We start from the raw sequence: 102,460 nt of genomic DNA, 5'->3' as shown, positions 1-102,460 counted from the left end.
ATTTCGTTTCGTAACAATGTTGTGTTTAATATAGAAACTTACTGGCGAATAATTCTTCGTTTTCAAATTCATCACAGTATGACATGAAAGTGTCAATAATAATATGTAACTTCAAAGATTGGATGCGACATCATCTTCGTTTTCAAGGGTTTTACAGGCGAAGAAATGCCCGTTCGATTTACTGATTAGATATTGTGTAAGGAAGCGAACAACCAATCGATTGATCAATCTAAGGGGTTTACATGAACAGATCAGTTGTTTTACATTATACTTTGAATTGATCATGACATCCAAATTGCAATCAAAGAATCAAACATAACGACAATGAGTCGATTTATATCACTCCAGAATAAAATAACTACATAATGTAAAATATAACTTCAGACTATAATCAAACATAACTTCATAATATTGTTGAATACACAAAACCATTCCATAATCAGTTTACATAAGTACTGCACAGATTAACCAAAAATATAGCTGTTCAACAACACAAATGAAGCTCTAGTCTGATTCATGAGAGGATGACTCGTCTATCGGTCCTGTCAGCGACACGACCTCATGTTCGATGACGGGTGGAATGTATAGCTGAATGGCTTCGTTCACAGCATTGATCCATCGGTTGGGGATGAAAACCGTCAAAGAATTTTCAATTATTGATGCGTACTCTAAGTAAAGATGTTGAGGAGTAAACAGGAAGTCCTCCGGAGGATTGTGTCCATTTGAAGGTAGGGGATTCCGTAGGCCAAATTGTCTGTATATGACACTTGTGCAGTAGGAGGTAGTTCCCTGAAGGCCCAACAAAATGATGAATGGAGAACCCCTCATCTCGTACATCATTTCAGTAAACAGATACCACGGAACAATGAACCTAATTGGGTGAATATCCGAAATAAAATTCGGAGGCACGAGTCCATTGACCCTTTGCACTTGTAGATTGGCAAAGGAAGTGTAGGGAATTGAAGGACGGGGCAACCAATGCAACTTGTCTAACAACCAGAGGTATAGAACCAAAGGTGATCCACGGCGAGAATAGTTGTTTTCCTCGGGAATAAATTCGTTAAGACCAAGTAATGTCTCAGCAAGTACCAGGCTAGCCAGGTTTGGGGCGTTTCCCATCAGTGCAGGAACTACCCGCAGGATCCTTTCCGAAGGCCGGCGTCCTGCAGCCGGACATAAAAAAAAATGAGCCAGAACCACAAGCATGATCAGTTTGCTTTGTGTGTGGTTGATGGTCCTCTCAGCTCCCTGGACACGCCAAATGTACTCGTCTATGTTTGTCATATTCAGAAATCCATGTTGGAGGGTAAACAAGAGAGCATCAAACATTGTACATCCATAGAAGCTGTCGCAAATGTGGACGGCCATATGAGGATCTTGATGGACAGGCAAGATCATGAGTGCATTTGTACCACACCTAAGGATTGAAGCAAAGTCCTCTAGCGTCGGGCATATGTGCATTTCCCCAATAACAAAAGAACGAGAGTCCGTATTCCATCGGCTTTGCATGTGGGCCATCAGTCCGTCGTTAACGTTTATTCGTAATAGAGGAAGAATCTCATCTACATGATAGACACTAAAAGGGACAGGGTCATCGTTGATCAGACTTAAGTATCGCTCCAGTTGTTGCTGCGATAAAACCAGCATGTCTGGGTCCATCTCTACATCCATCTTATGAGTTCTACGCTAAATGACTGAAGGAAAGACAACGGGAGATAGAGATTCGGGAAGGAGTGAGAGTGTAATGTGAGAGTGAGAGTGAGAGTGAGGGTATGAGAGTGATGATCTTGATACAGCAGTAGTTGAAGTAATAAATGAGTTTTCATTCTTGAATTGACATCAATACATACCACAGGTAGGGGCATTACATGTTGGGAGGATATCTTCGTTTATGAATTGGCAAACATATAGTGAAGAAGATATCTTCGTCTCGGATATTAAAAATATGGATTGCACCAAAAATTAACGTAAGAAGATATCTTCGTTTAGGATTTTGAAAATGTATAGATGCGAGGATATCTTCGTTTATGAATTGGCAAACATATAGTGAAGAAGATATCTTCGTCTCTGATATTAAAAATATGAATTGCACCCAAAAATAACATAATAAGATATCTTCGTTTGGGATTTTGAAAATGTATAGTTGCGAGGATATCTTCGTTTATGAATTTAAACACATATAGTGAAGAAGATATCTTCGTCTCGGATTTCCAAAATATGGATTTCACCCAAAATGAACATAAGAAGATATCTTCGTTTGTGAATTTCAAAATTTTCAGTTAAGAAGATATTACGGTTGCAAGTTTTTCAGTTTCATGATGTTGACAATATATCTTCGTTTAAGAATATTAAAACACACAGTTAAGAAAATATCCTCGTTTATGATTTTAAAAAAATCGGTACAAGAAGACACATCAAACATCAATACATTATAACTCCATACATTGACATCTGAATTGCAGTCCATACATTAAAATCTGAATTGCATTATAATTTATAATTCACTATCAAACATCCATACATTAAAAAAATGTGAATTGACCTGTGTAAACATTAGAATTACTGTACAAGTATAATTCCGTATAAGACATACGAATACCTAATATCTTAATCTAATTGCAGTCTTTAACTTGAACCTATTCACATTGTGCTCAGACATAAGAATTCTGTATAAATATTTTATCCTCAACGTACTCAAAGCTTCTGCGACCTTCAAAAGAACAAGAGAAAGTATAAGAACATCTAAAATGGTTCAATGTCATCTACTAAAATATGGTATAACACTTACATTATTTTCGTTGATGTCAATAGACCAATTCTTCGCCGTTCCTCTATATGTTTCCATATGTCTCATTAAGTATACACCACAGTCTGTCTTGTTTGTTTTGTCTTGCCAGTCCAGCTTCGGGGCCGTTATCCGGTATTTTTTAACCTTGGCAGCCATTCTTTCCATGCCTTGACTTATCAAGAATTTCACAAAACAATCGAGTTGTTTACTCAAAGTGACATACTTGTCCATAATTTTCATTCCATGAGGACGGCCGGAGTTGTCTAGTACAACGATTTTGGAGTCCTTAATATTCACACAAACAAGGAAGAAATGTCGGGAATAGACAACATGTAGGAATATCTGCAAAAAGAACACAAACATTTATTACTTTATTGCATATTCTTTACTTGGAATTGAGGGATATGTACAGACCACGTCAGCGAAGATGAGGTCTTCTTTTGTGACTTGGTAGTTTCTCATGTCTTCTTCAATGGATTGGGAAAATAAGGTGGCATCATGCTGCATATTAACCTGCAAAATAAGGGCAGAGCATCAAAGTGATGAACATTGAAGGATACATAGCAAAAAAATAGAGATGCACTTACATGTGAACATGATGAGAAACAAATTATTCTTGGTTCATGCCTTGGCAACCTACGGCATTTGGAGTGCACAATTATGGACCAAGCGTCAATCACTTCGCTAGAAATTTCGCGACCCATTTTCATTGAACGAAGTAATTCACGGGTAATATTACCAGGTGCACCTTCGTACAGAACGTCACTGCAAAATACATTCATTTAGAAGACCATAACTAACTAATTTCATTTTTCAAATTTCTAAAACAATGCGAACTAACTTACAATGGAGGCAGGTCTTCATCAAACACAAAATCGGCTAATCTCTGTTCCTTGTTGGTTATTTTGTGGTCCAACATATCCGCAACCTGTTGCATGTAAGGGGATCGAAGGTGCACAGGAATTTTTGAGATCTTCCTCTTAGGATATTCTTTAATGTTGATGCGTCCCCCCCCATCACCTTCATCTTCATCTTCAGAAGATTCAACGGCCTTAGAAGCCTCACCCTGTTGCTTGCCTTCACCCTGATCAGTTGGTGCAACAGACTGAGCTTGGGGTTCCTCAACATTTTCCTTCCCTGCACCATGATCATTTGGTTCAAAATGCTGAGATTTGGGTTCCTCAACCTGTTGCTTTCCTTCACCCTGATCACTTGGTGCAACAGACTGAGCTTGGGGTTCCTCAACATTTTCATTCCCTGCCCCCTGATCATTTGGATTTTCATGCGGAGATTTTGGTTCATCAACATGTTCCTCCACTACAACCAGATCATCGTCTTCAACAGTGGTTGTCTGCACTTTGTGTGCCCCATCCGGTTCCTTCCATTCACCCTCATGATCAGTTTGTTCAACACTGGGTGAGTCATCTTTGTTGGGCAGAAATGAATCATCATGTTCGTCCTGCTGAGGAGGGGGTGACTGGGCTTGACTGTGCTGAAATACAGCCTCTACATCTTCCTGTTCAACAGGGAGTGATTCATCTTCAATGTCCTCACCTACATCCTCAACAGATTTCGGTTGAACAGGGGGTGACGGAGCTTCATTGGGCGGAACAGCAACATCGAGATCATTTTGTTCAACGTGATCTGATGGATTTTCTTGATTTGACATCACTGCATCCTCAAAATCATTCAGTTCAGCCCCTGCTGGTGGATTCTCTGCATGGTCCTCCACTGCAGTCTGACATTTGTAATCAACCCGGGGACTATTGACTTTCAAGCCCGCACACTGTAAAGTGTCCCCAAGTGCATCCCTTGTAGGATCTTCCACACCTACATGCACCGGACCATCGATCACCACCTTCAAGTGTTTCATGAACCCTTCAGACTCTCTGAGGTTCAGGAAACCGGCCTCAAAAAAGGGCTTCGGATCGATGTTGCGTTTCTCCAACTCCCCTGATAGGTAATTCAGCTGTTGGGCTGTATCTTTAAAAGTTTGTAGGATTTGGGATGTCAACATCTGTACAGTATGAAAAACAGAGTTCATTAATCTTGAAAACAGGATAATAAAGAACAATGGGAGTCAATTTATTGTTTCCACATACCTCATCATCGTCTTCTTTTACTTCAACCGAGTCAACTGGATTCTCGGGTTGTTTAACTGATAGGCGCGCCCTTGCCCTGCCCAGCCCAAAACCACCGGCACGAACTTCTAAGTTGGTGAACTCTAAAACGGTTACGTCATCCCAACAGGAGATAATTGGAAATTTTCTTTCGTAGGGGATACGTTCACCTTCCACAAAAACACCATCTAGGTAGCAAATCTGGAGTAAAGGAGTGGGAAACATGTTAGAAAATATTACATATCTAAAAATCATATATAAGAGAGGCAACAATACTTACCGATAAAAGGGTTATAGGTCCATCGAAATATGGATTTTTATCTTTACTTGCTTTTTCTTTCCAACTTCTTACACTGTCAAGCAATCGTTGTAGTGTGAAGTGGCACCAGTTCAGTTCCTTTATGTTATCAACATTCATTAAGGATTTGAGAATTTTGAACCTGAGATGAAAAAAATACATGTGTTAGTATTCACAAATACAATTACATATATAATAGGTTTGAATACATGTTTACCTTGCTCGTGAATTTTGAACTGGACATAAAAAACTTGAGACAACAAAGACAACAAAGTCGATTTTGAAATCGTTGTCTGCACTTGTGTTACTTAACATCTTGGGGATCATAGAAAGTGTTTCGGGAGGTTTTGAGTCATCCCCGGTCCATCTGGTCTTCCAATCCCTCAAGAAATTAAAATAATCAGGGTCCTTAGTCTTGTCCAACCCAACGGACTCGACTACGTTCATTGCCCCTCTAGGGAGGTTCATCACGAGCTGTACGAGATCTTCATCGACACGGATCTCATCACCGTTGGACAATACCAGAGAACTCTTATCCGGGTCAAAACATTGGACTACGTGTCTGGAAAAATGAGCCAGGCACTTGGAGACGCCCATTGTAAGAAGAGAACCAAACCCGATTTCCTTCACGGCTTCCCTCTGTTCTACGCTCAATTTAGGAATGAGTTGAGCGAGGCCATGAGGTGATGATCTGGTTAGAAATGTAAGTTTACGTTTCTTGATGGTTTTGGTTTTTTGGGGAGATGGGGGAAACTCTTCATCGAATGGGGTAGTAGACGGAGAAATATTAGTGGTTTCTGGGGGTGGTTCTGGTAACTCTTCATCGACTGTTGGAGTGGAGGTAGGAATAACATTTGGTTTTTTTTTACGGGGAAAAGGTGGTGGTAAAATCTCATCAGTACCTGCAGCAACATCAGTAGCTTCGACAGCAACTGTGGAAACTGATTCAGCAGTCGATGACGACTTAGTATTCGTCTTCGGATTTCTCTTCCTCTTCCTTTCATATGTCCTCGAAGTCATTAATTTTGGTGGGATAGCATAAATCAGTATTATACGAAATAAAATGAATAAACATGTGTAAAATTAGTATAAACACAATAAGATTAACATACCTCTCTGGTTTATTGCTGGGATTGACGTTGGATGCCGGAGTGGGTGCAGTTTCGTGTTCGTTTATGCTCCTACAAACTTGCAAGACGACCTCTCGGGAGTCGATGGGATGATCCACTTCCATGTTGTTGCCTTGGTTACCCGACATGTTCAGACGAAATCCTTGTCGTATAAACGAAATATCTAGGGTTTCGACGTTCAGTCTTTGGATTATCGTCGGGAGATAGAGAGAGAAGAATATGAACAGTTGCTTATGAAAATGAGATTGAGGGAGAGTCGGCTTGTAGCGGGAAATTGAAATTATATCAACTAGTCAAGGAAGCGAATAAATATTCGTTCGATATGGTAAATTTAAAAAAATAAATAAAAAAAAAATGGAGAATAAAAACTATTCATAGAAGCGAAGATTTATTCGATGAATGTAAATGCACGGGTAAGTGAATTTACATGACAGGACAGTGGGCTTCTCATGGGAGGTGTGGTGGTTTTACATGAACGTCAGGCTAAAAATATTTGAAAAGAAGAATTCTTCGCTTTCAATCGTCTACTCGAAAAACAAAATTAAAGCGAATATTTGGTCGTTTACTGATTGTCATTTTAAATTAATCAAATTAACATTTATTAATAAACGGAAAAAAAATAAAAATAGGAAAAAAAATCTAGCCGGGAATTGAGGCGAAGATTTGTTCGGTTGCTGCATGTCATGTCATCTTTAATAAATTAAAATAATATTTAATAAACGAAAATATAAAATCCATGTCATTTTGGTCTTTACATAAACGGGTGAGTGTCTTTACATGGTAGGCAAGCTGTCTTTACATGGGTGGGTAGGGGGGTTTTACATGAGGTTTTTATTCAAATTAATTGAAGCAAGTATATCTTCGCTCCAGAGAGTCTCGAGGCAAAAAAAATTAAATAAAAAATAAAATTAAAAATAGCAAAGTAATTGAGGCGAAGAATTGTTCGGTTGCTGCATGTCATGTCATCTTCAATTAATTGAATTAATATTTAATAAACGGAAATATAAAATCCATGTCATTTTGGTCTTCACATAGACGGGTAAGTGTCTTTACATGGTAGGCAGGCGGTCTTCTCATGGGTGGGTAGGGGGGTTTTACATGAGGTTTTTATTAAAATTAATTGAAGCAAATATATCTTCGCTCCTGAGGGTCTCCAAGCAAAAAAAAATGAAATAAAAAATTAATTAAAATTCCTTGAAAGAAAATGAATGAATGAATTACTTGAAGCGAATATTATATCGCTGCATGTGCTTTTTAATAAATTAAAATAATATTTAATAAACGTAAATATAAAATCCCTGTCAATTCGGTCTTCACATGGATGTGTAAGTGTATTTTCATGAACGGCAGACGGTCTTCTCATGGGTGAGTATGGGGGGTTTACATGAGGGTCATGGCAACGGGCGTGTAGATCTTCGCTCCCATCACATCTCACCCTTGACTCTGACACGGTGCCCTGAGCGAAGATATCTTATCTGGGTGTCATATGGAGATTATATTATTTCCTGGCGTTAACAGGCGCTTCCGTTAACGGCGTCTTGTGTGAACCCGGGCCTAAACCCGGATTCCGGATTCTCCCTCCCTCCGTCTCCTGCCCAGATTGATTTATTATTAAAATAATAATGCTGCAATCTGATTGGTCCGCCACAGGGGAACACGGCGATCGGTAGCAGAAGATCTGAACTGTAAAAGAAAGAAGAATAAATAGACTAAAACAATGAACCAAATGGTAAAAGAATTATGAAGCAAATTGGAAAGAAAAAAAACTAGTATCATTATGTTATAATACATCGTTATATCCTTATGTAATACTTACATTATTGCGATGTATATCCTTATGTAATACTTACATTATTGCAAAGAAAGGTAAAATGAGTGGTTAACGCATTAAAAGTTCTTACAAAAACATCTTCAATGTATTCATATCTTTGGGAATTAGACTAGCTTTCAACACATAATATGTTGTACGATGATGATATGAAAATTTTGAAGAATCTTTACCGATTAATTTTATCAATTAAAGATCTCTATATTTATTTATTTCGAGTCAATTAATCCATCAAATGACAACTTATAGCTAGTGTATTCTATCTCTTTGTAGTCGAATTATTCTTATGCAAATCGATTCAAACTTCTCATAATCTCGTAATTAGACTTTGACATTATTTCATTCAACCTCCATAGTACTTTATAACAAATGTAATGTCGACTAATAAATAAGCAATAAATAATTGAGGTGACTTGTTTATTTAAAAAATGTTAATGAACAATGATTAATTTTGAGTAGGTGAATATATTTTGGAGGGAAATAATTAACTAAAGAGAATTAATATATAATAATTTAAAAAATAAATAAATGTATTTTAGTTAATAATTAATTAATATATAGATATTAAATGAATGAAGTGAGGTTGGATTATAATTGAATTAAAAAAATAAAAAAAATAATGAATATTTTCCTAATTAAATTCTAGATGGTCAAGAAAGGTAGGTATATGAAATAAAAGTTTAAAAGTAAAGGATGCTCTTCACATCGTATTAAAATTGATATGGTACATATGCATGCAGTTTTTTTATTTTTGGGGCTTACTAATTAAGTCTTCAGTGATGTGATTTGACACAACTTTAATATTCAAAAAAGTTAAAAATAAAAAAAAAATGACATTTTTACCTTTTTATTTCAATTGATTTAAAATATTCATTACATTATTTTTCTTTCTTTTAATTATTTTATTCCCTTATAAAAAATATCGAATAGAATATTAACATGTTATAATTTGAAAATAAACAACTTTTCATCTATTTTATTATATATTATAATCTAGTTAGGTCTGTCCAACAAAATTATTTTGATTTATCTATGCAATTTTTATTTATGTTTGAACATGTATATCAACATTGTATATATTGTTGATAATCTTCTACTTATTCTGTTTAAATATCAAATATTTGTTTGATATAAATTCTTATATTATATGTCTTATTTGTTTTGTTGAACATGTTGTTTTTTGTTCAAATTATTTAAAGTGATATGTTATTTTTGTATATAGAGTTGTTTAAGGGGTTGTTGAATCTTTCCCTTGGAATAGGAAAAAGTGGAAGAAAACGGATTGATATTGATGCGATTGGATCCATTATCAGAGATTAATCCTGAATCCAATAGATTTTTTCTTTTTCCAGTATACAGAGTGGGGGATTTCACTAAGTTGATTCGTAAGAAATATCGAATCAAACTATTTGTTCTTATTTGAACAAAGGAAACGCGGGCCTCTTCTATCGAAGAACTTTTTTTGTCTTGATGCCAATTCAATACTAAACAAGTCCGAACTAATTGAATACTTGTATCAGAAATTCCCCGAATTGGTTTTCCTTTTCCATAAAGGATATAATTGACAACTCGAAGTTGTACAGTATCCCTTTCCTGCAGCAGATCCGGGGGGAAAAGTGTTGCTAAATTTATACCATCCTTTATTTCATATGTGATTACAGGTCGAACCAAAACAAAATTTTTTTTCTTGATTGGCGTGATCCGTTGGACATAGATCCAACTTTTCAACTTTTTTTTGGATACCTTAGAATTTTTTTTTCCCATTCCTGGTGGTATCAAGATCCCACTGTGTCGGGATATCTTATCTGTCTCTCCTGGAAACTGGATATTTCCAGAAAATATTTTAAGTTCAATTCGTTTTTTTTTTCTTTCCACTCGGACTAACCCGCCTACTCAATTTTTTTGTATTTAAAGTAATTTGTGTCAACTTAATTAAATAACTTTTTTATGCACAATTGACATTATAATATTTATTTGTAAATATTAAAATATATCTTATAAATAAATATTTTTTTATTAGAATTTATAACTTAATAAATATATAGTTACACCAATCAACTATTCTTTTTATTTTTTAATAAGACATGACTAATTTAAATATTCTAATTAATAATATTTTTACAATAATCATTAAATGAGTGATAAAATTAAAAAAAAGAGTAAATAAAATATGAGGATATTTTAGACCTTATACAATACAATTATCATTTTTTATTTAAATGTTAGAAGAGCTAGAATGACCATACAGTAAAGTCTTCAACTTTAAATTAAGTTTATTTTTATTCAAATCGTAATTTGTTCTCTTAAAATCTATTCTTTCCACTTAAAATATTATTCAATTTTAGAAATAAGAATATTTAGTTTAAATGCAGATAAAATTAATAATTTTCAGATGATAAATATTTTGTCAAACAATTTATTTTAATTATATTTAATTTCTCAATAATTGTATTTATTTTTTTAATATTTACAAAATTTTAATTATTATATTAATATTATAAAATCATTTACATGGTCAAATTTACTATTAATAAATAGTAGTATCTACAGAAGACAAATTACTTTTAAAAAATAAATTTAGTGAAAGTTAGTTTAATCTAATTATGATAAAGAACTCACTAAATATCATAATTCATGAGAGGTACAATAAAAAATAGTCATACAAAATGTAGTGAAAAATATTTTTTTTTAGCAAGATCCCTTCTACTTTTAAAAATTAGATAATTTAATATTTTTTTATTAATTATTATAAGAGAAATGATTAGGTGAGGAAATTTGGTGAGGGAATGACTTGGCATAGTCTTATTCGCTGAAAAAATCAAATAATTTTTCTCTTTTCTCTCTTTCCTCCCATTTTACATATTTTCCAACATGAAGGTGATGCCAAGTCATTCCCTGACCAAATTCTCTCTCTATCGCTCCTCTTATTATAATATTGTATTGGTTAATTTATTTTAAATTAATTATGTATTGAGTAAGTATTTATAAAAATTTAAATTTATAATCATAATATATTTTTTTGAAAATAATCTATGTATATTAAAACTTTAAGTTCAAAAAATAATATAAGAAAAAAAAAGAATGATACATAATACAACCACGACCACCTTAGTTAATAAATTATCGAGCTCGTAAGTATTTAAGAAAGTGGATTAACTTCATCAATTTTTTAAAATAAAGTTTAGAAAACGTTAATAATAACATTATAAATTATACAAATTAGACAACAACAATCATGAAACATTATACGCTTTCTCTCTAACTAGATAATATAATTGTAATGATAATTCAAAATTCAAATATGTATAATGTCATATCAGTTTTATCAATTCAAATTTTTGTGAATAATAATATTTATTCAAAATAACAATTTAAATAAAGAATTAAATTTAAAATGTATTTAATAATAATTTATAATATTAATAAAAATATAAAAAGATGAATTTGAATAATAAATGAAACTAGTTTAAAAAAATGGTTAAAAAAATGGTTAAAAAAATGATCAAAATTGGGATTACAAGTTGATAAATTACCATGATCGACGACACGAGTCGATCTCACGTTTGTCGAACCATCCAACTAGATTCGGACACGTGATGATAATAGAGATAAAGCTACTTTTCCTGCCTCCACTCTTGTGGTCCCTCTCAACCATTTTTCACAAATATCAATAAATTTCCTTTTGTTTTGCATGAGTAAATTTTCAAATAAATCATTCTAATATTCATCATTTTTCAAAACAACCCTTCAAATATTTATTATATATCCAACTCAACTATATACGATACCGAATACGCTAAGATATCTCAAATAACAAGAGTGGTTTTAAAGAGATTAAATTTTACGAGATTAAAAAGAAAAATAATAATCTATTTAATTTTAAACATGATTTTCTTCTTCAAATAATATAAAATGAATTGAGAACAAACCAGGGTTAAATCTAAAATATTATTAAATTGAGATATTAAATGAGGTTTTTATTTAATATTTAAAAGAAGTGGTCACCTGCGCATGCTAATGGGGCCCATTAAGGTCTTGTTTGGCATCTGTTTTCTGTCTTAAGACGCGTCATGGCGGTAGGCTGGTCCCCTACCTACCCACTCCACACAAGTAATTTTTTTTTTCCGTTTCATTTACGCCAATTCTTACTTTTAGTTTGATTTTCATTATTAATTATTTTTCTAATTCATAATTTAATTGAACTAATATTATTAAGAGAACTAATATAGATAAAATAATATTTATAATTGTTATATAGACCATCCGAAGGAGGCAACCTCCGTTGCCACATCTACACAATAAAAATGAAAAAAAAAAAATTTAAGCGGGCAACATATATTATCCGAGCTGGCCTAGAGTAAGACAACTAATTCAGTCTAAGACCTTCAATTTTTTACTCTAAAAATTTATTAAAAAATAAATACATTAATAAGGTTTGAACCTAGACAAAGTATTATTCATTTAACCAACTATTAAATTAAATATAATATAATTATTAATCTTTACAATATAACATAAATAATAATAATAATTAAAAAAAAAATAAGAACAATTTTTGTTTTCGCAACTTCGAAATTCGGACTTGTTGCAATCACCTACAAAAATATGTTAAGATAATATAAAACTTATTCTTAGATTCTCAAAATAATAGAACTGTTTATTCGCAATTACAAGTAAAACTGGAAATCAAACTATCCCTTGTAAATATATTAGTTTAAGATATTAATTATATGTATAATCCCTTCATTAAAGAAATTAGGTAAAACTTAATTTTGACAGCTGTATTATTTAATTAGGATTTAGGCCACAAAGTTTTTATTTATTTTTAATTTGCCCTAATGAATTGAGACTTGAGAGCCACAATTAGATTTGAAGCAATAATATAAGATAAACTAAAAATCTAATTATATGGTTTTTCTTTTAATTATTATTCTTAGGATAAAAGCCATTATTATACAAGTGTGCAAATTATGTTAACGGCATTATTTCACTTTTTATATTAACAACATTTAAAAGAAATAAACGGATTTTTTTATTTATTTGTTTATTTTTGAACTTAACTTTTTTCAAAATAAATTTTATTTTAAAAAAAATAAATCTTAATTTTTTAGACAATCTTAATAATTTATTTCTTAACCATTTTCCTTCCTTTACTATGTTTTTTTTTAAGAATAAGTGATTAAATTAATAATAATTGTTTTACTAAAATAAAGACTATATTATAAAAAAATACTAAGTGTAATTAAAATAACTGAATACCTACTGTTATCCACAAAGTGCTGGTGAAACTAATGATAAAATTGATATGTTTTATATGATTCATGCATGTTAAATCCAAATTATACATATATTGATTAATCCAGTGTATTTAAAATGGAAAAGATATGATTTGCAAAATTTAATTTAATATTTATTTTTAAAGAAAAATGATAGAGTGAGTGAATTTAAAAAAGAAATTGAGAAAGAAAATTACTTGACACAATTTTATTGACCGAAAAAATCACTCTCTTCTCTCTTCTCTCTTTCCTCGTTTTTTATCATTTTTTTAGTCAATAAGGTGAAATCGGTGATTTTCTCTCTCATTCTTCAGGCTTCATGTCACTCTTTTATTTATAAAGAAGAAGGTTGTTAGTATGATTTCTCATAGTCATGACATTCACTTCAACTCAAGACGTTTTAAGTGAGAATCAAATTTATGATGTTTGTTTTCTTAGTAACCACTAGAACTATTTTAATGAGTTTAATTTGCTGATTTCATTTTTTTTTATAAATCATCCACTCAAAAAAATTATTGTTAATTTTTTTTAATAATATAGTTTTTCATAGTTAATTTTTTTATTTATAATAATTATAAGATGAGGTCAATAAATCTGTTTTCTGTTTGTCAAATAATATAAATAAATTTATTTATGCTAAAATAATACAATTAATAAAATATTTAAAATTCTTTAATTTACCTAATAAATTTGATAGTCAATATAGTAAAAAAATTGGATACTTTTTGGGCTAAGTATTTAGCGGATTAATAGGTAATCCAATCAAATCCGAAATACTAATTTGAATTAGTTATTTTATATTAAAATCATTTTGAATTGTGTTCAAATTAGACTAAACGAGGTTCGGTGGAAGTTTGTTCATATGCAATTTTTTTTTTTATTGATTTCATACCAACATGATCTACACAAAATATATATTTTAAGAGTGACATAACACATTGTCACACCCAATAATACAAATACAAAATAATCTTTGACTGAAATAGATGTTTTGAAATAGGCCCACAATCTTTAATAGATCTCTAAAAATGAAGATCTTGAATAATGTTCCTCTTTAATTTGACTCCAATCTATACAAATATTTATGGGTTAAATATCAAATTTATTTATAAGATTGGTAAGAGATCACACATTTATTCTTACTAAGTACAATATATGTCTTAATCCCTAATGTTGGTCGAATATAAATTATCGATACACACATATCCTCTAGCATGCTCAAGTGTAGGAATCCTTCGAGTGTCTCATCTTCCTCTACGACGTATCAAAATTCATCTCATTCCATAAGACAAATATCCATATAAATGGATGTGAAGTTTCATAAGTTTCATATATATTGTGATATTTAACCATATATATATATATGATATAAATCCTCAATGTCAAGAATTGGGTTAGTTGACTTGCAGCAATTGGGATGAAGTCAATTTCTGGAATGTGACTTTTGGGTCCTATAAGTTTTGCTATTGTGATTGACATTGACAATAGTTCGTTTGATGTTGTTGGATTATTTTGGGGGATTTTAGAAAATAAAATAGAATTGAAAAACAATTGTTAATTTATCATAAACACTTCAAATAACAATTCAATCAAAGATTCAAAATTTAAGACAATTAAACCATAAAATGGTTAGTAAAACACTAAATACAACCACACGAAACTATTACAATATTGAACGAAAGAAAGTGATCAATGCAAGTTACATCCGTCGATTGGTCTGAAAGTCGACAATATTTCTTCCGACATAATCAGAAATCCTAACAAAAGATCTGTAACTCTGAACATCTCAAATGACAACAATAAAAAAATCATTCCGAAGTTAGACAAGACATATCTAACAAATATACCGGGCTATGGAAAACTCGATACACGTCCAAAAGTGCAAGTACAAACTTAGTCCTCCATGTACACCTATAGCTTCTTTGATCGATGTGTTTTTTATGGATTTTATTTGAGTTTTGGATAAAATTTGGTTTGACTTAATTAGTAATATAAATATTTTTTTTTAAAATTTAATAACCATTTTACCTTCTAAATAGATAAGAGAAATTAAATAAACTTTGGTATTTAAATAAATAAAATATACAATTGGTAGACGAAATGAGGCATAAATATTAGATTTTTAATAAAAATCTAAAAAATAACATATCAAACAAGTTCTTCTTAATCATAAGTTGACAATAATGATCTGTTTAAAAACATTTGTACTTGTGAAAGAATCAATATTATTAGATTTATTAATATATGTATAATTAAAATATATTTCAGAATATTATTTAATTAAATTAATATATCAATAAGTTATTAAAAATATATATAATTTTTAAATAAATAAATAAAAAATAATCGCCAAAACCGCTCGAAGATTTCTGGCCAATATGACCGAACTTGTCCATCGTTTTCCATTGTTATGTTTTCAATTGGGCTAGCCTGTTTAAAGATGATGGAGGCCCAATCGCTCATATAATATATTGTAAGATAAGGTCCTTTAGAGCCCTCTGGGCCCTGGCCCATTAAAATTTAAATCTTATGTGTTAAAACTTACAAGACCCAATTGTATATCCATGAAAAATCAAAATTAAATATACTTCATTAGTTTGCATGTTACTTTCTTTAAAATTAGTTAAAAATACACCATTCTCATCTATATTATGTTGTGTAAATCTAGAAAAAAATGTTAATATTTACTAAGAAGGATTTGGATTTACTTGCTTAATTTTAGAAAGAAAAAAAATTCAAACACTTCAACTAAAAATAGGTTTTTTTAAAGAAAAGTTAAAACCTTATATTTGAAATGAGATGAATGAGGTGAAAATATTAAAGAAAAAATGTTGCATAGAAAATATTAAAGAATTATATATAATATAAAATAATTAAAATAATTTTTTTTAAAATATCTTACAAATAAATTTTAAAATAATTTATTTTATAAATTTCTTTAAATATCTTACATAATTTATTTTTAGATGTGCTTATTTATATATATAATATATAATTATATAAATTATAAAATAATTCATACAAATTAATTTAAATATATCACAAATAACTTTATAAATATATTGTTATATATATTTATATAATATATAATTATATAGACAGTAAAACAAGTAATATATTTTATTTTGTATTGTTTTTTTTTAGGTTTTAGTTTTACATGAATGAGTAAGTAGACTTACATATAAATTAAAAAAACATTATATATTTACATTGAGTAATGGAGTGAAGTGAAGCAAGGTTCATTGAATAGCTTCCTAATATGAAATATTTCTTTCCTTCTTTTGTGATGTGCTTTTTAAACTTGATTTACATGAATTAAGTGGACCCATAATTATATTTGGGCTCGGGTCTCTCTCTTCATTTCAACAAAAAAGCTTAATTTAATAATAAAATAATAATATTGCATTATGATTGGTCCAAAACAGGGGAATAGAGAATTCAGTAGCCGAAGATTAAAAGAAATATTTTCTTTAATTTAATGTGCAATGACTAAACCTGGATAGGACAATTAACGGTGATAATTTAAGAGTCGCGGTGTTTTGCTAGAAGCCAACTATGATTAATGGGGTTAAACTCATAACTATTATAATTGAGTCTTATGAGGTCACACACCTAGAGTTGGCAGAATAGATTAATGGGAATGAGGCATTAATTCTAACATTGGATGTGAGTTAATTCTAACATTGGATGTGAGTTATCAACCAAGAATTATAAAAAAATGTTTATAATTAGTAAATTGTTATTTACCTTAAACACACAAGTCCTAAGGCAGTGTAAAAGTATGTTGGGCTTGTATGTGATGGGATTTTGGAATCAATTTATTCATAGGGAACAATTATAATTTGAATAAAATGTGCAATCGTATATATTAAAATATTGTTTAATCATAGATATTTATAATTTTTTTTATTAACTAATTTGCATATATATCACATAATGTAGATAATGGAAAACGATAATTTTAAGTTTTCTCTACGCTCAATTGTTGAGAAAAACAAGCTCAATGGAACAAACTTCCTTGATTGGGAAAGGAATCTGAGAATCATTCTCAGGTCTGAGGTCTGAGCGCCCTTGCAACCCCTATCCCGATGGTGACAGAAACCTCATTGGATGAGGAGAAGGAAAACACAATTCGGTTGAAAAATGAAGCATTGCCTGTCACTTGCTTAATGTTTGCCGCAATTGAACTTGAATTAGAAAAGCTGTTTTTGAATTCTGATACTTATACCATCATAAGTGAATTGAAAATATTGTTTCAAGATCAGGCAAGGATAGAACGATATGAGACTCATAAGGCTATACTTGATAGCAAGCTTGTGAAGGGAAAACCTATGAGTCCTCATGTAATTAGTCTTACTGGACTATTCAAGAGGATGAAAAATTTGGGGACCCCATATGACCAAGAGTTGGCCACTGATATTGTTCTTAGATCCTTACATGATGGTTTTGCACCATTCAAAATGCAATACCATATGAATGGTCTAAAACATGATTTGAATTAGCTCCATAATTTGCTTAAAAATGCTGAAGGCAATATGATTGATGACAAGAGGAAGGAAGTTCTGAATGTCAACAATGAGAGGGGTTTTAAGAAGGTGGCCAAGAAAAGGAATAATAACCAAAGGAAAGACAAACAAGTTATCATACCTAATGGTGGTGGAAAGCTAAGAGTAGCCTCTGATCATGATTGTTTTTTCTACAAAGTCAAGGGACACTGGAAAAGAAACTTTCCCAAGTACATGAAAGAAAAGAAGAATGGGACTGTGAGTTCCGCTTCAGGTATTTATGTTATTGAAATTATGACAACCAATGTTCTCACATTAAATGATGGTCCCATTTGGGTATTTGATACTGCATGTGGTGTTCACATTATTTCAAATGTGCATGGACTAAGAAATATAAGACATATGAAGAAAGGGGAGATAGACCTGCGTGTTGGAAATGGAGCAAATGTTGTTACGCTTGCCGTAGGAGTTTATAGTCTATCTTTACCTTCTGGTTTAGTATTTGAACTGAATAATTGTTATTATATTCCTTGCATTACTAAGAACCTTATTTCGGTTGCTGTATTACATTATGATGGTTTTGAATTTAGCATTAAAAATGGAAGTTTTTTGATTTTAAGAATGATATTTTCTATGCGACTACTCAAATGAGTAATGGGATCTTCATTTTGGATCTCAAATCAGAATTATATAACATAAATAACAAAAGACGAAAATTAAATAATTTGAGTGAAGCTTGCCTATGGCATTGTCGATTGGGTCACATCGGTGTTAATCGCATGAAGAAGCTCCATAAAGATGGATTTCTTAAAGACATGAATTATGAATCCATTGTTGCATGTAAATCGTGTCTAATGGGCAAAATGACAAGGTCACCTTTCAAAGGTAAGTTTGAAAGGGCTACTGAACTATTGGGCATAATACATACTGATGTATGTGGACCGATGAGCACAAAATCTAGAGGTGGCTATAAATACTTCATCACATTTATTGATGACATGAGTAGATATGGATATGTTTACCTCATGTCACATAAATCGGAGTCCTTTGAAAATTTCAAAGAATTTCAAAATGAAGTAGAGACTCAATGTGACAAGAAAATAAAAGCACTTCGATCTGATCGTGGTGATGAGTATTTGAGCCACGAATTTGATCATCATTTGAAAAACTGTGGTATTGTAACACAGTTGTCAACCCCAGGAACACCACAACTTAATGATGTGTTTGAAAGGAGAAACAAGACTTTGTTAGACATGGTTCGATCAATGATGAGTTTTGTTAATCTTCTGGTATCTTTCTAGGGATATGCCCTCACTACCGTTGTACTAACACTACATAGAACTCCATCAAAAACTGTAGACAAAACTCCGTATGAGATATGGACTGAAAAAGTTACAAAGCTATATTTTTTGAAAATATGAGGATGCGAAGCTTATGTAAAACGTTTACAAACAGATAAACTTGCCCCAAAATCAAATAAATGTTTCTTTATAGGATATCCAAAAGGGAGTTTTGGATATTACTTCTATAATCCAAATGAGAAAAAAGTTTTTATTGCAAGGGATAGTGTCTTTTTGGAAAGATAGTTTCTTTCCAACAAGTCAAGTGGGAAAAATATTCATCTTGAAACAGTTCAAGATAATGAACATCAACAAACTCAACAACAAGATGATTATGATAATATCAATGATGATATGATTACTTTTGATGGCCTAGGACCTCAGATCATCCAAGAACCAGAATAAGAGGATCTGCAAATTATTGTGGATCACATTCCGGATTCAGTTGTTGAACAAGTTGAACCCAATCTTAGATCAGAAAGGAAAAAGGTTATGCCAAAATGTTACAATGATAAATGTAAGCATTGATGTTCTTATGTTAGAACATAACAAGCCTTCTACCTATAATCAAGCATTGATGGGTCTAGACTCCAATAAATGGCTTGAAGCCATGAGGTCCGAAATGGATTCGATGTTTGAAAATCAAGTATGGGATTTGATAGATTTGCCAAATGGGATTAAACTCACAGGAAGCAAATGGATTTTCAAACTTAAAAATGACAAAAATGGAAACGTATCTATTTACAAGGCAAGATTAGTTGCCAAATGTTTTAGACAAATTCATGGTATTGACTATGAGATATGCCAAATGAATGTCAAAACAACTTTTCTAAATAGTTTTTTAAAAGAGGATGTGTACATGACACAATCTGAAGGTTTTGAAGATCCAAAATATACTAGGAAGTTATGTAAGCTTAAGAATTCTATTTATGGACTTAAGCAAGCATCCATGAGTTGGAACTTTCGATTTGATAAAAAGATCAAAGAATTTGAATTCATTAGATGCGAAGAAGATCCTTGTGTTTACAAGAAATTTAGTGGGAGTAAAATAACATTCTTAGTTCTGTATGTGAATGACATACTACCTATTGGAAATAACATTCCGATACTAGAGTCCGTTAAAGCATGGCTGAATAAATGTTTCTCAATGAAAGACTTAGGAAATACCGAGTACATACTTGGAATCAAGATCTATAGAGATAGATCTAAAAGACTACTTGGATTAAGTCAAGGAACTTATATTGATAAGATTTTTAAAATATTCAAGATGCAAGATTCTAAGAAGGGGTTTTTACCCATTCAACATTGTGTATATCTTAGCAAGACACAATGCCCTAATACACTTACTGAGCTTGAGAAAATGACCAAGATTCCATATGCTTCTTCTATAGGATCTATCATGTATGCCATGATATGTACACGTTTAGATGTTGCATATGCTTTGAGCATGTATACAGATACCAATCAAATCCTGGAGAAGTACACTAGAGTGCATCTAAGAATATCCTAAAGTACTTAAGAAGGACCAATGATGATTTCTTAGTATATGGGGGAATTGAGAAATTAATTGTGCAAGTCTATACTGATGCGAGCTTTCAGACTGGCCGGGATGGCTTTAAGTTACAATCGGGTTATGTCTTTATCTTTAATGGAGGAGCTGTGAGCTGGAAGAGCTCTAAGTAGGATATAGTAGTAGATTCCACAACAGAAGTTGAATACATTACTGTTAATGAAGCAACAAAGGAGGTCGTTTAGATATGGAAGTTCATTGATGAACTCGGTGTTGTTCATAGCATTTCAAGGCTTATTGACATTTATTGTGATAACAATGGTTCCATAGCCCAGGAAAAGGAACCGAGTTCGAGCTCCAAATCCAGACACGTTATGAGGAAATATCACCTTATTCGCCACATCATCAATATGGGTGATATTAGGATGTGTAAGGTGCATACTAATAACAACATTGCAGATCCATTGACTAAACTTATGTCTAGACCCAAGCATGAAAGTCACACTAGGGCTAAGGGTCTCAAGCACATTGGAGAATGGCTTTGATTTTGCTTTTGTACTAATTGAGCTTTTATAAGTGTTTACCACTAGTTTTATGTTTGACTTAATAATTTTATGATATATGATATTTAATTCTTATTTATATATTGTTCTAATCAATATTGAATAATATGTCCAAATAATTCATTATTAACAAATGAATTCACCTTAAGTGTTCTGGTGAATGAAACCTCATTAAGCAAAATCAAATTTTGAATTATTAAAAGTCTATAGTTCGAAATCATCAAATGAACATAGATGATTTTATGTGTAACTATATTGTAAGTTGACTGATAGTATCAGGTTTCATGTGCTATAGGGACATGGAGGTGTCTAGTCATTTACATATATGTGTATGGAGGATACATGTAAGACTGACCGACTTAAGAATATTCAAAATTTGTAGAATTTTAAGTAAAACCATGTTAAGTAGATTCCTCAGACATGAGTATGTTATGGTCTCTCTTGATAATTGGTATTTCTTTGACACTGTTAAACACTTCCGTAAAAGGGAGTTATAAAAACAGTTGTTGAGATTGCTAAAAATTGAGTGGGAGCGATAGTCATACAAGACTGGAGAAGTCCTCCTATTTCGTGTATAACACGATACATTGGAAAGGAATGATCTCTCGGCCACTTGAAGGGTAAGAACTGAAAATACATGGCCATGCTCGGATAGATTACTTGAATCATCCGTTTTATTGACAGTTCGAACTCAAAGTTCAAGAAACATATTTGATAAAGGATATGAATGTCACCATATCATCAAATAAGACATTAAAAGACAAATGTATCTTATTTTGCACACTTGTTTAAGGACAAGTGGGAGATTGAAGGAAATGTGTCATTTAATTTAATGTGCACTGACTAAACATGGATAGCACAATTAACAGTGATAATTTAATTCGATTATGTTAGGAGTCGCAATGCTTTGCTAGAAGCCAACTACGATTAATGGGGTTAAACCCATAACTATTATAATTGGGTCCTATGAGGTCACACACTTAGAGTTGGCAGAATAGATTAATGGGAATGAAATTCAATTATTAATAATATATTAGATATTATTAATAATTAGAAATAATATATAATATTTTATTTATAAAATAAAATAATTAACCATGGTAAATTGATTATGGTAACGTGATATATAAAATTAATTATGAATATAATGATTTGAAATAGATTTTATTTTGGGAATAAAAAGTTTATCATAAATATTAATTGCAAAACTGAGGAATGCCAAAAGATGGTCTTTTTGTTTTCTTTTGCCCTGACTCTCTAATTTAATAGCTTAAAATAGGGATATGGTGAATACGTGATTGAAAAACTCAATTTTTTCTCATAAGCAATTAGATTGCTTTTGTTATTCTGTCGCCCTAGCAGTCGAAGTCAACTGAATCTTGACGAACTCGTGTGGACCAACTAGAGGAGCAACACGTGCGACTCTCACCAACTACAGGAGCAACACGTGTGACTCTCATCCTTTATACTACAAAATATACAGAATTCACGCATCAAATGTATCACATTTTCGATAATGATTTTAATCGCTAAATGCATGAACATTCTGAATAGATGTTAAGATATGATATTATTTTCCACAACATACATCTAATTAATGTCAACAAAGATCTAATCTGATTGGAATGAGTATCCAAAAATATTAAGGAATGAGTATCCAAAAATTTAATATTTGTTACCACTTACCAGTAATTAAAATTGGGGATAAGTCAGGATCAGGTGTAAAGTTGAAGTGTTCTTCAAATTTAGGGTTTGGAATGGGTAATGTTAATTTGCAGGTCATCTCTTTAGAGGCTTTTGTCTCCAATAATTGTATCGCCTCTAACACAAATATATTCTTTGCATGTACAAAATTCTTAACAATTGAATTTGGGTTTTTAAGTATTTTTTTGATTTTGTGAACTGATAATTTGGGAATAATGTTAGATAAGTACTTTTTTTTAGTATCAATTTTGAAAATGGTCAATTAAGTACATAGTCACCCATATCATCTTTAAGGCCAAATCATATACAATTTTTAATGTTTATAATAATGATAGTAATGGGTAATTAATACACAAATTACAAACATAAATCAGCACACTAACTACACAACACGTGTACAACACAACACAAGTCATGCATTTAGATGAGTTCAGTATGGGCATTTAGAGGTGGAGAATATGTCTAATGGGCACTCTCAGAATAAAAATAAATGTTAAGAATGTAGGTTTTCAAGTATTTATATCTTTTGTTTAAATTATATCTATTATTAAATAAAAATATAAAATCACAAATTATATAATTAATAACATATATTTTAAATTTTTTGTTTTATTTGAGATTATGTTCAAGTATAATATAATATAGATAAAAAATATTTTTGTTTTTATTTATAATAAGTATAATAGTTAATATTTTTGTTATTTATTATTTTTAAAATTGTATTATTAAAATTTTATTTGATTATATAAAATTAAAATATTAATAATTTCAAAATAATATGATTGCATCAATTGGTAGTGATTTTAATAATTAAATAAATTAATGATTTTAAAAAAAAAATTAAAAAATAAGTTATGAATAATATAAATAATAAAAATTATTAATGAAAAAATATTACTAAACACTATTAGTAAATATTAAACATTATTTATTATTAATAATATAATTGTAATATTAAATATATTATATTTCATTATATTATATTATATTATATTATAATATAATATAATATATATCTTAAATTAATATACCAGTACGTACAGTACAGAGAATCTGAGTGTTGACCAGACAGATCGGGTTGACGTATTGTGTACCAGCAGAGTTGGGTCCATTTTTTGTTATTTCCAAAATATATTTATTTTAAATTTAGGTCTTGTTTGATTAAAAATTTTCAAAAAAATTTAAAGAAAAAAAAATAATTGTTAATAACTTTAAGATGTTGATAATTATTTTTGATTAAAATATTTAAATGTTATTGATATATAAATAAAATAATAAATAATAATTTAAAATTATGGGTATTTTAGTATTTTGTGTAATGAAATGAATAATGTGATGGTTTGATTAGTGATTAATTAAAAAGTTAAAGTTTTAATTATATAAATGATATTTTTTAAATATTTTAAATAAATTAAGTTTATTTTATTTTATATTTTATTAATATATCAGTTAATTATTAATTAAAATATTTTTATATTTATATATATTATTATATAATAATACTTTAAAATCTTAATGTATAAAAAAATTAATTATTCAAAATCTCAATCAATAAATTATTTAAATAACTCTATATGGAATAAATTAAAAAACGAATGTTTTATTTCTAAGAAGAAATATCAATATGCATCTTCAAAAATCATCTACTATTTTAAGCATATAAGTTGTGTTTGTCAAAAATTCTTTTTTATAAGAACCAATAGATTAATGTGTATGAGATCAAACTTGTCTTTTAAAATGGACAAACTATTTTGAAAAGTCATTCTATGAAACTTTGTAATTGAACAAGTTGAACAATGAGACATTTTATTTGCTAAAAAATGAAATATTATTTTTAAACTTTATTAGATGGATGCCCACATCTTTAGTGCATTATTGCAAACTCATTAACGTTGAATGGATTTTTAGAAACAATGTCTACTCTTTTTTTTATCGATCATTTAAAGAAGAAAAGAAAAAAAAATATATTTTCAACTCTCTTTCTAATTTCATAGATTGCATTTTGATCATGGTCCTCTAACACACAATTATTTTCAGAAAAAGTGTAAGTTATCTTATTATCTTTTATTAATTTTGCTACTAAAATGAGGTTATATTTAAAATATGGTGCAATAAGTACTTTTTTCAGGTTAAAATTCTCATTTAACCTTAAATCTCTAAGTTCACTAATGGATTTGAAAGATCCATCTACAAAGCATAAAAATTTGTTTTGCTCCAACTTATGTATTTGTGTAAAAAGATTCTTATTATTGCATATGTGACTGCTATCACATGAGTCTATCAACCACGTATTCTTTCATTTCTCTAAATGATTTAGGTTCGGCTATTCAATAGTTGTAAAAACATAAGAGTTAGTAGACTTACCTACTTCAAAATTTATGTTCTTTCCTTTTAAATTTCTTGCTCCATTTGAAGTCCTTGCTTCATTTGAAGTTCTTGCTCCATTTACATCCATCCTCATTTCTTTAAGAAGTCTCTAAATTGCTTTAAATTCTCCTTGAGAGATTTCAGCCAATGCATCTTCATCGTCAGAAAATGGAGTGTTTGTTGCATATATTGCATTTCTTTTCTTTGGATTTTCCCACCATTCAGGATAGCCCTAAATTCTGAAACATTGTTCTTTGGTATGCCCTCTCATCCTACAATGATTACACATTGTATTATTGTTATTCTGCCTTCCATCATCAGGTCTCCTTATCTTCTTCATAGGTCTTCCATTTCAATTCACGAACATGGCCGAATGATGCTCATAATTTTGAATATTAATTTGTCTTTTCTTCTCAACATTGAGTATCATGGTGAAAGCTTTGTAAACATTTGGTAGAGGGTCTGTCATGAGTATAGAATCATTGATGTTCTGAAAAGAGTCATCAAGACCTAATAAGAACAAATATATATTGCCCTTTACATAATCCATTATCAATTGTTTTCTAGTTTACATCCAATACATGTGTCTATGTTACTTTTATCACAAGTGCAGTTTTGTGTGGTTGTAAATGCAGAAGTTCATCCCACTAAAGCCTAGTTTTTGAATAGTACTCTTTTAGGTCTAAGTTACCTTGTTGATTGTGTAGATGTTCTTCCTCAATTGATATTGTGTTGACCCATTGTTTCCTTCATAGCGTGCTTTGATTCGTCCGATAATTGTTGTGAAGTAATATGAAAATGGACGCTATTCTTCTTATCAATAGTATTAATAATCTAAGTTCTTATAGTTGCGTCGATCATCCTCCAAAGTATAGCTTCTTTGTTATGATCACCCTACATCTTACAAGAACCATCTATAAAACGTGTCTTTATCTTGGTCAGAAGTCCTAATTAAACGTTCGTGCTCCACTCAAAGTAATTGAGACTTGTAAGAATAGTCGATGTAAGAACAGTCGAAGAAGATTATCATCCATGTAGATATAGAGGATCAATACGATCACACACTTTTTCTTCTTCTTCCATTTGAAAGCGAAGAGGAGATGGATCTTGAATAGTTTCTTCTACAACTGTGTTAGGATTTTGATCCTCCACTAGTTGTTCGTCGACACTTGAATCTTGATGAAGTCTTGAATCAGATTCTTTAATAGTTAAATTGTGTACCTTAGAATTATGCTCATATCTTCTTTCGATTCGTCTAGAAGATCGTCGTTATAATAATCGAACAGATCGTAGATTGGCAATTTTTTGTAGATTGTTTCCCCTTATGCTCTGATACCATAATAAGATTTGAAGAATCAAAATGGATTTGATGAATCAAGATCAAGAATGGTAGAAAATCTGAAATATTATTGAGGAAAGTGAGCGGTGATTAACACCAATGTTTGATACATAACAAGGGTCATTTGCCCGATTCTTATTTCAGTTACAACAAAATATAAACTAGTCTTCAAAATATTACTTTCTATTTAAGTAAGGTATTAAACTTATTATACTAACTAATTATCTTTAAACTTTATAATCGGTACAAATTAACTCACAAATTAATTTGTATAAAATTATATAACAAATTATAATACTTATCTCAATAGGCTTATCCAATGATTTGATGATACTTAATGTAATACGAGGTTGAGATCGGTTTCAAGAATAAACACAAAGAAGATTAAGAAATTAGAGATTAAGAGAGTGAGAACGGTAAATGAATGGGAAGAACTAACCTTATTGATTTGGAATAGTAGATCTGACTCTGAGCTAAAGTTGTCGAAAAGATGAAAGAGAAGAACTGAAGAAATAGATAGAATAGATCTGAGCCATGGGAGAATAGCCTTTTTTTTTAATTGGTTAACCTTCCCTACCATAAATTTTTGGTTCAGATTTTCAATTGAATAATCCGATTGAACCAAATTTTGACAGGTTCAAAAGGTAACAATATTAAAGTTAAAAGTCGGACCGTCTATTCAACCGTTACGCGGTCGGTCTAACTAGTTCGACCGTTGGTCGAACCCCATATTTTAAAACTATACTCTTACATGTATATTCTATTATTTTTATGCATTTCTCACATTTTAACCATATATAAGATGAACGGTTATTACTTGTCTAAATTTTTTCCAAATTAGTCGGTATAAATTGTTCCACAGATTTTTGAAGTATCTTGTAAGCATTAATAAGATTGTTAGATTTTTTCATTAAAATTTTAGTTACTATAATATATTTAACACCTAAATTTTTATTTAATTATTTTGATATTATTTCATAATTTTTTTTTTTTTTATATTTAACAGGAGAGAGAAATAGAGGAGAGAGTTGAATGATGCAATATGTATTTAACATGAGAGAGAACAACTTTAACATTTAAGATCTTAAAATAACTAATTTTAAATAGCATAGATTTTTAACAGTTATAAGATCTAAATAAACTAATATTAATAAATACATATATTGAGATGATCTCTTTCCCTTTATTTTTTATTCCCAACATTGAGTGACGTCCTTATTTTTTCAAAGTCATTTGAGTTAGTTTTGTTTCCTGTTCACTTCTTATTTTGTTCGTCAATAATTTTTTTAATTTATATAATACTTCCAATATTTAGAGGCTTTTTTACTACTTATATTCTCATATTTTGTTATAATAAAACCATTGAATTTGTTAATTGTTTTTTATTTATCTAGTTAAAAATCATGATATAAGTTTTTTTAAATGTATCATTCCATTACTAGTTCTCAATAGTTTAGCTAATATATATAAATGATAAAAAAAATTCAGTTTTATGTTAATTTCTGGTTATTATGTTAATTTCTCTCATTTTCTACATCTGGAATATATCACCATTAAAATCTCATCGATTAAACCGAAACCAAATCAAAAGAGAAGAGAAACATCAAACATATTTATGATTCCATCAGATCTGAAGATCAAACATTTATGATACCATCTAACAACTAATTTAATTAATAAAAACTGAAATTACATGAAGTCCAGATTCATTAACAAAATATCAATTATTCTTCCTTAGATGGAAACAGTTGTGCCTTCCCCTCTTCAGCAACTGGCATCATCGTCACCCCCATCGCCGGCGAAGATCCGGGAGATGCACCGGCGGAATCCGCCATTAATGCCAGTGAACCTTCGCTCCAAGCTCGACGTAAAGGGTAAGAAACAGCGTTGTTACAAGGAGAGTGAGAACATTGACCTGTACGAGATTTATCATGAAGAGCACAACCGCAGTTCTTATGGTATGGACGTCGGCGTTGAAACCCACGATCACTTTTAGCCATGGAACCTTCAAGGAATCCGAAGAATCCGTCTCCGGCAGCTCCTGACGCCATTGATGATCTTCTTCAAAGGCTTATAAACCCTTTCTCTCTCCTCTTTCTCTCTCTTCAATGTTTTGTTTGATAATATGAAATGGAATATACTTTCAAGCCTTATTTATAGTCTGTTTTTCTGTAGAAACACAGAGAGAAATAAATATAATTATATTTATTATTTACCTCGAATTTCTCAAGTCGGTCCCATTTATTTATTTATTTATTAAAAAAGACAAATATTATCAGTGCCTTTTTAAATACTTTTTTAAATACTTTTTTGAACATGAATCTGGACATGATTATGAGAATGCATCTTTTATAATTTGGGTTAGTATCAGGTTTGTTTGGGTTAATTTAAAAGATATTCATTATGTTAGATTTTGATTATGTGAATTTTTTTAGTAAAATAATTTAAAGGTATTAATATATAATAATAAAAAGATATAAAAAATAAAAAGTTGTTTTAATATTTTAATTAATAAATTGAGTGATATAATTGTTGGAAAAGTAAATAAAGTGATGTTTAATTATGATTTTATTTAAAAAATAGTAAATTTTTTTTTTTATAAATTAAATATTTTATAAAAATAAAAAAAAAACTAAACCTGAATATAAGTTGCGTTAAATCCTTAAAATTTAAAATAAAATATTTTGTGAGTAGTGAGTAGCATACTTTTTTTTTTTTTTTTTTTATGTTTTTAATAAATGAAAATTTTGTATTTACAAAATAAATATGATCATGTTTGAATATAAAGTAATATGAGATATACTCAATAATACATTTTTTTTTTTTATCTTTTACTTACACCTACCTGTCTAAGTTAATATTGATTAATATTTGAAAAGTAACTATATATTTATATTTTATTCAAATCTAAATATTAAAATATTTAACTTATTCTGTATATATCAATTCTTTAATGAATATCAAAACCATCAATCTAAGTTTTGCACACTAGCATAGCTAAATATATACTAGTTCTTGTAATAACATCACTTAAAATGATTATAACTATTATTTATTTTTTGTTTATCAATGATATATATAGATTTAAGTTATTATAAATGGGTTTAATTTGTTAAATAGAAATGATTTAATAAGTTTTGGAATATTTATATATATATATATATATATATATATATATTATTATAAAAATAAAAATGACTATTAATAATGTGTGGTGCATGTAATATTTCCAACACGTGGTTGGAGCATTTAGAGATGAAGAGTTGTACTTGAAGTTGAAAACAAGGTAAAGATACAAAGTACAAGGGCATGTTTGGTTGAGATTATTTATTTAAATAACTTAACCTATTGTTTCATTTATTTTCTCTTTAATTATATTATTCAATTCATTAGTCAAAATATTAAAGTAACTTTTAAGCGATTTGATTAGATTATTTTATCATTATAAATTAATATATTTTTACCAATCTTTCTTTACATACTTACAATTATCACTCATAGTTACTTTTTAAATAACTCAATTATTTATAAAAAAAATTCCAAATCCCAACAAGCCGAAAGGGTGTGTAAGCCTAGTTGATAGTAATGATAGCAATTATTCGAAAACTAGTATGGTGTCAAAATAATATGAATAGGTTAAAAGTTAAAACATTTGTATGCACATAGTATCACTCTAACTATAGTATGTTCCTTTGATACACTTGGACAATTTTCCAACCCACATGTGACTTACTCATGATTAATAAAGGGTACAAAGAATCTGACCGAACCGACTAAAATGAATCGAATTTGTCAAAATTGATCGAAACAAAATCGAATACACTTAAGGTTTGTTTTAGATTTGTTGAATATATAGGGTCTTTCGGATCGGTTTAGCAATTTTATGGAAAAAATATTGACAATTTAACTAATCCACTAATATATGTTATTGTTAATTAGACACTAATTAAAAAAACATTTGGGAACTTAACACAAAAAGAAGAAAAAAAAAGACAAAAAAAAAAAAAGAAAGACAAAAAAAAAAAAAAGACGTACAAAAGATCGAGATGGTTGATGAAGTCTTTTGTACATTCTTTTTAAGTTATTGAGTTTTATTTCTACTTCAATTTTAAATTTAATTGAAAATATATCTTAATAAACTTTAACCTAAGAACCTAATTTAGTATTATGGGATAGATGATTTTAAATTAAATATAAAGATAGTTCAAATATTGACCACATAATAAGAGTGGTTCATATTTGTAGTTATGTTTTTAATTTTGTACAGTTTGAAATGACCTCACTATTTTAAATAAGATTTATTGTAAAAAAAATAATTTTAAATAAAAATAAATGTATAAAGAACCGTTTCAAACAAAATAATTTATACAAATATATTTCGAACTTAATTAAATGTACACGAACCATTATAGGTGTTACCTCTTTTATTTTATTTTTTTAATTAAAGTAAAACTAGTATAACACCCACTTAAACTTAAAGCGCTTCTAGATAGAATCGAACCACATGAATATGAGTTAAGAGGTTAAATTTTGTTAGTATTATCATTATTTTTTGTTTAATCATAATTGCCTTCAAAATTTTAAAAATTCATAAATCCATATTTTCAATGATGGATTTGAGATTTATAGTTTAAAATTGTCATTATATATTAATATATGATCACATAAAATCTTATTTGATTGTATTTTTTCTTTCAAATTCAATAGATAATTTAATATCATTTAATTTATTTTTTTATCAATTATATATTTCAATTCATTAACTAAATTAATATTTATTTATTTATTTATTTATTTATTATATATATATATATTATGATTATATTAATCCTTTTTAAATATTTTAAAAGAATTACATTCTCAAAATCACCCCATCTATAAAGTTGCCTAGGTAAGACCAACAAATCCATGGTCCAACTCTAAAGGAGTCTATTAAAAAAATAATTAGTAAACCTAATAGACTAAAGTATGTAAAACATTTTTTTAAATTTATTATCTATAAAAATTCAATTATTTATAAATAAACAAAAAATAATTTATATCTACTAAGTGAAAACAATTTATCTATGTTAGATATTGTTAAATTAGATAATAAAAAAATATTTTAATAGGTCAATAGTTTGGCTGCCACTGCCCATCAAAACTTTTTTTTAGATAAACTGATTATTAAAATATACTCTTACCAAACTTAGATATTCTTAAATAGATGATAAGAGTGAAGCTAATTAATATATTATAATTACGATATTAAATAGATTAATTATAAGTGTGACACTAATATATTATAATTACTTTCATGCATAATATTTTTTGGATTGAAATCTAGTGACTTAATGATTTTGCATAAGGTATTTAACCTTGACTTTGGGTTCAGAGCATTACAGACACGGTACATATGATGAAAAACAATTCATCAAAAATTGCAACAAGTTTTGATATGAAATTTCCATAAGTTATAATTGAAAAAAATATAAATCAATTCTCAAACTGTAGGTAAATAAAAGAAAAAAAAGATAGATAAAATTCGATAGTTCAAATGACAAAAGTGTTTTTTTAAAAAAAATTAAAGGTCACAAAACTTTTATAAGATAATTGTTTTATAAATAATTAAATTTTCAAACTGCATGTAAAAAAATAAAACACGATAGCACAAATGACAAAAATAGTTATTAAGAAATCAAAACTCACGAATTCAGTTTAAGGGTGAGATTAAGTTCCTAATAATAATTTAATTAATTAGATAAAACAAATGGAAGAGTTCAAACATTAAAGAATTAGTAAATAATGAAACTAATGTTTCATTATCAATCCTTTTTAATTAATAACGATAACTACATAATACAAAGTATGACATAAACATCAATGTTACAAGGAGACCCTAAAAAAAGGGGAAAAAGAAATAGAACATTAAAAATCAGTAGTCACCCTTTATTATCAAATGAATAAGAATATAACAACAAAAAGAAAATAATAATTAATTAAAGACAAGTTTATCAATGTCATCATATTTAAAGCACGGTAACAACTTTTTAACTCTTGTATTGATTGTTTTTTCTAGAGCTAATTCTCCTCTTCTTCTTCTTATTTTTTTTGTTTATTTGTAATGTGGGTACATATGAACTTCATATTATTGTTTATATAGAAATAGTAATAAAATAAAGTTTAGGAAATAAAATAATAGTAAATTTACAGTTATGATTGTATTTGTTGAATAAATAATAATATTTTGTTTTGTAATGATGGTATTTTTTTATTATTTCTATAGTGAATGTGAATTGAAAGATGTATCCAACAAGAATGCTAATTAATTATAAAAATAAGAAAAATACCTGAAAATTGATGATGACGATCCTTGATAATGAGTCATAAATCCATGACAATATCAATTAAGGGGAGAAAAACACGTAATTAGAAAATTGTTGAAGATATTTCAATAGTAGATACAAGAAAAATAAATGTTTTGGTTGGTACTTAATTGGTAGATATTAGAGATGAAAAGCGAATTAAATTATTGAAAAATGATTTGGAGCACTAATTTTGGGGAGCGATTCGTACATCGAAATTGACTTCGTTATTGTACGAAAGTGACCTCGTTGTTATACAAAAGAAGTCTCTTTTGTATAACAGTGATGTTATTTTCGTATAACAACGATGTCACTTTTGCTGTACGAGTCGTTCCTCCAAAGTAGTGCTCCCTATCATTCCTCTAAATTATTATAGTCCAATGTTTAATGAGAGAAAAAACTAATGATTTTAATGATTTTGAAAAAGTAATAATTATTTTTTTTTTTTTAGTAAAAAGACTTAAAAGATATTAATATATATAAATAAAATAAAAAATAATAATTTAAAATATAGGGTATTTTAGTATTTTGATTAATGAAATAAGTGATATAATTATTAATAAGTGTTTAATTAAAAAATTAATTTTATTTGAATTATTTTAAAATCTCAAATTAGAAAGACTATACGAAAAGATATAAATCTCAATATTAATGTCAGCATTGATTTTTGTAGTTATGTTGACGTTTTAGATATTGATATATAGAAATCAATTTTTCTGGTTAGTATTTATTTTAGTTAAATTTATGTCAGCATTAACTTTTACAAACTTTTACAGTTGAGATATAACTTTGTTATCAATATTTATTTTCAATATTACTTTTGTAGGAATTGTTTATAGCTTTCAAATTTTGTCATCGACTTTATTGCTCTTTCTTAATGTATTTATATTTTGGTGTAAATAACTAGTATAATTCTTTTGCGTTGTAAGGATAAATAAAAATCACATTTACAAAGTTAAAATAAAAAATACTTATCTTTTTGTGATCGTCGTCGTCATCATTTTCACCGTCTTCATTATCATTTTCGTCGTCAACATCTATGGTCTAAACATAATAGTGCTTCAATGGTTGAGACAGCCTAGTGATCATCTCTCTCCTCTCATTCATTGTTGTTTTTATTATTCGTAAAAAAAAAAAAGAATAATAAATTTGATAAGAAGACATTCATTTAACTTTTTTCTCATTAGAACCGACATTTTCCTCTTCAACTTCTTACTCTCATTTTCCGGTTAACCAACAATACTCTCTCTTACCTAATAAACATCTCATATTATTAATCTTGTGACCTCACTTCTGCACTCAACCATCTCAATAGTACCACATCTCTTACCATCATTTTTTACAAATCAATCATCTCATTATATCACTAACATCTTTACCCTCACTTTTTCGTTAAACCAACATTCATTCATATATTTAACCACTAATATTTTTTGTTCTCCAATGAACATCTTAGTACTAATCTCGTGACCTCACTTCGAGTATTTTACTCCAACCATCTCATATAATTACCGCGACCTCTTTACCCACACTTCAGCAAACCAACCACCAATATAATTGACCTTTCATCTTGTGACCTCACTTTCACACTTCGGTCAACCAATCATCTCAGTCACACATTTAACCACCAATATTCTTTTTTTCCAATGGACAACTCTCATTACTTATAGTGTGACCTCATACATTTTTACACGTTTCTTATCCCTCGCCAAACCAGCCACTAAAATCCCAATTAACTTTTCCATCTCGTGACCTCACACTTTTAGACGTCTCTTATCCCTCGGCAAATCAACCATCAATCCCAATCGATCTCTAATATCGTGATATCACACTTCGGTCAATAAACATCTCATTCACATATATTTTTAACCACCAGTCACAATTGACCTCTAATATTGTGATATTACGATCATTTGTTACCAGTCTCTTATCCTTCAACAAACCAACAACCAATCTCAATCTTACCTTTTCTTATCCCTTGGCAAACCAACCATTAATCCCATCGAACTCTCATTACTTATATTGTGACTTCACACACTTTCACACGTCTCTTATCCCCCCGTCATATCAACCACCAAAATCCCAATTGACTTCTCTATCTCGTGACCTCACACTTTCAGACGCCTCATATCCCTCGACAAATCAAGTATCAATCCCAATCGATCTTTAATATTGTGACATCATACTTTGGTCAATCAACATCTCATTCACATATATTTTTAACCACCAATCATAATTGACCTTTAATATCGTGAAATTACGACCATTTGTTACCAGTCTCTTATCCTTCAGCAAACCAACCACCAATTTCAATCTAGCATCTCTTATCCCTTGGAAAACCATCCACTAATCCCATCGACCTCTCATTACTTATATTGTAACTTTAGAACTTTCACACGTCTCTTATCCCTCGTAATATCAACCACTAAAATCCCAATTGACTTCTCCATCTCGTGACCTCACACTTTCAGACGCCTCTTATCCCTCGACAAATCAACCATCAATCTCAATCGATCTTTAATATCGTGACATCACACTTTGGTCAATCAACATCTTATTCACATATAATTTTAACCACCAATCACAATTGACCTCTAATATCGTGAAATTACGACCATTTGTTACCAGTCTCTTATCCTTCAGCAAACCAACCACCAATCTCAATCTGCCATCTCTTATCCCTTGGAAAACCATCCACTAATCCCATTGACCTCTCATTACTTATATTGTAACTTTAGAACTTTCACACGTCTCTTATCCCTCGTCATGTCAACCACCAAAATCCCAATTGACTTCTCCATCTCGTGACCTCACACTTGCAGACGCCTCTTATCCCTCGACAAATCAACCATCAATCCCAATCGACAGTACAAGCTACTAAATAACTTAGCACATGTAACTGTTTTAGATGGTTAGATATCTTGTCTTTAAATTATAGAAAATATATATACATGATGTTATAAATAAATTAAATAAACTAGAATATACAAAGAACGAAATCACTAGAATATAATGTTGATTTGAGGCATGTGTTAGACATATTTCTTTTAAAATAATTTCATCGTCTCACATTTGTGTTGGAGCTTATCCCAGATGGTTGTCTCACAAGGTATAACGATTCTAGTAGTGATTCTGCACTAAAATCATTACGCATCAAACTTGATCAATGTACCTATACTATCATCGAGTTTCAAAGGAAAATATCGAGCGAAGAACTAAAAAATAATTAGAGTGAGAAAAAATAAAGAATGAAGTGATGTGAAATGAATAAAGAATGAGTATATATGGCTAATAATTAAACCGTCAAATAAAATCATCCAAACGTTTATTAGCAATAAATATTACTCATTCATTTTTCAATTTTTCCATAACTAATTAACATCATTGCATATACGTTGATTTTGCTTTTGTCATTACCATCATTGCATATACGTTGATTTTCCTCTCATTATTACCATCATTTTTCTTTTGTCAAACTAACCACCAATCCCAATGAACCGCTCTATCTTGTGACATCACAATTTTACACACCTCATATCTCTCGGAAAACTAACCACCAATCTCAATCACACTTTCATACAACTCTCTTATCTCTCGGGAAACCAACCACCAACCTGAATCCACTTATTATCCCTCGAAAAACTAACCAAAAATTCCAATGTTATCGGCCACTTATTCATCGATAAATCAATTACCAATCAGAATCGACATCTCATCTCGTAACCTCGCACTTTCACACTTACATTTATTTTATTACTCGACAAACAAACCACCAATTCCAATCGACCTCTAATCTCGTGACTATATGATTCTTTGTTACCGATATTTTTATTTCTTGGCAAACCAACCACCATTCTTAATGTTATCGGCCTCTTATTCATTGGCAAACCAACCACCAATCCTAATTACAATTTCACACACCTCTTATTTCTATACAGCCCAACCACCAATCTAAATCACACTTTCACACACCTCCTATCCCCCGGACAAACCAACCACTAATCTCAATCGACCTCTAATCTCGTCATCTCACGATCCTTTATTTCCGGTCTCTTATTCATTGGCAAACCACATCTCAATCACATTTTCACAAGTCTCTTATTCTTCGAAAAATCAACCATCAATCTCAATCACCATTTTACACGTCTCTTATCTGTCGGTAAAACAACTACCAATTCCAATAATATTTTCACACGCCTCTTATCTCTCGGCAAATCAACAAACAATCTCAATCACATTTTCAAACATCTTTTACTACTCGGAAAATCAACCACCAATCTCAATCTCAGTTTTACACCCCTCATATCCTTAAAAAAAAACTAACCACCAATCTTAATCAACCTCTAATCTTGTGATATCACGATCCTTTGTTACTGACCTCTTATCTCTCGACAAACCACATCTTAATTACATTTGCACATGTCTCTTATCCCTAGGAAAACAAACAAACAATCTCAGTCGATATTTAACATATTGACCTCACACTTTGGTTAATCAAATATTTGATTCATATATTTAACCACTCTCAATTGTTACCGACATATTATACATCGGCAAACCACTTCCCAATAACACTTAGTTAAATGGTTGTACTTGTTTTATTAGGTTGTAAGTTCGAAACCTAGATATAGAATTTTTAATTTTATTTTTAACAATTTCAAGTTTATGTGCATGCCAACCCACAATCCAACCCAAATATTCATTTACTCTCACATATATATCCAAATTAACTACAACTCTTGACCCGACAAACCAAGCAAATTCAAATTAATCATTATTATTATATATATATATATATTAGTTAGTTAGTTAAAAAAGTTAAACTTATATTGTTAAGAATGTGCCACGTTCCTCAAATTTAGTATTGACTTTAAAATATAAAATCGTATTAGTTTAGTTGGTTAAATAGTTTTACTTGTTTTGTTGGGTTGAAAGTTCGAAACTTACATATATCATTTTTAATTTTATTTTTAACTGTTTCAAATTTATGGGCGGCTCAACCCACGATCCGACTCAAATATCTATTTACTCTTACATATATATCAAAATTAACCATAGTTTTCGACCCGTCAAACCAAGCACATTCAAATTATATATATATATATATATATAAGGATACTAAAATAAATATGGATTGTGGTTAATTTGAGAATGAACTCTATGGAGTAGTGCAATTACTTTGAAGAAGTTAAATTATTTATTGTCTAGTGATTTATTTTTAACGTTAAATTGTAATATTTTCAAGATTTCTCTTTTTCATTTTATTTGTGACAAATGAATTGTTATATATAAATTCATTGACAATAAGATTGGTTATTCGTTCCTTAATCAATACTGATAGAGGGTATTAAAGTCATATTTTGAAATTCAAATTCTAGTTAATTTCATGAGACAACAAGTCAATTATACTAATAGTACCTCTTTATTAATTAGTTAAAAAAACATTCTTCCTACTAGTAAAAAATGAACAATTACCAAGAATTATTGCTGAGAGCGAAATAATGCCCTCGGTGATAATAATATCACCGAGGATTAAATTTTGCTCTTGGTAAAAAAAATTAAATTTGACCTAATTAATTAATTTCAGTTGTTCAACTCTTTTTCAACCCAACTATTTCTTCCTCTCTTCTTCCTTTTCATTTCTGCAAATCTCTCTCTCTTTTTCTGCGAGCATCATCTCCTTGAACCTAATTCACTCCCCTAGACAGATCACATCTAGTTTCATCGTATCAACATTAAGAATCACTAGTGAAAAGGAGACATTCATCGACAAATTTTACTAAGAGATTTATAAATCTTCGGTAAAGGTCCCGACAAGAAGAAATCTTTCGTTATTAGAAATATTTTCTGAGAGGTGTATAATACTTTCGATAATATGGTTTTTTATCGAATGTTTTATATAAAACTATCGGAAATACCACTAACTCCCAAACACGAAACACTAGTAGAAAAAGGGGTATCAGTAAGGGCGAAAACCGTTACTGAAAGCCTCAAAAGTCGTTACTGATAATATTTCGTAACGACGAATAAAACCGTTACCATTCGTCACAGAAATGAGCGTTATTGATACTCTTCTAGTATTTGTAACATTTTTTGAAAGCCGTTATTGATACTCCTCTAACAACAGTAACGATTTTAGTCAAAGTTAAACAGTTACAGATAAAGCATTAGTAACAGTTTTAGCCAAGTTTAAACCGTTACAAATAAAGCGTTACTAATAACATTTTTCTTATTTATAAAATCGTTACTGATATATTACTAGTAACGATTTTCTTATGTTTTATACCGTTACTAAAAAACATAATCGTTTTTTTTTTAATATTTCATATTTGTACCTATATAAAGAATAATAATTATCCATTTTGTAAAACCATTAATATATTCCAAAACCACAATCATCAATCTAAAGACCACAATCATAATCCAAAAACCACAATCATCCACAAATCACAATCACAAATCCAGAATTCATCATTAAATAAAGTTGTTTAAACAATATAAAGCAGTGTACACTTCAGTTAAACGCTGTCAACATTAAATAGATTTAGGAGCTAGCTGTTTAGGTCTTACATCTTGCTCTGACATTAAAGTAACTTGAGCATAAACTTCATTAGAGTCTTGCTCGACCTACACATCAAATAAAGAAGGATAAAAGAATCATTCACCAATGATCTGCTAAAAAGTATCCAACAATGGCAAAAATTACAAATTCCCTAAAATTTGAACAGAAACAGAATATAAAAAAGCTTACCATAAGCTTAATGTGAGAAACACTACAACGATTTTTAGATGGAGGATCAAATAAAGGAATCCTCTGATTTAATTCTTGATTTGTGGAAGCCTCGAACTGTATCAAAGAAATACGTATAAAGAAACAATGCTGGGAAAACACAATATAATAGATTAATTTTTTTTCCTCATAATGACGATTATATATTGGACATGAACCAACATTCAAAATGATGAAAAACAATGATACGAGAGATACAAAAAAGACTACCAAGTAAAACATAAAAGAGATTAATATAAATGTTTGTGTACCTTGTGGGTTAAAATCTTTTTATACATCTGTGCTCGTAAGTTTGACATTACCTTCTCCCATGTAGTGCTCAAATTCACAATAAAGAAGATTGTAAAAACTGGCTCTTAAATATACAGAATGGCAATCTTACTAATGACATCCCAAAGAGGTTTGTCACCCTTGCCTATGAGTACCTCAAAGAACTTTCCTGAAAATAATAAGTAGACATTAATAACGTCACTGAAACACAACTTACTTGTCATTGGTAAACACACATATCCATTTGAAAAGGTAAAAATTTAGGGAGGAAAGATAACTGTTGGTCACAACTTATAATCAAATCTTTCAAAACAATGTTGATATATACTAAAATACAGTAAGATAATGAGCAGGAAGAAACACATTTTCACCTCTCAGCTTGCATAAGATATTCAAATTACTCGTTCAATTCCATTTGTGCCAAATTGAGATCTAAATTTGCGCAAGATATCATCAATCCCAGGTTTTCTTGAATTCTACATTAGATCAATGTTGCTAAGATGGCACATTAATTTTTTAACCTCTTCCTCTCCATTGTTATAATATTATCCAATTTCATTTTTTAACTAATTGAGGAAAGCAGCGAAATTGAATGAACAAAAAAAAGAGGAAAAGAATGCAAATTGTTAAAAGCTGGTGGTCTAACTTTCCACGCTCTCTCTCACAATCACACTAACAATGAGGGACAATAGTGTGTTACTAGTCAATAAGGGATATGAAGTGCGTTCATTGAGACCATATCCACTCTAGTAAAAGCATATTCGAAATCACTAAATTAAGGTTCAGAAAGAGGACCCTTCTTTTTTTGTCACACATAGACCAAACTAACTTTACTCTAGTCTTATAATCACGAACTGAAGTTCCTATCTTTCTATAACATATGCCTCATTTCTATAACATATGCCTCATTTATATTTGAGGGAAGGGATGTTACCAGAATACAAGGGCATAGAGAGAGTGCAACATGTGGCTCCAATTAGACTGATGAAAGCAATAGAGATTCTCAATTTATGGCGGATGAGGAGAGTCCACAACATTCGCCAACTTAACGGATTAGACAAATCTTCAATGTCTTTCAACTTGGAAACCTCAACTTCCGAATCGGGTTGCTCTATAAGTGGACCAGACGGTGGGCCGGTCACATAGACAGAAGAAATTGTGGAGTAGTTCTTCCCGTATGGGTGGCTGAAAATAGCGATGGAGATAGGAATGAGAGCGGAGAAGAAAAGAAGAGAAGAGAAGGAAGAAAGAAGAAAAAAAGAAAGAAGACAGTATAATTAGGTTATATTAGGGTATTTGTAACGGTTTTAGTATAACCGTTACAATTGTATGTATCAGTAAGGGTTTTCGAAAACCGTTACTGATACCTCTTATAAAAAAATTAACTAAATACATATTAGTAATGGTTTTAGTATTACCGTTACCGATACCCATTACATATTAGTAACGGTTTTAGTAAACCGTTACCAATGTATATATCAGTAAAAGTTTTCTAAAACCGTCACTAATACCTCTTGTGAATTTTTTTAAATGAATGCATATCAGTAACAGTTATCTTTAAAACCGTTACTGATATTCTCATTTCAAAAAGAAGAATAAAAACACTAGTGTCTGTAATGGATATTTCTTATGACCGTTACTAAAAATCTTTATCACTAACGGTTTTAAACGGCTGTTACTGATATCTTAATATCAGTAACAGATATATTAAACCGTTATTGATAAAAACTTTCAGTAAGGGCGCTATAGCGCCGTTACTAACCTTCGTTACCAAAACCTCATTTTCCACTAGTGAAAATAATTCATAGTAGCGAAAGTTTTTCAAACATCTCTCGGTTTTGGCTCTTTCGCAAAAAAATAGAAAATAATTCTATGTTTGGGGATGGGTTATTAGCGAAAGTTTTCAAATATCTCTCGGTTTTGTCTCTCTCTTAAAAAAATATAAAATAATTCTAAGTGTTGGGATGGGATATTAGTGAAAGTTTTTCAAATATCTCTCGGTTTTGACTTTTCCCCTAAAAAACATGTGTTAAAGTCAATAACGAAGGATGTTTAATAAATCTCTCGCTATTTCATTCAAAATCGAAAGATAATTGAAAATTGTCGGTATTTGTTTTTCACTAATTTGGTTATTTCAATATTTTAGGTTGTATAAACTCTTAAACTAGTCAAGTGTGTGTTATTTTTGAAGTGTAGGGATTGTGATTAATTTTATAAATATATATGATTGTGTTTGATTATATAAAAAAGTGTATATGTTTATGTTTGATGATAATAAGGATGTGTGTAGAGTTTGATTATAAGGAAGTGTTGGGATTGTGTAATTTTTAAAGATATAAAATGTGTTAAATTAATGTTATTCAAGCTAATTAGAAAGTGAAACACTAATTAAATTAAAAAAATGAAGAAGTCAAATACTAAAAGTTTTTCAATTATCTTTTGGTTTTGAATGGTAATACCGAAAGATATACCTATATCCTCGAGGGAAAACCGAAAGTTATTTATAAAACCTTCGGTATTGTCCCAAGGAAAAATCCAAGAGATTATCTATTATCTCTCGGATTTTTCTCTTGAGACAATACCGAAAGTTTTTCAAATAACTTTCGGTTTTTCTCTCTAGTGTTTAAAGAGAGAGATTTCATAAATCATTCAGTAAACACTCAATTAAATTTATCAAAAACCGCTATATTTCTTATAAATTTTCACCACCTGGAACTTTAAACTATGCCTTGTCTTCTTATGGATATAACTTTTGGATTTGTTTGTGATCTAGACTATAAATCTGGCAGCGATCTATACTCCGGCAAATTACAATACTCGTCCTCTTGATACAATTTACAATAATTTCATTGCCGCACTTCCTGAGGTATACATTTATGTTTTTACCTTCAGTTATTCAGTTATTGAATGTCAAGTGTTTTTAACCACTACTTTTCTTGAGATTGATTGAAGTTGATTCTCGTTTTTAGGTTAAATACCGTTCGGAATATAACAAGCACCTTATCCACTTCTCTACTTATGAAATTTATGGTAAAATAGTTGACAACTTCCTTCCAAGTGACCATCCATTGCGCCAGGTAAGGACACTCTCTTCTTCTTCTCAACTGGTAGTATTAGACGATGGAGATATTGATATAGTAGATCCTACATAGGTCTCAGCGCGTTTACATAGAACAGGGGAAGGAAGTGAAACCGGAGATGAAATAGATCTCAAATCACCAATTTTAAACTGTTTAGAGAATAGATCCGGAACAGGTCCAATCCTTCCAATTCCAAATACGATGAGGTTTTTAGATCTAACAACTTTTATCTTTGAGTCCAAGTACTCACCTCTCTTCAGAATCGTCACCTATTTCAAATTGCATCGATGTTTGATAGTGGGTTATGGATCTGGTCGCCGGTGGATTTAAGGCCGATAGAAATGGAGAACAGGGAAAAGGGAATTGGAGAAGAATGAGAGAGAAATGGAAGATTATAATTTTATTTTTAGAAAATCGGATTATCCGCTTTAAGCTTCCTTTACTCCAAGTTGATAACGAATCGAATCCATTGTTGTAACCTACTTTTTTCACCCCCATGAAATGTTTTTTCGTTACTCTAAAGTATAGTAATGGATCTTTGAGAGGGCACTTCTGTTATTCAATCATAGAAGAGATAGAGATAAAGTTGAAAAAGTCGGAAGGAGTAGTGTTAACAGCTTTGAATGGAAGCCCCGTCAACCAAATTTGTTCAATGGTCGTAACGTTTTTTAACAATCTATAACTCCATCATTGTTGATGAAAATCAATCCACATGGACAAGCATTGACTCTTCTCTCGGTAAAAAAAACTTAATTATTTCGAGAGCGACAAATGCTTTCGGTGATATTAATTTTTTTTTCACTGACAGTCATATCACCAACACGCTCTCGGTGAAAATTATTACCGAGGGCATATTAACTTTCACCTAGAGTTCTTGCTCTCGTTAAAAAAACATACTTTACTAGTGATATATATGAGAGAACCTAACACATTAAATGCTTTTTCGGCAAAGATTATTTGAATATTCTGGAGAGAGAGAAAAATGATGATTGATAATGATTTTGAAGAGGTAAAAATTTTGTTTTGGTAACACTTAAATGGTATTGATATATAAATAAAATAAAAAATAATAATTTTAAGTAGAGAGCATTTTGATATTTTGATTAATGATTTTATGAATGAGAGAGGGAGTGAAATAATGTTTAATTTTTATAAGTTATTTAAATAACCCAAAACTATTTAGTACTTAGATATGATGTTCTTGATGTGATGTTGATACTCTCAATCCTATCTTGAGATATATGTCACGTTTAATTTGTATATATAATTCATCTCATTTATCATCCCATCAAATATTGACTTATGATAGTTTACTAATTATTAACAAAGAATATGATGTGTTTGAGTTTTATATGTGTATCAAAGAATTAATAATTGACTTTTTCCAAAAAGTTGATTCAATACGGCCAAATACACTAATTCAATTTAATAGCCCATTTATATTTGTTATATGAAAATGTGCTAAGTATTTTCACATTTATAAATGTGCTATTTGTTATCATCCACGTTCAATTGTTAGGAACAAAACATATAGAGTTGTATTTGTTGTAAAATGGTATAGTAAGTTCATGAACCAATTTGTATAATTATACACACGAATGGGCTTAATTTGGTTATATGTGTTTCTCTTTATATTGTAATTAAGTGTATATTATGTACTATACAGGCAAGCCTACCCTTAGATAAGGTCAGCAAATTCTCGGGTTAAGGCAGTCTATTTATTAAATATAGTAAGATATTTAATTAAATTTATTATAATTTTAAACATAAAATTTTATAATTTAATGGTTCAAAATAAAATTTAAAACTTTTATTTGGTTATTAATTCAAATCTCATCAAAATCTAATTTTTTTTTATCAATTTTTTAAACTAGAACTAGGTAAAAAAATGTCGAACTTTTTTTTATCGAGGGCTGGGTAGCCCAAAACTCGGGTCGGCTTCTTAATATTTCAGAGTATATTGTTTTTGTTACAATAAAGTAGAGAATTTAATAATATTATTAGCATCGATATTATTAGCAGGTTTTCAATTATTGATGAGCCATACTTTCCATGCACAACTGCTATGACTAGAAATGACAATGGGGCGGTTCGGGGCGGGGAATGCAATTACAATCCCCGCCACGTTTTAATTTCGGGGATTTTTTAATACCATTCCCGCCCCGTTTGATTTTTTTGGTTTCGAGGAATCCCGCGGGGCAACATTAATCATTTTTATTTAAAATAAAAAATAAATATTATGCAATAAAATTATATAAACCAATTTTTTAATATAATATATATTGTAATATATTAAAATTTTATATTATTATAAAGAAATAATTTTAATACTCTTATAAAATATAGTAAATAAATAAATATATTAGTGATTTAATATATTTAATTATGTTTATGGTATTTGAGGCAGAATCGGGGAGAAAACGGGGTGAAATCGGGTCGGGTCGGGGCGAGACGGGAGACACAAATATCATCCCGCCCCATCTTCGTTCGATTTCGGGGAAAAATCGTCCCAAACGAGATAATTCGGTTCGGTTTTTACGGGACGGTTTCAAATTGTCATCCTTAGCCATGACAGATATATAGGTTGAACATCTCACTTCATCTAGTTTCTAATTTCATGATAATCAAACTTTAGATATAATAATAATAATAATAATAATAATAATAATAATAATAATATAGCCTAGTGTGGATACATATGGGCCAAGAGATATGGGCCTAAACGCATTAATTCAATTTAATAGCCCATTTATATTTGTTAGAAAACGTGCTCAAGTATTATTTATAGTTCTTTTGTAGCCCGTTAAGGATCAAAGTTAAGAATGGCCATTAACTTAAGCTTATAGATTTTTTATTTATTTATTTGAAGCATGAGTCTGTAAGTGACTAATTTAATTAAATAAATTTTATATTATTTAAATTTTGTTGATTGATCTTGATTTTGAATTTATTTAATTATTTATTTAAGAGTCTTTAAATGTATTTTATTATATTTTTTAAATTAGTATTTAATTTAATAAATTAAGTTATCTAATACGGTGAATAAAATAATATTGTTGATTATAAAAAAATAAAAAATAGTTATTTTGAATTTTATTTATATATATTGTAATCATAAATTTTAGATAAGAAAGATTTTAAATTTTAGATATTTAGGAAAGAAGAAAATAGAGAAAAAAAAATAATAGCTTTTAAATATTTGTTTAAGATAAATTATTAAATATTTAAGATTTCAATTTAATAAAAACAATATAATTTTTTTATTTAATAAATTAAAAATAAATTCTTTATTGGTCCAACTTATTTGGCTCATAATTTTAATTGTACTGCACTTATTTTGATTTGGTAAAGGTAAATTTAATTCAGTTTGTACGAGTCGAACTAATTTATTTTATATTAACATTTTTTATTTTTTATATTTGTAACAATATTTAATAATAATTATTATTATGATTATATGCATATATATGATTTTATATATTTTTTATTAACTTAATTTAAATATTAAAAAATTAAAACATAATCTGACTTAAAATAAATTATATTAATATATTAATTTTATAATTTTATAATTTTTATTAATATATAATTTTAAATTTTAATTAGTATAAATAAAATAAAATATTAAACATAAGAGTAGGTTTAAAAATTATTAAATAAAATTTAAAAGATTGTATCTATAATTTTGTTTAGTATTTGTTTATGCGACTTTGTTTAATAATATAAAAGTATACTCTTTATTTGTTAATATTTTATTTATGTGTTATATACAAATATATAATTAATTATTTTTAAAATTAATATTATATTTTTTGAATAATAAATAAAAATAAGGTCAAGATATATAAATTTAAATTTATTGTGTCACTTTTATTTTGTTTAAAGAGGAAGAAGAATATGTATATATGTTTTATTATTATAATAATAATTTTATATAAATAATTAATTTAATATATATATATATATATAATATTTAATAATTATATAAAATATAGAAAGAAAAATAATAATAAATAAAATGATGAACGAGAATAAATAAAAAATAAACATAAATGATAAGAAATAAAAAAGGTAAAAATTATAAATTTAAAAGCTGATATTATATACTAGAAGGAAGAAAGTAGAAAACAAATTGTATTTAAATAAAAAATCTGTTAAATTACCATTCTTTATTAATTTATTAGTTAAAATTAATTAACAAATTAGTACGTAAACAATTATAAGCCCATTTTAGAAAACCGAATTAAACCCAGCAGCCTAAATTATTAGAATTGAGGTTCATTATATGATTCTGTTTAAAAAATATATATTCTAAAGGTCAATTGAAAATATTATTATTTTATGTTAAAAGTGTTTGTCCTATACACTTAATTTTAGGAAATTCTATTAAAGTTTAAGACATGCATTTATTGTCATCACAGAAAGTGTGCAGTGGTTCCTGTGACTAAACTTGCGGCATTTAATTTTAATAATATTTTATTGTACTATGGCAATAATTTTGTCACGTTAATTTTTAAAATGACAATAAATTATGTATATATTAATAATTCAATTCCATGGTGGAATGGTTCGTTTTGGACTATATAAAAAGCAACTTCTTGAGAAAAGCTCAAAACAAGGAAACTTCGGTAAAAGTTTACTGTATTTGTCTAAAACTTACTTATTTTCATATTCTCATTTAAATTATTTATTTTCTTTAAAATAAAATAGACTTTTAAAACAAATTCTATCCTTTATTTAATTTAATTAGCTTGAATATAAACTTTATTTATATTATGATAATTGAATAGGTTTGATTCAAAATATACTTGTGTTTCTGCTTATTCAATTTATTTTCAGATAAGTTTAATAGAATTTAGTTTGTAATCAGTTTATTCTTTTTAATTTATTCAGTTAAATGATAGAGTTAAAGAGAAAATTATGTTTAAACGTAAAATGTGTTTGATACTAATTTTGAGTTAGTTTATTAGATAAAAATTACTTTAACAATTTATTACGCAAACATTAAATGTTTAGTTTATAATCTCAATCAAACACGTCCTATATCTTTTAAAAATGAAAATTGAGATTATTCATATTTAATAAATCTATTTTATTATTAATTAATACCCAAGTTTTTTTAAGAAGCATTACAATATATGGAGTACCTAACCTTGACTTAAAACCCTTGGACCAGACCACAAACTCTCGATAAGTGGTGCAATTTTTGTCCGTTATTACATATCCAAATCTTGTCAAGGTTCAGACTTTTATTTAATCAACTTTAGTCATCCCTTCTCATCAACAACTCTAATGTTTAGTTTTAATATATATTAGATTTTTCGGTAAAACTTATTATTGGCAATGCCTAAACTCAACAATGATTATCATATGTTTCTTAGTTATCAAGGTTATTGAGATTCCATTAAGAAAAATTTCCATAGAACATTTGATTTCATGATCATTGCATGCGATCTAAGCAGGGACCGAATCTATATAGTGGCTCGGTAGGCTGAAACTTACCCCGAAAAAATAATATATTTTTTTACGGTAAAAATGTGACATTACCTCCTTATTTTAAAAATAAATTCAATATAATTTACTGTTTGTTTATATAATTATAAAAAATTGGTAAAACTTATATTTATCTATTTGTTTTATCAAAAAAATTCTCTTTATTTTTTATTTTTATCTCAATTTTTTTTCAAGCGCATCCCAACTCTAATTTTCTCCAATTCCTGAATCTAAGTCTTTAGTCTGAATTTTAAGGAGGAAAATTAAGGAGGAGTTATAATGGAATGTAACCGTGAAAAGTAAATCGTAAAAAATTTTAAAGTCAACTAAAGATTTTAACTTTTTTTTTATCTTAATTGAATTTTATTATGAATATTTACTCCTACTCAACTGTGTTGGTCAAGAAAATTCATTTATTTTGTATTTAATTTGTTGTATACATGTAATTTTGTGATTTTACTGCCAAAGATAACGACTTTGACCCCCAATTAGTGATTCTTTTCCGTCATTTGAGCAGTAATTTTCAAAACAAAAATCTTTAAAGTTGAAATACAGAACCAACGAATTCTACATAATCATATAAAATGGAAAAAACCTAAATAATTCTAAGAGCTCTATTTGTTCAAGATTTGTATAGGGTTTATAATAACAAACCATTCCCAACCATGACAATTGGATATTTTACTCTTATTCATGTTCAAATTAACCAGGTTAATTATAACTATTATTTTTAGGGCAGGGATCTATTAGATTTAAGCTCATCCTAAAAAGAAAAATTATTACCTACAAACTTTTATGTATTTTAATTTAATAATAATAATTAACCTTATATTAGTTGTCTCTTCATTTTTAAGATAAATTATATATACATCGTCCTAAGTTCAGTTCTCTCCATGGCCATAAAAAAAGTTGACTTGAACAATATTTTTATTATAATGACTTCTTGTTATATAAAAAAAATTATGAAATAAAATGTAGTCATAGTATGTTAGATAGATCATCCAAAAATATATAGAGAATTTTTTTTAAATAATTAATATATATACTAATAAATACATGCATGGCATTATGCAATAATGTAGAGAAATGATCATGCATACGTCTCCATCGTATGCAATAATAATGGCAGCTAGCCAAACTAGGGTTTAAGTTCCATATACATTTTGAGGTCGATTGAAGGAAAGTGAAGACAGCTTTTAACTCAATTCTGAAAATAAAAAAGAAGAAAATGATGGCTCGATCGATTGTTTTTGTCTTAATTACTTCAATTATACCAGTCCCAGTGTCCAATGGGGCTAGAAGCTTGAAAATACTTTGAGGACTTATTCAAATTTTATCTTTAAAAAAAAAAAAAAAAAAATCAGAAAATATAATTAAGCCTATTGGTATAAAATTAATGGTCTAAATAAAAAAATATATGTATATTTATTTTGAGGCGACTTTTCTTAATGCATAAATTCTACCAACTAGATTCATTAATAGTTATTAGAGCAAGGGCATTTGTTACTCTAAATACAATCATCTATGTTATATTAGATTTTTTAACAAAAAAAATCTTAAAAAAAGACCATACATCAGTTAATCTAAACATTAATTCTAAAATAGAAAATTCTAAAATTTTGACTCTCCTAATTTAATTTTAGCATACTAAATACAAATTCTATAATTTTTTAATAATTCTTTCTCTCCTCTCTCTTCTATAATTTTTTAATAATTCTTTCTCCCTCCTCTCTCTTCTCTATCATTCTTTCTCTCCTCTTTCTCTCTTATTATAATAATAGATTTTGGAGGGAATGAATATTTTATAATTTTGTAAGATAAAATTGTAAAATTTAAAGTAACTGATGTATTGACTAGTTAAAATTTGAGATGCTAAAGTAGGTTTATGTCATTTTAATGTATTTTAGATACTCAGATTTAGAGTAGCTGATGAAGTTGCTCTTAGTAACTTAGACTAGTAAATTGTTATTTAAAGTTAAAATTTGGAGTTTTTTTTTTTTTTTATCAAATTAGACATGAAGTTAAAATTTTTTATCACAAATTTAGTATTTTGAGATTTGTTTCAAATAGAAAAAAAAAATATCATTTTGTGTTTTAATTAGTTTGTTATATAAAAAAAAAATTATTGACGTTTTGGGTGTATTTTAAAATTTTACTATTATTTTTTAAATCCATGCATTCTAATTTGTCGAAAGTAGTTTGATGACCGAGAAAATGTGTGATCTAATAAAATATTTGAAAATTTAAGAAGAGATAAATTTAATATTTATTTTTCACAGCGTAATTTTATGTGCGTTCTACCAATTTAGACGTATTTGTGTTTTAAATGGAGTATTTTTTTTTTGAAATATACGCGTTTTAAATTATCGAATGCAGATGAAATGTTATATATATATATATATATGAAAATATATGAAAAATCGAAAAGAGATAATTACTATTGTTTAGTATTGTGATAAATTAGTTATGAAAATAAAATTACTATAATAATAATAATAAAGTAGAATACATATGTTCGTTTGTTTGAGAGGAGGTTTTATATGACATGATTTAAAATTTAAGTCTTATTTAATGAAAATGATCAAGTTCAATATTTAAATATCAATTCAGTAGAATGTCTATTCAAATAAAATATTGAATTATTTAATATTTTGAATAATGTTGATGGTGAGAAAGTTAACTTTTTATATAAATATTTATATGTTATTAATATATATAATAATAATTTATATATTTTAAAAAAATATTTTAATATTTTAATTAATAAATTTGAGTTATATAATTAATAATAAATTAAAAATTAATTAACCAAAATAATGCCATTCAAACATTTCTTTATAGACATTTGTTTTTTACTTTAATATAAAACTATTTATTTTCATCAATAAAACAATGCAAGACTTTTTTTCTGCTTTTTTTTTATAGAGTGGTCAGAGTATATACGAACACTGTGGTCTTAGTTATAATTCAAACCAAATTAAAGCTTCAGGGTATTGTGGTGGATTATTGTGTTATCATTTTCTAAGAATTAATAAAATAAAAAATTGTCCCAATATAATTATTAAATTGAAAAATTGAAAGTGGTTTTTAATGCTAGACATATTTCTCTTGTAGATGAATTTAATTAATAAATTCAAGTTGCATAAGGCACTTAATTAGTTTAGTGGGTCAAGATTCCCATCATTATGAAGATACTATTTGAACATCATTATCTTAATATTCCACAACATAATTATTCATTGCTAAACATTTTATTTGACTACCTCCTAAATCACTTTCACTAATCTGGAATTTAGCTAAAAAAAAGAATCTTTTTAAATGCTAAAAATACTTACTAAAGCCTTGTTTGAATTGAGTTTATTTAAATAATTTAATTTGTTTGTTTGGGGTTATGAAAAATAAAATTATTCGATGAAAAAAATTAAAAGGTAATAATATTTAATACAAAAATAATTTTAAAAAATAAAGAAATATTTCAATATTTTAGATGATAAATTAATTATTTTAATTGATAAAAGTAATAGGTACAATGATGATAAATTATTTGAATAACCTTTGTAAGAAAAATATATATTACTAATTATAGAAATAAACTGTGTAAAAACAGTGTAAAACAAATTATTATATGAATAGTTATAAGTTACAATATTTTCTTAGTTTGGATCAGTCCAATTTGCTTCTTCTGTCTTAATTAACCTCACCTTAGATTTTGTTGGCTTAAGTTACTTATTCTCTTAATTAACATCTTCACTAATCTTATAAAAGGTCCAATTTTTTTTTTTTTTAATGTATTTAGTATCCCAAAGTAGAGAAAAGAGATAGAGATAGAGTTTAGGGTTGAATTAATATATCTCAATATTTAAAAAAGAAAAGAAATATTCAAATCATTTTTCTTTAAAATAGATCATTTTATATATGTAGTGAAAATAAGTAACAAAAACAAATGACATTAACATTAACCGATAAAAAAAGTAAAATTTAAAGTACGACAACAAATAAAAAGTAGAGAAAGATAATTCAAAAGTTGTTCGAGATGGTTTATACTCAATGTAAAATATTGGAATCTCATGTATTTTATGATTTCTTTTTACCTAAATAATCTACCAATAAATGAGATGAAAAAGACCATACTTTTTCATTTTTTGTACTCCAATTCAAACCTCATATTTCCATAAATAGAGATTAAGAACATTCTATAAAACATCATCCTCCATAATCATAAGCATTTCTTAAAACACACTAAAGGTTAAAAATCATTTTAAGTGTAAATTATTAGAATGTGTAGAATAATTCACCATTAACACACATACATTATTAGTCATCATGGTTGTGATACTTTAAATAAGCATTTTAACATAAACAAACATTTCATAATTGTTGATGAAACACAAAAATAAAGGTTTTATTTTTTATGTTGGTTGGATAACAACTCCATTATTATATGGCCCATTGAGATTGGAATTCAATTGATAGATAGATGGGTCATAAAACTGCAGAAAAAGTCATGGAATTCACCCCCAAGTGAGAAAAGAAGAAGAAGAAAATTGCTCCCAAATTAACAAAAGGCATAAAGTGATATAAGTTAATGGCAAACATCATCCATTTAGACAAGCCCTCTAATGGACCCTTGTATTCAAAAGTAATCCCAATAACATATTTTCATATCAAAGTGAATCAAGACTAAAGCTTTCTCTATTCCCCATGCATTTTTTTCTCTTGCCAATCACTCGAAATAGCATAACTCACACGCACAACTATTGATTCTTCATTTTCACCCTTCTCTCTTGAGTCTCTCTCACATACAGTCTCTGCTTTGTGAGTTTGGGAGTAGGGTTTTAGATTTTGAATTTCCTTCTCATAGATAGTGTAGAACTGGCAAACTCATTGAAAGTTTCTCCAATGGATGTTTTCAAGAATTCATACTTGGTTCTTCTTCTTCTTCATCTTCTTGCTACCTCTTACATGGCACTGGTTGTTTCTTCAGCCATTGACCCATTCTCAGACGCACTTCTGAGCTTAAAATCCGAGCTAGTTGATGATACTAACAGTTTGGGAGATTGGTCCATTCCATCTGGACAAAACCCATCACAGGAAACAACAATATTGGCATGTTCTTGGTCTGGTGTGATCTGTGACAAGAATTCAACTATGGTTATTGGACTGGACTTATCCATGAAGAAGCTTGGCGGAAGGTTATCAGGACGGCAGTTCAGTCTCTTCACTGACCTAGTTGAACTCAACCTCAGTGATAACTCTCTTTCAGAGAATCTCCCGATTCAGATCTTCAATCTCACCAATCTAAGAACATTAGACATAAGCATGAACAATTTTTCAGGAAATTTCCCAAATGGGTCCTCCAACATGCATCACCTGGTTGTTCTAGATGCTTTCAGCAACAGCTTTTCCGGGTCATTACCGGCGGAGGTTTCTCAGATTGAGACGTTAAAGGTGTTGAACTTAGCTGGGAGTTACTTCAGTGGCTCGATCCCTTCACAGTACGGCTCGTTCAAGAAACTTGAGTATATTCACTTGGCCGGAAATTCCTTAACCGGCAAAATTCCGCCGGAGTTGGGTCAGCTTTCAATGGTGACCCATATGGAGATTGGGTATAATTCTTATGAAGGAAGTATTCCATGGCAAATGGGGAACATGAGAGAGATTCAGTATCTTGACATTGCTGGTGCTAACTTGTCTGGTTCGATTCCGAATGAATTTGGTAACTTGACGAAGCTTAAGTCACTTTTCCTCTTCAGAAATCAGTTTACAGGCTTTGTTCCGGCTGAATTGAGTAATATCTCGACTCTTATTGATTTGGATCTTTCTGATAATCAACTTTCTGGGTCAATTCCAGAGAGGTTTTCAGAGCTGAAGAACCTTAAACTTCTCAGTCTCATGTGTAATAACATGGGTGGGATTTTCCCAGAAGGAATTGCTCTTCTTCCTTCTCTGGAATCTCTTCTGATATGGAACAATTTCTTTCATGGCTCAATTCCAGAAAGCTTGGGAAGAAGTTCTAAGCTTAAATGGGTTGATATCTCAACCAATAATTTCACTGGGAGTATACCACCTGACATCTGTTCAAACGGATCTTTACTCAAATTAATCCTCTTTTCCAACAATTTCTCTGGCGAAATCTCCGATTCTCTTGCTAACTGTTCTTCCCTGGTTCGAGTCCGATTCGAGAACAATCGTTTCTCAGGTGATATCTCTTTCAATTTCATCAATCTCCCAAATCTTACATACATTGATATCTCTAGGAATAGTTTCACCGGTGGGATCCCTTTAGATCTTTCAAATGCATCAACTCTTCAATACTTTAATGTTTCTAACAATCCACTTTTGGAAGGTTCTCTGCCGGAAAATATATTTTCACTTCCATTTCTTCAGAATTTCTCAGCTTTCTCTTGTGGGATTAAGGGAAAAATCCCACCTTTCAATTCCTGTGAGTCACTTTCTATCATTGAATTGAACTCAAATCACTTATCCGGTTCAATCACAGAAACCATATCCCATTGCCAAGTTCTCGAGACTATAAACTTATCCAGCAACAACTTAACCGGCCACTTGCCTGAGGAGTTTGCTTCTCTGCCAGTTCTATCTGTTCTAGACCTTTCACATAACCAATTAAACGGTCAAATTCCAAATAAGTTCATAAATTCTTCAAATCTAAAACTTCTCAATCTTTCCTTCAACCAAATCTCCGGTTCAGTTCCTCTTCGATTTAGGACGATGGATGTTAATGCTTTCATCGGAAATGCTGCACTGTGTGGAGAACCGTTACAATCATGCCCAACCGAGACTCGTTTGGAAAAGGGGATTAGAAGAACACAAAATCTCGCTTGGGTACTTATAGTATGTGCTTGTGTTGTCCTTTTCATAACAGCTACACTTTTCGGCTTACTTTACTTGAGAAGACGAGTAAATAGCAAGTGGAAAATGGTGTCGTTCAATGGGATTCCTCAGCTTACTCCAAACGAGATCTTAAAGAGCTTTAATTCAGCCGTTTCTTGTAAAGCTGTCCTCCCCACAGGAATTACAGTTCTGGTGAAGAGGATGATGATCAAGTGGGATGCGAAGGAAACAATGGAATTTATAACCCGGTTGGGAAATGCAAGGCATAAGAACTTGACAAGCTTGTTGGGCGTTTGCTATAACGAGAATACTGCATATATATTGTATGATTACTCGCCCGATGGGAATTTGGCTGAAAAGTTGAGCATGAAGACCAGTTGGCCAACTAAGTACAAAATAATAGTTGGGATTGCAAAGGGACTCGTCTTTCTTCATCATGATTGTTCTCCTCCAATACCTCATGGTGGCTTGAAAACTGTCAATATAGTTTTTGATGAAAATATGGAGCCTCGTTTAGCTGAAACTGGGTTCAAATTCTTGAGTATGACTGATACAGGCAAGGAAACAGGTAAAACAACTTCTTTTCTTCTTTCCTTTTTTCTGGATCATTTCAAAATTGTAAGACTAATGTAATTGAAAATAGGTAAGGAGGAACTCTACATGGACATATACAACTTTGGACAGATGATTCTAGAAGTCTTGACAAATGGTAATGCAAAACATGATGAAGTGAGTAAACCAACCGAGGCTCTCTTAAGAGAGATTTATCTTGAGAATGGAGTTGTCTCCTCTAAATCCTCCATTGCTTTTCAAGAGGAGATCAAATTGGTCCTTGAAGCTGCTTTGCTCTGCACTCAAAATAGACCATCCATGAAAGACGTTTTACAGCTTCTTGTGTCAGGTTTGAAGCCATAAATGAGGAAATTCAATATTAGTTACAAGATGTATACATAATATATGTTAATATTATCTTTTACCATACAAAATTATTGATTCGATTGCGAGTGTATGCTGTTGTACTTTGTTAATAATATAGTTGGCCTTGGCTGTGTTTTATATAAACGTGTCGAAAAACAACAAGGAATAAGAATGTGATACTTGTCATTTACATCCGAATATACAATATCCGTAGTTCTTTTAGACAAATAAATCGATAAGGTAATAGAAAGAGATGGTTATAGTTCTTTGCTAATATTATCGTTGTGGCAAATCGAGTTTCACTGTCACTTTCTTTTGAACCTGTCTTATTAAACAGTGTAGTGTTGTTGAATGTTGTCAATATCCAATCCCTTCAGCTTCCCTACTGATTCAACATGGCCCTTTAGTGTACGAAGCTCTCTCAATCTATAAAGAATAGACAACAATTCTCATTTTCTTTCCTTCGAAAAAAATATTTGCTAGTTTCTATTTTTTGTTTAGGATGCTTACCTGGCAACTTCAGCGCGTCTCTTGGCTTGCTCTGCTATTTCGGATAACTCTCTGTAGCTGTGTTTATCGTTGAATAAAGTCGAAGGTTCTGGGGTATGTAGACCGTGAAGGGTTCGTTGAGCAGTAGCCCATTGTGCTTCTCTTTCGCCTTTTCCATAGTCCTTCTTGGTTGTGAAAGCAGTCTATAATTTATTTGAAAAAGAATATAATAAGCTCACATTTCTAAAAAGTTGAACTTTTTTGTTTTGCTAACCTTGTTCTCGATCATATTATCCCAAGCCTTGCCACTCATTGCATATCGTATAATGAACTTGAGGATATCGAGTGGAAAATAGGTGACGATACTGAAAAGCCAGATGACCCCGGCCCATTCCCATCCAATTGCTTTCATATGAGCAAATTCCCAGTTTGCATACACAGCAATGACAGTTGCCACCTATTGTAGCAACAAAACAGTTGTTGGTTCACTTTTTTTTTCTTTCATTTTTTAAAACCAGAGTTTATGTGTTCTTATTGAGAATTGAATCTTCTCACTTACCAACTGAGCTGCAAGGAAGGCCAAGATAAGCAAGAGACCGGGGCGTTCGACGAAAGACCAGCTTCGAGACCTTGTTACGAATATAAGCGCCTGACTGATGATGCTAACTTGAAGGTACAAAGCAGCTGTGAGCTCGTCTACTTGACCTGAGATTGATCTAACGCCAAAAGTTTGCTGCAAAATTATATTTCATATGTTTTAGACTGGCACCATTTGGAAAAACTTTTGTTTCTGTTTCTGTATTCGAAAACTTACTGAGAAGAAGTCGGTGTCGGAAGCAAGCCAAAAGAAGACAACAGTCATGAGAGCTTGGTAGGTTCCAAGAACAATGCCTGTGGCAAAGATCTCATTGAGTTTCCAACAATCAGGAACAGGAGAAGGCTTCACTCTATCCTTGGAGATAGTCATGATGGTTCCGTCGTTCAAAATAGCTATAATCAAAACCATGAAAGGAGCAAAGTCGAATTCCCATATGAGAGCGATGAGCATGAATCCCACAACAATGCGGATTGTGATCGAGACAGCGTAAATGGTGTAATTCTTCATCCTCTGGAAAATTGCTCTGCTCGTTAGAACAGCACTGACGATCACACTAAGCCCCGGTTCGGTCAAGACTATGTCCGAAGCACTCCTGGCAGCATCGGTTGCATCAGCCACAGCGATACCAATGTCAGCTTTCTTCAAAGCTGGAGCATCATTCACACCATCTCCAGTCATTCCTACTATATGCTTTCTCTCTTGTAGTTTCTTAACAATCTCATACTTGTGCTCTAAAACAAACAAAATTATCAGTCATCTAGTAGTTAGTTTCATATAAATCTCAATTCTTGTATATTTTACCTGGGAAGACCCCTGCAAAGCCATCAGCCCTCTCAATGAGTTCGTCGATAGGAATAGAAGCAATCGACTCGTCCTTATTCTGGCCGAGAAGGGAAGAAGATGGATACATGTTGGTTCCCATTCCAAGCCTGCGTCCAGTTTCTTTTCCTATAGCAAGCTGATCTCCTGTTATCATCTTAACATTGACACCAAGATCAAGGGCTTTACGAATTGTTTCTGCACTATCGTGCCTTGGTGGATCGAAAAGAGGCAAGAGACCAACGAATTCCCATGGACCACCTGCACTCTCCTTGGTCTTCTCAGGTACAGACTTAAAAACAGAAAAGATCAATTCAGTTGGGCATTGTTTTAGAACTTATCAGTAACAAAATGATGCGAAACAATCACCTGTATTGCGACAGCTAGCGAGCGAAGACCACGGTTAGCAAAATTATCAATGATATCATGAGCCCTCTTCTTCGATTCAACGTTCATATCGCAAAGATCAATTATCTGATATACACAAAAGCAATTTAGTTAATGATGGATTCTGCAGACAGGCTGCAGCTAGAAAAAACTAAATAAAGGGTAACAGTTATATTTACTTGCTCGGGTGCTCCCTTGCTGCTTCTGCGCCAATTTCCGATGGCATCAATATAGGTAATAGCAGTTCGTTTATCGACAGGATTGAAAGGAAGGAAATGCAGTTCAGTAATCCCAACTCTTGCCTATTGATACAAATTTTTTTAGTCATGTTAACTAACATTTGAAAAGAGTAGCATTATATATATACCTCCTTAGGGTCACCCAACATGTTGACGATTGAAGCGTCAATAGCATCTTGGTTTTCGACTCTGGAGGCTCGAGCAGCATGTAGAATGACATCATCTTTATCACACTCGTTGGAGAAAACCTATATTCAAGAGACCAAAGCCCATTTTTTGAAGCTAGCATGAAACAGTTATTTTTTTCATTTTAAAATAAACTGACAGTTATTCACCTCGATCAAGGTCTTGTCAACTGTGAGCTTATTGAGCGTTAGAGTTCCTGTCTTGTCACTACAAAGAACATCCATTCCAGCCATCTCCTCGATAGCAGTCATCCTCTTAGTGATGGCACCTTGTTCCGACAAACGGTGGGACCCGATAGCCATCGTAACAGAAAGAACAGTTGGCATGGCAATTGGGATTCCTCCGATAAGTAGAACCAACAGGTTATTAATACCATCTCTGTATTTCCTTTTTTGAATGGGATACATCACCACTATCTCAATCAACATACCAACAGCAATAGAGCATATACAGAAATTCCCTATTGCAGTTAAGACCTGTTGGAAATGGCCAACTTGATTGGTGCTGTCCACGAGATGAGCAGCCTTTCCGAAGAATGTATGGACTCCGGTGGCAATAACAACAGCCTCAATCTCGCCTTGTTTACAGGTCGAACCGGAGAAAACTTCATCTCCAGGGTACTTTGTTACGGGTAAGGACTCACCCGTTAAGGCTGACTGATCAATTTTTAGCGCATCTCCTTCTAGAAGGCGAGAATCAGCTGGGATTATATCGCCTAGTTTGACGCTGATCAAATCTCCAGGGACCAAGATCCATGCATCTTCTTCATTCCACTTTCCATCCCTCAAAACCTTCCCAAATTGGAAAATAGTTCATACATTGATCAAGAATTCAAATTCAATTAAAATAAGGAATTTGAATGTATATGATTTCACTTCCATCATTTCCACTTCAGAATCACAATGACATGATTTCTCCAAATAGAATAGAGAATGTCTGTCTAGTCCCTTCTTTATTGTAAACCATAATTTCTATTATCAATATTATTAGTTGTTACATAATCCAATCATTCCAATTATAAAGATCCAAAGATAGCCTTAAACATAAAGTGTTTAAATGGAACAAAGATAGCCATAATAGTACCTTAGCTTTGGGAGCAAGACCAGCCATTAAAGCAGCAGCTGCATTTCCTGCATTGTTTTCTTCAATGAAGCTTATGGTTGAGTTGATAATAAGAAGCACAACAATTCCCACAAAGTCCTGCCAATCTGTAGGCTGTCCCTGTATGATCATTAAAACCTTCTTCTTCAGCTATGTCCATGACAGAACAACAGAAATAAATAAAAAAAACGAGACAGATATCATCATCATCATCATCATTACCCCTCCATTGGCGAGGGCAATTGCCATAATCGCAGCAGTCTCCATCACCCATGAAAGAGGGTTCCACATGAAACCCAAGAACTTGAGAATCTTGCATTCCTGTTTGAGGAAGAAAGGAGTTTTTACTCAAATTTAATGTAAGATGCATGGGAAATGATTAAATGAACATAAAGGAAGAGAAAAAAAGTGCCTTTTTCTCCTCAAGCTTGTTAGGACCAAAATATTGAAGCCTCTTTTCTCCTTCCTCTGTTGTCAAACCCTGTCTCGAACATTTTAGCTGAAGAAAGACTTCCTCAATCGGTATATGTTCCTGACCCACATTCCAAAAATGGAGAATTCTCAGCTGGGATATTCATCAAACATAAAGTAAAATAGAGACTTACTAGATCAATTTGTTCGTCCTTGATATCCTCCATTGGAACTATATATGATTTGCAGAAATGGATAGGTAGCAAAGAAGATCAAGGAAGGAAGGGAAGAGCAGGACAATAATGAATCTCTGTGTCTCCCTTCCCTGATAATTTGATTTCTGTTATCTTAATGGAACATTCTGGTCTCTCCCACCTTGCTTTGAAGAATGGGAGGATAACGAAGAAAGATGGAGAGACCTTTGTTGTTTATAAAAGAAGGGAGCTTCTCTTCTGTTGGGTTGGGAGGGAAATAGGTAACAGAAGAATTGAAAAGAGAAGCCTTTTCTTCGTCCACCCATTTTCTTCATTTCTTCTTCTTCTTCTTCTTCTTCTTTGGTAGAGTCTGTTTTAGGTTTATGGTCTTTCCAATTTCTTCGGATTTCTCTGCATGGATGTATGGAAGTTAGCATAGGAGAGAGACCTTAAATTAGATACACCATTATTAAATAATAAAATAAAATATACCTAGTTTATTGTCGCTAATTTTCTTTAGCGACAAAAAAACTATAAAAAAACAACGATGCTTTCCATCGTTATTGTCATTCAGAAACAACCCATGAAATAATTATACGCTGATGTATGAGTATTTCATTTCTCCTATTTTTTTGTGTTCATTTATTTTATTATATAGATCAATAACATGCATTTTTCTTTTGTTTATTTTTTTAATGAAATTTAGATACGATTCTAATAGATTTAATCTTATAGTGGTGATAAAGCCAATGAATTTGGAAATGAAAACGAAACTTGTGCAGGAAAAAATTGAGATACTTACAAATACTAAGTAAAATTTAATTAGTTATAGTATAAACACACACAAAAAGCGTCATTACTTCAATTTATATTTATATTTTCCTATTAAGATTATAATGTTATATTTAGTTATTTGAGTTTATAAAATAAGATAGGTTGTTTTTTCAGCTCGGTTCGAATAAAGTGTTTTCCTATTTCGGACCAATCATAATACAACGTTATTATTTTATTATTAAATTAAGTAGCGAGTTGAAATAAAAAAAAGAAATATCAGAGCCCAAATTTATTTATGGGTTCATGAGAAGCGCAAAGGAGTCAAGCTGAATGAAGCGATGCACTATTCAATGAAGCTTCCTTCGCTTCACTTCTATTTAGAAATTTATATGCCTTCATGTAATGTAAAACAAATTACATGTTAATGTAAAAACATTTATGCCTTTATGTAAACCCTACTAGAGAATAATAAAGGATGAAACAAGTGCTAACGAGTGGAGATTGCTTCACTAGGTATTTACAACGCTATTAGGAGTCAAACAAGTGTTACTTGATAAGACTTGCTTCACTAGGTATTTACAGCGCTAAAAGTAGTGAAACAAGCGCTACCTGATGAGGCTTGCTTCACTAGATATATATTTACAACACTGAAAATAGTGAAACAAACGCTACCTAGTAAAACTTTATTAGGTATTTACATTAATCAATCGATCATTTATTTGTGCTTGCTTCACTTTTATTTACATTGTTAATAAAAGTTAAACTAGCTTCACTGAAATAATAATTTAAATAAATAGAAAATTTTCTGCTGCACTTTCACTATTACTTTCTCTCTCATCGATTTTTTAAACCCTAGCACACATCTTTTCCGCTACAATCTTCTCGTAAAAATGGCTTTGTTGGGGATGGAGTCGAAGGATCTTCGTGGTCTTTAGGATGATGCTAATGCAATATTGGATCCCATGAAATGCGTAACGACTTGCTGTTGGACATTTGCGATTTCTCTGTTAAAAATCGCCCGTCGAGTTCTTGCATTCTTTTTGCAGATTCACTTTAACTAGATTTGCAAGAGAATGTTCATCTTCTTTTCTAATTTTAATCATCTTTTCAAAGTGTTCAGATAAAATCGTTTGTTAACCAGATAAAACCCTAAAAAATCTTCTCGCATTTCTTAACAGGTATAATTACGACCTTCTTTAACAACTATTGCGACAAAAATACTTTATATCATTCATTATTCATCAATATTATTACTCTATAACTCATAATTTTTTTTCTCATGGATAGGAGGATGATTATATATGTTTTGAGATATGTGAGAATGAAGGGTATAATGAATGTCTTGTTATTTGTTCTTCCGGCGATTCTCACCAACATAGGTAAGATACAATTTGTGTATAGTTCAATTATGTGTGTCTATGTATAGTTCAGTTGTTAAAACTTTAGCTTCTCTATATTATGTCAATGTCCATGCAATTGGCTTAGAAAATTATGGGCAACCAAGTAACTACTGTAAGCGACAGGTGAATGAGTTTCTCGAAACCATCTCACTTTAGTTTTTTTTAAAAGAAAACAAATGTTGGTTATATCTTTAGGTAGAAAGGTGGGCGAGGAAATATATTGCTTCGATTGGTGAAGACAATCCGGTAGAAACCCTAAGTTGTTAGAGCTTGTTGATTGGTTACGACAACATATTCTTGCCGAAGATAATTCACAAGCTTCTACATGCCTAGTCCATGGCGACTTTCGAATTGACAATATTGTTTTCCATCTTGTTGAGGTGAACAACACTCTATAGAGTTTTTCTGTAAATCATTCATTCATAAGCCACTAACACTAATTATTTGATGGATCTTGATTTAAAAAAAGGTCATTAGAATTCTTGATTGAGAATTATCCACACATGGGAATCAAATGTGTGATTTTACTTATTACTGCTTGGTACAAGTTGTTGTTCTAGATTAACATGTTTTTGATAATTTACTCTAAAATTTGGATTTAACATTTCTGTTTTCTTGTTTGTTTGATTTGTATAGGCTTATATTGTGGATGTTGCCCTTGAAAATGTAGGACAAGATGCAGGCCTTAAAGCTAGTGTCCTACCTCAAGGCATCCCTCCTCTCGCACAATTACTTAGAGAATATTGTAGTTTCGTTGTAAGATAAAATTTGTACATAATTTATGTTAGGATCGAAGACAATAGTATAAGGGGATTGAATACTATTGTTCTATTTTTTACTTAAATGCGATTTTAATCATGTTAAGAATTGAAAATATATTTCTATTCTTGGACAAATCGTAGAAAACTCTTAAACGGTTTCAAGTGCGGAAAATGCTTACAGGATTTGAAACGGCATATATAAGAATGAATGAAACAATGAAAAGACAACACAAGATTTTATGGATGTTCGGAGATAAAAACTCCTACGTCACCCTTTTTCTGTTTTCAGAAGGATTCCACTAGAAGACTTTGATTTGTATAGACACTACACAAACTCACTCAGATCACAGGTCTTAACACTTGTCTGTCTGAACTTCTAGCTCTCACACTATCTTGTTGAACAGACAACTATCTGTTCAACTTACACAAGTTAGATTATTATTGAATGATACAAAAGATTATCAAGTAAACTATCTTTGTATGACCATCGTGTATGTTAACTTCTCTCAACGTATATCGTCTTGTGTATGCGTAACGTAGTGACTTGCAAAATGAGCACCGGAGAGAGAGAGAGAGAGAAGAACCGAGAGAGAGATTAGAGAGAAAGGCTTCACCGTTGTTCTCTGATCCCTTTTTATACTTGAGGCATGACAACAATCGAATCCATTTTGTCAATACGTGGCAACGGCACGTTTGTTATATGTCTGGCGTACGAAGTTTTAGTGCGCAGGGGAATGCAATATTCGTTTATCATTTTGCATGTCAGAGTAGAGAGTTGGTTGTACATTTTGTTGTATTAAAGTTTATGAGTGCTTAGTTACTTGACCTAGATGATAAGCATTCAAATGATGTGGAACTAGAAGTCTCGATCCCAAGTCGAGTTCATTGGTCATGGACTAGAAACCTCGGTTGAAGTCGTCGATCCTCTACTCAATAACAACGGTCCTAGCTCTCAGTCCTGACTCAAAAACACCGATCTTTAGTCTCTATCCTAGGTTAATTTTACCGATCATTGCTCTCGGTTAGGACCGAAGAGTACCGATCTTGTCTCCTAGTCCCGATCTTATAGGACTCAGTCCTAGAGGACCAGTGTGTTCTTGATTTGATAAAAGATTACAATAGTTATAACTTTTGATTCAGATCATGGAATCATGATCTGTAAGCTACAGTTGGTTCATATGATTATGAAGAATAAAAGCTTTAATATAAATCACGATTATTGGATCTTTACAAAGATCAATTTCAAGAAAACATTTTTAGGTTAAATTTTGAGATTTTTTAAATTAGGCCATTACAAGGCCTAATTTTTGTTCCATTGGCTTTGAAATGATGAACATAGTCGAACACAATCAAAACAAGAACATCATTACATCATAAAACGATTTTTGAAGATGAAATCAAAATCTCAAAATTTCAAAAATACATTTTGTTCAAACATGATCAAAACGATGTTACAGTCATTGGGAAATTTATTCCAACATGTTTACAAACATGTTTAACAGTTATTCGAATAAAAAAAATCCAGATTAAACTTAAGAATATGAAATTTTACAAAATCCAGTTTCCAAGTTTAACTTTTTGAAAATTTTGATTCAATTAGATTTGATATGATTTCTTTCAACAGAAAGTTCATACATGATATAGTGAATGATTATAAACAAAAAAATCACATAATTAAATCATAGATCAGATTAAACCGATCAAACTCTTACAATTTGAAAAAAAAATCAAATTTTCAATCACAAATCAAGATACAAATGATTTGAAAGCATACCAACAACTGGAGAACACTCCTTGGAGGTGTTGGAAGCTATCCCGAAGTCTGGATCAAAGCTTGGATCACCGGAGCAAGTTTAAAAAACTGTTTGTCGGAGTTCTTTGATCTTCAGATTTAGATCAGAATATTGGGTTTTAGTTTGATGGTTTGATGTTGAAGGACCTAGGGACTATTTATAGTCGAGCTAGGTTGGTTGAGGAAGCTCAATTTAAGTTGGATTTGATGATCTCCGATCTTATCCCCTTCGTTACAGCCTAGCTAGAGGATAAGGTAGGCTTCATAGGGTTGGTGATAAGGATGGTGGAGATAAGACAAAGACGTGGCCGAAAAATGGAGGGATAAGGTTGTTTGTAGGATGAGTTGTCTCTTCTGGAAGAAACGTCTGACAACGATCGCGAACCCGGCCAGCGGCATGTTCCAGCGAAGAAGAAAATCAAAACGACGTCATTTCAAGGACGTCGCTTGCGTTCCGTCCAATCTATCAACGATTAGGCTAACGGGGTTAGTTTATCCCGTTAGTTGATCTAGTGTGGTAGGTGCGCTGCCTTCACTACAACATGTTGTGTGGCGTGTTCATGGGCGTTGGATGATGTTTGTGCGCTCATCTGATGTTCTATGATCCTGCTGCAAAAATTAAAAATAACTTTTGCTACATTGGATTATCAGATTTTATTTTTATTAAAAGGTAATTTGAAATCGATTTTTAATCCTTTTTCACATTTTTCTTCACCAAAAATTTCAAAAAAAACATTTATATCAACATAATAAAAATTATGTTCATATTTTTTTTTGGGTATTTTTGGAAATTTTGACGAATTTATTTAATTGTTTTTTAAGTCATAAATTACACCTAATTCACGATTAATTCATAATAGGCTTAATTTGAGTAAAATAAATATAATATTTTAACCTCAAATTATTTTTTGGATATTTTTGAATAATTTTCCTAATTAGGATTTAATTATCATAATAATTAACCCTTAATTATGTTTTAATTATTCCTTTGGATTATTTTGAATTTAAAAAATTAAAAATAATATTTTAAATTTATAAATTTGGGTATGTTTAATTTTCATGTCTACAATATCTAATATATAAATAACATACAGTCCAATAATCTATCATAATCTAATTAACATACAATCCAATAATCTAATTAATACACAATCCAATAATCTAGTATAATCTAACATTCAAATAATCTAATAATCTAACATACAATCCAATAATCTAACATATCTAACCAACAACATATCATAATCTAACAAATTCCAATAATATAACTGTTTTAATATCAAAGAAACACTAACCTAACCTGATGATATAGAGCTTGATCGAAGAACCTAATTCGGAAACTACCTCAATATGGCCAAAATTGTCGATTGAGCTTGATCAATTTCCTGCCAAATTCGAAATATATAATATATCACTAGTAAAAAAACAGGCATCAGTAAGGGCTAACGCCGTTACAGAAAACACTATAAACCGTTACTATTGATCTTCAGTAAGGGCATATAACGCCGTTACGACTCGTTACAGACACGCACGTTACAGATACTTACGAACTATTGGTAACGGCTATTCAACACCGTTACTGTTATCAGTATCTGTAACGACACTAAAACCGTTACTATTATAATTATCTGTAACGACACTTGAATAGAATAACTGTTACTGTTATTAACATCTGTAACGGCACTTGAATTAAAGAATCGTTACTGTTATTAGCATCTGTAACGACACTTGAATTAAAGACCCGTTACTGTTATTAGCTTCTGTAACGACACTTGAATTAAAGAACCGTTACTGTTATTAATATCTGTAACGACACATGAATTAAAGAACCGTTACTGTTATGAAGAATCTGTAACGACATTCTTAATTATAAAACCGTTACAGAAATTTTTAATATTTCATTTTTTATTTTAATTATTAATTCAAAATACCCAAATACACAAATTTTGCCTGTAATCCGAAAATAGACAAATTTTATAATCCAAAATACCCAAAAATCTCATTAATTCAAAATACCCAAATATCATAATTCTAAATATCCAAATATCATAATTCTAAATACCCAAATATCATAATTCAAAATACACAAATATCATAATTCAAAACACCCAAAATACATAAAAATACCCACAATCAAGTAGGAGGTGGAAGACGGGGAGGAAGGCCACTAGGAAACATAGATAACATCATTGTCATCTAATTCTTCATCTGAAGCATTTCTTCCCTATATTGGTCACGTTCAGCCTCAGAACGCAGTCTCTCAGCCTCGCAACGCTGTCTCTCAGCCTCAATAACTTTACGTAACATTTGTCTCTTAGCCTCAATCTCTTCACGCGACAGTCGTCTCTGAGCCTCAATCTCCTCTCGCAGCTCTATCTTCTCTGCTTCACGCTCCTCTCGAAACTTCCTCATCTCCAATTCACGTTCCTCTCGCATTTTGCGCATTTCTTCTTGTAGAACTTGGTTGTCCTCGCATAATTGTTGAGTGTTTGTGCGATGATGACTGCTTGAAGAACCTCGAGCATCTGCTCTAAACGATGTTGGTCGTACGCCTGCCCCCATACCTACAACTCTACCATGTCCTTGAGACCCGAAAGCGTACTCTATCAACTGCAGTTCATTTCTAGTCGGGTCTTCTTCTATAGCAGTGCGCAACGCAGACTACAAACACAATTATTTTTGGATTAGTATAAACACAAATTAAACATATAAAATAAATCACACTTACCACTTTCTCAATAATAATATCGGGGATCTCCGGATTTGGATCCTGTAGACATGGTTTCTTAGTATGTGTGTGGAGAAATAGGTTAGTGAAATTAAGCGATTTTCCAGTAGTCCTCTCCTGTACAAATTCAATTATACATTATAATAAACTAAAAAAACATTCGAAACTTTTTATGAATTGAGAAAACGCACCAGCTGCCTCTCGACTTGTGAAAAAGAGATGCTACCCGCATGATTCTTGTACACGACATTCGCCCTATTACTCGTATTTGAAATACTTGTTTTCTGAAATTTTGAATAGTTTTTTGTTTAATAGATTATTAAAATAAGAGTTCGTTAAAAAAATAATAACTTACCTTGAACTCCGGAGTGAAGAAGCGACGCTCTAGAAGATAATGCCAATCACTAAGTGCGATCTCCGGGGGGGATTGACCCGAATCGCTGTCACGTCATTTTCAAAGGGCTTAACATACAAAGTGTTCCATTGACATCTCCACCTATCCCAAAGTTGTTTTGCGTGATGTAGCCCTTCACGACGATAAGTGTCGATGTTCCCCTCCGTAGACTCAAAAGGATCCTAAAAAAGAACAATTTAATCTTTAAATACAATTATAGATTGTGATTAATACATCAAAACGAATAACTTACCGTGATAGCCCGCCATATGTGGTCTAGCTGGGTAGAGCTCAGGTCTGTCCAAAGTAGGGTCTTGTGCGGTATTGAAGTGGAGTCCCGAATGAAACTCCCAATATGCCTCAACCATGTAGTCCTATTATCGCACATGGGTTTACCATCTATCGGATTGAACACCAGTGACATCTTCTCTTCAGGCTGCAACTTACCAACTGCAGTATTTTTGTTCTTACCCCGTCTCCTCCTTGAAGAAGTTCCTAAAAATGAATAAAAAAATTATATAGAGATCAATAAGAACATACATAATCAAACACTGGTACCTGCGTCATGCTCAGACGGGAGTTGTGTCTCATCATCATCTATGGTATTTGGTACACCATCAACGACCATATCATCATCACTCCCTAATTCCTCGTCCAAATCGATGTCACCAATAGAGTTGATTACAGCTAAAGGGTCCTCAGACTGATCCTTAGTCCTCTGAACGAGGTTATCTAACGCATGCCCAAAGCCCCTACCTGCTCTTCTACCCTTAGGTGGCATGATCGCTGTAAATATAGAATGTAATATTTATTAGAAAAATGTGCGATTTTAACCCATTCCTTAATAAACACAAGTAAACCTTAATTATAATAGCGGGGATTTATTGGAGTAACAATTTTCCATTCACTCTTTGATGCCATATCCGTAGAGTAAAACACTTGTTGTGCTTGCCTTGCCATTATGAATGGGTCATTCATTTGAGTTAGTAGAGTCCTGTTCATATTGATACTAACATAACCGTACTTGTCAACCTTAATGCCCCGATCTTTGTGAAGAACATCAAACCATCTACATTTGAAGAGAACCACGCGTCTTCCACTAAAGAACGATACTTCCATGATTTCATTGAGCACTCCATAGTAGTTAATTGTCGCTGCCCCATTATTTCCAACAACCAATACACCGCTATTTTGGGTGGTCAAGCTCTCGTCGTGTTTCTCTGTGTTAAATTTGTACCCATTTATTTTGCACGAGTTATACTTTTTAGCATATATTGTGGGTCGGCCACCTAAAATCTTAAGATTCATTGTTCTATCGGAGTCATCGATTAATTGTTCAACCTATTATTCATTAGAAATTAATGTTAACCCAATATAGAATGTGATGTTTAAAAGAATATTGGAAATTATTCATTGTATACTTACTTTTCCTTTGAAATAACTAACGTATTGTTTATCTCGTTCTTCATTGGAAATATTGGGTTGACATGATTGCATGAAATCGCTGCACAAGTGTTAAATTAACTTAATTCTAAAAGTACTTAAACCAACTATAAGCAGTAATGAAATTAGATAAGCTTATAAGTACTTACTTATAATATTCTTCAGCTTCGCGACAATTTTTTAAAATGTACGAATGAGCACGTTGACGATCCCCTAGTTGATATGTGTATGACGTGCCATTAGATAGCTCTTCCATAACAAAGAATATAGACAATGTATTACTAGTTTGTATCGAGGCATCTCGTGATTCTTGATCCTCTAAATATCGGGCACACATGCTCATACTCTCATTCACAAGGTAACTCTCGCTAATTGAACCTTCTAGAGAGTTCTTGTTCCTTAGGTATTTCTTGAGTGTGCTCATATACCGTTCAACTAGATACATCCATCGATATTGGACAGGCCCTCCAAGGCAAGCCTCAAAAGCTAAATGAACTGGCAAGTGCACCATTATATCAAAAAAAGATGGTGGAAAGATTTTCTCCATTTTACAAAGTGCCAAGACAATGTCGTCATGTAGTTTCTCCAATAAATCGCGTTGTAAACTTTTTTGGCAAAGAAACCGAAAAAATCTTGACAAATTCACAACAGCATCATACACATCATTAGGAAGTAAGCCACGTGTAGCTAGTGGAATGAGATACTGTAATAAAATGTGATTATCGTGACTCTTTAATCCTGATATTTTTTTTGTCATCTACGTTTACACATACGCCAATATTTGAACAAAAACCGTCCGGCATTTTAACATCTTTCAAAAACTGGCATAATCGTTTCTTGTGTTCTGCTGTTAGTGTATAAGGGGCTGCTGGACACCGAAGAACACCATCAACCTCAACAGGATGTAAGGAATGCTTTATGTTCAATATGACCAAATCTTTTCTCGCTTTAATCCCATCCTTGGTCTTTTCTTTGAAATTCATTAAAGTTCACAACAAACTATCACATATATTCTTCTCAATATGCATGACATCCAAGTTATGTCTCAACATCAACGATTTACAATAAGGCAATTGGAAAAATATACTAAATATGTTCCAGTTATCACCCCGGGATTCATGAATCAATTTCGTTTTCTTGGGCATGTACTTTGTCAAACAAATTTCCTTTAGATCTCGTGCTTGCAATTGAATTTCGGAACCCGATAGTAGAACAAGAGGACCTTTATGCTCAGTACGTGCGTCAAACGTATCAGTCTCTTTGCGCCAACGATGATTAGGCGGGAGGAATCGTCGATGACTCATGTAACACTCCTTCTGGTAATTTGTCAACCTTAATGATGCGGTGTTCTGATTACAATATGGACATGCAAATTTCCCTTTTGTACTCCATCTAGACAAATTTGCATATGCGGGGAAATCATTAATAGTCCACATAAGAGCTGACCGCAAGTTAAAAAAGTGTTTTTTGCTTGCATCGTATGTCTTCACACCGGTATGCCACAATTCCATCAACTCTTAAATAAGTGGCTCAAGATATAAGTCAATGCAATCTCCCGGATCCTTTGGTCCGGGAATTAACATGAGTAGAAGAAAGTTGCTGGTGTTCATACATATAGTGGGAGCGACATTATATGGGATGAGAATTACTGGCCAAATGCTGTACGATGTTTTCCCGTTAGCAAAGGGTTGGAATCCGTCACTTGCCAAAGAAAGTCGCACATTTCGAGGGTCTGCTGTAAAATCTGGATACAAGTTATCGAAGGTCTTCCATGTCATTGAATTAGCCGGATGCCTCATCACATCATCTTCAGAATTATTATCTTTATGCCAAGTCATCATTGGAGCGGTTTTGGAACACATAAAAAGTCTTTGCAACCTCGGTTTTAATGGAAAATATCGCAACACCTTATTGAGAATAAACTTGCCATTCACTTTTTTACGAATTGCACTAGTAGATTGATTAATCTTCCATCTGGACAGCCCACAAACTTTACAAATCTGCAAAGTATTATGTTGTTTACGAAAAAGTATGTAATCATTCTTACACGCATCATTTTTTTCGTATGATAGACCCATGTCTTTAATGAATTTCTTACACTCATAATATGAATTTGGCAACTAATTAGGAACTGGTAGAATTTCATCCTTCAATAATCCCAACAATAAATTAAATGATGTGTTTGTCCATTGACCTACGTTTTTTAAGTGAAGAAGTTTAAGAAGAGATGAGACTTTAGAAATACGAGAACCTTCGTATAAAGGTAGTTTCGAATCATCCAACAATTTGTAAAATTCCTTAGCATCATCAACGGGATGGTCATTTTCACTAGGATGATCATTGTCATTAGAGTACAAATCAACGATAATATCTTCTATTAGGTGATCCTCATAAACGTCAACAGGTTCGTCGATTATATTAGTCTCGTTATTTTGTTGTACATCATTCATCGGTTCTTCTACAAGCTCATCATCTGATTCATCTTCATCACTCTCACTAGCAGCAATTACACTCTCATGTTCAATTCTATGTTCCCTGTGAAAATGCCAAAAACCACAGTTTTGTCTGATGCCGAATACAATCAGATGAGTTCTAACAACAAGTTTATTCTCATATACTCGATTTGCACACTTTACACAAGGACATGCAATTGAAGATCTACCCGTGAATTTTTCAGCAAATTCTATGAACTTGTCAACCCCTTCGATATATTTTGGATCAGTACGAAGTATAGTCATCAATGTTTTTCAGAACTTCCATTGGACTAGACAAAATATTACTAAGTCAAATAAAGTATATCTTTCCTAAATCATTCATATTCATAGCCTGTACAATAATCTTAAACACAATCCAAAAATATAACATACAAATAATCTAACATATATACAATCCAACAATCTATCATAATCTAACATGTCTAACCTCCAATCTAATTATCTAACATAATCTAACATGTCTAACCTCCAATCTAATTATCTAACATACAATTTAATAATCTAACATATCTAACATACAATTCAATAATCTAACAACATACAATCATATTATGTATCGTAATCTAACATCATATAATCTAACATATTATGAAGTTAGTTTAAGAGCTAACCTAATGCACGGAATAAGAATCAAAGAAGAATGGAAGAAGAATTGGACGGCAACGGAAGAACCTAAAAAAAGATAAATCTTTGTTGAATTGAAAAATTGGCTTATACATATATATAAAAATTGCAACCTTTAAATGCTTTCCCTATAATTTTGAACCAATCCACCAAAAATAGACAAAAATTCAGACCACAAAAAGAATACCAATAACCACGCAAAATATGTTATCAGATTTAATCTCAAGTCAAATATACATCATCCTATTTTACCACAAAAAGTATACATAAATCACTAGTAATTTATTCATCTATTTGTCCTATTTTACAAAATGACAGAAAAAAAAGGGCAGAGGCTTTTTGGAAGGGTATGGGTGTGAAGGTGGAAGAGATAGGCTGACTTTAATCACACACGTAAGCAATGATTTTGTCTTCTTTGGGTAGTAAATCATTGTTAAATCAAAGCCTAACTAATTAAATAATTCAGTATTCTAATAATAATAATTTGAATATACAACCCACCCACCTATTTCCAATTCCCATCCTACAACAATGTCCACCCACCTATTCTCAATTCCCATCCTACAACAATGTGCCTTAACAAATCAGATAGCTATCTTAGCTTAACAAATCAGATAGCTATCAAAGACAAGCTTAACAATTTGCCTAAACACCAAACCCTAGATAGCTATTCAATTAGAACACCCAAGAGCATATCAGGCTAATAATTTTAGAGAAAAGATTGAATAATACAATATTATGCAGTAAACCTAGAAAATAGTTGAAAAAGAAATATTTAGACAATAGATAAAGAAGCTGATTTTGATTTTAATTTTGATTTAGTTGAAAGAACATACCTAGCGGCGACGAAGAATTGGCGGCGAAGAACTGCCGATGAAGAAACCTAAATAACAAATATGAAAAGAATAACAATCATTCGTCAATCTCAAATCTATGTTTACAGGGGCGATGAACTTACTCTTTAATGCTGTAAACGGAGAAGGAAAGAAGATGAACAACGATTGATCGACGGAGGCGCGGCGAATGACGGAGGAGATCTGATTGAACTCGGAGGAAGAGAGAGAAGAAGAAAACTTACCTGATTGACAGCGACGACTTCAACCGACGACAGCGACTTCAACTGATGCTTGCGGAGAAGAATAAACGGGAGCGCGAAGAAGAGAGAAGAAAGAGAGAAGGAAAGAAGAAAGCGATCTGGATGATTTTATTTCTAAGTATCTGTAACGGCACTGTCGTGAGTCGTTACAGATAACTGTACAAGAAAACGAACTGCCAGATAAGCTTTTTGTAACGGTTATATGATGATACCGTTACAGATATACCTAACTTTTTGTAACGGTGATATGACAAAACCGCTACAAATAAGAACCCTTCGAATCGTTTCTTTAAATGCGTTTTCTGTAACGGTTATATAATGATGTCGTTACAGATATACTTCAACTTTTGTAACGGTGATATGACAAAACCGTTACATATAAGCACCCTTCGAATCGTTTCTTTAAATGTGTTTTCTGTAACGGTTATAGAATGATGTCGTTACAGATATACCTAAGTTTTTGTAACGGTGATATGACAAAATCGTTATAGATAAGAACCCTTCGAATCGTTTCTTTAAATGCGTTTTCTGTAACGATTATATAATGATGCCGTTACAGAGATATACTTCAACTTTTGTAACGGTGATATGACAAAACCGTTACAGATAAGCACCATTCGAATCGTTTCTTTAAATGTGTTTTCTGTAACGGTTATAGAATGATGTCGTTACAGATATACCTAAGTTTTTGTAACGGTGATATGACAAAACCGTTAGAGATAAGAACCCTTCGAATCGTTTCTTTAAATGCGTTTTCTGTAACAGTTATATAATGATGTCGTTACAGATATACTTCAACTTTTGTAACGGTGATATGACAAAACCGTTACAGATATCTTAACTAAAAAACGAAAAAGAGATTATCTATCTGTAACGGTGACTCCTATCTAAGAGCCGTTACAGACATATATAATCAGTAACAGCTGTATATAGTCGTTACAGATATATTTCTATCAGTAACGGTGAAATACTACCGTTACTGATAAAAATATATCTGTAACAGCTATATATAGTCGTTACTGAATTTCATTACCGAAAGTGCTTTTTCTCCTAGTGTATATAGATCTTATTCGAAATATACTAACTTAATGATCAGTTCGAATGACTAATCATGGATGGACGATGGCGTCAACGGAAGCAGCAAACGACAACGGTAGCGGATCGGAGCATTAGCGGAGAAGAAAGAAAGAAAAAAGAAAAAACAATGCTCATGGGTTAGTGAAATGAGTACTAGTAACGACACTATCATGAGCCGTTACAAATGCTCATTTAATGAGTTTTATTAACGACATTGACATAGAGCCATTATAGAAACTCTTTTACTATCTGTAACGGTATTGACATAATGTCGTTACAAATACCCTTACTCCAGAATATGAATCGACAAATGTCGTATCTGTAACGATTTTCCACATAACCGTTACCAATAGTATAGAAGCATTTATAACGACATTCCTTAGAGCTGCTATTGATACTCTAATTTCGGAAAATTAACTGATAGACATCGTATTTATAAGGACTTTTCAAAGTGTCGTTACAGATAGTAAAGAAGTTTTTGTAACGGCATTGCTTAATGTCGTTACTGATATCCTTTTCAAAAAATGGACATAAAATTGTGGTATCATTAATGACTCTTCGTAGTACTATTACAGATATGTAGCATTAGTAACGACCTTATACATATATCTAGTATTAGTAACGGCTTTATAAGGCCGTTACTGATATTATATATCTGTAACGGCTCGATAAGGCCATTACTAACTTTTATTATAGACGACCATTTTTCTACTAGTGACATATACTTTCATTCCATAATGGACTGAACCAATAACTAGGATTTATTGGTTTGATGAGATGTGTGATCAATTGGTATTGATTATTGATTTGTTGAAGAGGGTAAAAAATGTCATCTAAGATTGGTAGGTTATTTTCTAAGGGGGTAAAGATGTATATAAGAGGATAAATAGGCATATGAAAAATTGTGAGTCACAAGATGATGGTCAATTGAGGGATTAGTGGTTGGTTTGACGAGGGATAAAAGGTGTGTGATCAATTGGATTTGGTTGTTGATTTTTTGAAGTGGGGGTAGAAGAGGTCGAGTAAGATTGATGAGTGGTTTGTTGAGTGGATAAAGAGGCATATGAAAAAATGTGAGTCACAATAGGTCAATTAAGATTTGGTGGGTGATTTATCGAGTGGATAAAGATTTATATAAAAAATTGTGAGTCATAAGAGGTCGACTAAGCTTGGTGAATAATTTGTCATGGGGATAAGAGGTGTGTGAGGTCACGAGATGAAATGTCCATTGTGATGTGGTGGTTGGTTTGCCAAAGTGGGTAAATATAAGAGGTCTTCTTAACAAATTAGATATTAGTGATTAAAAATATATGAATGATATTGGTGGTTTGCAATGTGGATAAATAGACATATGAAAAAATGTGAGTCATAAGAGGTCGACTAAGGTGAGTGTTTTGGGAAAGGAATAAAAGATGTGTGAGGTCACGAGATAAAATGTTAATTGGGATTTCGTGATTGGTTTGCCGAAATAGGGGTAAATATAAAGAGGTCCTCTTAATAAACTAGATATTAGTGGTTAAAAATATAAGACTGAGATGTTGATTGACCTAAGTGGTCGATTAGGGAATTGTTTGTTGATTTATTGAAGTGAGGGTAAAAGAAGTCGTGATAAGAGTAAATATGATGATATGCAAGGTGTGGATTTTCGGTTGATTTGTCGGGATAAGAATCCAATAATAAAAGGAGATATCGACGGTTAAAAATATATAAATGATATGTTGATTGACCGGAGTATAAACGTGTGTGTGAGGTCACGAGATTAGATGTCCAAATTAGGATTGATGAGTGGTTTGACGAGAGAATAAAGAGGCATATGAAAAAGTGTGAGTCATTAGATGAGAGGTCAATTGAGGAGATTGATGTTTTGTTTGACGAGGGATAAGAGGTGTGTGAAAGGTCATGAGATGAGATGTCGATTGTGATTTGGTTGTTGGTTTGCTGGAAGTGGGAAATAATTTAAGAGGTTGGTAACAAATGTGATATTAGTGGTTAAAAATATATAAATGAAATGTTAGGATAAGAGGTGTGTAAAAATATGTGAGGTCACGAGATGAGATGTCGATTGAGATTTGGTGGTTGGTTTATCGAAGTGGGGGTAAAAAAAGTGGTCGTGGTAATATAAAAGAGGATTGTAATAAATGAGATATTAGTGGTTAAAATATATGAATGAGGTGTTTGATTAATCGAATTGTAAAAGTGTGCGAGGTCAGAAGATTAAAGGGGAGATATCGGTGGTTAAAAATAATATGAATGAAATTTTGATTGACCAAAATGTGAATATGTGTGAGCTCACGATACTAGAGGTCGATTGAGATTGATGATTGGTTTGTCAAGTGTGATAAGATGCATGTGAAAAATGTGAGGTCATGATATGAGAGGTCGATTGAGATTAGTGATTGATTTGATGAAAGATAATTGGTGTGTGAAAGTGTTTGAGGTCACGATATGAAATGTTGATTGTGTGATTGATGGTTGATTTGTCGAAGTGGTGGTAAAAAAGATCGCGGTAATGGATAAGAGGTCGGTAATAGTGTAAAGCATGCTTAAGATTACTTTAGATGAAAGAAAAATGTATAACACAACCTTAAGTAAAATCTCTAGATCGATTTATAGTAATTAACCAGATAAATGGTGTAATTCACTTCATTCTTATTAAGAGGAAATTTAACTTAAATATTTATTGAATTTTAAAATATATATTAACATTAAATTTTGGATTGAATTTAATTTTTACGAATTAAAACTAATTTTAAATTTATTAAATTTGAAAAATATTAATTTTATCTAAAATATTAATTTATTTATTTTTTACCGTGCAAATATGCGGGATTAATGTTAGTTAATTAATAATGATAACATCATTTTGAAACCCGCCAAACCATATTTATTGAGATTATAAATAAAATACAAGAGGATTTATTATTATTATTATTATTATAATATAGGCTATGTTAGTATTAACAGAACAAGGAATCTAATCCATTATTTTATTAAAAAATCTATATGCAAGGGCGAATTCTGAAAAGAATATAAATATTACACGAATACAATTAGTAAATAAAATAAATATACGAAATCTAATAAGAATTAGGTTAAGAATATGTGAGAATTAATTAATTAGGTTTTAAATAAGAAATTTTTTACTATACATAAAAAATTATAAAAGTCTAATGTAATGATTTCAGTCTCATTTTGTGAAAATATATAAAAAATATGAAAATAAAAAAAATATATATATATATAAAATCGTAGCATAAACAGATTATTGAGTGAATGGATACTCTAAAAGAAGAGGATTATAGAATATTAATGTCTATAAATCGTTTTGGAAGAATAAATAATATATATATTTATTTATTTAAATACCGAATCAAATCAATATAATTGTTTTAACTTGTTTATGAAAATTAATTTAAATCTTTTATAAACTTTTTAAATAGTTTAAAATTAAGAAATATAAAAGATTATTTTATTTTTATATTTATATAAATTATTGTTTTAATTTTTATCTTAGAAGTAATTTGTATTATTAATTATATTGAAATTAATGAAAATAATATATAATTATATAAATATAATTTTAAAATAAATAATATTTATATAATTTATATTATTTTATATATAATTCTTATACTTTAACTTATATAAATAAATCTTATTTATTATTTATGTGTTATTATAAATATTTGTATATTAAAAATTATTATTTGCATAAATAAAATATTAATAATTATATTATTTTATTAAAATCAAAGTCAACTTGAAAGAGCCATATTTATTAAACAAATATATACATAGTGTTTTAAAAAATTTACCCTGGCTAGAGCCCAGCGCTACATAGTTTCGCCCTTTCTCTATATGTACTATATTACTTTCCATTTCTTGCTCTTCAAGTAGCTGTTCCTCATCCGATCTCATTTCTTGCTCTTCACGTAGCGGTTTATGGGAACCCTTGTCTATATGTACACATATATTACTTTCCATTTCTTGCTCTTCACGTAGCTGTTCTTCTTCCGATCCCATTTCTTGCTCTTCACGTAGCGGTTCCTCTTCCTCTTCCGATCCTATTTCTTGCTCTTCACGTAGCGGTTCCTCTTCCGATCGTGGTGGTTGAGTTTCACTTTTCCCCCAAAGTAGAGTGAACAAATCCACAATAATGAAGAAGGTACCTATTAAACTGATTACAAAAAAAAGATAGATATGATTAAAAGTTAGAAACATTTTTTTATGTCTGAATTCAAATTCATTTAAAAGAAATCTATTGAAATAGTTTAAAATCTTTCGACATGAATGTTCTCTCCTAGTTTGATGAAGCCAATAAATATAACAAGAACCATTGATGTTGGACTAAAGGCTTATTCCCTGCACAATTACCAATAAAATTGATAATTTTTTCACTTAAAACTACATATAAGCATTACTTACCGTGTATACATATGCAAAAAAAAAAGATGACATTCCATCCTATCATTTAAGAAGCGGGATGCTTGAGCTCCAACCTTAAAGCAACTCCAACATTCATAATTGCTCCCAAGAATGATATTATCGATATTATTGCCAGAGGAGAAGGATACTCCACAAGAACACTACCCTAGAAGGAAATAATTCACCCATCGAAGTTAAGACCAAAACAAAATCGAAAAAAATAATCATAAACAAAAAGACGTATATACCATAGTAACACAATAAACAACATATGAGACATTCGCGATGATGACAAACACGGGACCTTCAATTCATTTCTCTGTAAATCCTTCATGGGTAGTTGATGTTTGAGATTTGGAAGAGACAGCAATGATTGGTCCATTGTAAAGGCAAATGAGAATAGCACCACCAGCTGCCATTACTGTTCCTAATAACATTGCCTGCCCATGCCTCTTTTTTAAATTCACTTGCTTCATTCTATTAATTCAATTTAAATTGTCCAAATTTGTTTAAAATGACTAAAATACTCCTTAAAATCCACTTTACATAAACACTTTAATAATAATTATATACCCCAAACTCTATGTTAGAAGAAATATGAGTAATGGGGTGACACTAGAAAGACAGGCTGAGAAACTAGCCAGCGTCATCTTTGAACAAGCATAAAATATATTTTGGTTCATTACTATAAGTTTTTAGTTTATTTTTTTTTTAAAAAATAGAATTTTTTATTAAAAGTTAAAAAATATTAATGACAATTCTTACTCAGAATGGTTAGCATTATGATTTTCCATATCACATTTTTACTCATCTTGGGTATAGAATTTCTGCCAAATAAATATAATAGATTCTAAATTAATTGAAAATATTTAAAATGATTAATAAATTATAAATAGACAGATTTAATTAATACCTTTTGAAATATAACAAAAGAATTAAGAATGCAGAAGCTATTATATTCCTGGGAAAAAACTGCAAATCGCATCCTTTGTTCAATGCTGCTTTGATAATTAAGGAATTTGTTGCAGATAAAATTGGAACAATAATTGCTTCTTAATTACCACTATTTATTGTAAAGAAATTTATTAGGTATAACTGTTTGATGATTATTGTAAAGAAATTTATTAGGTATAATTGTTTGATAAAATTAAAATTAAAAAAAAAAATATTTGTTTTACCTATGTATAGAAGATTGGACAAATGAAATTAATGTAAAATTAATAAAGGTAAAAATGATAGATTTATTTAGGTTGTATTTAGAAAATTTTCAACTTATCAATTTATATTATTATTATTGGAAAGAATAATTGATTTTTTCTTGTGGCCAACAAATAATTATTCTCATGTTAATTAATTAATTATTATTGTGAAATAATAGATTATCATCAAATCAACCTAATTTCTTATATTCCTAATAATGTTAAATCTTATATTCAAAATAAATAAAATTCAATTAAATAATAAAATATTTTTTTGATTTTTTTATGTAAAAGAAAATTAATATTTTATATATAAATTTTTAAAAAAAATAAACTAAAATTAATATATTCTTACTACTTAAAAGTTAATTATAACAATTCTAAATTATAATTTAAATTCTTACCTCAACAACCAAAAACAAATTTTTTTTTTCTTAAATTAAAACTTGAATAAATAACTTTTCATATTAAAAGATATATATTTTAAATTAAAATCTTATATTATTTTAATTTCTATATCAGAAATTTATAATTTAGTATGATTTGAATTTGACAACTATAAACAAATGAAATATATATATAAAAAAAATAAAAATTAGAAAAAATAAGTCTTATTTAAAATATAATTTATTTAAATTATATCTTGCCCTAAGTAAATCATTTATTATTATTATTATTATTATTATTATTATTATTTTAGAATAATCAAATATAACATATATATATATATATATATATATATATATATATATATATATATATATATATTCTAGATGCTTATAGTAAAATCTAGAACAATAGTCACAATTCACAAGTACACATTTAAGGCTATAAATCAGCCACGTCATCATCACATCTCCTTTTATTATGATCAAATAGAGACAGTTAAAGATAGAGTTTTTCAGATATCACGCCTTCAATCTAGGGTATCCTAAACCCTAATTTCCAATCCAAAATTCCCCCCAAAAAAACCCAGAAAAATGGCGAAGAAGACAATGGAAGTGATGAAAGACGTCGATGTAAAGAAATACATGGGTCGCTGGTACGAAATCGCTTCATTCCCATCCTTATTCCAACCGAAAAACGGAGCAAACACAAGGGCAACATATTCACTCAAAGACGACGGCGCCACCATCAACGTTCTTAACGAGACTTTCACAGACGGTAAGAAAAGTTTCATTGAAGGAATCGCGTATAAGGCAGATCCTAAAAGTGATGAAGCTAAGTTGAAAGTTAAGTTCTATGTTCCTCCTTTCCTACCGTTATTCCCTGTTGTTGGTGATTACTGGATTCTCTATCTTGATGATGATTATCAGTATGCCTTAATTGGTCAGCCGTCAAGGAAATATCTTTGGGTATGTTGAATTGATTCAAAATTGTTAAAGAAATCATGGGTTTTGTTAGGAATTGATTAATGGGTTGTGGGTTTTTTTGATAGATTTTGTGCAGGGAGAATCATATGGATGAAGATACATTCAATTTTCTGGTTCAGAAAGCAGTTGAAGAGGGTTATGATGTGAGTAAGCTGAAGAAGACAACACATTCGGATACTCCACCGGAAGGAGATGAGATTCCTAAGGATACTAAGGGTGTTTGGTGGATCAAATCTCTGATTGGGAAATAGTTTTTAAAACTAATGGGTAAGAAAATGAAATAAAAGCAAGACTATAGTTGATGGATTTATTTTCATGTGAAATGTTTTCTTTATTAATATTTGTAAATTACTGTTTAAGGGTGGACAACCATGTGTGTTACTGGTTTATTATATTGATATTTTAAGTTCTTTTGTTTGATAGATATTGCAATTTTAGTTTATGGGTTGATCAAACTGAATTAGACTGATGCATAAAATTGGTTTATTTTATTTAGATTGGATTGTTTTTTTCTTCTAGTTTTTAATTTTTTTGTGCTAACTATGAAACCATATTGATTTCTTTCTGTTGGATTAGTATGGTTTGGTTTAACTTTTGGATATTTTATCTTCCACTTTGTAGTATAGTCAAATTCCAAGCTTTCTTGAAGTTTTTTTTTTATGTGGGGGTTATGCTGCCTGTGAACACACTTGATTTCTTTCTGCTGGATTTAGTATGATTAGTTTATTTTAGATATTATCTTCCACTTTGGAGTACAATCAAATTTCAAGCCTTATTACTCCTAGCTTGAGATAAGAGGTTCTATTCTTGTAACACTATGTGAGTTTTTATTTTTCATGTTAACAGGATGTGTTAGACTGTGAAACCACTGATTTCTTTTTATTAGATTGAGTATGTTTTTTTTTTTTAGATATTTTATCTTAAGCCAGCAAAGACTGATATTATGCCAAGCTTGAGTCTGTCTAATTAATAAGAGATTCTATTTTTCACTTTCTTGCAACAAATGGCTCAATTTCACTTCATGTGAGAGCAGTAAAAAAAAAATAGTTTTTATTTTTTATGCTATTTCTTTATATTGGATTGAGTATGATTCGGTTTTCTTTTAGATATTTTTCTTACACTTTGGATTACATTCTGAATCTTGAACTTATTACTCCCATCAATAAGATGTTCTATTTTTCACTTAGATTGAGTATGATTTGGTCAAATTTCAATCCAACCAGTCTTTTTATTATAATTACTCCAAGCTTGAGTTTGTCTTAAGATAAATAAGAGGTTCTATTTTTCAAAGTGGAGTACAGTAAAATTCCAAGCCAATTGAACTTATTTTATTCTTGTAACGAATGGCTCCACCTTGCTATATTTGAGTTTTTATTTTTCATGTTAATGTATGTTGAATATGTAACTACTCCGATTTCTTTCTAATAAGTATGGTTCGATTTTTCTTTTAGACATTTTATCTTAAGCCAGTAAAGACTATTGAACTTATTACTTAATAAAAAGATCTATTTTCCACTAATTATTAATTTTAGTAAAACTACACTAATTTTTTTCTATTGAATTGAATATAGTTTGTTTTTTAAAATATTTTATCTACAATTAAATTCCAATCCAAGCAAATAAAGACTATTGACCTTATTATTCCATACTTACCTCAATCAATAAGAGAGCATTCAATGGAGTATATTGACTGTGATAAGAGGATTTATTCTTGTAATGAAATTGTGAAACCACAATGATAATGAGTTTTTATTTTTCATTTAGGTATGTTGTAGGTATGTTGATTGTGAAACCACACTGATTTCTTTCTATTGGATTAAGTATGGTTCGATTTTTCTTTTAGACATTTTATCATAAGCAAGTAAAGACTATCGAACTTATTATTCAATAAGAGGATTTATTTTACACTTTCTTGCAACAAATGGCTCAATAACTCCATGTGAAAGCAGTCGATTTTTTTATTGGATTGTACTACACTAATTTTTTTCTATTGGATTGAATATGATTCGTTTTTTTAAAATATTTTATCTTCAACTTTAAAGTACAATCAAATTTCAATCCACTTTCTTACTAAGAATGGCTCAATCTCTCCATGGGAGAGCACTCAATATTTACCTTGCTACAGTTGAGTTTTTATTGTTCATGTTAAGGTATGTGATTGTAAAACCATAATGATAATGAGTTTTCATTTTTTATATTTCATATTTAATATGTTAATTGTAAAACCATGCTGATTTCTTTCTATTAGATTGAGTATGGTTCGATTTTTCTTTTAGACATTTTATCTTAAACTAGTAAAGACTATCGAACCTATTATTCAATAAGAGGATGTGGATTATTTTTTAGTAAAACCACACTAATTTCTTTTTATTGGATTGAATATGGTTCGTTTTTTTTAAATATTTTGTCTTCAACTTTGGAGTATTATCAAATTTCAATCAAGCTAGCAAAGACTATTGACCTTATTATTCCAAACTTGAGTCTCAACCTCAATCAATAAGAGGTTCTATTTTCCACTTTCTTACTATACATCTCCATGTGAGAGCATTCAATATTTTTTTATGCAGAATATAAAGAGGTTTTATTCCTTTAACGAATGACTCGACCTTGCTACATTTGAGTTTTGATTTTTCATGATAAGGTATGAGATTGTGAAACCACAATGATAATGAGTTTTTATTTTTCATGTTAGGTATGTTGATTGTGAAACCACACTGATTTATTTTGATTGGATGAGTATGATTCGATTTTTGTTTTAGACATTTTATCTTAAGCAAGTAAAGATTATCGACCTTATTACTAAATAAGAGGATATATTTTCCACTTTCTTGCAACAAATGGCTCAACAACTCAATGTGAGAGTAGTCGATTTTTTTTACTAAAACCACACTAATTTTTTTTATTGGATTTAATATTGGTTCGTTTTTTTTAAATATTTTATCTTCATCTTTGAAGTACAATCAAATTCCAATCCACGCTAGCAAAGACTATCGACCTTATTATTCTAAACTTGAGTCTCAACCTCAATCAATAAAATGTTCTATTTTTCACTTTCTTACTACGAATGGCTCAATCTCTCCATGTGAAAGCACTCAATGTTTTTTATGCAGAGTACATTGACTGTAATAAGAGGTTTATTCTTGTAACGAATGGCTCGACCTCGGCACCTCGCTACATTTGAGTTTTTATTTTTCATGTTAAGGTATGTGATTGTGAAACTACAATAATAGTGACTTTTTATTTTTCATATTACATATGTTGATTGTGAAACCACACTGATTTCTTTCTATTGGATTGAGTATGGTTTGGTTTTTCTTTTAGACATTTTATCTTAAATCAGTAAAGACTATGGAACTTACTCAATAAGAGGATCTATTTTCTATTTTCTTGCAACAAATGGCTCAACCTAACTCCATGTGAGAGTAGTCGATTATTTTATTTTAGTAAAATCACACTAATTTATTTCTATTGGATTGAATATGGTTCGTTTTTTAAAAACATTTTATCTTCAACTTTAGAGTACAATCAAATTTCAATCCAAGCTAGCAAAGAATATCGACCTTATTATTCCAAACTTGAGTATCAACCTCAATCAATAAGAGGTTTATTTTCCACTTTCTTAGCATACCTCTCCGGGTTAGAGCATTCAATATTTTTTATGCATAATATATTGACTGTGATAAGAGGTTTTATTCTTGTAACGAATGGCTCGACCTCGCTACATTTGAGTTTTTATTTTTCATGTTAGGTATGTTGATTGTGAAACCTAACTGATATCTTTCTTTTAGATTGAGTATGATTCGAATTTTCTTTTAGACATTTTATCTTAACAAAGTAAAGATTATTTAATTTATTACTCAATAAGAGGATCTATTTTCCACTTTCTTGCAACAAATGGCTCAACAACTCCATGTGAGAGTAGTCGATTTATTTTTAGTAAATCATACTAATTTCTTTCTATTGGATTGAATATGGTTTGTTTTTTAAAAATATTTTATCTTTAACTTTGGAGTACAATCAAATTCCAATCCAAGCTAGCAAAGATTATATACCTTATTATTCCAAACTTGAATCTCAACCTCAATCAATAAGAGGTTCTATTTTCCACTTTCTTATTACAAATGACTCAACCTCTCCATGTGAGAGCTCTCAATATATTTTTATGCAGAGTATATTGACTTTGAAACCATACTAGTTTCTTTCTATTAGATTGAGTATGGTTCGATTTTTCTTGATATTTTATCTTCCATTATGGAATACAGTCAAAATTCAATCAACTAGTAAAGAATATCGAACTTATTACTCCAAATTTGAGTCTGTCTCAACCTCTAATCAAGAAGAGGTTCTATTTTCCATTTTCTTACAACTAATGGCTAAACCTCACTCCATGTAAGAGCATTCAATTTTTTCTAGTTTTTATTTCTTAAGTTGGGGGTATATGTTGAGTATAAAAATCATACTGATTTCTTTCTATTTTGGATTTAGTATAGTTTGGTTTTTCTTTTGGATTTTTATCTTCCAATTTGGAGTACATTCCAATTCTAAACCAACAAAGAACTTATTACTCAAAGCAAGTGACTCAACGCTTGAGTCTGTATCAACCTTCTATCAATAAGAGGTTCTATTTTTCACGTTTTGCGACGTATGACTCAACCTCACTCCATGTGTGAGCATTCAAAAAAATTTCTTGTTTTTATTTTTTATGCTCGGGGAATGTTGACTATGAAATCACACTGACTTTTTTCTATTGGATTGAGTATGGTTCGATTTTTTCTTTTAAGATATCCACTTTTGAGTACAATCAAATTCTAATCCAAACAAGCAAAGACAATCAAACTTATTACTTCAAGCTTGAGTCTGTCTCAACCTCCGATTAATTCCGATTAATAAGAGGTTCTATTTTTCACTTTCTTGCCACAAATTACTCAACCTCACTTCATGTGAGAGCAGTCAATTTTTTTTTAGTTTTTATTTTTTATATTTGGGTATGTTGAATGTGAAACCACAAAGATTTATTTCTATTTGATTGAGTATGATTTGATTTTTCTTTTAGATATTTTATTTTACACTTTGGACTAAAGTCAAATTCCAATCCAAGCCGCAAAGACTATTGAACTTATTATTCTAAGCATAAGTTAATTTGTCTCAACCTCCCAGATGTTCTATTTTTTACTCTTTGCAATGAATGACTCAACTTCACTACATGTGAGATCAGTCAAAAAAAAAAATTCTAGTTTTTATTTTTTATGCTAAGGTACGTACGTGACTGTAAAACCACACTGATTTATTTATATTGGATTGAGTATGATTCGGTTTTCTTTTAGATATTTTATCTTTACTTTGGAGTATAGTCAAATTCCAATCCAAGTCAACAACTATCGAACTTATTACTCCAAGCTTGAGTTTGTCTTAACCTCTTATCAATAAGAGGTTTTATGTTTCACATTTTTTGCAACGAATGGCTCAACCTCATTCCATGAGCAGTCTAAAATTTTCTTGTTTAATTTTTATGCTAAAATATGTACTGTGAAACCACCCTGATTTCTTTCTATTGGATTGAGTATGATTATGTTTTTATTTTAGATATTTTATCATCCACACTATCAAATTCCAATCTAAGCAAGCAAAGACTATCAAACTTATTGATCTACAATGAATGGCTCAACCTCACTCTATCACTCTACGTGAGAGCAATATTTTATCTTCCACTTTGGAGTATATATAGTCAAATCAAATCCAATCAAGGAAGATGAATGGGTCGAGGAAATGACGGTTATAGAGGGAGACAGGCATTTGATAAATATACTATTGAGTGTTACAATTGCCACAAGCTTAAACATTTCTCTTATGAGTGTCTAACCAAAAAAAATGAAATTAAAGCACGCAGTTTGTTGAACTAGTGAAGATTTTTCTTAATGTTATATGAAAAATAAACAAGGTGAGTGATAAAGAAAAATCATGGGTTATTAAATTTGGTTGTAGCAATCATATGTGTGGGAAAATAAAATGTTTTATAGACTCAATGAAAACATTTTTAAAACCATTAGATTTAGAGATGAAAACATTTTTAAAACCATTAGATTTAGAGATGATACATGTTTGAAAGCTAAAGACAAAAGAGATGTACAGGTTATCGTGGAAGGAACTGTGTAGATTATTCAAGATGTTTTCTATGTTATTGATCTGAAAAGTAATCTTTTTAGTGCAGACCAATTATTAAAAAAATATCTGACAGTTCTTCTTCAAGAAGAAAAGTGCAAGATATATCATCAAGAGAATGAAATAATTATGACAACACAAATGGCAACAAATGAAACTTTTATTCTTCATTCTCAAAAGATAAAGAAAGAATAAGTATGTTTCTCATCTATAGAAAGTGAAACTTGGTTATGGAATCAAATGCATGGTCATTTAATTATTAGTGGGTTAAAAACTCTTCAATAACTTACATGGTGAAGGGACTTCCAAAGTTTGAAACTCTTTCAAGTTTGTGTAAAGATGGTTTGATAGACAAACAAAAAAGGATCCATTCCTTAAAGAAAATAAGGGGGAGCAGAACAAATATTTCAATTAGTCTATAGTGATATTTAGGGTCTTATCAATCTACATCAAATGGAAACAAAAAATATTTGTTTAATTTTATTGATGATTTTAGCAGAAAAATCATAGTGCAATTTTTTACTGAAAAAACAGAGACTTTCAATATTTTTAAAATTTACAAATATCAAGTTGAGAAGGAGATTGAAATTAATCTGAAGTGTCTTAGAAGTGATCTTGAAGGAGAATTCACATTTATTGAGTTTGCAAATTTGTGTAAAGATCATGGAATAAAAAGTTCATTTCAGCCTACACTCTACAGCAAAATATAATTGCTGAAAAGAAGAATCAAACTATTATAAACATAGTAAAAAGTACAGTTTCAAGGAGGAAAATTCCAAAAAAACTTATGACCAGAAGTTGTCAATTGGACTGTCTATATTTTGCATAGAAGTCCAACATGTAATACTATAACTTCAGAAAATGTTTGGAAGGGTTACAAACCGTAGTTAAACACTTTAGAGTATTTGATTGTATATCTTTTGTGCATGTTTCTGATATTAAAAGAACAAAATTAGATGACAAGTTTAAAGTGTTTATAAACTATACCATTCAGCCACTGAAAAGATAGATATAAGTAGGCATGTGAAGTTTGAAAAATGTGAAAGTTGGAATTGGAATACTGGTTCTATAAAGGAAAGTAGTGTCATATCTATTTTGAAAAAAAAATGATGATGTAGGACATCATAGAAATAAGACAAAGTAGCGACAAAGTTATAAATGATCAAAGGCAAAATAATAGTATTTTAAGTGATAATGTGCAAGTTATTGTTGAAAACAATACTATTAATGTTGTTAAACAAATACTACTAATGTTGTTACTGAAGATAATACTATTATAACATAATAAAGTATTATAACATAATAAAGGACTTTAAGAGTTAGAAGACCACTAAAAGTGATCCTATATTGTTTTGTGAAACTACTAAAACACTAAAATGGAGAAATATTATGATATGAAAATATAGGCTATTGAAAAAAATAATACATTGGATTTGACTAACCTATCAGTTGAAAGCAAAGAAGATATGTGTGAAATGGATATAAAAGACTAAATTAAATGAGAAATGAGAAGTTGATAAATATAAAGTTTAGCTTGTCTCAAAATGATATAATCAAGAAAATGGAGTAGACTATAATTAGGTTTTTGCACATTTTACTTAATTTGATACAATTAGAGTTGTAATTACAATGGTTTGTTATAAAGAATTGGAGAATTTATTAACTTGATATAAAATCAGTCTTGCTGTATGAAGAACTAAATGAGAAGTCTATATTCAACAATCACCTAGTTATGAGAAAAAATGTCAAGAGAATAAAATTTTCAAAATAAAGAAAGTATTGTATGGTCAAAAATAGGCCCTAGAGTTTGGTAGAATCGCATTGAAACTTATTTCAGTAAATGAGGTTTTAAGATATGTCAGTATGAACATACTCTTTTCATCAAGGTGTAGAATCGCATTTATACCAAATAAGAAACATGCTCTTTTCATCGAGGTGTATAATCGCATTGAAACTTATTTAAGTAAATGAGGTTTTAGACAAATGTATGTTTCTAATTGTATGTGTTTATGTGGATGATCTTATATTGTTAAAATCTTGAAGAAAAAAAGTGTAAACTGAAAATGTATGTTTACTAATTGTAAGTGTTTGAAATATCTTATTTAGGAAAGATGAGATTAGAATTGAGGTATTGTAGAAGTAAAATGACATTTTTATTGGGCATAAAAAATACACATGAGATTTTGAAGAGATTCAAGATGGATCAAAGTAATTCGGATCTAAAAAAAATGGGACAACGGATTAAGTATGTAGCCCGCAAACACACTTAACCATTTAACCAGGCACAGAACTTGCCGTCTGACGGACTCAAACCCAGAAACTTAAAGTTAATATCCACCTTTTATTGTCGTTAATGTTCGACGTTATAAACTAAAAAATCATAAAAAGAAAAGAAAGTAGATAATACTACTTATAAACATATGGTGGAGAGTTTGATGTATCTAATAGCAACTAGATTAGATATAATGTTTGTGGTAAGTCTCCTACTATATTTAGATTGTCCCACTGAATCATATTTTGTTGCAGCAAAAAGATTATTAAGATATTGAAAAGTCAGATGGATTTGGGGATTGTGATAAGGAAAAGTATTTCTGAATATGATTTTATATTTTGTCTGGAGTAGTATTTTTTTATCAAATCAGCTCTTAAGGTAATTTTTAATATATATGTATATATTATTTATAGTGTTCAAGATATACGCATGGATTCTTGTCCCAATTGACATCCCTAGCCAGACTCTCAAAATAATTGATATAAAAGAAATAGATCAAACCAGAAATGGGACCAATGTATTTGGAGCCGTGTTTGTGGGTGTGGACTGTGGAGTGTTGTAATTTGTAATGAATATAATCATAAAACCAATGAAGAAGGTTATAATTAGTCATGTTGATGTTGAAATGGCTAAGAGAATATAATCATAAAACAATGAATTAAGAAAGCTTTTGTAAAGAATGATGTAGTATAATAGCTATCTATTGTATATGGTTATGGTAATGTATATACAAGTCCAAAAGTGGTGGACCAAACTTAAAGCTGAAAATGACCTCTCTTTGCATGTGGTGGTGGGGTTTCTTCAACTTGAAAATGACAAATGAGAACATATATTAGTAATGGTGTCCCCTCTCCAGAACACTCCATATGGTTGCTTCAAATGGATATGTCTACAAGTCATTCTTTAGTATACAAATTAATGATTCTTAAGTGTTATAGACTAAACAAGGCATGGTCATGGATTCAAAAAATATGTTAGATTGTTATCGAAAATCAAGAATTTTTTCACTCTCTTATTTTGAAACTAGTTGCGGATGACTATATGGTGTCGATGAGGAAGGTTCAATCGATCACGGGTGACACGAATTATCGAGACTAGACAGAAACATCTATGAAAACCATGATCATGGTATTTTATTCTTATACTTTAGAACAATACATTGATAACCAAGTCTGTCTTTTTAAAAGATTGATGAAAATTTAGAAAGTAAAAAATAAGGGACAGCTAATGGTGAAACTTACCAGCTTCTTCTTATCAATAATGTATTAGCATGAAAAAGACTTTAAAAAATGAGTTGCTAAAAATGTTATACTAGTTTTGAAGTTCACCTAAATTTCGAGCTTTATTAATGTGTTAAATAATAATTAAAGTGATTGTGTGGTTAAAAGAAAATTCAAACTTTTCCCTGAAAAAAAAAAACTATCAATTCAAATTCAATTTGAATTCCTTATTTCCATAGAGGAATTGCCACATGTAGCATACCCATTACCCACCCTGATTAACCATTAAAATTTATTAAAGAAATACACGACTTATTTAAAAAAGACTAATTAAGTAATCAACAAAAAGAAGAATCAAATTGTTATACCAGACAAATTTCCAAATGAAAAACATCTTTAAAAAAATACTATACTAGTGTATAACCCATAAATTGGGCAAATATAAAATCATCTTATATATTAAATAATGGTTTGTCTTAATATATAAAGGTGCACAAATAGTCAAATTAATCAACATAGTCAAATTAACAACATATTCATACTAAAAAAATTAACAAGTACAGTGTTTACATAATTATGTTTTTTACTAACTAAAATATTTATATAAAAAAATTAAATTATTCCATAACTTTTAATGATAATAATATTTAAGGAAAATTACCTGATTGACCCTCCAACTATTTTGATCACTTAACTTTAGTCTTTAAATTTTTTTTAAAATAAATTGTCCCTCATTTTCTCAAAAAGATCACTATCGACTCTTGTGTCAATTTTTTTAATTAAACCTAACGATTGTAACTAAAAGTCTTTAAACTATTTTGATCCTAATGAAATTATTTATATGATATGGAAATTCGTACCGAATTGTAAAATTGATTTAGTTCAAAGTAGAATATCAAAATTTCCTCATATAAATGGAGTTTTGTTTCTCAAATTTTCATACAATAATTCCTTGTTATGGCTATATATGTACTTGATTATTTACATTATTCTTGATAAAAATAAGTTATTAGTTGTTGATGACCTTAACATTTCAAACCTGGTCTGGATTATGAACAAGCGGAAGAGGTGATATATATGATCATGACGAGTCGGCACTACAATATTGTTGGAATCCTATGTAACAATCGCTTGAGTTATTCGAATTGTCCGAGCCTCTAACTATCAAAATCTCAACAAAGTAAAAGATGCTATCGCTTGTACCTGTTGGTTGATCACATGAAATTTTGAATTTATCATGTTTCATCTCTTCATCCACCGTCTTTTGTTTATGGAATGAAAACGATCATCGCTAGGTTATCTTTAACTCAAAAAAATTGACATTAATAACCCTTCCTAAAAGTTTGAGAGACGATTTATTTTAAAAAATAGTTCGAGGTAATATTTATATATAAATATAGTTCAAAATTTCATTCACTTCACGAATGGAACTATTGTGACTTTCTTTAAGACAAAAAATAAATAAATTAGAGCTTTTTGAAAATAAAAATAGTATTTATATCTAAGAATATATTTATTTATTATTCATAATTTTAAAAAATTACTTTTTTTTTCAATATATACATAAAAATCCAAATATTATACAAAATGTTTTGTCCATAAGCTAATAGACCTACTCCAAATAGCCAAATTGTGTACAAATTCATTGAAAGTCACCTCCACCATAACCAAACAAACATAAAAACAAACATATCTATCAAATTACCCAACTGGACACATTACCAACTGATGAACATAAACAGATACCTAAATCACAAACATTACTATACACATTGGCCAGCTATGATTCAACAAACAAACAAACAGACATGAATTCATCAAGCAGGTGTCGGGTGCTCGGAAAGTGATGTCCATTCAATATCTTTCAGCGCTGGCCGAAGTTCCGTTCTACAGAACTGATTATACTCAAACGTATCCCCACTCGTCTTCTTCACCTCCACAACAAGAAACGATGGCGTCAAAGCAAACATATCTGCCGATATCCCCAATTGCCCTTTTCTTCCATTCTCTAATCTCTGCAATCTAACACTTGTTGCTTTCTCTTCTCCTCCTCCCTTCTTCATCACCTCAAATTTCCCTGCCTTCGCCGCCATCTCTTCCAGCCTCAATACCACGCTACTAGCAGGCCTAGTCGTTGCGAATCGTAGCTCTTCCTTCTCAACTCTCCTCTTCTCCTCAAACAATGGAGATAAATCGAACCCTTCTGAAAGAGATATTATATGGAAAGCATTCATATTCATACTTTCCATATCTTTTACAAATTCACTCTCCTTCTTATCTACCTTAACAGCTTTCCCCAATCCTTTCTTGAACCAGGAAGATTCCATGATCTTACTAATCGTTATCCTTGTCTCTGGATTCGGATCCAATAATTTACTAATCAATTTTCTCGATTCAGATGATAACCATGGTGGGCATTTGAATTCTCCTTTGTAGATCTTCCTATACATAACCATTATATTATCATCCTGAAACGGTAAAAAACCTGCTAAAAGAACAAACAGGATAACCCCACAAGACCAAATATCCGCCTTAGCACCATCATATCCTTTCTTCAAAATTACCTCCGGCGCAACATAAGCCGGAGTTCCACATGTCGTATGAAGAAGACCATCTTGTCGTAGTTGATCGGAGAATGTGCTTAATCCAAAATCGGTTACTTTCAAGTTTCCATCACCATCAAGTAATAAATTCTCAGGCTTTAGATCACGATGATAGACACCTCGGCTATGGCAGAAATCAATAGCGGAGATCAATTGCTGGAAGTAATGTCTAGCTGAATTCTCCCGTAAACGACCTTTAGCGATTTTGGAGAAGAGTTCACCGCCGCGTACGAGTTCCATAGCGATGTAGATCTTCGTTTTGGACGCCATAACTTCATATAATTCAACGATATTTGGATGTTTAACCATCTTCATAACCGAGATCTCTCGTTTAACCTGCTCCATCATTCCAACTTTAACCACCATCTCCTTCCCAATAACCTTCATCGCCACGCTCTTCCCTGTCTGCAGATTCCGAGCATGATAAACCTTCGCGAAAGTTCCATGCCCTAACTGCCGTCCGAGATCGTACTTCCCGTGTAACGCGCTACACTTATCTCCTTTCTCTTCCATTTCTCGTCAAATTGATTATACAAAAAGCAAGGAAACTTACAGGAATCGAAAGGAATATGAGATTATCAGTGATCGATCACCCGTCCTCGACGTGTTTCCGGTGGAAATTCCGGTCGTCGGCGTTCTTCTCGGCCCTACCACCGGTCTGAGATTTAGAAAAGGAAGTCTCTGATATCATCTCTCTGCATTCCCTAATAGCCACAATTGCAACCAGAGAATTTTCTCACCTCTCAATTAGGGTTTGAGTGATCAATTCTCTTATGGTTGTATGATCCCAAATCGGTGTTCTTTATAGAAGGTTTTTGTGTGTATAGAAAGACGATTTTACCCTTCTTTGAATTAGGTGTCAAAATGGGTCAATTAAGTAGATTTGTAAACGGACACGTGTCGACAAATGTATGGTATACTCCACGTGATTGTAGTTTTAGCTATTAGTGGAAAGTGATGCGAATATTAATATTTATTATGTGGGCCCATAATCCAATGTTATCTATTAACTTAATAGTAATGTTCATTCTAGTCTTTTAAATTTAATTTGTGTTCAATTCAACCCTTGTCTTCAAAAGATTCATTTAACCATTTTCACATTTCCTGTTATCATTTGAATATTATATTTATTCATTGTAACTTGTCTCATACGAATCCCAGGATTTCCATTTTCACATTTCCTGTTAATAAAAATATCATTTTTTATTCATTGTAACTTGTCTCATGTGAATCCAGGATTTTGTTTTTCTCTTGTTAAAAAATTATAGGTATTACACTGAACATATTAAGTATTTTAGTTGAATCGATATAAGAATGCCTCTATGATAAAATAAAATAAATATACGAAATTTAGAAAGGGATTAAAATACCCAATTTAAATAGCAAATTTATATATATTTAAAATTATATAGTTGGAAAGTAATTATGCTAAGAAAACATGAAAAGTTAAATTAATTATATTTAAATAAGTGAAAACTAACTATATATATATATATATATATATATATATATATATAAAGAAAGAATATGAAAGTATAGTTTAGTATATTTTAGTATAATTGGATGAAAATATAGAGAAAAAAAAAAAGGAAAAATATGAAAATAAGAAAATAAGAAAAAAAACACAAAATCGTTGTCAAAACAGATTATCAACAAGTGAGTAGACAATCGAGAAGATGATTTAGAATATTAATGCATATAAATCGTTTTGAAAGAATAAATAATACACCAATTTCTAAATAAATGGCTTGTTATATTCGATTTGTTATATCCGATGAATTTGTTCTAGGGTCAAATATTTATTTTATAAATAATTTAATTTTTATTTTTAAAAATTTCTTTGTTTAAATAAACGAACCAAAACCTTTTGAAATAGTTTTTTACTGATTATTTTTTTTATTTATAAATATAACTCTTTATTATTATTATTATTATTAGTAATTTTGTGTTTTATTTTTTGTTAGCTTCATATTATTATATATTATATTTTATTTTATTTTTATTTAAGAGTAATGTATAGTAAAAAGGTGAAATTTCAAATAATAGTAAAATGGGTGAGGCTGGACCATTATTTTGTTTGTTACCAAAGTCAATATATATATATATATAATTTTGAAAACATTATGAGCCACATCTATAGTATAATTTTAATAAAGTTCATTTATTCTTTTATTTACTTTTTTTCATAATTTTTTAAGCATCAATTTGTTTTTATTTTATCATTCAAATCATAGTTTTTCTTGTGGTCCTTACAGGACCGCAGCACAAACCCATAAATTCTTTACAAAGTTATCTAGTTTAGCTAGGGAGTAGGTGTAAGGACTCTCTGAAACATGTCATGTCTCATTCGACTTAAGTTTGTTTTATTTAGTTTGATTAAACTTTTTCATAACTATTTTTTTTAGTTTGGAATAATAATATTAATTTTGGTTGGTGGTTTATTGTTGGTACATTCAAATTGGGTTGGTGATACTTTTTAAAATATGATCAATTTTTAAATGTATTTAAATAAAATAATCAAATATGAAATTATTTTTCATATTTTAAATAAAAATTTATTGCAACTATTTTTTCATATATATTAATGCTCTTTTGCATGTACCATGTTATAATTTATATGAATTTTTCCTTATTTTGATTATATATATAATTTGTTAATTTTAATTTTAAATATTATAATTATATAACTTTATTATAATTAAAAATATTTATATAATAATTTGTTTTAATACCAACCATAATTTAACTTAGAGATTTATTTGTAAAAATCAAATTTAAGGCCTTGTTCTCTTTGGGTTTTTTAAAAAATTCATCCAAAATCAATTTTCCAATCAATCACTTCTCAACAATCACATCACTCATTTCATTAACCAAAATACTAAAATACCCTCTATTTTAAATTATTAAATTTTATTTTATTCATATATATCAATACCCTTTAAGTCTTTTACCAAAAATAATCATCACCTCCTCAAAATCATCACCAATCATTACTTTTTTCCCTCTCTAGATTTTTTAAAAAACCCCAATCCGAACAAGGCCTAAGATATTTATTTTTTTATACTTTATTTTTATTAAAATTATGGATTATATTAATTAAATATGATCTCACCATAGTGGTTAGTGGTCCGGGTTAATGATGGTTGGGGTCATACTAGTTCTCCATAATTAAAAAAATATTAATTTAATTATTATTAATAATATCATTTAATAAAATAAATATCAATTAAAAATTAAAAATAACTTCTTAGAAATTTACCAGATAAAACGTTTTATTTTACTTTTTATACTTCAATCATATACAATAAACCAAACATAATAATCTCTTAATATAAAACTTATTCTATTTGTACATAGATATAAGATATTACTAATGATATATGAAAACTTGGAGTTAATTTGATCCAAGATATATTTTTTAATCTGTTTTTATATTTATAATCAAATATTAATTAGATGTAGATAATATAGAATCATAAATAAATATATATTTCCTAGAAAAAATAATTTTAAATATCTCTATTAAGTATGATATGTGTATGATACTAGTTACATTTTTCATTAAAGAATTTAGGTTATCGCAAAAACAAAGGCTTAGAGTCAATTTAAACTATATCATTAAATTTAGGGGTCAATTCGGATTTTAAGACCTTAAGGATAGTGTATTTTCTCGGTGGCAAAATTGTGATTATAGTATGAAGTTGGGGTGTTCTGGCTGTATGTCTCAATTATTTTTGTGGAATTTTTTTATTATCAATTATTGCAGCTTTAGAAGGACAGGGTTCTGTTTGGTTTTACCCAATATGTTTAAAGTAAAATAATAATAAGGGGGTAATTATTATTTTTATTTTCATAGACTTTATATAAATATTTTAGATTTCTTCTTAAAGTACAAAGTGTTTGATTTTGATTTAGTACTTAAATATAAAATGCTTAATTAAATATATATATTTTTAATTTTATTTAAATATTTATTAATTTTCATATTTTTAAAATTATTTTCATTGATTTTTTTATTTTAACATTTGTTTTAAAATATATATTTTTTAAAATATCTCATTTAAAGGTTGATTTAGATAAGATAATATTTTAAAATATAACTTGATTATATATATATATATATATATATATTAAATAATTTAATAAAATCCTGAAATTTGGTCTTTTCAAATAAAGTTAATTATTTTATATTATTTAAAATTTATTTAAAATTTATTTTGCAATCTATTTATTTTTTATATTCTTTGTTAATATAACTATAACCATATTTCAAAATTAAAAAAATATATACTAATTAAGAAGAATGTTAGTTCAAAAAGTGATGGTTGAATGAAAACTTAATTATCAAATGTGAGTAGACTAAAATCTTAATTAAGTATAATTATAAAAAAGAATTGCAATTCTTATGTGGAAAAGATATACTGAAGATATATTAAAGGTTCATAAATAATTTATTATTTTATTAAAATTGTAACTTTGTTACTTACTTTAAATAATAAAACAAAAGACAAAATTGGAGCCATCAATTTCAATACTCATTATAATTTAACACCAACCATGCATATAGCATATGATGTTTTTCGTTAAATATCAAATCACTTAATAAATTTAATAGTTTGGTAACTGTTACACTCAATCAATGTTTGGTATAGATAATATAGAACTTAAAAATAACAATAAACCCTTCAAATTCTTGACAAATTTTGATATACATTTCAAACTATATATCTTTATACAGGTGTATAATTAGTTATATATAGTTAAAATTTTATGGAAAATAATGAATAAAATTTAAGCAAAATTTTAAACTTATTAGAATATTATGATTTATAATTGATGATCTTAAAATTTTAGGAATTTATAAACTGTTTTAATTTTATGATTTTATATAAATAAACAAATATATATTTATAAATTCAAAATAAGTTATTAACTATTCAAATAAATAAAGTTTTATAATTTAATAATTAATATTTTTTAAAATATTTTTTTTGTTATGATTTTTATATACTTATTAAATATGTAGATTGATTACATGTGACCATAATTTTCTATGTGACCTCTCACAATTTGCTAAGAACAAACATGCAAAAATAAATTAAACATGTTTATCCTTCATGGAGTGGCCACATGGAGGTTATGGTCATAAGTAATCCAAGTTGTCACTTATAATAAATTGTGATAAACTTGCAAAATATTATAATTTTTAAATAATTATTTTTATCCATTTTTATATGAATTAAATTTATTTTAATTTTAAGAAAGTAAATAAATTAATATTATTAATTTAATAATTTGATAAGTAAACCAATATAATTTTGGATAAACTATAAATTTCTTTTATAAAGCTAAATTATTTTATAAATCAATTACAATTGTCATTACAAATAAAGACTGAAAGTGGGTCCCGACAAACTAGAAATGTAAGAAAAAAATAATTGAAAAAAGTTAAAATAGTGTGCGATTTCATTCTGCCGGACGATTAGTTTCAAAATGATTAAATTGAACTTTCAATTCGGGATTTAGCATGAGAAGAAGACGAAAATTTTTGAGAATCGAAAAAATTTCATGTTTGAAGGGATGCTTAGAGAATATGGCATCAATTACTGCCCCGGTGTCAAATGCAAAGAAAACATTGTTTCAAGAGTTATCGATTCCGATTTGGAGGGTCTTCCTTATGCCTTCTTTTGTCGAGAGGTTAATTGTTTTAACTAATCTGATCAAAAGTGGAGCCCCGGAATACGTTTATTTGTTCCAATCCTTGATTAAAACTCGAGTTAAAGTTAATCTTGATTGTTAATTCGGATAATTTTTTTCATTTTCTTTTCGTCCTAAAATTCCAAGGTAGTCTTCCCTTAATGTCATTTCTACAATTGATTTTTTTTCAATTATGAGCACGACATCATGAGATTATAAAGTGGAGTCAAATTTTCCTAAACACAAATTCAGTTCTTCGTTTTTAGACTACATACAAAAGCTCCTTGAGGAGTAAGGTGATTAACTTCAATTATATTTATAACTATGGGTCGAATCTAGAAATATTTGAGTTAATTAGAATATGAGTAATTCCTACCCAATTTCATATCTCGTTGATAGAGTTACATAAACTATCAATTTAAAGAACCTTTATATATAACAATATTCAATGTATTATTGATTTTGATTGTCTTACTGATTTATTGATTTAGATTCTCTTATTATTCACAATTAATTAGTAATGATTTTGGTCTGGTCCCCTAAAACAATAATAGTAGCAACTATATTTAAATTGTTCTATTTTTTATTTAAAAAAAAAAATCAAACTAATTAAACCTATAAATTTTTGATAAATTTTGATATATAATAGTTTTAATATATTAAGTAGCTCAAATGACCCAATTTTTTTTTTATAAGTTTAATTTTCATTAAAAATATTTTAAAAAGTAGGATTTGTACTCAAATCATATATTCATCCAAAATTTTGGCACATGGCAGTCTGGCAGACCTTAATTTTTTTTAAATCAGACTCACTTGTCTACCAACATAAGTTATTTTGGGGGATTATGATTTTCTTGATAATTTATTAGGGTTTAGGTAGTAGCTGCCATAGGATTCTAATATCTTAATTAATTTATTGTCTTAATTTTTTAAAATATCTTATTGTATTTTGTAAGAAAAACTATATATAAATATATATTAGTATAGCATTAAAAATTAACAAATATACATAGTTCTGCATAGTTTTTTAAATAATCAAATAATGAGTCATGTGCCCAAAGTTTGTATTTCTGCATCTTTTATTTTGTAAAATCATTTCCAGCTTGGGATGGATCGCATAGCATCAAAACGATTCATACTCATGGGGCTTATGCAATTTTATTTTTTGTTGTAAATGATCGATATCTAAACTTGTTAATAATTTGAAAATCGTATTTACGATTCTTTTGTCAATAATTTGTCTTTATGTGTTGTGTAATTTGTTAAGATTTAGTTTTTTTATGATAGGTTAGATGTCAAGATTAAATAAAATCAATATAATACGTTTTAAAAAGAATTTGTATTGTTAAGAAACAATTCTGTATAAAAGTAAGGGAATCGTAGAGTTGATTCCAACATCACACTCAAAGTTTGAATGGCCATCAAAACACCGGAATTAAACATAATGTGAAACATCAAAAAAATAATTATGTAATCTGGAAAAACATTATTCTCCATATTAGTTCTGAACTTAATTGAAACAAAATGTGGCAAATTTTAAATAAATCATTCTCATAATCTACAGTAAAATAATCGGGAATTCATATTATTAGTTCAATTTAAAATTTTCAACAACTCAGGCACCATTCACTGAATATTATTATATTAGTTGCACTCCACAGTCAATTTTAGATATTAATCACCCTTCCACAATATATAATATTTTACATAACCAATTCATTTACTTAAAAATAAATCCAAAATTAAACAAACTCTTCATCAAACAAGTCTAAATTATTTTAGATCAAATGACTAAAATATGCTCATATCTAATATGTTTAAATTATAAATCAACTAGTTAATAATTGTTTTTTAAAGCTATTGATTATTATAATATTGATCTATTTGAATTGACTTTAGTTTAAATCACATACAAAAACAAAGAGTGTTATAATTTAAAAGGCCAATGTACATTATTGGCTACTTTTTTTTATGAACACTTGATGTCAC

The 102,460-nt window shown here is 30.1% G+C and overlaps 4 protein-coding genes and 1 pseudogene across 4 annotated transcripts; 2 read left to right on the top strand and 3 right to left on the bottom strand.

Moving 5' to 3' along the window:
- The first annotated feature begins 53,338 nt into the window (after positions 1–53,338).
- On the top strand, positions 53,339–56,713 carry LOC124936687 (leucine-rich repeat receptor-like protein kinase TDR). Its single transcript, XM_047477206.1, has 2 exons — positions 53,339–56,165; positions 56,241–56,713. Exons 1-2 carry the CDS (start codon positions 53,645–53,647, stop codon positions 56,510–56,512), a joined length of 2,793 nt encoding a protein of 930 aa, XP_047333162.1. The 5' UTR covers positions 53,339–53,644; the 3' UTR covers positions 56,513–56,713.
- LOC124935336 lies at positions 56,679–60,972 on the bottom strand (annotated as a pseudogene).
- Positions 60,973–69,649: 8,677 nt separating this feature from the next.
- Positions 69,650–71,742, bottom strand: LOC124935335. The gene is made up of 5 exons (XM_047475775.1): positions 71,319–71,742; positions 71,005–71,201; positions 70,423–70,934; positions 70,214–70,292; positions 69,650–70,129 (listed from the first exon to the last, which is right to left on the bottom strand). The coding sequence occupies exons 1-5, from the start codon at positions 71,740–71,742 to the stop codon at positions 69,650–69,652; spliced, it is 1,692 nt and encodes a 563-aa protein (XP_047331731.1).
- Positions 71,743–82,040: 10,298 nt separating this feature from the next.
- LOC124937072 (temperature-induced lipocalin-1-like) lies at positions 82,041–82,967 on the top strand. Its single transcript, XM_047477585.1, has 2 exons — positions 82,041–82,502; positions 82,586–82,967. The coding sequence occupies exons 1-2, from the start codon at positions 82,128–82,130 to the stop codon at positions 82,769–82,771; spliced, it is 561 nt and encodes a 186-aa protein (XP_047333541.1). The 5' UTR covers positions 82,041–82,127; the 3' UTR covers positions 82,772–82,967.
- Positions 82,968–93,793: 10,826 nt separating this feature from the next.
- LOC124933932 (CBL-interacting serine/threonine-protein kinase 6-like) lies at positions 93,794–95,557 on the bottom strand. The gene has a single exon (XM_047474376.1). It carries the CDS (start codon positions 95,285–95,287, stop codon positions 93,989–93,991), a length of 1,299 nt encoding a protein of 432 aa, XP_047330332.1. The 5' UTR covers positions 95,288–95,557; the 3' UTR covers positions 93,794–93,988.
- Between the last annotated feature and the right edge of the window lie 6,903 nt (positions 95,558–102,460).

This window comes from Impatiens glandulifera, chromosome 4 (assembly GCF_907164915.1).
Source record: "Impatiens glandulifera chromosome 4, dImpGla2.1, whole genome shotgun sequence".
Lineage (NCBI taxonomy): Eukaryota > Viridiplantae > Streptophyta > Magnoliopsida > Ericales > Balsaminaceae > Impatiens > Impatiens glandulifera.
Note: the sequence above shows the minus strand (reverse complement) of the source record. Positions and strands in the feature narration are given on the sequence as shown.

Excerpts from the sequence above, each read along its gene's own strand:
- LOC124937072 (XM_047477585.1), top strand. The coding sequence starts at position 82,128 with ATGGCGAAGAAGACAATGGAAGTGATGAAAGACGTCGATGTAAAGAAA. Across the intron at positions 82,503-82,585 it reads CGTCAAGGAAATATCTTTGG|ATTTTGTGCAGGGAGAATCA; the intron begins GTATGTTGAATT and ends TTTTTTTGATAG.
- LOC124935335 (XM_047475775.1), bottom strand. The coding sequence starts at position 71,742 with ATGGAATTGTGGCATACCGGTGTGAAGACATACGATGCAAGCAAAAAA. Across the intron at positions 70,935-71,004 it reads GTTTTTGTTCAAATATTGGC|TATCTCATTCCACTAGCTAC; the intron begins GTATGTGTAAAC and ends ATTTTATTACAG. Across the intron at positions 70,130-70,213 it reads TTAGTTATTTCAAAGGAAAA|GTTGAACAATTAATCGATGA; the intron begins GTAAGTATACAA and ends AATGAATAATAG.
- LOC124936687 (XM_047477206.1), top strand. The coding sequence starts at position 53,645 with ATGGATGTTTTCAAGAATTCATACTTGGTTCTTCTTCTTCTTCATCTT. Across the intron at positions 56,166-56,240 it reads TGATACAGGCAAGGAAACAG|GTAAGGAGGAACTCTACATG; the intron begins GTAAAACAACTT and ends AATTGAAAATAG.
- LOC124933932 (XM_047474376.1), bottom strand. The coding sequence starts at position 95,287 with ATGGAAGAGAAAGGAGATAAGTGTAGCGCGTTACACGGGAAGTACGAT.